This window comes from Mus musculus, chromosome 12 (genome assembly GCF_000001635.26).
Source record: "Mus musculus strain C57BL/6J chromosome 12, GRCm38.p6 C57BL/6J".
NCBI lineage: Eukaryota > Metazoa > Chordata > Mammalia > Rodentia > Muridae > Mus > Mus musculus.
Genome location: NC_000078.6, coordinates 11047445 through 11185614, shown reverse-complemented (window position 1 = coordinate 11185614; position 138170 = coordinate 11047445). Strand labels below are relative to the sequence as shown.

The 138170-nt window shown below is 43.2% G+C and overlaps 1 protein-coding gene and 1 long non-coding RNA gene across 11 annotated transcripts; one reads left to right on the top strand and one right to left on the bottom strand.

The window, feature by feature from the left end:
- Positions 1–34446: 34446 nt before the first annotated feature.
- On the top strand, positions 34447–95413 carry Kcns3 (potassium voltage-gated channel, delayed-rectifier, subfamily S, member 3). 10 transcript variants are annotated; one of them, XM_011243862.1, is made up of 4 exons: positions 35354–35430; positions 57128–57227; positions 65667–65856; positions 92860–94878. In XM_011243862.1, the coding sequence occupies exon 4, from the start codon at positions 92919–92921 to the stop codon at positions 94392–94394; it is 1476 nt and encodes a 491-aa protein (XP_011242164.1). In that variant the 5' UTR covers positions 35354–35430; positions 57128–57227; positions 65667–65856; positions 92860–92918; the 3' UTR covers positions 94395–94878. The 10 variants fall into 10 exon arrangements, with proteins under 10 accessions (XP_011242167.1, NP_001162036.1, NP_775593.1 ...); XM_011243867.1 differs by lacking the exon at positions 57128–57227 and having other exon boundaries at positions 35358–35430; positions 92860–92928; positions 93175–94878; XM_011243865.3 differs by lacking the exons at positions 35354–35430; positions 57128–57227 and adding an exon at positions 34447–34663.
- An 11460-nt stretch (positions 95414–106873) lies between these two features.
- Positions 106874–137802, bottom strand: 7420701I03Rik (RIKEN cDNA 7420701I03 gene). Its single transcript, NR_045860.1, has 3 exons — positions 137655–137802; positions 137061–137151; positions 106874–107370 (listed from the first exon to the last, which is right to left on the bottom strand). It is a non-coding gene; the product is annotated as an RIKEN cDNA 7420701I03 gene (long non-coding RNA).
- Positions 137803–138170: the final 368 nt, after the last annotated feature.

The following is a 138170-nucleotide window of genomic DNA, read 5'->3' as shown; positions in this document are numbered from 1 at the left end:
TTGTACATGTATTTCCTGCTTGCTGCTTACTATAAAGTCTTGCCCCAGTAGACAATCGGGGCTCCCAAAACCATCCTGCGTGATGGTGGTGTTTTGCGGGGGGTGGGGTGGGGGGGGGGAGCAAGCTCTAATAGAATAAAGACCCTGCTGTTACATCAGACTGGCTCTTGTCTGTGTTTTGGGGGATCACTAACACTTCCCTGGCACTACAGTGCCACCATGCTTTATTTGATTGATAATTATTGTATTTCCCATGGGTTGCTTCTATAGTGTTAAATGTAGGACACTGAATCTATTTATTTGTTTCTTCATTCATTTGTTTGTTTTTATTTATTGACTATTGAACCCAGAGCCTCACACAATCTAGGTGGCAACTGAGCTAATTCCTCAGCCCATGTTGCGGCTATGTTAACACACTTGCTTACTAAGTCACTCACCTTCTATAGTACTGGCTAAGCAACACTGGAGTCAGATACAAGTCTGAAATGAGATGATATGAGATTAAAGCAATGTATAAAGTCTAGTGGCTCTAAAGTTTTAGAAGATGGTAACCATTTAGAAGATGTGTAGTTTGATGTGCGAATGATTACATATATTGAAATATATATAACCATTTATATAATTATAAAGGAAAAGACTTCACGTGGTAGGCATAAACTATCATTAAGTATTTGAAGTAAAAGGATAATAAATGGAGGTGGAGAGATGGCTCAGAGGTTAAGAACACTTGCTGGTCTCTCAGAGGACCCTGAGTTCAGTTCCTAGCACCCTTGTTGGGGGGGGCATGCTGGGGGTGGGGTGGGAAGAGGCCTCCTCACTGCCATAGAAGACTCGAAATGGGGATTTTCCTTCAAGAGGAGAGATGAATGCGAGGGTAGGTAGAAGCTGCCTGGAATAAAGGGACTGGTGTTTCAAAGCAGACTTTATTGCTTTCTGATTGTTAAGGTTCTGAGTGATCCAGCCAGCCAAGCAGTGCCTCCATGGCTTCCTCTGTGAGACAGACAACAGCTCCCAGAGACACTAGATTAGTCATGGATTGGAAGAAGGACTGTCGACTGCTCTGCTCTGCTCTCCATTGTCATCAGAGCACTGAGCAAGCTTGCTCATAAATGGCAGGACAGAACAGCAGTCGAGAAGAGGGATGTATTTACTGAACAATGTGTCTCTCAGATGTAGCCGGCTGACCAATCTGTTCCTTGGTTGTAATAAAACATAAAAATAACCCCACAAGTCACAAGATTAGCTCAGCTACCAGCCATTGTTCCGGTACCTGTATTGGAAAGCATTACTGCAAAACCATATCACATGAACTTGGGGGAAAATGAGTGAGTAATGTTTTTCTGGGGACTCCATTTCTGGGCTTGGAATTTGCTTTGGGTTTCTTCCAGTAGGACATGAAGCCCAAACTCCAAGAGAAGATGCGAAGGGGAAGGCAGGCTGTTCAGGGTCCCCTGAGCTTGCTAGAAAGTCCAGAGTGCTACTGTGTGCCTTCAGCCCAGGAAGTAGAGTGAATGGCAGAACTGAACGAAGCTATTTATTGCAAGACAGACAGCTACATTTTGGACAGGACGGCCACCAATTTCTAAACTGATAGATGGTGGCTAGACAGTGTCTGTGATGTTTAATATCGATCATCGATGTAGCAGGATCTCAAATGCCTGAATAAACTGCCTTGGGAACAGAATACATGGGTTCCAGATCTTCATCAAAGCAACTCACCTGGATATACCGCTAGTGATTGTCAGCAATTTCTTTGCTTCCTTTTTTTTTTTTTTTTTTTTTTTGTTAAGACATAGTGTCACCTGGAAACAGTAATTTTACAAATCTTCCTTTCCATAGCAGAAGTGTTGATTTCCTAGACAGGGAAACATTAGGACCAAATGATTATCTTTTTAAAAAAATTTTATTTATTTTTTATTCACTTTACATCCTGATCATAGTCCCCCTCCCTCTTCTCTTCCCAGTCCCACCCTTACAATTTTCTTCTCCCATTGCCTCCACCGCTTCTTCTCAGTGAAGGACAGTCCCTTGGGTACTGCCCCACCCTGGTACATCTAGTCCCAGAAAATCCACACACATCCTCTCCCAATGAGGCCCAACCAAGTAGTCCAAGTAGAGGGGAAGGGGATCCTATGGTGGAGAAACAGAGACCTTGAGACACCCCTGCTCCACTTGTTAGGGGATACACATGAAGACCAAACTGCACATTTGCTTTAAATATGTAGGGAGTCTACGCCCAGCTCCTGCATGCTCTTTGGTTGATGGTCCAGGTTATGTGAACCCCCATGGTTCCAAGTTAGTGGGTCTTCTTATAGTATTCTTGACCCCTCTAGTTCCTTCAGTTCTACTCCCCACTCTTCCACAAGACTCTAGGCTCCTCCTGGTATTTGACTGTGGGTCTCTGCATCTGCCTCTATTCACTGCTGGATGAAGCCTCCCAGGACACAGGCTAGTTCCTGATACATGCATAGCAGAGGATCATTAATAGTGTCACACGTTGACTCTCTCCCATGGGATGGGTCTCAAGCTGGGCCAGTCATTGGTTGGCTTTTTCCTCAGTTGCTGCTTCATCTTTATTCCTGCACATCTTGTAGGCAAGACAAATTTTGGGTTAAAGGTTTTTGTGAGTGGATTGATGTTTCTTGCCCTTCACTGGAAGTCTTGCCTGGCTACAGGAGGTGGCCATTTCAGTCTCTATATCCCCTTCTGTTAGGAATCTCAGCTAGGGTCACCTCCATAGATGCACTATATCCTCTCCCATACCAGGCCTCAGCTAGTCACCAGAGATGCCCCCCTCATCCCGATTTCCATTCTCATTTCTAGGCCTATCTCCTTTCCCTCTCCAAGGACTATCATTTTGATGGTGTGTTGAAATTAATTTCTACTTTATATATGATTTGCTAGCTTCTCGTAAGTAACATAAAGAAATATCTTCTAATTATTTTAGTACAAAGTTGGTGAATGTTTTAAGAAGCAAGTTGGAGTATGTCAAGCCTTTGGGGTCAGTTGAAATATTTGTTTTGTTTAAAGCACCAAAAAAAAAAAAAAATTGGTGGGGAAAAGTAGAGCTCTTTAGACTTCAGTGTTAGAGATCATCCATGACCATCTACAGGTAAAGTCTAGACATCAATTCAAGGTGCACAGCCTTAGCTCTCCCGTTGGCTGGTGTTCTCATTACCCAGACAGCAGGTCCTTCATACACCACAGGAATTGCAGAGCATGAAAATCTTAGTTTTTCTGTGGAAGTGGATATTAAGGGTAACTCTGGAATTAAAAAACACTTATAAATATTTATGAACCCTGAAGAATAAAAAAGCAACTGAAGTAAAAATGAAAAAAAAAATTGGAGAGAAGGGAGGCAGAGATTAAATCACGGGCAGATGAGACGTTCACTTGCACGCATCCTGACAACCATGCAGAAGAAACAATGAGGACAAAATTCAGAGGAGACACAGCGGCCTTCGGTGGCCGAGACAGAACTGGTCTTACATAGGGCAATCGGCTATATATTCTGACATCTTCAAGATCAGGTTCCTAGAAGGTGCAGAGATGCAATGCTTTACCCTCACTCTCAGTGTGAATCAAGGACACGATAGAATTTACCCTAAGGACATCATAGCCCCAGCAATTAGTTCCATTGACTAAGTTTCTGACTGAAGCTGAAAGTTTTAACGTCAGAATTTTAAAATTCTTGGCTTTTTGAGAAAGTCAGCATAGATAATTCCATGATCAGCTTCTCTTCTCAGGTGTCTGCCCAAATGTAGCCTCCTTGGCATCTGCCCCATCTATCACAGGACTTGCCCATCACTGCAACCCTTCACTAAGCTTCCTGAACTTCGAGAATAACACAACTGTGGGGCCATGGCTGTGGGGGAAAGAGCGGAGAGAACCCACATCCTGCCAGAGTTCCAGTGCTCTGGGTGGGCAGACATGGGAGGACTGCTGCACACTTTCCATGAGGTCCCGGGTGGGTGTCTGGCTATGTGAAGCCATGGAATCCCAGCTCGAGGTGGGGGTGGGGGGGAGAGGGGTGGGGGAAGGTGGAAAAGGGGCAGTCCTAGGCACCAGGTTCCCAGCTTCCAGCATCCCATGCTGTTTACCTTGGAGGAGCTACCTTGGAGGAACTGAGAACAAATGCCTGCCCCTCCCCAAGTGGCTCATCAGCCCCAGGGCCGAAGGGAGGGGAGGGCATGGAGAGAGGGTCCTTTATGGTGCCCATTCCGGTGAGAATCCTTGGTCTGGGTCCGTGGCTGCAGCACAGAAAGGCGTTCTGGCTGGAGTTTAGATGTGGCTCGTTAGGAGTTAGGAGAAAGCCTATCCCATTGCTCAAGCACAGCAGGCCTTGATGATCAGAGACAGTCTATGGTTTTAGAGCTTTATTGTACAAAGGCAGGGGGAAGGAGAGAAGGCAGAAGGAGAGAGGCTGGCCATGGCCACATGGAGAGAGGGGGTAAAGGAGAGAGAAGAAGGAAGGCTAAAGAGTAAGAAAGGTGAGAGATTAAAGAGAGTGAGGAGGGGCCAAGAAGCCCCTCTTATAGAGGTCTGGGCTATCTTGCTGTTGCCAGGTAACTGTAGGGAAGAGCATACTTGGCTATAGTCAGGTAACTGTGAGGGTAGAGTCTAGCCAGAATGCCAGAAGCTTGGGACATTGTCTGTGTGACTGGTAGTCACAGAATTATGGAGTTAGGGGCTCTGTGGTGTCAGGCACCTGATTCTGGGATTGTGGCTCACTTTTCTGTCCCTTGTAGAGCTCTCTACTGGGTCGCCAGAGCAAGCCCCATTCAACAAAAATAGGCTGCCTAACACAGTCCCACACAGTTCTTGTGCTTGCTGTCGCTAAATCAGTGGTTCTCAACCTGTGGGTCGTGACCCCTTTGGGGGTGTCAAATGACCCTTTTATAGGGGTTGAATATCAGATATCCTGCATATCAGATATTTACGTTACAATTCATAACAGTATCAAAATTAGTTATGAAGTAGCAATGAAAATGATTTTATGTTTAGTGTCACCACAACATGAGGAACTGTATTAAGGAGTTGTAGCATTAGGAAGGTTGAGAACCACTGGTCTAAATAAAAGCTGGAAATGAGGGCATTCTCTGTTTTGGTCATAGCTTTCTTCCTGGTACTTGGTATACTGTGCTCAATGTATGGGATTTGGTAAATTCTGACGTGTGAGACACCTTCCATGGAAGTGAGTCTGGGGCTGGAGAGACATCTTAGTGGTTAAGACTGTATGCTGTTCTTGCAGAGGATCTGGGTTCCATTCCTTGTCCTCATGCTGAGGTCATTTATAATCACTTTTAACTCCAGCTCCAGGGTGTTCAACATCCTCTGCTGGCCTCTGTAGGCTGTCTGTCTGTCTCTCTGTCTCTCTGTTGCCCCCTACTCCCAATATTCTAAAAAACAGTAAAGTCTTTGGGCTGAAGAGGTGGTTTAGTGATTAGGGGCACTTGCTGCTCTTGCAGAGGAGCTGGGTTTGTTTTTCCAGTATCCCTATGTTAGCTCTCAACGATCCATAACTATCTGTGTCCATCAGCCTTGGGCAAACCTAGCCTGAGAGCTGTGATGGCTATGATTTTCCTGTTGTCATTTTTTTCTCCTCTCCTCTCCTCTCCTCTCCTCTCCTCTCCTCTCCTCTCCTCTCCTCTCCTCCTCCCCTCCCCTCCCCCCACCCCTCCCCCCTCCCCTCCCCTCCCCTCTCCGTTTCTTTCCCTCCTTATGTTTTTCAAGACAGGGTTTCTCTGTGTAGCCTTGGCTGTTTTGGAACTCACTCTGTAGACCAGGCTGGCCTCAAACATAGATCACCTGCCTCTACCTCCCAAGTGCTGGGATTAAAGGAATGTGCTTCCCCCCCCCCCATCTTCTTTTCTTTTTTATAGAAAGTGTTTTTCATAAGATACATTTTGATGCTGATTTCTTCCTTCCCCCATGTCCTCCCAGAGTCTTCCCACCTCTCTACTCACCCAACTTTACATACTTTCTCTTTAAAGAACAAACAAAAGTGAAACGAACTAATCAATATCTCCCTCGAAACTCCACAAAACCTCCACACAACTCTCCACAAAAGATACAAAACTCTAAATCAAAATAAATCAGCAAAAGGCTAATAAGGCAAACAACAACAACAACAACAAAAACCCCCAAAAAACATTTGCCCAAACAAAGCAAAATGATACAGAAAGTCTACAAAAATACCACTGAGTTCACTTTGTGTTGGCCACGGGTATGGTGCCTTTCCTAAGAGTTCATTAGCAAAAGCTGGTTTTTCCTTACTAGTAGGTATCAATTATAGATACCCTTTTGGAGGTTCAAGTCTCAGTACTGGGACCTCCGTCTGCCTTGAATCTGCACAGTCTAATCAGACAAGCCTTGCTTGCTGAAGTGCTCCATTGGCAGCAATTTACGTTAAAAAAAGAGTTGTTTTGTTTGTTTGTTTGTTTTTTTCTTAGCAGAAAGGACTATGACCATTGGAATAGGTAGTGAGTCTACCTGAGAGCCACCTTGAAGTTTAAGGTCGTGTTCAAAACAACATACTGGTATTTTCTGTGAGGATGCTCACGGAAACCTCCTGGAAGTAACTATGAGAGCGTGATTTACCCTAATACTGCAGTCCAGCACAGATACAAATGGCAGAGTCTGACCACAAGGTGGCGCATGTGGCTCTCTAATGGGATTTAGCAGTCCCCTCACAGAGACTGCCCCACAGCCGCTCTATGCTCAGGCTGCTGGAGTGGGTAGACTTGAGATCGGAAAAGCTCTGGAGCCCACCTTTCTAATATGATATGGCCTCATTTAGGGTTGGATGAGTGTGTCTCAGGTGCAAGCCACCCAGCCTCTGGCTTACCTTCTTGAGTGATCAGGGCTTTTCCTTTGCTGTGTGCGCTCTAAAAGTAAGAGTGAGGGGAAATGACACGGTGGAAGAAAGGTGCTTTCACTGTCTCTAACACAGCCAGTTAGAGGACGGTGAGATGGGCACCTGCTAACAATTGTATGCAGCTGCCAGCCTGTGATTGCAGAACTGTCCCCAGAGCCCAGTCTTAGAGAAAGTAGCAAGAGTTCTGGTGGGATCTGTCAGAGTGGAGGAAACAGGGACGGATGATCCACTTCTACCCTTCGGGGAGAGGACAATGATGACTTCTCCAAGGCATGCTGGGAACTGCAGAGGACCCTTGGCATGTAGGCTTCCCCCAAGGGGACTTGTGGGGAGTCAGGAGGCTAGTAAGAGGAAAGGGAAAATGGGGAGGAGAGAGCAGAGAATCTAGACCTGAAGTTCCCACCACAGTCAAAGGGAATGATAGGGACAGTTGGCTCCTCCCATCCCCAAACCTTTGCAACAGCTGGAAGCCAGGGACTTTCCTACTTCCACACGCTATCTCTGCAGAAGATTCTTGTCACACAGAAATAAAGATGACCTCTAGGTGGAGCCCAGAGAGGAGTGACCAAGTCAGTAAAAGCTAAGAGTAAAGCGTCTCCCACCCCTACCACAGATGCTTGTATTTTCTTTCTCTTCTCCATGCCACAGCATGTTGGAGGGCTGGGTCCTAGAGAGAGAAAGGACCTGAGGGCAGGAAAGCACAGGTGACCTCAGACACCCCAGGGTGGTACAAAGGTGGCCCATAAGTTAACACCACACCACTCTCCCAGCTTGTGGTCGGCTGCCACAAGGAGAAAGGAGAAGCTGGGAGAATTTCCACATAGAAAATATGAAGCTTTGTCAGTGACCCAACAACCAATTTCCTGGAGAGGTTGCAAAGTTTTTCCAGTACAACCCAAAGGGCAAAAAGGGGTCATTTGACAGAGCGAGGTTGAAGCTGGGGTTTGGGGTAAATATTCCCTTCCCCCACTGAGCATTTGCTCTCTGCTTTGTTCTTCTCTGCTGTGAAATTCTCAGAGTACAGAGACTGTGAGCTTACTAACAGCTAATGGTGCTGTCCTGAAGAGACTTGCTGTGAAAGTCACACAGGTTTCACAAGAGGGTGTGAGAAAAGCTCATGCGAACCAATCATGGTGCAGTAGGGGAAGACAGCTGCCAGTGGCAGATGCCATTAGCCAAGGCAATGCAAAAGCCTATGCAAGGATAGGGTGCAATGGTGGGAACAAGCTTACCTTCAGGAGCCCTTGGCTCAGCTTCCTGCCAGGTCCTACTGGGAAGACAGAGAAAGCATCCCAAGGCTCCTATTCATTGTGTGTAACAAGGAATCCTTATTGTCCTCAGCAGGGACACAGCCAATTGCTGTCCGTAGCCATGCAGATTTCACATGTTTATTCAAATCAGCTCAACTCTGCTGTGCATAATGCCACCCTCATATGTGATCCAGAACTGCTCTTCTCAGTCGCTAGTGCTCCAAGAGAGAGGGTTTAAAGATAGTTTAGCGAGCAGGTTCTGCACCCTGTCTGGGTCTCCTCCTCTGCTTGCCTTCCCCAGCATAGCGTTTCCTCCAGCAGAGGACATGGTACAGGTGTGTAGTCTCCCCTCCCCCAGCCTGAAACCTGCTTGCTCAGGGGTGGAGCTTCCTGCTCATTCGTTCTGCCATGCCCACTGCTGGACCGTGCCGCTTTGCTGTTGGTGCCACCACTTGCTCACCCTACTACTGGACTCCAAGATTATTCGGCGGGAATCGGGTCCCCTCCCCCTTCCTTCATAACTGAGTGTTGCAACAGTAAAAATTGAGCTTTGATCAGAATGACTGTCTTGGCTACATTTCTTTATCTCGCCACCTAGCCCCTCTTCTCTTCCAGGTTTCCAAAATGCCTTTCCAGGCTAGAACCCATGTTGTGATCTGCTGGCCGGACACAACACAGGTGTACTTGTAAAATGGTCAACAATACAAGAGTGCCTGGTTCAGCTAAAAGTGCTCATCTCTTTCTGAAATTGCTAGTTGAAATTGGAACCAATGGGACATAAAGAAGCAACAGTGGAGAGTGGCGAGGTCATGCTGTATTGGTGTCTTACGAAAGGACCTAGGGAGCTGCTGTGCCTTTTCTACCCTATGTAAAGAGTGAGATGGAGTCATCTGTGAATTGAGGAGTGGGATCTCATCCAACATCGAATCATTCAGGACCTTGAGCTTGGACTTTCCAAGCACTGGAGAAATGAGTTTGTCTTGTTTATGAACTCTCCAGCTCATGGTAGTTTGTCATAGCAGTCATCAGACTAAAACAAGCCTTCTACTCCTGTATACTCCATCCTCTTTAGATAAGCCCTGACATAGGCCAATAAATCTGGTATGTCAGTGGAAACCTAGCCAGGGAAGAAGCTACTATTCTGTTTCCTCGAGATGCTCCTGGGTAATGGAAGGTGTGGGGAGGGATGTTGGTGGAGATGTAGCTCATTTAGTAGAGTGTCTGCCTAGCATGCAGGGGACCCTGGGCTCTATCCTCAGTGTGAGGCATGGTGGCATGAGTCTGTAATCCTTAAACTTGGGAGGTGGACTCAAGAGGATTATGGTCATCAGCTCCTATATGTCAAGGTCAAGGTCAGCTTAGGCTACATACATACCAACTGATGGAGTGTGGTGGTTGGAAGATCAGAGTTACCTGCAAACAAACTACTCACTCTTTTTTTTTAAGTAGGAATGCAAAAAGTTTTTTTAAAAATTTTTTATTAGGCATTTTCCTCATTTACATTTCCAATGCTATCCCAAAAGTCCTCCATACCCTCCCCCCCACTCCCCTATCCACCCACTCCCACTTTTTGGCCCTGGTGTTCCCCTGTACTGGGGCGCAAAACGTTTTATTGAGCATGAAAATAAAGGAATGTAAATGTATCAAACAATAACATAACATCATTTTCAACAGTAATTTGACATTGTCTTTTAATAATTTATTTATTTACATTCCAAATGTTGCCCCCATTATCAGTCCCCCCTTCAGGAGTTCTTCACCCCCTCCCCTTTACCTCTGAAAGGATGCTACCCCTCCACCACTCCCCCAACCCCACCTCACCCCCCCCTCACACATCCCCCTTCCTTGGGGCATCACGTTTCTACAGAATTAGGTGCATTCTCTCCCACTGATGTGGGAGCACGGGCTCATCAACCTACCTTCAAAAGTTTTGACCCAGAATAGTTCTAAAAGAAATGCAGGAACTACAATGGAGCAGAGAATGAAGGGAAGGTCATTCAGGGAGTCCCAACTTGGGATCTATCTCATGGGAGGGCACCAAACCCTGATACTATTACTGATGTCATGTTGTGCTTGCAGAGAGGAGCCTAGCATGGCTGTCCTAGACAGAGAGTCTCTACCAGCAGCTGACCGAGACAGATGTGGGTACTCACAGCCAACCATTGAACTGAGCCTGGGGATTCCAATGGCAGTGTTAGGGGAAGGACTGGAGGAGGTGGAGGGGTGGCAACCCCACAGGAAGACCAGTATCAACTAACCTGGACCCCTGGGAGCTCCCAGAGACTATGCCATCAGCCAAAGGGCACACACGGCCTGGTCTGTGGTCCCCAGCACATAGGTAGCCGAGGACTACTTACTAGGGTTTTCATCTCAGGAGCAGGTCTTGAGCGGCCTTTACTCTTGGGACTCTGCCGAGTTGCCCCTGGTGCCTAACAGCTATCAGACACTGAAAAAACAATCTAGCGAACTAAGTGCTCCATGAAGTTAGTTACTCTTGTTATTACAAAACCCTCTTTCAATTATACCAATGTTAAGTGTGTCTGACCTTTCCCCAGGAGGGGTTGTTCATATAACACATCTCAAGAAGGGGACTTGGGAAGTGGGAAGAGTGTCATATTGCATATCTAAAACCTATTTGTCTCTCTGTGACACAAGGAGAACACGCCAAGGGTAGAAACTGTTATGCCCATCATTGTGTTCCTGTTTCTTCTTGCTTTCCTCAGTAGCCTGTATCTTTGATCTATTGGAGGTATTTTTCTTTTCATGCTGAACTGTAAAAAGCCTTTCTAAAGCTAAAAGCCCACAGTGTTTAGGAGCTTACTAGTGACTGCTGAAAGGCTGGCAGTGTCCCCAGATCCTTGGATGCAAGGACACTGTACAACTTCAGTGTAGAAAGGCTTTTGTGATAGCTCCTAGCCGGGTGATACCCAAGAGGCTGAGAAGCGGGACCTCACCCTGAGGAAGGCTCACATCTCAGCTTCAGAGCCTTGTTGAAAGTGGATGTTTCAATTAGGATTCTGGACTTTGGTTTTCCTGTGTGAATTATCTGGCAGCTACCTGCCCACGGCGTCTATGGGGGAAATGACTTATACAGAAAGTGGGCACTCTTCCATGTGGGATCTTTACAGATAGTTGGATTTGTTTAGGAAAGATGAGAGATGTTTAGCCTCATGGCAGAATTGGTGGAAGGATATGTATGAGCTGTGCTGGATTCAGTGGCTAGAGCTGCACAGGCATCCTGGGTAGGTCCCCAAACAACAGTGTAGTCTGTTAGCAACTACATAAGGCTATGTACTCATGGGCATATGGTGGTGATGGAGGACAGGGCTATAAATATATGCACAGGCAAAACGTAAGTTGCCAAATATATACATATATGTACAAAAATATGTATATATTTGTGTATGTATAAGGTATATAATACAGGTATGTGTACACTTATGTGTCTATATATGATGCATAGTTAAAAATTTTAGCGTAAGTATATACAATACAATGTTTGGAGAATGCTTTGAAAATAAATGTTCAGAGCAATGATTCACGGGAAGATAATGGAGCTAGATAGACTACTGAGAACCTGAGAACATGGACTGTTCTTCGCGGGAACCTTAGTTCAGTTCCCAGCACCCATAGCAGGTGGTTCATAATCTCATGTAACTCTGGTTCTAGGGGTACCTATGGCCTTCTTGGGTGACTGCATGCTAATATATAGACACACAGCACAGACACATACATATAAACAAGACTGAAAAAATTTTAAAGGAAGGGTAGTAACAATGAGTGGCATTATAGATGTTCTATAGTTATGAATTGATATCCCCATATAAATTGGGATGCAAAAGGTTAGAAATACTTGTCAATTAGAAAGTGGATACCAAATGGACATTAGTTGATCTGCTTAGCTGTGACTCATGGTTTGATTTTAGATGTATTACTAGATAAATCTGCAGACGAAGAAGAGCAGGAACACTATACTTCCAGGCTCTGTTATTCTGGTCTTCTTCAGAAAGCCAGCCTTGTTCTAACATCTGGCTGAGGGAAGGCTTGAGAATACAAAGTGCTTGTATATTTTATTTTATGGAGAAGTTGGAAGCCTATTAGACATCATTTTCTGCATGCTAGTCTTCGCAGCAGGCAGGGCTGGTGCTCCTCTGACAAGCAAGGGTTCGACAGCCTGCCAACAGATCAGTGGCAGATACCTCTGGGGTATGAGAGAGTCTTGATCCGGAAGGGTTTCTCCCTCAGCAAATGAACAGGATCAAAATCCAGATGACTATCTACATAAACATGCATTTGTAGACTTTTCTCCAGGTCACACTGGTCAGGTGTTGAGAGGGATAGTGGGTTAGTGGGTGAATGGCTGGGGAGATGGGTGGACACATGGGTGGGTGGAAGCATTGGCCATTGGGTTTATTTACTTACTTATTTACTTTGTATTCATTTATTTATTTTTATTTTGGGGGAGGCTCACTTTGGAGAGAGAGAAACTCAGACCTGTTAAGAAGTATCTGGATTTTTAATTGATTTATTTTGATACAGATCTCACTGTTGTAGTCCTGGCCAGCCTAGAACTCACTATGTAGACAAGGCTAGCCTCAAACCCACAGAACACTGCCTGCCTCTGCCTCTCTGTTGCTGGGATTAAAGGTGGGCCTACCATGCACAGCTATTTTTATTTCTAATTTATTTCTATTTTATGTGTATGTGTGAGTTCTTGCGTGTATTCATGTGCAGTGTGTGTGTGTGTGTGTGTGCATGCACGCGCACGCGCGCCTTCTGCTTGTAGAAGCCATAATAAGGCTTTAGATCTCTAGGAAGTGGGATTACAGATGGCCATGAGCTTCCATGTGGGTGCTAGAGACTATATCAAGAGCAGCAAGTGCTTGTAACAGCTGAGACACCACTTTTCTCGCCCAGCAGTATAAACTTCGACAGGATGGCTAGTAGAGGATTCTCCTTGATGTTAGGTGCCTTTAAAAAGCCTTTCATATACCTGGTAGTGGTGGCTCATGCCTTTAATCTCAGCACTTCCGGACCAAGGCTACCCAGAGAAACCCTATGTTGGAAAACCAACCAACCAACCAACCAACCAACCCACCAATCAACAAATAAATATTTTTCATATGATATATTAACACCAATTTCAAAGGCCTGGGCAGGGCAATTTATCCAGAGAAAGATATGGAAAAGTGTTTTGGGGAGAGTGGTATGGTAATTATTTTATTTTATTTTATTTTTTTGTTGACTTGACACAGACCAGAGTTACTTAGGTAGAGGGAACCTCAATCAAGAAATTACCTCTACCACATTAGTCTGTGGGACATTTTCTGAATTACTCATTGATGTAGCAAGACCTAACCCACTGTGGGTTGTGCCATGCATAGGTATTTGGGTTGCGAACGAGTAAGCAGTGTTCTTCTGTGATTTCCGTGTCAGTTCCTGCCTTCAGTGTTTTGCTCTGACTTCCTTTGAAGACCAGCTCTAACCTGTGAAACATAGCCCTTCCCTCCCACGTTGCTTTCCCCATGTTGTTTATCACAGCAACAGAAACCAAACTCGGATGGAGGTAGGGTGGGGAAACTGCTCAATTAGTAGAGTGCTTGTCTCAAAAAAACCAAGGGTCTGATTTTGTTCCTCAAAACCTACACAAAAAATAATGTGGGCGTGGTAGCATGATCATGTAGGTTCAGCACTGGGGAAGCAGAGACAGGCAGGTAGGCAGGTACTTGGGGCTTAATGACTAGGTAACCTAGCCTAGGAGGAGAGATCCAGGCCAGGGAGAGATACTGTTTCAAACAAACACACAGACAGACAACCAAACCAAACCCAAACCAAGACAAGCAAGCAAACAAAACAAAACAAAACAAAACAAAACAAAACAAAACAAAACGAAGCTGGAACCCGAGGAATGGCAGACCAGGAGGTTAGACTTGAAACCCTCACGTTTTGTTCCAACCTGCCAAGACAGAGAGGGAATAAAGCTTGCTGAAGAGTCTGCTGGACTCGGGGATGTGGGGAGCTGTATGAAGAAAGAAACAGGTCTCTCTCTGCTGTCTAATTTGATCGATTTCCTGGCTGCAAGTAACTGAAAAAAAAGTGGCTAATTTAATCAGAGGGTAACTTCTTGGGAGCTGACAGAGTTCACAGGAATCAACGGCAGTTTGGATGGTCAGAAAGTAAAGATGACAACAGGTCCCTGGAAGTCACCACTGTTACTCTGAACATCACTGACCATTACATGCCCATGTTTGTATCTTTTTTGTAACACAAAGCCCTGGGAGAAAATGGCTGATGATCTAAATCTGTGCGTCCATCCTTAGCTGTTAAACTGCTCCTTTTTCATTCTCCAGCCTCAGCTTTTACTTTGCTTTGTTTTGACCAACCTTACAGACTCAATGACTATGAAGGTAATTACCACCCACTCTCTCTTTTCCTGTCTTTACTTTAGTACTTGTGCACATGCCATGCTCTGCAGATGCAGGATAGAGGTTGACATACAGAAGGTGGTTCTCTCATTTCACAACATTCATCCCTGGGACGGAATGCAAGCCATTACACTTGGGACAAGTGTCAGTACCTACCAAGCCATCTCACCGGCCCGGTTACCACTATTGCCGAAAGCTTGGATGAAATATTTAGAGAAAGAGCTGGCAAAAGACTAACCCCTGTCTGGTTCTAACAGGCATTTAGAAACTCTTCTGCTGGACAGTTCCGACTTCTTTGGGGCAAACCAGTAGCTGAAAGCAGGATAAAAGGCTGGTATCTCTGCCCTCAGTTTCAATTTATATAATTTACTTTAGGTCAACCACCTGCTCTATGCTGCTGGTAAATATCTACCTAGATACTAGGGATTCCTAACCCTTCTCCTTTTCCTTCAAGGCAAAATACCCACAGATAGAATAACAGATGTCACAACAGTTGACTTTTACAGTTTTCTTGCAGACTTTCTCCAAAGGCACATGAGTCCAATCATTGTCTTGAATTCCAGGAACAGCAGGGCTTCACAGATAGATCATTCCATGATGGGCTCAGCCCCCAGAAGGAGCAATCATGTCATGGGAACTGGACTGTCTCTCCTCAGTCAGGGCTTCTTGGATCACTTTTCAGAGCTGGCACTGAGGTAATTACTGACCAAGACTGCTTACTGATACAAACTTTTCACTCTCTGAACGGAGTCTTCTTAAACCTCAAGCTCAGACTTGGGGCCATAGATCTCCTTTATGGTTTCTTTTCCATAGTATGGTAACATTCACTAAATTTTCATTCTCTATCTCTCCACAATAACTGCAGGTATATATATATATATATATATATATATATATATATATATATATATATATATTGTATTGGCTAGTTTTGTGTCAACTTGACACAGGCTGGAGTTATCACGGAGAAAGGAGCTTCAGCTGAGGAAATGCCTCCATGAGATCCAGCTGTAAGGCATTTTCTCAATTAATGATCAAGGGGGAAAGGCCCCTTGTGGGTGGGACCATCTCTGGGCTGGTAGTCTTGGGTTCTATAATAGAGCAGGCTGAGCAAGCCAGGGGAAGCAAGCCAGTAAGGAACATCCCTTCATGGCCTCTGCATCAGCTCCTGCTTCCTGACCTGCTTGAGTTCCAGTCCTGACTTCCTTCAGTGATGTACAGCAACATGGAAACGTAAGCTGAATAAACCCTTCCCTCCCCAACTGTTTCTTGGTCATGATGTTTGTGCAGTAATAGAAACCCTGACTAAGACATATATATTTTAAATATTTATTTATTTATTTATTTACTATATGTAAGAACACTGTAGCTGTCTTCAGACGTTCCAGAAGAGGGCATCAGATCTCATTATGGATGGTTGTGAGTCGCCATGTAGTTGCTGGAATTTGAACTCACGACCTTCAGCAGAGCAGTCAGTGCTCTTAACCTCTGAACCATCTCTTCAGCCCCTAATTGCTGGTATATTGACTTGAGTTTATTCAAGTAAAAAAAAATTTTTTTTTGAGACATGGTTTCTCTGTGTAGCCCTGGCTGTCCTGGAACTCACTCTGTAGACCAGGCTGGCCTTGAACTCAAAAATCTGCCTGCCTCTGCCTCCCAAGTGCTGGGATTATAGGCGTGCACCACCACTGCCCGGCTCTAGTAAATTTTTTAAAAATGTAATTACTTAATTTATCCCTAGTAAAAACTTTTAGTTAGTACTCTGATAGAATAATTTTGTTCTATTTTCACAATGAGGTGTTTATATTTATACAATCTTCTAGTCTATAGAACTTCTAAGTCAAAATAAAATCCAAAATAGTAAATGCAACACATCTAATAAAATGAAAAAGTCCTTGGGTCCTACAACATGCCCTTCCAACACAGTGTCTGCTGAGGGGGTTGAGGCCGAGGAGGAGCATCCCTCAAGCTGCTGTGAAGGAGCAGAATCAGGGGCAACAGGCTGATCCAAGTGGTTATGAACTTCTCTGTGTGCTCTTGACCAATCGTTGAGATGGAACTGAGTCTATGAGCTACTTTCTCAGCCCGTTTTACTAAGCACATCTGAATTTGTGACTGACTTGGACTAGGTCTGATCTATTTTCTTAAGTCACCATTTGATAAAGTATTTCCACTGATTGTGAGCTTTTCAAGGTAGGGACCATGAGTTGTCTGTGAGGAGTTCAATCCTCCTCCTCCTCCTTCTCTCTATCTTCTCTCTCTGTCTCTCTCTCTGCCTCTCTCTCTGTCTCTCTCTCCCTCCCTCTCTCCCTCTCTCCCTCCCTCCCTCCCTCCCTCCCTCCCTCCCTCCCTCCCTCCCTCCCCCCTCTCTCTGTCTCTCTCCCTCCCTCCCCCTCCCTCCTCTCTCTCTCTCTCTCTCTGTCTCTCTCTCTGTCTCTCTCTCTGTCTCTCTGTCTCTCTCTCCCTCCCTTCCCTCCCCCCCCCCTCTCTCTCTTTCCTTCTTTCTTTGTATTTTGAGACAGGGTTTCAGGTAGACCTGGAACTTCTGCTTTTCCTGCCTTTACTTCCCAAATCCTGGGGTTACATATGAATGCAACCATTCCTGGTGTCACAAGGTGCTGAGGATGGAACCTGGGGCTTTGAGTATGGTAAGCAAACACTCTACTAACTGTGCTACAACTTCAGCCTGAGATAATATTTTCAAGCATTAGAGTTTTTTTTAAATGCAATTATCCGTTTATTTGTTTAGTCAGTGGTCTACTGTAGCCTTAGGGAGGACTGGGGGTGTTTTCAGAGGAAAGCAAAGAGGAAGAAAAGTCCAAGTTTTACTTTGACTTGTAAAATACATTCTTGATATAACCTAAGCCCACAAAAATGACTCTAATAGAAAGAGATTAACAAGAGCCAAAGTGCAGAGACAAATGACATAGGGGTAAGAGAACGACTTTCTCTGTGTGACTTCCCCACACAGGGTTCATAGAGCTTGATATCGAGAAAAGCGGCTTTCAGTCCTGAGAGAACTGATCAGAAGGAGAGGAAGAGAGAAGTCTCCACCCAGGTAGGGTTGGAAGGGTGCTGAGGGAGTACAGACTCCATCTCTATTTGGGGAGATGTTGCTCCTAGCACAGTGTTTGAGATGAAGAGTGGCTGAGTGAATTTTCTGGAATGGGAGACCGAGAGTATTGGCTAGATAGCAACAGGCTTGGAAGGCACTGGGATGGACTCCTTCATTATCAGCAAAAGGAAAACAAGGAACTGTGGAGCTGGAGAGATGGCTCAGGGGTGAAGACCAGTATTCCAACGGACCTGGGTTCAATTCCCAGCACCCACATGCTGGCTGACCACTGTCTGTAACTCCAGTTTTATAGAATCTGACTGGTACCCTCTTCTGGCCTCTGGAAGCACCAGGCATGCAAGGTGTGTATAGGCCTAAATGCAGGCAAACACATATACACATAAAATAAACAATATTAAAACAAAATCAGAAACAACCAGGAACTGAAAACTTCGAGATTCTGACTAAAAGGTCTTAAAAGAACTGGGACCCGAGGCGTATTATGGCAGGAGAGCAGAGACTGAAGACAACACACCAAGATTAACATACAAAGTGGGACATGGTAGAGCACACCTTTAATTGCAGTACTTAGGAGACAGAGGCAGGCAGATCTCAGAGTTTGAGGTCAGCTTGGTCTATAGAGTGAGGCTGCACCGAGAAACCTGATCTCAAAAAACAAACAAATAACATTAATATACAAAAGACATCAGTTGACAGACAGGCTGGAAACCATTCTTCACCTGGAGTTCATAAACAAACAGGGTGTGCTTTTGAAAAGCCCAGGATCACAAATGTGGAAGGACTAGGTGCCACGTGTTCCACTCTACCATAAGCAAGTGCTTTGTGTGTTGGGGAGGGAGTCACTTTTCCCTCAGCTCATTAGTCTTCTGCCATTCTTATTTCTTCCCATTTGTTTTTAACACCCCCCCCCCACACTTTAAAAAAATCAACTGCCTCCTTTCCAGTCACTATGCATATTTGTACAATTTACTAAGAGACACATGAACCTGGAAAACCTCTGCAGCTGCTCTGGGGCTCAAATCTACATCACTAGCAATATCTCTGCCTCTGATATTCTGAATTGTCCGGAGGGTTAGGAGATTGAGGTCCCACTGGAGGCTGGTAAAGAACTGGGATCTACCATAGTCCCCTTAACAGTGACAATTCAATCGGTCCTGTCAATCACAGGACAGGAAAACACACCTAGCGTAAGCTGTCTGCTCAAGAGGCCCTAGAGCTAATATGAAGCTGATCTGAAAGGTAGACCCATGGACTGTCTCTTGGCCTGTTGTTCACCCTTGCCCCCGAGTCTGCGCATGCCCCTTCTCTGCAATAGACTTAACCTCCTTTGTGCACTACGTTTGTGTGTCTCGTTTTTCCAAGGAGATCATCTTTCCTGGGAAGCTGAGTTGAGTCCAGCACTAGATCCTGAGTATGAATGTATCTTCCTCATGGCATGCTCGGTGCCCCATTCATAGCAGGGAGGAGCTGAGAGTTTCTGAATCTAGCAGTGGCATTTGTGTGTTGGTCGACGAAGAACAGAGAAGTCAGGCTTGTGAATGAACAGAAAGTTTCTTCTGAGGGTCCAGAGGGCATGTGGAGATCAGTGTTCACCAGTGGTGCAGGATGAGGGGCGTGCACTGAGAAGCCCACCCCAGCACAGGCTACAGTGGACACAGAGAGACCCATTGTGTCAGAGTGACAGACAGTTCTCCTTGGGGCATACACAGTTTAAAGGAAAGGCAACAGAAGGTGGGGAGAGATGAAGGTTGTAAATTCACAGAATTTAACTCTATAATATAGTCACTAGTTTTGCCTGGAGCTACCACAGTTGCTCTCTGTTGCTATAAGACGATAGGAAAAAAAGCAATCACAAACTTGTACCCTGAAATTCACAGTCAAGACTCCCAGGTTTATGTACTGAGCGATGACACTGTGCTTACATCAGAAAACATTTGTTGACTGGGGGAGGGCTTTAATGAAAATGTCGCTCCTCTGTCTGGGTGGAGAGCCTGTTGGCAATCCTCATAGCCAGTCATCTAGCCGAGGGTTCTTATGTTTGTTATCATATGACAGCATTTTCCAAGTATGCCCCAGAACAGTTTATACATAATGAATATGCAGTTGAACAAGGCTGCTCAGATCTTAGGACTTCATTACAGAAGCGGAAGGATATGCCTTGAAGTTTATTTAGGTTTTATATTGATGATTTTCATTTTCCAAGTAGGAGTTAGTTTTGTTTATGAGAAATTACACTTTATATACAGAAAAGGAGTTAGATTATGAAGGGTCAGGAAGAAAAGTGCAAGATAATACTTCTTTATTACTCCCCGTTGGGCTCAGCCGGACCAATGAAGCTTTAAGGAAAAATTGTAAGTTAGAATTAACATCCCCCCATTTTGTCAGGGCTAAATTGTAGCTCCAGTTGGTTCACTTACTACTCAATAGAATTTCTGATACTGGTTGAATGAATGAATGAATGAATGAATGAAAGCTGAATCATATGCTCACAGTGATAGAGCTGGAACATGATCCCAAGCCTAAGGATTTCTGCTGTTCTATGAAGAGCATGCTACAATTGTAAAGTAATTTCTTGGTGACTGTGTCAGATCACTTCTTTGGATATAACAAAATATACTACTCTGTTCAACTTACAGTAATATGGATATGTTTTTGCAGTTCTGGAGGTTGGAAAGATCAAGGTCGCAGTGAGACCTGTTTCTGCTTCTAAGGTGGTGTCTTCTATACAATATCATGGTGGAAGAGTAGACAAGAAAAAGCCCACTTCTTTAAGTTCTTTTATAAGGGGTCTGATTCTATTCAAGAATGTAAAGATACAAATTGTTACTTAGTATATCCTTATTCTCTTAGTACTCCAAAACAGCATTAAGGATTCTCTGCTCATAAGTACTTTGGATAGAAAGAATTATTTCCAAATAGTGGATGAGAAAACTGAGATGTATGGCATGTATGCAGTATGGCAGTTTAGATTTGTATCCGTTCTGGTAATCATCCCGAACATTGTTAAGAAAGTTAGCTCTTAATATTTATTTCTCAATAAATTATTCATTAGGATTCACTCTTAAGAGCAGAGGCCACGGTTTCTTCATGTTTTCCCAAGATCTTAGCACAATGTGCTGTCCAGATGGCTTCTCAAAAGACTGGTTTACACTTGGAACCTGGGTTTAAGGTGTCAAGATACAGAAGTAGTAACCAAACTCACCTATGAGCTCTCTGAAGGAGGAGACCTGGCGAGAGCACAGACTCAGGTAGGAGCTTAATTTATCCTTATGAAAGTCTTCACTGTAAAGATGAGGCCTCACCAGCTGATATGAGGCCCCCAAAACATATACAGCAGAGGACTTCCGGGTGTGGGTTCAGGCAGAGAAGATGTACCTAACCCTCAAGAGACTGGAGGCCACAGGGAGTTTAGAGGTTTGGTGGAGTGGGTATTGGGGACATCCTTGTGGAGACGGGGGCAGAGAGGAAGTATGGGAAGTGGAACAGTCGGAAGGTGGACCGGGGTAGGGGAATAAAATCTGGAGTGAAGATAGATAGATAGATAGATAGATAGATAGATAGATAGATAGATAGATAATAAAAAATGATGAGGCCTCACGAAGTTCAAATCCTCCAAGGACTTTAGAAGTCCTATGCATGTGTTGGGGCTGGGGAGGGCACCATCTTCTTCCTGCATTTCATCTGTGTTCATGCTGTGAGTTCATCTCTACATATTAACCTCTCTAGTCAAAACCAACTACCAAGCTCTCTTGCTCTTGCTCTAATGACTACAGACTTACATGCAAGTTATTATTGAAAATAAGAACTCAACAGAACCTAGTGTTTGGATGAAAGAAAAATCTGGGACCTTTGTCATTGTGGGAAATCCACCAGAGCTTTCTCCTCAGTATTGACACAAGGATGTGGCAGTGTATGTGTGTGTGCATGTGTATGTGTATATGTATGTGTATGTGTATATGTATGTGTATGTGTATGTGTATATGTGTATATGTATGTGTATGTGTGTGTGTGTGTGTGTGTGTGTGTGTGTGTATGTGTGTGAGTGTATGTGTATGTGTATGTGTAGCTACCTAAGAGCACTCATCTTATGACTTCTTGTTTACTTTATGATGTGTGGGAAGCCACATGTGCCATTGCAGGGTGGCGCTGGCCACCACGCATACATAGGCAGTAAAGTTTTTTTTGCCAAGATGAGGTTTTGAGAATTAACCAATCAGATGAGAGACAAGTTAACCAATCAGATGAAAGACAAGTTAACCAATCAGATGAGAGACAAGTTAACCAATCAGATGAGAGACATGTTAACCAATCAGATGTGAGGAATGCAAATGAGGTGGTAAGCATAACCCATGCATAACCAATCCGGGTATGAGACACGCCTAGGCCTATATAAGCAGCACCAGTTCTGGGCTTGGGGTCTCTTTGCCTCTGCAATCAAGCTCTCCCAATAAATGTGTGCAGAAGAATCCTGTTGCAGCATCGTTCTTGCTGGCAAGCCAGGGTGCGCGCAAGAATGATGTAGGGTGTATTTATATGAACATGTTTTATCCAAGCCTACTGCATAGTCAACCAGTTACAAGAGCTATTCAACATTATAACTTAGGCTATGTGTGTGGTGGTTTTGCCCAACTGTAGGCAAGTGCAAATGACTTTAGTAAATGCTTAAGTAAAGCAAGGTGAAACATTGACATTTAGTGGGCTATTGCTGGGCAGGGTGATGCACACTTTTAATCCCAGCACTCAGGAAGCAAAGGCAGGAAGACTTATGGAAATTTGAGGGCAGCTGGTCTACAGAGTGAGTTTCAGGACAGCCAGGGCTACACAGAAAAATGGGGTCTCAAAGAACAGACTAACCAACCAAAAATTACTATTTATTATTATCATGTACTCAGGTGCATGCATTCCAAGCACATGTGTGCAGGTCAGACAACAACTTTGGAGCTGGTTTGCCCCTTCCCCTGTCACACGGGTTCCGGGGTCAGACTCAGGTCATTAGAAATGTGCAGTGAGTGCTTTTCCTTATGGGACCATCTCACTGGCTTGTAAATGCTGTTTTGACATGACATTTTCAATGTGTAATTTCCTCATCTGAACTACAACCCATTATAAGTTGAAGAGCATATACCACGGGTATCAAGGAGGCTGTATATGGCCCTAATGTGGCTGGTTTGCTGTTTTAGGAATTTGCCTGCTATTTCAGGAGAAACTAGAGTTCCAGATTTCTCTGTCATAATATGACCTGAACTTATTCATTGATCTGGAGCCAAGAAAGGCAGTTTGGGAACACCTTCATTGCTCACCATCCCCACAGCACTAGATATTTTGGGGCTGGAAAGCTGCCTCAGCAGTTAAGATTGTACTCTGGTCTTGACAAGGAGGACTCTAGTTCAGTTTCCATGCTCTCAACACCCATGTTGGGGGGCTCACCATGGCCTGTAACTTTAGCTTCAGGGGATCCAAAGCCCTCTCTTGGGTTCTGCAGGCACCTGTACTTATTTGCTATAGCCACACATGGATGCACACACAGACACATAATTAAAAATAAAACAAATCTCAAATTTGTTAAATTTAAATTTCCTTAACATTAGAACCTAAAATAGTGGCTAGTTGTAATGCTAATGTTAAATATTGCCTGTATCAGTTGAGTTTGGGATCAATGATTTATGGGCATGAACATGGGTACACACATGAGGGAAGGGGAAGGGAGGGAGGGAGGGAGGGAGAGAGAGAAAGAGAGAGAGAGAGAGAGACTGAGAGAGAGACAGAGAGAGAGAGAGAGGCTGAGAGTCCCGTCTGCAGTTTGCTCCCTATTTAAAGAAGCATGCAGCACTGGTGTAATAATTGATGTAATAGTCTTGTGATGGGCAAGTTCCCAGGTTCCTCTAGTTTATACTATGCTATCCTCATGTGCCCTTTGTTCTCATGGACCCCAACAGCAGCTAGAACGCTAACTGGCTCATCACATTCTGTGGAGGTAGTTGGAGGAAGAGTATACCTTTCCTCTTAAAAGAGGCTCCCTGGGAAACATCAGAAAGAATGAAAGATTACATCTGACTGGAAAAGCAGATGTGACCACACTGGTTATAGGTATTTATGATGTGACCACACTGGTTGCAGGTATTTATGGGTAATCACATATTTAACTAAACACTTTAACCCCAGCCAGTGAAGCCACATCTGCTTTTTACAGCTGAAAGTAGAATTCGAATGTCATATGCAGTCACATTACACAGTGCCATTATCTCTCAACACTGTAGCCCTGAAGGCCTCCTGGGATCTCTGGCTCTGAGAGGTGGCATGTGATTTCAGCTTTTTGAATCCTGAGCTATTTGTGGGAAGGAATCTGCCACCAGGCTTTTCCTTCTGAGTCTTGAGCTCCCATTTCCGGCTTAGTATCTGGTATGTCAGTAAGTCCAAACCCACATTTTTAAGTCAAAGGAAGCAAAGAGCCATGAGGTGACTTACGGCGGAGATTAATACTAGAATTGAAAGGTGTCAGCTCATCACCCACCCAGCCCCTGACCATTTATCTTCCAAAGCTGCCATGACTTCCAGAGACCCAGCATCGTCTTCAGGTTGTGGGGACTGTGGGGCGGAAAGCAGCCGTTATATTAGACGGACATGTTTCAGGTTCTGGAAATGTAGTCATGTAGTCTGTCAGAGTAGTTACCATTTCAGTTATGAACAACAGCATTTTCTTATTGTGCCAAGAAAAAGAGAAATCCATTTCTTACATGGCATGGAAAATGGAAAGTTATTTAGTTGTTTGTTTTAGGTGGCATCTTACCTATTCCAGGCTGGCCTCAAGCTCACTATATTGTCAAGGATGACCTTGAACTCCGATCTTCCCGCCTCTACTTTCTGAGTGCTGATATCAAAAGGTGTACAACAACACTGGAAGTGGGATTTTCTCCCCACTTAAGAAAGTTCCTGGTAGATTCCCAGCTAGAGTCCAGCACTCCTTACCCTCTGACTAGCACGCACGTTCTGCCTTGGTTTGCATGAGCTTCAGCTAGAGCTTAGATCTTTATCGTATCTACTCCTGTAACTTTACAATACATTTGAGGTATGTCTCTTTATTAGAGATCTCAAGAAGAACAGACTGTTACACTACAGAAGGCTGAGTTGCCAATAGTAGCCATCTATCTATCTGCCAGAGAGGCAGAGAACACGGTAGATGTTCCCAATCCAAGAAGCTGGTTACCGCTAAAGTCCAATCTAATGGTGAAGACAGATGTTCTCTGGGCACCACTGGTGCTGCGTTCACCATTGAAAGGCTAGAGAAGCTGCAGTCTGAGAGTTGGATGTCTGAGGGCAATGGCAGCAGTTGTAATCTACACACCTTAAGGAAGTAAATGGAGGTTGCCCTGTGCATGTCAGCTACTTCCTCCAAGTTTCTTCCATCTGGGCCCCCAACCCATTGGAGGGTGATGTCTACATTCCTTTCCCGCTACTCCCTGTCTCTGATGCTAATCCAATCTGGAAACACCTGTCAGATTCATGCAGGTCCATTTCAGCAGTTCTAAGCATCTCCATCCCATCAAGTTGACAACCGAGGCTGACTACCGCAGTATGTGCTCGGATTGACTCCCACCTACTCTACCAGTTCAGGCTCCTGTGCCTTAATAGTATGAGATGCAGGAGCACAGAACGCTGGACTTCAGACATGTGATACTGGTGGCAGCTAGTTAGTCATTTATATGAACAGTCCCAGGGAGGAGGAGGCTACATATTGCACCGGTCTGCACAGGGTGACACTCAGATGAAGCCTGGGCCTACAGGGACTTGGGAAGCAGGCATTATAGTGATTAGAAGGAGGCTACTTTCTATTGTCTTTGAGGAAGATGTGATTTACTGCTTGAGTGCTTCTGTGGTCTGTCAGAGATGGGAAATCTATTAGGTTTAGGACAAAGTGAAGCACAGTTGTCCCAGCTGGCAGCAAAACTAGCCAGGGGGACTACCTTTCCCATTAGCTGGGAAGAATTTATAAGGTGAAGGATCTACAGTTAAGTCCCTGTGGGGCTCAAAAATGTCAATGCAGCATATAGATTTCAGATGTTATAGTATAAGGCCATCATCTTCCTTTTACATCAGAAGAAATGAGACAAAGAAAGTGCTAAGGCTACACTGGTGTGATGCGAAGTTGGACATCAAAAGACATTTTTATGGGTCTGAATTTCTCTGCAACACATCATGATCTTATTTGAGTCGCGTTTGTTTAAAATTTAATTTAATGTAATTTAGTTTGTTTATTCACTTTACATCCCACTCACTGCCCCCATCCTGGTCATCCCTTCCCATAATCCTTCCCCCTCCCCTTCTCCTCTAAGGGGATTGGGCCATCTCCCCCTCATCTTGGCACATCAAGTCTCTGCAGGGCTAGGCATATCCTCTCCCACTGAGGCCAGAGAAGGCATCCCAGCTAGAAAAACATACCCCTACGAATGGGAAACAGCTTTTGGGATAGCCCCCGCTCCCATTGTTGGGACTCATATGAAGATGAAGCTGCACATCTGCTGCATATGTGCAGGGGGCCTAGGTCCGGCCTATGTATGCTCTCTGGTTGGTGGTTCAGTCTCTGAGAGTTCTAAGGGTCCAGGTTGGTTTACTCTGTTGGTCTTCTGTAGAATTCCTATCCCCTTTGGGGCCCTGCAATCCTTCCTCCTATTCTTCCATTAGGGATTGGTGCTTGTCTATGGGATGGGTTAAAGTCCCATTTTTACTCCATGGAAGAATGTCTTTAGATAAGGTGATTGGTGGAGAGGGAGGGAGGGAGGGAGGGGGGAGGGAGGGAGGGAGACAGAGAGAGAGAGAACTGGACAGGAACAGAACTAAGTTGTCTTAGTAAGGAGTTTATTGCTGTGAAGAAACACTGTGACTGTGTCAACTCTTATATGTTATTTTATTTTTTAATTAATTATTTTATTTATATCCCAAGTGTTGATTCCAGGACTCCTTCCCAGACTCCCTCCCAGAATCTTCACCCCATCCCCCCTCCTCTTTGCCTCTGAGAGGGTGCTTCCTTCCCCTCCCTATCCCCACCCCACAGTATTTCCCTTCCCTTGGGCATCAAGTCTCTACAGGATTAGGCTCATCCTCTCCCACGGAGGATGACAATGCAGCCCTCTGCTACATATGTGCAGGGGCAGGGAGTCGGACCAGCCCATGTATGCTCTTTGGTTGGTATCTTAGTCTTTGGGAGCTCTGAGGGGTCCAGGTGAGTTGACACTGTTCATCTTCCTGTGGGGTTACGGCAACACTTATAAAGGAAAACATTTATTTGGGGCTGGCTTACAGTTTGGGAAACTTAGTCCATTATCATTGTGGTGGGAAATGTGGCAACTTTCAAGAAGACATGGTGCTGATGAAGGAGCTGAGAGTACTATGTGTTGATCCACAGGAAGCAGATTCACAGGAGACTGCCACACTAGGCTACCTTGAGCATCCGAGACCTCAAAGTCCACTCATACTGGCACATTTCTTCCAAAAAGGTCACACCTACTCCAACAGGGCCACACCTCCAAGTAGTGCCACTCCTTATAGGCTAACTGTTCACACAACTAAGCCTATGAGTTTTCAAACCTCCACATAAATGGAACCTTAAGGTGCTTATCTCAGAGCTCTTCACGTGCCAGGATACCTGTCTCTGTGTTGACACCATCAGAAGAGTACCATCAACCTACTGGCTCCCATAGCTGGGTAGGATGGAGCAGGATACAGCTTAATCATATAGACAGAAATTCCAGTGGGCCTTTCGATTTCTGACCCTTTCTAAAATATAAGACAGGTCCTGGACTGAACTCCTTAGGGAAGTTTTCACTTTGAGCTGCTGTATGTCAAGCTAAAGCCCCAGAGGGTCACACTAATAGCGTGGCTATCTTGAAAATCAAGATATTAAACACAGGACCTTCACTGTTAGCTGGTGTAGATATTAGCCTCATGGTTTCTACAAGGTAGAAAATTCTGGAGGACCCTTGGGAGGACAAAGGATATGGCTATGGATAAATCAGTGTAGAAGTGGTTTAGTGTCCACATCACCCACACTCTTACTCTATGACCACTGATCTTGAGGGATACATATTTCCCTCAAATTCGTCTACAGGTCTACAAGGTCATGGGTCCAAGGTTGTTCCAGGGTTGCTTGTGGTGGGGAATTTAAGGATTTTTCGATATCCATTACTAGGAAAAGATGTAGAAGATGCGCATGGTAATAAAGAAATTGAGCAATCATACACGGAGCTTTAGAGATGGAATTAAAGCACCTCACCATGTTGGATGGAATGTAAAAGAAGAGTAAGATGAAGGACAGATTGGCACATAAGTTAATTAAAAGTATATTCATTTTCAGGGGGTGAGGAGATGGCTCAGTATGTAAAGTGTTTGTCATGTAGGCATAAGGACCTTGAGTTTAAATGCCAGCACTCATATATATATAACAATCCAGAGACAGGGGGATCCTGCATCTCATAGGCCAGTTAGTCTCGCTGAATCAGTGAGCTTTAGCTTCGGTGATAGAATCTGTTTCAAAAAATGAGGTAGAGCACTATAGGAAGACACCTGATATTGACCTCTGACCCTCACATAAGATGTGTGCACACATGCACATGTACACACATGAACATGTATACATAGAGGAGCCCATGGGAGTCAGCCTTAAGCTGTATAAAACTTCAAGTAGAAATAGTTTAAGTAAGATATAAATGTATTTCCCTTGTATGAGTGAGGGAAGTTCAGGCTCAGATGACCCACTTCCTGCTGGTAACCTTGCTCTGCCTTCCTTACTGCATGGCGACTTTGTGTGCGTCTAGGTATCAAGTCTGTGTCCAGCTGTCTTTTCTGCATTTCAAAGAGCCTAAAGGCAGAAAACGAGGAGGTGCTCTCCCGACTTCCTTTGAGGATACATTCAAGAAACTGAATGCACCATTTCCACTGGTGCCCCACTGTGAAGCCTTCAGTTATGTGCTTTCCTGCAGCTCATGCAATGCCAGGATATGAAAATTTTATCTTCCACAGAAATACGCCAAGAGGACGGGCAACTGTCCCGGTTTGCCCTGCACTGATGGTGTTCCTGGGATGCTGGACTTTCCGTTTAAAACTGGAATCTCTCCAGACAAAAGGGAAGAATCAGTCACTTAGGCAATGACTGTAGATGCTACTCCCGAGGAAGCAGAAAACCACATTGGATGTGTTCTGCAGCTTCTGTCCTAGACATACCCTTCACTCTTCTAGTTGCAAATACAAGGTAGACCCTAAGTTCTGGCCCACAAGTGAAAAACTATTACAGGTACAGAACTCCCCTTCGAGAAACAATTATGAGTACATTGCTGGTCTTTGATACTCCTGGCTTGAATTCCTGCATTTTTATTCTCTCATATGATACATCCTGACCACAGTTATCTCTTCCTTCCTCCCCTCAGTACGGCCCCCCACCCTTTCCCCAAGATCTCCTCCTCCTCTATTTCCCTTCAGAAATGAGCAGATATCCCAGAGATATCAACTGAACACGGCAACAGGATACAGTAAGACTAGGCACAAACCCTCATATTGAGTCTGGGTGAGGCAATGTGGTAGGAGCAAAAGGGTTCCAAGAGCAGGCAGAAGAGTCAGACACTCCATGTTAGAGTCCCACAAAAACACAAAGCTAACAACTATAACATATATGCAATTTTCTGCACCTTTCTGTACAGTCTCAGAAACATCCATCTGTTTATCCATCCGCATCCATCATCCTTCATCTGCCTTATTCTTAGTCTATTAAACATCCGCAATAGATTCTGAAGGTACAGACATTAATGGTATCACACAGTTCTCGCCCTCAAGGCACTCACAAATCAACACAAGAGACTCAGTTCAAATGCAAAATGTGCCGCGTAGTACCAGAGTGTAACTCTAATGAGGTTTGTATGAAGTATAATGGGGAGGACTAGAGAAAGCAACTACAGTTGTTCCATGAGGAGATCAATTACTTTTCTCATGGATGGGACAGAATACTGTCATAAACAACACAGAAGGGAAAGATTGATCTTTACAATTTAAAAGTTTTATTTATGTGTGTGCTTATGCCTGTAGAGTTTGTGTGAGTCACATGGGTGCAAGTGTCCTTGCAGCCAGAGGGTGTTGAATCTGATGGAACTGGAGTTATAAACAGTTGTGTGTCACCTGAACAAGGTGCTGGGAAAAACAACATAAAACCAAACTAAACCAAACCAAAACCAAAATCAAAAACCCCTGGGTCCTCTGCAAGAGCAGTAAATGTTCTTATTGCTGAATCATTTATCCAGCCCGGGAACGATTTATCTTAGCTTAATGGTTTCTAAGGTCTCACTCCACAGCCTTTGGCTTCTTTGATTCTGGACCCATAGTGAGGCTGACTATCATGGCGGCTGGAGCCTGCAAAGGATCAGGTTGTTCATGTCATGGAGAATGGGACACATGGAGTAACGAAGGTCCCAGGGATCAGGTGCAGCCTTCAATTCAGTGCCCACAGTGACTTACTTTATCTGTCTAGGAACTATCTTTGATTTTTTAACCACTTCTTAAAATAGCACCCTAAGCTGGAGACCTAGCGTTAAAAACATGGCCCCCAGGAGACATTTCACATTCAGACTGTAACACTCTACCACTGGCTCCCAAAGGATTACTGCTTTTCATAATGCAAAATGTATTGAGTTCACCTCCTAGAGTCCCCAGAGTCTTAAGAGTTGCAGTATTAGTCAAAAGTCCAAGTTGAAAGACTTTTCTGAGACCCAAAGACAACCTTTAGCTGTGATTCTTTGTAAAGAGGAAAGTTTTGATTCCAAGACACACAGCAACAGAGTAAAGATACTTATTTCAAGGTGAAGGAATAAGGAAATACCAACAAAAGATCAGATCAAGGCAAGACAGAAAGCCAGCGTGGCAAACACTAAACCCTGCAGCTCCACGTCTAGCATCCAGGGTCCATGGAGTCATGACGTGAGCTCCTGAGTACTTAGGAAAGCCCCACCTCTATGGTTTAGATAACTATGGCCCACATGGGCTTCCCTTGAGCTGTCTCTGCTACATCTGTCCTTGGCATCTTTAGCATCCTGGTATCTCTATTGCAGGTGCACATCTTATTCTTCATCCTTTCTACATTGTCCTGTCAGTGGATTCCCTGTGGAGACTCTGATTCTGCCATACATTGTGTGGTCCCTTAACGGGTTGATCCTTGACATCTCAGTGGATACTTCTATTACCTGATCACTGTGACAGTCTGTTTAGAAAAGCAGCTACCCATGAGACTGGTCTTTCCACTCATATATTACTATTTTATTCATCTTTGAACTACTTTCAGATCTCCACAAAGTGTCACATTAAGCCACATTTACAATGGTCTTGAACATTTTTAAGCCCCTATCTCTAAACTCTTCCAAATTCTCCCCTCCACAAACCATTTACAAAGTCCTAAGAGCTATATGGTCAGGGTTACTCACAGCCATAGCCTTGGTCCTGGTACTAATTTCATGGAAGTTGGTACTTCTGTAATTTCTGTGTGTGTGGGGGGGGGAGGGGAGACCTTGGCACAAATGAGTCAAAGGGGACAAATGGTTTTAGCTCACTTTTCATTATTCTGGGTCACACTGTTTCTGGGTTTGTGATAAGGAGGAAGGATAAGGTGGTGGGAGTGTGCATAGGAGCAGGAAACAGAAAAAAAGAGAAGGAGGGATTGGGGACACCCTCCTACCCAAGACTTTGACCCCATCCTGTAAGATACATCACCTCTTTGCATTATTCAGCATACAAAACTGGGGGGGGGGTGTCACATGTACAGGTCACATCTACACCGCAGGAGTGAGTGAGAGAAAGCTGTTTCTGGTGAGTGACTCTGAGCTTTGCTATACAGGTAAAGTATGCTGTTGTTGTTGTGTTTGTTTGTTTAAGTATAGAAAGGAAGCATTAAGGAACAGGGCCCAGACAAGGCCAAGACTCAGAGGTCAGGAAGCAAAGTAGGAAGGCTGATGAGGGTCTGAGCATTGCAGACAGAAAGTTGTGAAAAGCTGGAGGGGTGGTGAGAAGTCAAACAGCAGCCACTGAAAGGCCACCCCCTGAGGGTATATTTGTGGCCTAACTTGTCAAAGTTTTTGTTTGGCTAAGTGGGTAAAAATACTCACCAGGGAATGCAGTATACTTAACCAAGGCCTTCTGCCCAGGCACAGCTCTGTAGGGCTCACCTGGGCTGGCTCTCTGGGGCCCCTGAAGGGTGTTTCCAGTTACCTTTGTGCCTAGAGACTTGAGCCATGTTCTGTCACAGGATTCTTTCATTAATAATTTATAAACTGTCTCCTTTTATCTATAGAAGTATAAAGCTTTTAGAGCTGGCAAAGACCATGAATATCATATGGTCCAAAGCCAAAGCTAGCCAAGGAGGAAATACTGCTGAGCTTGTTAGAGGCAGAGGAGAATTGGAATTCAAGTCTTTGGACCTTTAAGAACATAAAACATTAAGGTATGTACAATGAAACAGTAACAACAACAACAACAACAACAACAACAACAGACTACACCATAAGGCGATAGGTAAATGTACCGTAGTTTCATGAAAGAGGCATGAACATCACTGACATAATCTGGAACAAGAACGCTTCAGCTAATTAAGAGCTAAATCTGAGTTATATAAATTTAGTTCTGAGCTTCCCAGCAAGCAAGCAGTATGAGAATTTGATGTCTCATGTTTTCTTTCTACCTGGCAAAAGGCAGCATAGAAACAAAAGCTTTAAGTACCCACGAGGCACAGATGGAACCTGTGGGCTCCGTGACAGCCTTCAGTCATTCACTGCATAACCATGAAGATCCCAAAGAAGGTCCCTGAAACGTGGTTGCCAGGGAGTCCCTTAACTAGTGGGAGATAAACAGTTAAAAGCCAGCATGCTGGGGGCTGTGCAGTGGGGAAACACAGGGTGCTAAGGTGGGGTGGAGGGGAGATTCACGACCCATGAGGGAGGGAACCTCCCAGAGGATCTTAATTGTTAATGGAGTCCAACTAACCATCTGTGCAGCAAAGAAGGACCGAGAATTGGGACTAGAGACTCACTGTGAAGCAGGCAGTCCTGAGTAGCCTGGTGGTTTAGGGGGAGGTGTTTTATGCACTCGGTGACAGTGACATTCACATTGAAGGGTAGCGAGTAGAGACTACTAAGGCACCAACTGGACAAACGCTGAACGTTGTTACCAGTGTACACTCACCCCTGTCCTGCAGCCTGAAGCGAGACCATCTTCATTCTCTCCTGCAGGCCTGTCCCCATTTAAGAGATGAACAGAGATGAACCTGTGTTGTTTTACCGCTAGTGTCGAGCTGGTTTTCTGTCATTTGGACTTTGAGAATGAAAATTAAAAAATCGAGGACCAGTCTGGGTAGGTAGAAGAAGAATATGATTCTGTGAGTTCATGGAATGTGTGGAGGGTGGGGGTTGGGGAGGAGAGAGAAGACTAAGGTTTCAGGAGCAGATGTGCTTTCCTGTTTATTGTGTCATGTGTGTTGCTTGGTCACCAGGTGAGGAAGGAGTTTTCCTTATAGGTGACACACCAGGACTGAAGGCATGATTCAGGATGCATGCAAATGGCTGACCTGCTACCTCAGACCGGAGACCCTCTGTACACAGGATATAGCATGCAGGCTATACTGTCTGTTCCTGCCTCCTGAAGGGATAGTTCCTGACAGCCTGGGGTTGCGCCTCCTGTCCTCTTCTATTCACCTATGCCACCCAGACGACATGAGAAGGACTTACTGCTCTCTCTGCACTGCAGATACCTCCTGCAGGCCAAAGACAAGGCCATTTGTCCTTGTCCTTCTTAGTCAAAGGAGCCTGGACTTGTGGGGTCAACTTGGTGCTTTTGAAATGCTCAAGTGGCTACCTAACTGCTGGGGAGACCCAGAAGCATCCATTCTGTGAGGCTGATAAAATGTAAATGTTTAGAATAATTAAATCTTAGGTTAAAGATGATGAATTGCTCATGAAAATTACCTTCCACGACTTTTCAGACACCAGAGTAGACATTTGCCTTGGGTCTTCTGTGACCTGAGAGGGGCAGGCCTGAGGGGACCAAATAATGAAGACATAAGGGACAGAAGTCCAAATAGGCTCTACAGTGGCCCGCACCCTCATTTTGTGCCAGGGTCTTCTGCCCACTACTGAGAACTCTCTCCTCTGGGGCAGACCTCTTTTGAAGATACAGGTTTCATGGGCTAGTGAAATGGCTCACTGCATAAAGGCACTTGTCACCAAGCCTGACCTTCTGAGTTCAATCCACAGGACCTGCCTGATGGAAGGAGGGGACCAATCCCTGATAGTTGTCCTCTGAGCCCTCTTTCCACATGCCAATGTGTGGATGCACCCACACAGATACATACAGAAAAATCAAATGTAATAAAAATAAATAAGATGCAGGCTTCATCTCTTTGAAACCTGGTGCTCTTTACCCTCTGACTCAGTGTGGGTTTTGATGGAGGAAGAACCCTTATGAAGCCCACAGACACCACAGGGCACTTCCATGAGTCCGGAAAAGCATCTTTCTCCTTGTATAGATGCCTCTTGTCACCATCATAAACGTCCCTGGTTTTGCTAGGTGCATGTCTGAGGTGATTGTCACCAAGTCTGTGTTAGGGGCTGGGAGCAGCCAGCAGCGCTCGTAGTGTCTATCTGGTGGGAACCCTGAGAACACTGGGCGCCTACAATTCTGAGCAGCTGGCTTTGAGGAACGGTTGCATGCCTGCACAACTTAAAAATCTGCAGTTTGGGGGCGGGAGGGGGAGCGCGGGGGTGGGTCCCCACGCGTCCCATTTCTCTTCCGGGCTGTTGGTTGTGTTTTCGCTCAGTGCCAGTGCAGGGAGGCCAGGCGTGTCTTCAGGACTACACGCTGCCCTTGCATAGGTCCTTGGTTGTTAATTCAACCTTAGCTGGAGCCATTTCTCGGTGACTCCCTCTCCCATTCCGAGCTTTCCATTCAGTTCCTTTTTCCTTTCTTCATATGAGGTGCATATGCTTGGTGCATAAGTCCAACCATCTCTTCAGACTTGGTAAGTCGAGGAAAGGAACAAAACATCTTGTTCCTCACTATGTGTGAGTCTTCAGGGAGCGGGCGGTGGCAAACAGCGGTAGAATCAGGGTCGTTTCCTCCTTCGTACTTTGTTGTAAAACAAGTTGGGGCCTCGTGACAGCTCAAGAAGACAGCTCAAGAAAACCCTGGCAATTTTGCGAAGTGTTGCGTTGGACACGACTTTCAAGAGGCATTTTGCTTAGGCCACGAGAAAGGTCATTTTTCTTCTTCTGGATTGAGGTTCTCTCCGGGGAGTGCGCAGGGTGGGAGGCGTGGGACATGACCTTGATATCCCTCTGGGGCAGGGCGGGACACTCCTGAGGAGGTGACTCTGCACTTGGGCCTGGGCCGGGATGCAAGTCCCGCACTGCTGTGTCTGGGTCCAACCATCCGTGCGTGGGGCTCGCCGTGGGACCCCCCTCAGTTTGCGGCGGTCCGTGCGCGAGCGCCGCGCCCTGGGCCGGGGGGAACCCTGGCGGAGAGCTGCACGCCAGGCGGCGGGAGGAGCAGAGAGCAGCAGGGCGTTGACTGAGAGACTGGCCCCGCCCGGTCCCGCCCGCCTCCCGAGGCACCCAGCTCCGGCCGGGCGGGATCCGCGGACTCGGCGACCCGTGCGGGCTAGCCCGCTCTCCTGCCGCTGCGGCGGCGGGCGCGGGGCTGCGCGGCGAGGCCGGATCCCTGCAGCACGGACAGGCGGCGTCGCAGAACCCAGCCAGCCAGACGCGCCAAGACTCCCGACTCCTGCAGGTACCTGATCGGGTCTCCACCTCCCCGCGCGCCCGTGACACTTCTCCATGCGACCCTTCAACTTTATTGTACCTTTCTCCACCTTTTGCTCTTCCAGTCCCCAATGGCTCTCAGGTCGTGGGAGTAAATGCTGCTTAGGGTGCCTGGCTTCCTCCTCATCCTCCAGTCCCGGAGCCAGAGCCGGCCGTCGCTGGAGCTCTGCCTGTTGCGCGAGCTGCGGACTGCCCAAAGCAAGCGTGGGTCTCTTTGGACGCCTGGGGAAGGGAGCTAGGACCAGCTTTTGGGAGTAGGAGGTTAAGTGGAGGACTGACTGGAGACTGGAGCATGGGTGAGCCAGGGAAAGGCGGCACCTCCTGTGGGGGCATCCCCGGGGCGTTTCCTAAGCTGGGAAGCCCTTCCTTTGCTTTCTCGGGAGGAGGCGCTTTCCTGGCAAATGTTAGTGTTTCCCGGGCCGCCTGCTCCGCCTTCTCTGCCATTTCTCCCCCTCCCCTCTGCCCTGCAGTGTTGCAAGGCGCCCCGCGACAGTTGCAGGCAAGAGCGTACCCAGGGCCCTTGGTGCGGCGCTGAGCCCGGGAACAGTCAGCGCGCTTTAGATGGGGCGACTTGGGGCTCACTGGGCCCACGTGGAACGGTCCCCAGAGTCTCATTTGAATCTGCGGTAGTGGCGCGAGGTGGGTCCGTAGGATCAGGAACTCTAATTTCTTTCATCCTCGCTGGTGGCTCCAATCAGACCTCAGGAGGTGCCTGGAAGGAGCTAGATCTGCCGGCAGGGGCCGCGGCTAGCCTGGCCGGGACTCCTTTCGCATTGCAGAGCTTATGTTTCCTTGTGCCCCTCTCTTCCCTATCCCTTGCCTCCCTCTCAGATTTAGGACAGGAGCACCCTTTGCGTCCTTGGTCCCCTCTTCCGTGTACCTGTCTGGTCTAGAGAGACCGCGGTGATAGCGTAATTTCAGCGTCTCTTGGCAAGGACAGAAATCTGCCAAGAACTCCCTTAACCCGTAAGAGTTATTTGAGGGGCCGGGTGAACCGAGATGTTCCTTTTGATCACACTAAGAGAGTGGATTTGTGATTCGTCCAAGCTGTTGGGTTTTCTCTTCCACTCTGTCTGCCGAAGGCAGTGAGACAGGTGAGGGGAGGAAACTAGATGAGAAAGCTCCCCACTCTTTGAATAGATTTGTTTATACAATTTGCATAACCATCGGTTTAGGACTGGGTTTTACTCCTCTAGACTTCTTGTGAATACCCGTCCAGGTAAACTGGAAGCAAACATTTCCCCCAGCACCTTGCCTCCTGTTAAAGGTAATGGTTTGCTAGAATGTCTGTTGATTCTGTACTTGAACTATGTCGGTGGGTTCCTAGCTCTCTGAGGTGACCGATTCACTCAATTTGCTCTGGCCTGTCACAGCGGAAAGGATGCCAGAGTTAGTTTTGTTCTTTTCCTTCCAAGTAATTGGCTTCTGTCTCCTCTTACATCGTCTTTTCAGGACTAGACGTTGCCGGTGTTGGGATGGGGAGAAGGTCATGCTGAAGTGATAAAGACCTCTGGGTCTAACGCATGTTGTGAACACACTAAAAGAACTAATGGGATTCTGTGTGGGAGCTGACAGTGCCTATCCACAGCCATGAATGAAGGCAGCCTAGCTGTGTGGTTTGCCTAGGAGAGCAAGTTGGGAAGTCTAAAGTGGTCTTGGATTTGTTCAGAAATGTTAAAATACTAATAACTCCGTGGGCAGAATTGGTGTCCTAGCTCTTCTCTGGTGCTGTGGTAAATTACTCACAAAACAACTTGAAAGTGTATTTGACTTATAATTTCAGTTCATTGTGGCAGAGAAGTCACAGCAGCCCGAACACGTGAGAGTACTGGCCACATTATGTTCACAGTTGAGAGCAAAGAAAGACGGATTAACACATGAATGCTAGTACTCTGGTAGCTTTCTAGTTTTCATTCAGTCCCTAGTTCCAAGCCCAGGGAATAATGCTGCCCACAGTGGACAGTTCATCCCACATCAATGAATGTAACTGAGATCATCTTTCACAGACATTCTTTTTTTTTTTTTTTTAAGACTTTATTTATTATTATAGTAAGTACACTGTAGCTATCTTCAGACACACCAGAAGAGGGAGTCAGATCTTGTTACGGATGGTTGTGAGCCACCATGTGGTTGCTGGGATTTGAACCCTGGACCTTCGGAAGAACAGTCGGGTGCTCTTACCCACTGAGCCATCTCACCAGCCCTTTCACAGACATTCTTGGAGGCCCTTCCTTCAGGTAATTTGAGACTGTGTCAAGTTGATAGTTAAAATTAACATCACATTTGGGTTTGCCAGCAGTTTCTCAACTAAGGGTCGTCCTTTTCCTGCTTTTCTTCTTGGGAAGAGGAGAGAAGGAGATTCCTGTATTTTCTGTCCATGGAACTCTTCCCTGCACTGTAATTCTTTACAGATACTGCATAGCATCTCTCTGTTCTTCCACAGATTCCAGTCTGCTCTTGTGTGGCATTTGGTACTGGAATGTGTGTCAGCTTGGAGAAAGCAGGTACCAAAGGACTTTCCTCCTCTTCCCTTGAAAATAGAGAGCATTTTTAAATAGATAACATTTATTGACTGCCTAAGGCATTGGCTGGATACTCTGCTAGTGTTTTTCTGGGGATTGTCTCATGTGAAGATTGCACTCTTTATATCACTGCAGTGTTAATGTGGAAGCTTGCAATGAATGGAGTGCTTCCTGAGTATGATGGAGGCCAACGGGAGGGTGGCCTGAGGTTTCCCTAGGAAGGAAGGAAGGACAGCTGTCTAGGTAGGTGCAGGCAGAGGGAAAGATGGATTATTCCCGTTTACTTCTTAGGCGCTAGCATGATGGATCCTTACAGTGTCACAAGTGAGACATAGCTTTTCTAAAACCTTTTAAAAAAATTGAGGTCTCATGTAGTCCAGGTTAGTCTCAGACTCATTGTATAGTCAAAGGTAACCTTGAACTTGACTGACCTCTGAGTACTGGAATTTCAGATGCATGCTACCATACCTGATTTATACTGTGCTGGGATCTACCCAGAATTTCCTGTATGCTGGGCAAGTACTCTACAACCAGGCTACAGACCCAACTCTCTTGTGTGGAATATCTACAAGGAGATCTCAATCAAAGAGAACAGACTACCAACCCCAATAAATGGTCCTTTGTGGCTCTTTGACTTAGGCCACTTCTCTGGATTCTTTCTGTTTAGGCATAAAGACTTAGATTGCTATTATTGTTACCTTGTACCAAGATCTAAATGCTAAAGGCTTTTTTTAAACTCCTATTAACTCATTTCATTCTGAGGATAACCACATGAGGTAGGCTTAATCATTGCCTTGTTGTATAGGAGAAGGCGGAGACAAGACCACACAGCAGGAAAATGTAAAGCCAAAACTGTGAGTCTTGCAGTCAGCCTGCAGAACCACTGTGAGGTTCTGCACCCTATGTCTGGTTCTGTGTCTCACCTGCTTTGCCCTCTCTGTAGTGGAATCTCAGACAGAGTTTGGTCATGTGATTGATAGGGAAACCCATGGTTATCAAGTGACTTTAGGTTCTGTGTCCCAACCTTAGGAGGAACCTGGAAGAATAGCATTTAAAAGCTCAGCTAATGCTTAAAAGAACTAGGGCCTGAGTCATAGCAGGAGAATAGAGACTGGTGAAATCACACCAAGATTAACAAACAAGAGTCAGGCAGTGGTGGTACATGCTGCATGCATTTAATCCCAGCACTCAGGAGACAGAAAGGAGGAAAAACTCTATGAGTTTGAGGCCAGCCTGGTCTACAGAGTGAGTTCCAGGACAGCCAAGGCTACACAGAGAAACCCTTTCTCAAAAAACAAAAACAAAAACAAAAACACAAAAACCCCAAACCCACAAAACCAAAAAATGACCCCCCAAACAAAAACAAGAACAAGAACAAAACAAAACAACAAAACACCCCCCAAAGATAGAATTTAAAAGTTTTGTCTTTTCCAGCCTGCTTCTCAATGGACTCTGCTCAGCTGACTTGAAAGGAAAGAGGGCAGGCCGAACCTAAAGGATCTAAAGAAAAAATCGCGAGCTAGACGGACAGACATCATGGTTGTTTTCAGATAATATCTGAGAAACCTAGAAAACCCATAGATTAGAGCCACAGTGACACATCCCCTAACCCAGTGAGGAGGAACTGTCCCCAGGTTTGTGTCATGGAGTCCTCATGGCACCTTGATTATGATAAGTCACAGCAGGGCAGAGCTAGCAGGATGAAGAGATGAGCCTCAAACGTGGACGGACTGACTCCAAACCCACTGTCTTTTAGCTTCATTTTCTTGTTTCCAATGAAGAGTCCTTGGTGGTAGCTGAGTTAGAATTTCATTCTGAAACCAACCTTTCTTTTTCTTTCTTCTCTTTTCTGAGACAGGGTTTTAAGATTCCAGGCTGACCTCAAACCTACTCAGTAGCTGACCATAAGTTTAAACTCTCGGACCTCTTCCTGCCTCCTTCTCCTGAGTGCTGGGATGATAGGCCCACACCACTATGGCACGTGTGCAGAGCTGGGACTCCAGCTCAGGACCCTGTGAATGCTAGGCAAGTACTCAGCCAGCTGAGCCAATCGCCAGCCCTGAAGCTGATTTCTCAATTCTGACTACGTTGGTCTGGTGCTAAGTGGGCACAAAGGAAGGGAAGTGAATAGGAGGAGATGAGAATTTTTCTGTTGTTATTTCACTTTCCATGGGGCTGCTATTGCAGGATGCAAGGGCAGGAATAGGAGTTGACTTTAGTAAAATGCTTAGAACCTGGAATGAAAACGAAGGCTGACCTGGACCCTGCAATGCTTGACTCTTTTATTTCTTCTCACCATATTTTGAAGCTTCCCAGGATGAGCACATTATAAAAGTAATCTTTAATAACCTAAAAATAGCTACTAGCCTAGATTGTGATATTGTCGTCTTTGTTTGGGGCTGGGGGTTGTCTCACTTTCTTTGGAACCCTGCAGAGCCTTAGACCATGATTTTCTTGTAAGAGATTCTGTATAAATATTGTCTTTAATTGCACAAGTGTTGAATGATAAAGGCTCATGGTCTGCTTGCTTTTAGTCAACAGTGCTACAATTGAGCAATCAGTGTTTATAAGCAGCTGGCTTCACTGAGCTTGGGGACCTTCCAAATGAATGAAATGTCCTGTTTACTGTCAACAGCATATCTACTAGATGCTCATCAAAGTCAATGATTAATGAATGCAGTCAGATATTTGCTCTACAAGAATTTGAGCACCTGTTTGGTGATGTATACTATGCTAGGAGCTGGGTCTACTGTGGTAAGGGTGACAGATACTGAAGAGAGAAGATGTGTGTATGTGTGTGTGTGTGTGTCTGTGTGTGTGTGTGTGTATGTGTGTGTGTGTAGCTGATTTAATGAGGCCAGCAGACAGTGGATTGCAATTTGATATCAGTTTGAATGTTATTCTTATTCAAAATTCCCATGGAAACACTGGAAATACTGTTTGACTAAATACCTGGGCACTCAGTAGCCCAGCTAAGTTGACACACAGAATTAAACTAACCATTAGATCAGGTTTAGCAAAGTATGATGACTGGAAGGTCAATAATGAATGCCACCATTATTATCTTAGGGTTTCCATTGCTGTGAAGATACACCATGACCAAGGCAACTCTTTTTTTTTTTAAATTTTTATCATTTTTATCCTTTAATCTTTTTTAATAGTCCAGTCACTATCCCCCTCTCATTCTGCCCTTCAACAGTTCTTGCTCCCATTCCTCCTCCCCCATCTCTAAGAGGATGTCCCCACACCCCAACCCCACCAGAGCTCCTCACTCCCTGGGGCCTCAAGTCTCTCAAGGGTTAGGTATGTCTTCTCTCACTGAGGCCAGACCAGGCAGTCCTCTACTGTATATGTCTCCCAAGACAACTCTTATAAGGAGCAACATTTAATTGGGGCTGGTATGTACTTTCAGAGGTTGAGTCCATTTTCATCATGGCTGCAGACCCCCCTCAGGTCCTTCAGTCTCTTCTCCATCTCCTCCATCAGGGACCCAGGAGTACTGTCCAATGGTTGGCTGTGAGCTTCCTCCTCTGTATTTTTCAGACTCTGGCAGAGCCTCTCAGGAGACAGCCATATCAAGTGTCTATCAGTAAGCACTTCCAGGCATCCATAGTAACGTCCGGGTTTGATGGCTATATATGGGATGGATCCCCAGGTGGGGCAGTCTCTGGATGGCCTTTTCTTCAGTCTCTGCTCCACACTTTGTCTCCATATTTCCTCCTGTAAGCATTTTGATTACCCGTTTAAAGAGCACTGAAGCATCCACAGTTTGGTCTTTCTTCTTCTTAGGCTTCATATGGTCTGTGAATTGAATCTTGGGTATTCTGAACTTTCAGGTTAATAACCACTTATCAGTGAGTACATACTGTGTTTGTTCCTCTGTGACTGAGTCATCTCATTCAGGATGATATTGTCAAGTTCCATCCATTTGCCTGCGAATTTCATGAAGTCATTGTTTTTAATAGCTGAGGAGTACTCCATCATGTAAATGTGTCAAATTTTCTGTATCCACTCCTCTGTTGAGGGACATTTGGGTTGCTTCCAGATTCTGGCTATTATAAATATGGCTGCTTTGAACATAGTGGAACATGTGTCCTTATTACATGTTGGAGCATCTTCTGGGTATGTGCCCATGAGTGGTATAGCTGGGTCCTCAGGTAGTACTATGTCCAATTTTCTGAGGAACTGCCAGACTGACTTCCAGAGTGGTTGTACCAGCTTGCAATCCCACCAGCAATGGAGGAGTGTTCCTCCTTCTTCACATCCTCGCCAGTATCTGGCCATACCCAATAGTGCCACTCCCTGAACCAAGCATATTCAATTCACAATAATTATGCTGTTGTTCCTTAAAGAAAGAATTCTCAGTGATCTAGATAAAGCTGTAGGTAGTAAGACTGAGCTAGGACCATAGAATCGAAATTGACTCACAAAATCATTTAATCCATTTGTTGTGTTATGATTTCCTTCCCTCTCCCCCCTTTCTTGTCTTCAACAGGGTATCTCTATGTAGCCATGGCTGCCATGGAATTCCACACATAAACCAGGCTGGCCTCAAACTCAAAGAGATACACCCACCTCTATCTCCGGAGAGCTGCGATTAGCATGAGCTATCATGCCCAGTGGGTTAAAGACTCTTTTTGGTCAAGAAGACTTAAATCCTGGCAAGTAGTGTTTTCAGATATTAGGCAGCCAGCAGACTGGATCCAGGAGCTTGGATATGCTTATGTCTCTTTACTTTTCTTCTGCTACAAAGAAGTCTGGCTTTCTCTAACTTTGATTCCTGTGCCAAGGTAAATGTAAAAGTATCCCCTATGATTTATTTGAGGTAAAAGTTATAATTGGCCAAAAAGATGGGAGACGTTGTGGTTAAAGGCTGTGGTTTGTGCATTTAGCCTGAGAAGACGCTTTGGTTCTGGCAAGGATGTTTTCACATTCTAGTCTTTGAAGTCAATAAATAACACATACCAGGCAGTGGTTGTCTCGTGGGTTTTTATGATGCCTTTTTTTTTTTTTTACTTTTTTTTATTAGGTATTTTCTTCATTTACATTTCAAGTGCTATCCCAAAAGTCTCCCAGGCCCCCTGCCCCCCCCCCCCAACTCTGCTATCCACCCATTCCCACTTCTTGGCCCTGGCATTCCCCTATACTGAGGCATATAAAGTTTGCAAGACCAAGGGGCCTCTCTTCCCAATGATGGCCGACTAGGCCATCTTCTGATACATATGCAGCTAGAGACACAAGCTCCGGGGGGGTACTGGTTAGTTCATATTGTTGTTCCACCTATAGGGTTGCAGACCCCTTTAGCTCCTTGGGTACTTTCTCTAGCTCCTCCATTGGGGGCCCCGTGTTCCATCCAATAGCTGACTGTGAGCATCCACTTATGTGTTTGCCAGGCCCCGGCATAGTCTCACAAGAGACAGCTCTCTCTGGGTCCTTTCAGCAAAATCTTGCTGGTGTATGCAATGGTGTCAGCATTTGGAGGCTGATTATGGGATGGATCCCTGGGTATGGCAGTCTCTAGATGGTCCATCCTTTCGTCTCAGCTCCAAACTTTGTCTCTGTAACTCCTTTCATGGGTGTTTTGTTCCCAATTCTAAGAAGGGGCAAAGTGTCCACACTTTGGTCTTCATTCTTCTTGAGTTTCATGTGTTTTGCAAATTGTATCTTGGATCTTGAGTATTCTAAGTTTCTGGGCTAATATCCACTTATCAGTGAGTATATATCATGTGAGTTCTTTTGTGGGGTTACCTCACTCAGGATGATGCCCTCCAGGTCCATCCATTTGCCTTGGAATTTCATAAATTCATTCTTTTTAATAGTTGAGTAGTACTCCATTGTGTAAATGTACCACATTTTCTGTATATGATGCCTATTTTATAAGTGTGGGGATTTCATGAGGCCACTGAAGAGAACATTTCATTCTAAGGGGTGGAAAGGAATTTGATAAGGAAGGGTTGGGGCAAGAGGATCCCAAGCTGAGGATTGAGTGCCAAGTGTTGGGAGAAAGTTGGAGGAGAATGTTTGGGAGGAACCGCAGGGTGGGGCAGTAGCTAGATCCTGCTGTGGCTTTGAAGCCCAGTTCAAGATGTTCTGGCTAATTCAAAGGGCGGTGAGAAGACGTGAATGAATTTGTAGTAGGGACTCTGATTACCTTGGTGATTTGATTTTATCTGGGTAATCAACAGCTATGAGACTGTGTTTTGGGGTTGAATCTTTTTCCTTTCAAAATTATTTATGTTTTCTATGTGTCATGTAAAACAGTGTAAATTCATTATATTTTCTTTCTATCTATCTATCTGTCTGTCTGTCTGTCTATCTATCTATCTATCTATCTATCTATCTATCTATCTATCTATCTATCTATCTATTTTCTGGCATCTACCTAGTATCTATGTATCTATGTATCTTTGTATCTATCTATCTGTCTGTCTGTCTGTCTGTCTGTCTGTCTGTCTGTATGTATGTATCTACCTGTCTGTATCTACCAATCTATCTATATGTATTTATGTATGTATATATTTATGTATGTATATATGTATGATTGTATGTATGTATGTATGTATGTATGTATCTATCTATCTATCTATCTATCTATCTATCAATCATCCCTTATTTATCTTCCATCTCTACCAATCAGTAATATATCTATTTTTATCATCTTCAATTATGTATCTATACCCATCCATCCATCTATCCTTCCAGCCATCCATGTCTATTAGTTTATCCTTGGTCTTTGTCAAAACTAAAAAGCCCCCAATATCTGCAATCCTCTCATCATCTCCTCAAATCCTTTTATCCATTGTCAACATCTTTTGAAATTTATAGTACAGAATCTATGCAAATGATCTTTAACAATCTAAGAATAGTTGCTGGACTAGATTACTGTATTTTGTTGTTGGGAGGGAGTGTCTTGAGATGGGAAGTATGGTAAGTCTGATGAAACTTCCTTTCTAAGCCTTCAGAATTTTAGTCCTTAAGCAGACTGATCAGCACCTTATGGAGATTTGAGAGTGAATGTCAGTGTGCTATGCATTTTTTTGGTGAGCAACTGAGTTTTCCCAGCTCTTCTAGATGTACCTTTTGTAAGGTGTTATACAGGTTGCCTCATCATATGGAAGCTAGTACTTTCGTATGGAATGAAAGAGTGAAAGGCACGGACTGCACAGCTGGCTGCATTATATGGCCCTAAATAGTAACAGAGCCACTGCTTTTATCAAGAATTTTTATCAACAGAGCTAAGAGCTCTGGAACACATTTTTAGCCTTCATCTGCCCCTTGTTGGGAACATCTCAGAATCCATTTTTATGCAGGCACTAGATCTCTGGGCCCAGCTTCAGAATGTTCAGCTGGGACGTCTGTACTATGTACTGTAGAAAAGAGGAAATAACATGGTGCATTTGTTACATTTTTTCCTGCTGTGAATAGAGTAGCATGGATATATTATACATAGAATGTCATGGATAAGAGCAGCTTACAGAAGGAAGAGTTCGTTTGGTTTATGGCTCCAGAGGAAAGTCCGTAAGAGTGGGGGAGCATGGCTGTAAGCAGACAGAGCCAGAAGCTAAGAGATCACACTTTCAGCCATAAATGTGATGCAGAGAGAGTGAACTGGAAGACTGGAAGTGGGAGGAAACTATGAAATTTTCACACACACACACACACACACACATGTGCGTGCACACATCAGTAATGTGGTTCCTTTAGCAAAGCTGTACTACCTCTTTAAACATTGCCACCAACTGTGTACCAAATGTTCAAATGTCTGAGCCTATGGGAGACAGTTCTCATTGAAACCACTATTGGAGGACCACATACATATTCATGCTGCAGATCCCTGCACACAAACACAGATCTTCTAGGAGACAACAGTGCTCATGGGTGTTGACTGCCTAGCCGATTTGACGCAAGTAGACAACCTCAAAGAGTACTGCACTATTTTATCCAAATTAGTTTCATGAACATGGCATTTAACATCCCATCTTTAGGACTTTCTTTAGGTGCTACTCAAATGGGTAAGTGTTGAGTGGTTGTGAATTTTCCTACTTACATTAAGTAGGAAGCTCGTGGCTGTGAACCTTTGTGCAAATCAGGTTAAGAAAGCCACTGCATTTCACTCGGGGACACCTGGGACTTTGTGTTTTCAGTATGTGTTCTTGTTTACTGTGGGGTGAAGATTTTCTTGCAATATGATAGGACGGCAGGGAAGTGAGCACCTGCCTAGGGTACTGGGCAAAACTGGCTTCTGCAGCTTAGCCCTTGAGACACCACCCTCCTGCTGGCTGACGAACACAGTGCTTTTTGGATTTATGTTGCCTCCTAACTCTCTCTTCTGTTTTGTTCTTCTTCATATCAAGAACTGGGAACTCCAGAGAGAGGTAGATGCATGTAGAAAATGAGGTGGATAAGAGGAGGTATGAGATTTAATTTTAATAAGTCAAATTAAAAGCATTTTTAAACGTACATTGCCTGGGGATCTCATTATTTTGTATTTTTTTTCATATTCATAAAGTATCATGCTCATCATAGCAGACTGGGCAAAGCATTGAAAACATCCCCCCAGGATGGCTCCCAGCACCTGGATGTGGATGTTTTGAAGCACGAACACATCCCCCACCCTTTTCTTTTTATATAATGGCCTGGATACTACCCAAGCCATAGTATTTTAATTTTATCATATCTTTTAAGAAGTTAAGGAAAACTTGATTTTTCACTGCATGGAGTAGTCACTGTGGCAACATGTTACAGCAAAAGACACTTGGCCCTCTGGGAATTTCGTTGTAAATATACTGATGATTCATGGTTTGACAAATGAGCTCTGTTTAGCACCAATAAACGTTTTTCTGAAACCCTCTGGAAATGCCATAACATGCCAGGGCTCAGACTGTGTACAGAGAAGCAAGAACTACTGTGGCTTATGTTTATCTCTCAAATAAACCTTGGAATTGTAATTGTGGTGATATTGAGAGCATGGAGAAACTGACTGAAATTCTCATGTTGTGGGTATTGGAGGTGTAGGGCTCTTTGGAAAGTTATTAGGATTAGATGAAGTTCTGTGGATGGAACCCCTGTGATGGCATTGGTGGATTTGTAAGGAGAGAAAGAGAGCCACAACGATTACTCTCCCTCACTTCGTGTGGCTCCTGCTGGTTAGCATTGGCTCCTGCTGGTTAGCATTGGCTCCTGCTGGTTAGCATTGGCTCCTGCTGGTTAGCGTGTAGCCAGAAGGTCTACATCAGATGCTGCATCATGCTCTTGGACTTTCCAGACTCGAGAACTACGAGCCAAAGAAACTTTTGTTCTTTATAAATTACTCAGTCTCGGGTGTTTTGAGAGCATCAGAAAGTGAATTGAATCCAATTATGACTTTTTATTTTTATTTTTACTTTTACTTATTCACTTTATATCCTGCTCACTGCCCCCTCCTGGTCACCCCCTCCTACAGTCCTTCCCCCTTTTCTTCTGAGAGGGTGTAGGGCCCCCTGGGTTTCCTCCCACCCTGGCACATCAAATCTCTTCTCAGCACACTAGCTGCAGCCCCCAGGAAAGGTGGTGTGGTGTGAGAGATTCCTCCCTGGGGGCACTCTCTCTCTCTCTACTTGAGCAGGGAGACTCCCTTAAAACTTTATTGGTTCTTCATGAATTTTATATCATGCACTCCAATTCCATTCATCTCCATTTCCTTTCTTACCTGCCCTCCACCCTTGTAACCTCCCCACCTAAGAGAGAGAGGAAAAAAATCTCATTGTGGAAGCTGTAGTGTGTCACACACTGTTCAACCTTATATACTTTTGTACACAAGTCTTTCTTTGCAGATGTTTATTGCAATGACTGGTCTGTCATGAGACCTCTAGGTTAAGCCTTCCTTTTAAACTTAATTTTATTATATTTTGGGGAGTGTATGTGAGTGTGTTGTGTATGTGTGTGTGTGTGTGTGTGTGTGTTGGGGGCACAGATTGAGGACAGATGTCTTTCTCAATTATTTTCCACCTCTTATTTTGAGACAGGGTCTCTCATCCTAGATCCTAGAGCTGACTGAGGGCTGTAGCTACAGGAGCATGCTGCCGTGCTCAGCTTTTTATATGGGTGTTGGGATCTGAATACTGACTGGTTCTTATGCTTGTGAGATAGATACTTCCACCCCCATTGCTTTCTTTAAAAAAAGAAGTAGAACATCAATTTAGTCATATTTCCACCAGATAGACTTCTCCCACTTGTCTGAATCAGACATTGATATCATGGTACACCAGGATATTGCTGGGTTCTACAAACACAGATTTGTAGGGATATATGTTCAGCATTGTGTCTGTATGCAGGAAGGGAACAAGAAACACAATGAAAGTCCTGGGAAGTGGTGATGTTTCAGCTGGTATCTTTTTATTTGTTTGGTTTTAAAATTTGGTGTCTAGTTTGCCTGCTTGCATGTCTATGCACCAGTTGCATGACAGGGGAGGATGTCAGATCCACCGGAGTTATAGATGGTTATGAACCACCTTGTAGGTGCTGGGGATCAAATTTAAGTCCTCTGGAAAAGCAGCTGGCACTTTCTAAAATTGCCGAGCCATCTCTCCAGCCCCTTCAGCTGATTTCCTAAAGACAGAACATTACATAGAAACAAGATAACCATTAGGAAGAATTGGTTCAACAATTTGGAACCAATGGGAGAAATCCTAGTATGGCTGGGAGAGATAAATGGCCTATTGGGGCTGCAACAGGGAGGCAGGAAGTAGCCTAGTGGATGCTGAAGCCAGATGAGCAGGAAGTAGTGTTATTGCTTGATGGACAGTGAGTTTGGGCTCTTCCCTGATGGTGCTGGCCTACTTTTGAAGATGCACTTACGATACAGAAAAGTCCCCGTGACTATATTCCAAAAAGAGGATATGTACAGTATTGAGAACACGAAGACATCATTTGCTTATCTACTGCTGTGATTTGAGAGGCATTAGAAAAGTGCACCTGTTCCTTCATGTCTGAAATGACATAATCACACACACACATACATCCCAGAGGATTCTTAGAGAAGGTTGAGTGGAAATTTTGGCTGCATAGCTGCTTCCTCTTGACCAAGTCTCTTGATATGTTCCTGTTTGGATGTTATCTGGCTAAAAGGCAACAACTAAGGATGTCCCAGAAGTTCCTGCTGCCAGCTTCCTGTTTGTGCTTTAGTCCAGGCACTGGATGGGTAGGTGTAATGGCTAGTTCCATGCTCTATCAACTAAGTGACTTCCAGTTTTTTTTTTTTTTTTCAGGAGGGCTCCTTCTTATTCTCACTTTCTTTGATTCTAGAAACATCCCACAACCTTTTGGGAAAAAGGAAATCATGTTTGTGTTGGTACATCACAACAATTTCCTGTTACATATGTCCAAAGATCTTCAAGAGATGTAAGAGATGTCCAAGGTCTATTTCACACCATTTTAAAGGCTCGTTTCATAGTTTTTCCCACTGAGTTGAAATGGGAGCAGGATGAACCTCAAGATCATTATTTGCAGAAACGCAGTCAGGGATGCCTGGGATGTATGGAGAAAATGAGGTCTCCAAGGATCAACCCTGCTGTTCCCCAGGCTCAGTCCCCAGGGACATCTCATGGGTTCCTGGAGCCTTTCAGATTAGCATGAGATAAGTGGGGGAAACTCTTAAGTTGTTAGAACTCCCAGTTGTTAGCTAGATGATTCACACGGTTCTTGTAGAATTTAGGGATAAAAATAATAAAAATTGATTCGAGGCTTATAACACACGACAGTGGTATAAATGTAATGTTTCTATTAACCTATTGAGTCATGATTGATTGTAGGTACTTACTTTATAGTCACTTTTTGTTTATCACCCATCAATAGCCATCTGTGTATCTGTGTTAGAATGTTTTTTATCATTGATATATTATCTGTGCACCTATATACTTATTTATGTTTCCGTCATGATTAATATTGTCAACTTATCAAGATTTAGGCCACTGGTTCTCTACCTTCCTAATGCTGTGACCCTTTAATACCATTCCTCATGTTATGGTGACCCCCCTAACCGCTAAATTACTTTTGTTGCTACCTTGTAACTGTAGTTTTGCTACTGTTATGAATTATAATGTAAATATCTATGTTTTCTTTCTGTTTTTAATAATTTATTTTTATTTTGAATGTATTGGTGTTTTGCCTACATATATGTTTTTGTGTGTCAGATCTTGGAGTTACAGACAGTTGTAAGATGCCATGTGGGTGCTAGGAATTGAACCCAGGTCTTCTGGAAGAGCAGTCAGTGCTCTTAACCACCGAGCCATCTCTCCAGCCTCAGTATCTGTGTTTTCTGATAGTCTTAGGTGACCCCTGTGAAGGGGTTGTTCAACATCCCCTCCAAGGGAGTTGTAACCCAAAGGTTGAGAACCACTGGTCTAGGAGACAAGCCTCCGGGAAGGCCTGTAAAGGATTACCTGGGTTAGGTTAATCCAGGTGGCAAGGCCCACCTTAATGCTCAACCATTGAGTGCCTGGCATCTTGGACTGAATAAAAAGGAGGAAGGGAGCTGAGCACCAGCATCCATCACCCCCTGCTTTCTGCCTGGGGGACTCAGTTTGCTGTCTCACACACATGCCACCACGTCTTCCCCAACCATGAAGAATTTCTCTTCAAACTGTAAGGCAAAATAAACCTTTCTTTCCCTAAGTTGCTTTGGTCAGGTAACTTATTGCAGCCATAAAAGATGTAACGAACATTATATCTGTCTACAGATTATTTTTTATCTATCTATCTATCTATCTATCTATCTATCTATCTATCTATCTATCATCTATCTATCTATCTATCTATCTATCTATCATCTATCTATCTATCTATCTATCTATCTATCTATCTATCTATCATCTATCTATCTATCAATCATCTTTGCTTTATCTAACATTGATCATCTACCAACCATCTGCATGCCTCTCTGTCTATTTATCTCTCTATAAAAATAACTCATACTGCTAGAAAGCAGCAGATTGAGATTAACATGCCAGCAGACTGGTTTCAGGGCCTTGATCCTATGACTTTGAGTCAAATTCCTACCTTTTCTGGTTGGGAATGTTTTTACTCCTATGTAGTTCTGGTTTTCTCATTTGCGATTGGGAATAACAATGATAACATTTATCTTGCATAATACAACATTCAGCAAAGTAATTTATGCAGTGCTTGGCACAAAATAAGCAATGTATAGATAGGCTTTTAAGAAAAACTGTTTAGTGACAGATCCTGTTAGAAGGCTACCTGCACTCGTTTATTGAGATCTCTGGTACTTCGTAGACATTTTGTCACTTCTCACACAAACAGTTGTGTGGTGATAAAAAGGCCTGTGGATTATTCCCTTACTCATTCAGGGAGATAAAGATGGTTTCTTTTAGGGACAAGATCCTGGTGTATTCAGAGAAGCCATCAGCAGAAGAGGCAGAATGGTGTCTCCTTGCACTCCTTTTCCTGAGTCTTGGCTTTTGTATGCTCTGGCTTCACACTGCTCTGCACCCAACCATATATGTGCATATATATGTGTGCATGCACATTTGTACAGGTTTACAGTTGTATGTGGGTGCATGAGCACATGTGTGGCATTTAGAGATCACCTTTGAGTGTTGTTCCTCAGGCACTGCCTGGAATTCATCAAGCTGTGTTAAGCTGGCTGACAGCCCCCTGAATTCACTTGTTTCCAACTCCACAGTGCTGAGATACAAGCACACACTACCATCACTACCACAATGCCTGGAAATTTTACATGGGTTCTGGCAAACAGTTTTGGATCCTAATGTTTATATGGTAAACAGTTTACTGAGTGATGCTTTCGATACCATGTCCTGTACTCAACCATTTTGAACTTCCCTTTTGTTGTCCATCAGTGGTGAACCATGAGTATGCCTGCCTCTCTGGATTGGTCTGGGAATTCAAAGGGTCATTAACTCATTCATACATTCGTGATTTATCATTAAGCATCAATGATACAATGATTAACGAAAATGAGACTCCTTGCCTTTGAGGAACTTCCAATGCAGGTGGCAACAGTAAACAGATCACTATGCTACAGAGAGCAAATTAAATATTGTCCAGGTGGACACAGGGGCTGGTGGTTGCAGGGGTGAAGTAGAAATGGGTTGGGGTAGGGCGTAACCTGTCCTCAGGGAGAGCAGGACGCAGTGGAGACGTTTAGGGCACTCCGAGTAGAGTGCAGACCTCTGTGATTTGGAGCTTGGGAACTTTTGGCAAATTTTAAGGCATTCTTCATCAAGTCCCAGTTGGGTTGTGGTAGTTGAGGATGATGGTTGAGAGAACTCTATCTCCTCGTTCACCTTCCTAGCTGTTCAACACAGGACATGCTTGGTATTCAGTGTTGTAGTTAGGGTCTCTAGTACAGTGAAGAGACACCATGATCACAACAACTCTTATAAAAGAAAACATTTGTTTGAGGATGCCTTACAGTTTCAGAGATTCCATCGTGGCAGGAAGCATGGCAATGTGCAGGCTGACATGGTGCTGGAAAGGAGCCTAGAGTACTGTATCTTGATTCACAGGCAGCAAAAGGACACAGTGTGTGCCACACTGCGTGTAGCTTGAGCATATATAAACTCAAAGCTGTCCTGCTCCAGTGTCACACTTCCTTCAACAAGGTCACACCTACTCCAAAAAAAGCTATATCTCCTAATAATGCCAGTCCCTGTGAGCCAGGCATTCAAACCTCTACTACATTCAGTGTCTGTAATTTAAGAATCAGGAAACCAAGGCTGAGACAGCTCCATTATCTTTTCTAATACTACTTTTTGGATCTAGTGTTTATCCTGCATGCTTGAAGAGCCTCCTGTGTGTGTAGTGTAACACAATCCAATCCTAGTAAGGAGTGAAGACAGTCAGAGAATACTGTGGCCAACCAGAGGAAACACACAGCACTTCCAAAGGAAAAAGAAAGGATGTGAGAGATTCATGGAACATGGATGAGAGTTTATTGTTGGCACTGGCTTGGTGTCAGTGGTGTCAGTGGGAGTGAGGAGAAGATCTGTGTCTGGCTGGCATGATTTCTGGATGTCTAACTTGAGATTCAGATGTGCTGAGAGTAGAGAACAAATGGAACATTGGGATGTGTTTAGGATCTCAGTGGATTATTCAAATGGAAAAATCCAGTAGGGGCAGTTGTAGGAGCCCAGAATGGGGTGTGTGTGTGTGTGTGTGTGTGTGTGTGTGTGTGTGCATGTGTGTGGGTTTACATTCTGATTTTAGATGGGGTTAGGGAGAAGAAGAGGGGTACAAAAGGGTAGCTGGGAATGACTAAGCTGTAGAGAAGACAATGAGCTAACTTGGAGATTGTCTCCAGGCCATGAATGTCTTTGGCTTGGCTCACAATCCTAAAAACATGAGTAGCAATAGTTTCCAATGTTTAAAAACAAATACAAAAAGACTTGTGAGTGTTTCTGATGAATTGGATGATGTAGCCTTCTGAGACCCAAGGGTGAGAGGCTGCAGTGAGCTCAGCTTTTTGAATAAGCTCGCATGCTTTTGCTTCTCATAGTGGGCCAGGATATCTCCTACTTTCACTGTAGGCATGGTCCTGGTCCCTGAAGGTATTTAATTTAAAACTTGAGCAGAGGAAGTGGGATTTCCTATGGACTTACACATGCTGTTAGAGAAGTGGGAGGAACAGTAAAGAGTGGTGTTAGTGGTAGGGAATGGCAGGGTCTAGGGAGTTCCAGAGAGAGAAATGCCACTATCTGGTAAACCACACGCAGACTTGGAAGCATCTTTGGGGTTTGCTGCTTGGAGCTGCCCTTAGCAAAAACACAGGTAGTGTGGTAGAAGAGGAGCAAAGGAAGGGTGTAGAAAGTAACTTCAGAGAGATGTGTTTAGGAGCTTGGGGCATGGCTTAGCTCGTAAAGTGTTTGCCAAACAAGCAAGAGAACAGGAGTTCAAACTCCAGAGCCCATGTATAAAATAAATGGGCATGGTAGTGCATACTTGTAATTCCAGCCTTGGGGAGTTGGAGATGGGCAGATTCTTAGACCTACTAGCCAGCAAGCCTTGTTTAATACAAGACACTGTAACAAAAAATAAGATGGATAGTAACTGAAGAAGATACCTGTTTTAGTTAGGGTTTTACTGCTGTGAGCAGACACTCTTATAGACCAAGGCAACTCTTATAAGAACACCATTTAATTGGGGCTGGCTTACAGGTTCCAAGGTTCAGTCCATTATCATCAAGGAACATGGCAGCATCCAGACAGGCATAGTGCAGGAGGAGCTGAAAGTTCTACATCTTCATCTGAAGGCTGCTAGCAGAATACAGAATAGGGGCAGCTAGGATAAGGGTCTCAAAGACCACACCTCAAAGACAGTGCCACACCTACTCCAAAAAGGCCACACCTACTCAAACAGGGCCACACCTTCTAATAGTGCTACTCCCTGGGTCAAGCATATGCAAACCATTGAAATACTCAATCCAAGGTTAACTTCTTATCATATATCTTTATCTGCATCTGGTAAGTATACATAAAATACTGTATAAGTAAATGTACACCTACGTGCTAGGCCAGCCTTCCACCACTGAGCCACTCCATCAGCCCTTGACTGTGTTTGTAAGAAACGGGAGGAGTCCAGTCTCAGCAAGCTTTAGTGGATTGTTCCAAAAGAAGCAGTAGTTGCCATTAAAACTAACCCTTTATGGCGACAGAACGGGACGAGGTGCTTTTGTGTTCCTGTGATGCCGGCTCCTCTGTGTCAGCTCCTCCCTTGGCAACACTAGTTTACTGTGGTGAGCTTTCAAATGCCGTCTTATATTTTCATCATCTGTGGGTTATATGCAGTCTTGGCCATGCAGTGATTTATTATCAGTGCCATAAATCCAAGAATGCTGAGTTTTCATTACTGGCTTGTAGTTTTTATAATACACTTGATTCAGTGGTGTTTGTGTGTATGTGTGGTGTCTATGTATATATACGCATGTTTTACAGGTGAACTGTCTTTTATTTTTTTTTTTACTTGAAGTGGTGACCATAATTTCAAAAGCACACTGATGCTGATTGTCCCCCTTATCTCAGTTAGTGTAACAGGCAAGAGAACTTTAATGTGGAATGGCAGTAGCTCATGGCCAAGCTGTGTGAAAAGTGCAAGGTAATAAAAAAGTTTGTCAATTAAATCTGCAAGATCCTATTATGTGACAGATGAGTTGGAAACACTTGTAGTATTATATGTATGGTAGAGTGCAAATTCTAATAAACAAGATAAAGAAATAGAAAATACATATATATATATATAGGATATAAATATATCCTATATTTAATTTTGTACACACACACACACACACACACACACACACACACACACACACACATCTCCTTATAGGATGTCCTATATCTAACTTTGATTCTAAGTAGGATATAAGTATATCCTATGTTTGACCTTGATGTGACCTTTCTCCGCTTATCCTGTGACTAGAGCACCCTTGGAGGATCTGCTACTGCAAAGGCCCCGAGGCAGCCCACACCTCCCTGGCAGGAATAAGGATGATCTGGAAAAGCCTTGTGAGTAAGAGCCTGAGGAGCTAAAAGCAAACAGAAAGAAGAGCAGAGGGAACTTTGATTTTTGGTTCTAAGATGGAAGGCACTGGAAACTGACACAATAGCAGTCAGATGTGACTTACCAATCAGACTCCAGAAATTCACAACCTTTTTTTTTTTTTTTGGTTCCAGAGGTCCTTGTGGCAATCAAAGTAGTTATGGGCCATTTTTCATCACAGTATTTTTTTTTTTTACTTCTCTCAGATATTTTGACTGCAGTTCCCCCCCCCCCCATTCCTTTCCCACCATCTCCCTTTGAAAGGATATCAAAGAAGTCAGAGAAGAGCAGGCCTCCCAAGGACACCAACCAAATCCAGAACATAACATTGTAGCATAAGAAGCTACAAGAAGATCAGGCACATACCATCACATCAAGGCTGGACGAGGCAGCAACCCAGTAGAAAGAAAAGGGACCCACAGTAGGGAAAAGAGTCAGGGCCAGCTCCTGCCCCACTGTCAGAACTGTTTTCAAATACAAAACCAAATGCAAAACAAAAGAGCCACAGGATAGAAAGGACTCCTATCGTCTTGAAATGCATTTATCAAAATACTAAAACCAACTTGTGATTCAGCAATTTATGCATTCCTTTATTAAATCATTAAAGAAGACTTAGGCGTTGGTATGTGATTACTGTGAAATCAAAGCAGTTGTGAGTCGAAGAGGCATTTTGGGGCCCCTGTAGCAACTCTTCCTGGGGCCAGGGATTATCCAGACCTTTTGTTGTGGTAATTGGTATTACTACCCAACACCAGTCTTGATGGAATGAATCACTCAGTATCAGCTGGAGTTAAGAAAAGTCAAGATACAGCCCTTCTAAGAATATTCTGCAGTGCTCTGTGCTGCCTTTTGTGGAGAGAGGGAACTAGAGAAAGAGGGATGAATTAATGAAACTACTTTATTTTTCTGTTCTTGCTTGCATTTTTTGATGGTTCTCTGAGAATTTGCTGTTGGCCATCTGAGATCCCAGGAATTCCTGTGCACTGAGGTGTCCAAGGGTACCTTCTATTCTAGAGCTTCAAGGAGCAGCACCAACGCCTGGAGATTTTTGCCATTTCTTACTGGTCTCTTATCAGTAGAAAATGTTAGAAGTCTGGAGTATAGGCTACTCCTTTCAGGGGAGTATGTATAGTTATAGGTAAGCCAGATCCCTCTCCTGGAGCATCCTTCTTCCTAGGTCTCATAAGGGATGGCCTGTCCAGGGGGAGTTCTTTGGACATTTTAAGAGGAAAGGGTATGCCAGTGTCTTGAGTCCATAAGCTCTGTCTTGGCTGAACTCTATGCTTACCCACTCTTCCTACCCAGCAGAGGTTTGTCCTCTTCTTTTATTTGGCCTGAACTTCCTCCATTTGGAACTGCCTTCCACTCTGTGTCCTTTGCCTGATCACAACTGCTGTACCTCTGCAAGGTTTGTCTGTAATGCTTCCACTCATATACATCTCTACTCCTATTGCAGGGACTCTGAATCTGCTATCCCTCCTCTGAAGAGACCACCTTCTATGACAGTTTCTTATTTATCTGTGTGCTCTGTAATATATTCCTATAAGCTCTGAGGTCAAGCCCTGTATTGCCTCCCCCTCTCTGTCTTCCCAGGTAGCCCTTGGGGTAAAGCAGTGTCCAGTGGATTAAAGCAGCTCACTATTCTGTCGGGACCCAGGGGGACCCAGATGAAGAGTCTATCACTGGCTAGTCTGTAAGTTCCCTCCAGGTTCTAAATCCCCCTCATGTCCGTCTCTCTTTCCTTCCTGCTCAACTACTGACCCAGGATATTTGTGCATTTTTATATTTCCTTGCCAATGCAACTCTTTCCTACGTATTTTATAAGACTTAACACACTTCAAGAAACTTATACAACATTGACAAATTCAAAGTCAAAAGTGAGACTCATGCCAAATTCTACCATCCAGAAAAAATGCACATATCATTTCAGTGTACAGACTTTTTTTCCCCACTCTACAATCAGCACAAGCCTATCTTACAAAGCAGGACCATGCCATACAGTGTACTGAAATTGTCTTACTTTTCCACTAAACCTATTGTCTTAGTGGTTAGGAGCATGACTTTAGGGCACTGCTTGAGTTGAAATTATGGAGCCTTCATAGAGTAGTTGTTGACTCTTGACCTGAGTTTGTAGCTTAATTGGTAGAGTGCTTCTCCAGCAAACACAGGCTTGGTTTCAATCCCAAGCATGGGATAAGCCTGGTGTGGTGGTGCACGTCTGTAACATTAGCACTCTAGTGCAGGCCAGGAGAATCAGAAGTTGGAAGCTACACAGAGAGTTTCCTTTCCTTTTCTTTTCTTTTCTTTTCTTTTCTTTTCTTTTCTTTTCTTTTCTTTTCTTTTCTTTTCTTTTCTTTTCTTTTCTTTTCTCTTCTCTTCTTTTCTTTTCTTTCTTTTCTTTCCTTCTTTTTCTTTTTCTTTTTCTTTTTCTTTCTTTATTTTTATTATATGTAACTACACTGTGGCTGTCTTCAGACACTCCAGAAGAGGGAGTCAGATCTCATTACGGATGGTTGTGAGCTACCATGTGGTTGCTGGAATTTGAACTTCGGACCTTTGGAAGAGCCGTCTCACCAGCCCTCATTTCTTTTTTTTTTTTTTTTAAGTAGTTATTATTAGTAACGTCATTGTTCACCAGTTTCCCCATCTGTAAAATGAATGCAAAACTCCATTCATTCCTCATAGGCCTTGTTCCATACATCCCTGTATTTGGGAGGCTGAGGTAGGATTATTACAAGTTCAAGGCCAGGCTGGAATTCATAGTGGGCTGAAGACCTTCCGAGGTTAGACACTGAGATCCTGTCTCAGGAAATCCAGAAGCTAAAACTCAAAACCAAGACAGGGACATGATAACTGAACTCAGAGATGGAAGACCACAGAGCAGGGCCCAGGTCTGACAAGACCCCAGAGGTTACTAGGTTTCGCTCAGTGAGCATATCTGGTGCAGAAGATTCTACTCCATGACTATCTCCAGGCTATGTAGTATCTCCTCCTCGATGGGCATTTAGGTGGCTTTTGGAGTAAACTTATGAGGAATTAATGATGCCCTGGACACCTTCCTCCACACCTTCCTTTAATGCATTTGTGATTTATTTCCTCTGGATACTACTGGAAATTTGAAAGGTGAGTGAGCCTTCTGGCTACCATGTGTTTGGAAACGCTTTCCCAGAGGCAGTTTACAGTCTGTTGTTCCCTTTGTGTTAAAGTGTTCTGCATCCTGCAACCCGCTGGCTTTTTCTCCCTCCCTTCCTTAGTGCTTCAGCACACTGGGTTGTCATTCATATCACAGAAAGGGAGAGAGATAAGACTAGAATTAGGCTGTGTGCGATCTCAGGCTCCCGATTGGGCTAATTTACCTTCCTGCCTGCAGTAGGAACCGTTTTCTTCAGCCACCCTGGGCAAAGTTGATTACATCAAGGTAAGATAGTTCCTTCCTAGGCCCAGTGGAAAAGTGACAGTCACATGGACTATTGAGAGCTCAGTTAGTACTCAGGGGTGACTTACTGGGGTCAGTGGCTGTGTGATGCTCTTATCTATGTGGGGCACACCTCCCTGGGCAGCTTCTGGCCTGGTTGTCTCTGCTTTGGTGTCATAGATTGTCTTGGGGAGGTGACTCAGCTGTGATGCTGCTGCTCTCTTATCCCACAGGGGGAGGTTGTCTGGAAACACAGAACTGGAAGAGAGGGAGGTGGTGTTTGGTTACGAATGGCCCAGGCCTTAGGGATTGCTGGGATGCTTTTACATCCACTCAGCGCAGATACTCAAGAGAGAAACAGAACTTTCCAGCATCATTTAGAGACTTCACTTTAAAAAGCACTAACCAGGACTCTTATTGAAAACCAGAACATCTATAAATTTATTTTTAATCCTTGAATATATTAGAACCTGAGTAGCTTTTATTTTCCTTCTGGGGCCGATTGAAATAAAAAAAAATCATGTGAATGTAAGGATTTTTCATATTAAGGTACTTGTTGAAATTTGATAATTTGGAGGAAGAATGTAGTTCAGGGATACTGGTGGCAATCCACCGTCAGCATCGACTGGAAGGTGTATTCTTCTGATGGCTTTGGATTATAGGATTTAAATATCAGTACAACTCTTCTAGCGCAGTAAATCCAATTATGGAAGCCTGATTGTGATATTTTAATACTATTGGAGCAAAACACTGGATGAAAATTCTCATTAGTTAAGCAAGACACAGACAGGATAGGATTTCATCTCCACTATTATGTCTATAATTTTATTACCCTCAGGTTTTATTAAGAACTGGTGTGTGATTGATGAGTAGTGGCAAGGCCATGAAACTGACATGCATTTGCATTTTTTTCCCTTCAAGACATTCACTGAGGTTCTACAAGGTGAGAGCTTAGACTAGGAGTGGGTACAATCAGCAGGGGCAGTAGTATTGCAGAAAGCAGGCTATGTGCTTGAAGCCACATAAATACACATGCATGCTGTGTCATCCTAGGAAACAGAAGACAGACTCTCATGGAGACAAAACGCTATCCTTATATTCAACTCATGGAACATATTTTGAGAGCTAACAGGATAGACTTGCTTTGTACATGTATGCTATGTGTGTGTATGTTCATGTGTGTATGCACATGTATACACATTTGTGTGTGTATGTGTATGCATATACCCATGTATGAGTACATGGTAGAGGGTATAATATAAGTCAGTGTTAGATGTTATCCTTAACCACTCTCCAGCTTATTTTTTGAGATCGGCTTTCTCACCGAATCTGGAGCTCACCTACTTGTCTAGACTGGTTGGCCTAGGACCGCAGGAATCTGCTTATCTAGGCCTCCTCATGGCTGGGCTTAGAGGTATACGTCATTTATGACTGGCTTGGATGTGAGTGTTTGGGATCGAAACTCAGGTCCTCGTGCTTGTGTGGCAAGTCCATTACCTCCTGAGCCTTCTTCCCAGCTCCCCTAAAGTTGCTTTTAACTTTTCTCATCTTTATCGTTTTTTGTTGGCTGATACCATGGCATGAAATGCCAGGCCTGATTCTAAAACAGTAAATATTGGAGAACAATCCCTGCTCCCTGGCCACGAGGAAGCATTCTTGCATGCCCAGTAGCAGCCAGGGGTTTGAATGTTTACTTCGTTTATAGAGCTCTTGTCTTAGCTGGAGAGCATCTTGCTTCTCAAGCAGAACACATGATGGGGCTGAAAACATCTGAAAGAACGTTTTCCTGGGCTTTCTTAATTTGTGTGTGTGTGTGTGTGTGTGTGTGTGTGTGTGTGTGTGTGCATATGTCATGGTGTGCTTGTGGTGGTCAGAGGACAACTTGTGGGAATTGGTTCTCTCCTTCCCGTGGGGTTCCCAGGCCTTAATAACAAACACCTTTAGCTGTTGAGATAACTTGCTGTCTCTGGAGAGATTTCTCATTACCATAACCTTGTTATTTAGTAAATGGGGCCTATCGATACTGATAAATATTTTATAATTTGTGGGGCACTCCCAAAAGAAACAGTCATCCTGCTCTATAGAAACAGTGGTGCCAAGGTGAAGACATCTACTGTAGAAGTTTCTAAGGTCAAGATGTCTCGAGGGAAGTTGTCTATATCAGGAGTCTTCTTATAAGTGCCATTTCCCAGGTCCTTATCACAGACAAAGGCCACTGTGTAACTTCAAAAACTCATTTTCTGGTATCAAAAACCTGATCAAGGGCTGGAGAGATGGCTCAGTGGTTAAGAGCACAGACTGCTCTTCCTGGAGGTCCTGAGTTCAAATCCCAGCAACACAACCACATGGTAGCTCACAGCCACCTGTAAATCTCACCTGTAATGAGACCTGATGACCTCTTCTGGTGTGTCTGAAGACAGTTACAGTGTACTTACATATAATAAATAAAAAAACCTGATCAAATTCTGCAGGCTAGTTTTATGTCAACTTGACATAAGCTAGAGTCATCCGAAAGCATACATCCGTAAGATTCAGCTGTAGGGCATTTTCTTCATTAGTGATTGATGGAGGAGGACCCAGCTCATTGTGGGCAGTACCATCCCTGGGGTAGTGGTCCTGGTTCTATATGAATTCAAGATGAGCAAAACAGTAAGGAGCACTTCTCCATGGCCTCTGCATCAACTCCTGCTCCAGATTCCTGCCATGTTTGAGTTCCTGTCCTTTCTCTGGTGATGGATTATGATGTAGAAGTATTCCAAATAAACCCTTTGCTCTCCAAGTTGCTCATGGTCATAGTGTTTCAACATAACAATAAAAACCCTAATTAAGATACTGACTTATATCAGAACTCACAAGAAGCTGTAAGTAAGCCACTTTCCACTTTTTAAAGTTCCATACATTGGCACATCACAAGGGCGAGCATATATTGGCTGCACAGTTCATGTGTTACGTGTTGGCAGGGTACGTGGATCTCTAGCCACCAGGAAGTGTCTCTTGGAGCCTGGAGTTAGTGCCAGGGAGGTTTCGTGGGTACTTAAGAAGATCCCCCAACAGTTCGACATTTTACTCTGGCCTTTGAGATGCTTTGGGGTGGAGTGGGATGACTCTCTGGGATAAGATTATTTCATTTACCCAGTGCTGGGATAGGTCCTGGCAGCCATTTTATCCTTCCCAGTTTCCTCCTCTTCTTCTGCCTCTGGCCAACTGCCTTTCATTATCTGTATTATTTTTCTCTAATTTACTCTTTAATTTTGTTGACTTGAGAGAGAGGAATTGGTTTGAACAAAAGGTGTGAAGCCCCACTGTATGACAGGGATAATTAATGTGAAGATGGATGGTGGGATGCTGTACCTAACTGGCAGCTTTCTCAGTCTAATGGGTAGTGCTGGCACTCTAGTGTGATAACACTTCAGAAGAATATAACATGACAATGATGGGGACATCCAGAATTCTGTGTGGATATAGAGGATGGTAGCCAATCTTGCAATGCCACAGGAGTATTATCTTTGATTTACCAGGCACAAGTTTACAGCTTTAGAGGTCACCCTATACCTATGTCGAGGGCCTAGGGAAGCTGTGGCCACTCCTGTGTACGATTTACAATTCATTTTATTCCTTCAACCTCCTGGCTTCTGTATGTCAGGTGTCTGGGTGATGGAAGAGTCTACTATGCCGTCCATGCCCCACCTTTCCCCATCAATAATGGAGGTAGTCATTCTGTACATTTTGAATGCTCAACTCACCAGGAAATATAGCTAGGCTGGACAAAATAGCAAAGATAATTCAATTCCTGGGGAGATGCATTCTGCAGAAGGAAGCAGGCCTTGAAGGAGCTTGATGGTTTTTTTGCCAGGATTGGGCTGAATCACAAAGTCAGAGACCATTCAGTGCTAATCCACTCCTGATGATCCCTTTGCTTGAATAGATCATCCATGATCACCTTGGTAGGTCCATATCGAAAGAAACATTGAGTGGGGTTGTTAAGCAGGGCGAGGAGAGCCCTTTGGATGCCCACATTTCCTTCCCCAAATTCTGGTGCTTTGGGTTATGTTTTGCCTACTTCCCTCAGTCCTTCCTCAACATTTCCTGAGGATGACGTGAGCAATCTTGATTTCCACCGTAAATATGGTCAGGCAGACTATTTTGAACCTTGGTTCTGGAACTTCTTGGGTGTAGAACTGTGGGCAGATAACATCTTTGGGTCTGTATATCCCACCTCTAAAATAAGAATAATAATTGTAACATGCACTGGTTAAATGTTGAGGAGATATTTGTAAACATTACACAAATGTGTCTGGAATGGGGGTGGGGGGCTCAGAAAATGGTAGCTATCATTTTTTCTTGAATTATTTAGAACACAAATGATCATAGAGTGGTGTGGATTGGTGTAAATCATAATTACTATTGACTGGCATTACACTTGTTTTGAAACTCCAGGGGTTAGGTTGTGTGTGTGTGTGTGTGTGTGTGTGTGTGTGTGTGTGTGTGTGCATGTACAGAGACCAGAAGACCACTTTGGGTGTCATCTAGAGAAACACAGTCTACTTCTTTTGAGGAGCAGTCTCTTATTGGCTAGGAGCTTGCTAGTTAGGTTAGCCTGGCTGGGCACTGGTCTCTAGGGAGCTTCTTTTCTCAGTCTGCTGGGATTAGAAAGGTGTGACACCACATGCTGCAGTGTTTACATGGTTTCTAGGGATCAAACTGAGGTCCTCATGTTTTTTATGCAAATGCTTTACCAGCTGAGCCATCTCCTTAGTTCCCATCATTTGACAGTGATCAAAGTGATTGAAAATCTAGTAAGGTGCACACATTCTGGGCTAGAGAGATGGTTCAGTGGTCAAGAGCCCTGACTGCTCTTCCGAAGGTCCCAAGTTCAAATCCCAGCAACCACATGGCAGCTCACAACCATCCATAATGAGATCTGACTCCCTCTTCTGGAGTGTCTGAAGACAGCTACAGTGTACTTACATATAATAAATAATTTTTTTTAAAAGGTGCACACATTCTGAGTGTAGGTGGCAGTGGGGAAACTGGTTTGGGATGTCACTGATTCATTACACATTGACTGAAGGCCTTCCTGGGTACAGGTTTCTGTGAAAAGGATACACTTGGCTAACCTTACTGTTTCCCTGGGTCAGTTCTGGCTTCTCTGTGCTGAGCCAAAGCAACGAACTTCTTACCAGGAGCCCAGGTACTTTTTATTTTCTTCCTTCTGACTGAATACAGTGATGCTAAAGCTGCCAGGCTTAAGTATTTATTTCCCAGCCAGGTTAACCTTACTTTCTTTTAAACTATTCTGAAGTTTGAAAGGTATCTGAGAGGAACTATTAGGCACAGTAGCATTTCTGCCTTTGTTCAGGAGGTAGTGAAGATGAGGAGGAAGAGGAAGAAGGAGAGGCCAGAGGAGGATATAGGAGCCTTTAAATTCATTTACCCTTATAAAAGGATTTCTCTGCTTTTCCACCAAGGGTCCACCTGGAAAGTTCAGATGGAGTTGCACTTCCCTTCTTGACCCAGGTCTGTTAGAAGGGAAACTCACCCCTACTGAGTGTCAGGATGTGTTCTGCTCCTGTTGGAACCAATTTGTAAACCTTGTTGCTCCTGGACTCTGCCTGAACTGCCCCCAGGATATTGTTCAGACATGTTTGTTTTCACATGTTCGATTGGCTTAGGAGCTGTGAGCTCTTGGGGTGTTGGAGTAGCTGCTGTGTGCCATGTGAGATCCCAGGGCCTTAGGAGGTCTTCAGTCACACTGAATGTTTGTTTAATGACTAATGGAGTGACAGACACTTCTTGCTTATCTTTAGTTCAACATTACTAGTTTCTTTTTCCTCCATGACTACCCCCTCCTCCTTTTGGACTTAGTGTTGATTGGAAAACCATCAATAGATAGATGTTTGGATGCCAGCATAGACCTATGGGAATACACCCACATGAGGCAAGGCTTACTTGGTTGAGATTTTTTTTTTTAGTTTTGCTTTCTTTAAATTATTCAGGGAGAGAGAGGAGGGGGGTAGGGGTAGGGAAAGGAAGAGGGAGAGAGAGGAGAGAGGGAGAGGGAGATGGGAAGTTTATATTTGTGATTGTTTTCACATAAACTTACCCCCTTCCCCTATCCTTGCGTGAACATCCTCATGGTTGTTGAGGACTCTATATTAGTACGTGAAATCATCTCTCTACTGTGACATATAGCAATGTGCAAATAAAGAGGAATTGAATTTGGTCGGCCTTTGAAATCTATTGATCTCAAATTGTAGCAGTGGAATTAATTCTATTAGATCAGTAACCCCTATAAATTTGCCTCTGAAATGGATTAAAGGCTATTCACTTAGAAGTTTATAAGCATATCCTCAGTGGATTGGCTAGGAGAATAACTCTCTCATAAGCAGCTCTGTGGGAATTGAGTAAAGCCATAACTCCAGTACTCAGTTTATCAGTTTAAAATTAAGTGTCCAGATGTTTCATGGCCTGTGACAGACGTGATGCTCCAGATGTTCCATTGACGTCAAGTTTGATGAGTCCTTAATCCTATCCATGAGTTCAGGTGGAGCGATGGTACCATATTGGGAAGAGACCAGTTCCTCCACAAAAATTCCATGGAGCTTGAAGGCTGATGTCTATTCAATAAAAAATGCCCAGAACACTGAGTGGGTGATGGAACATCTTGGTTTTGTTTCTACCTTGGAGTGACAACTTGGCTGGTGCTTTCTTCTGTAGGTGAACTTGACTTTACAGCAACTGCTTTGACTTGGACAACCGGAGGGCCACATTCTTCTCTTCTTTGAGCACTAAATGCCGGTGCACACTCCACCCTCCAGCAAGGGAAGACAGGAGGAGCTTCTTGGATGACAATGGAGGTTCCACTGTGCAGGATGAGGGCAGGCTGTATGACATCGCCACCACGAGGGTAAGAGCTATCTTTCTGTGTCAATTTCTTTGATAGTCAATGTTATCAGAGGAAGAGGAAAATATTTTACAATAGAGGTATAAAGAGGAAAGCCGCTAATGGCAGCCTGAGGAGAAGTTCTTCTGATCGTAAAACCCGATGAGCAGTTGAAATAAAAAGAGTATAGGTCTGGAAGGGTTAGATTAGAGTCGTGTCACGTCACAAGCAGCTTTAGAAAGTTTTGGGGTGGGGTTGGAGATGTAGCTCAGGGGTGCCTGCCTATCATGCATGAAGCCCTGGGTTTGATCCCAAGCACAGCATAAAAATCAGGCGTGGTAGCACACTCTGAGCCCCTGAGAGCAGAGGCAAGAAGAATAGAAGCTCTGTTATCCTTGGGTGCTTAGTGAGTTGGAGGTTAGTCTGGGCTATATGAGGCCCTATCTCAGTGGCTTAAAACAGAAAAAAAAAAGCATGGTATACATTCTTTCCTTGACTCTCCATTTTTCTCTTTCTTTGTCTTCTTTCCTTTCTTTCTTTCTTTCTTTCTTTCTTTCTTTCTTTCTTTCTTTCTTTCTTTCTTTCTTTCTTTCTTTCTTTCTTTCTTCCTTCCTTCCTTCCTTCCTTCCTTCCTTCCTTCCTTCCTTCCTTCCTTCCTTCCTTCCTTCCTTCCTTTCTTTCTTTCTTTCTTTCTTTCTTTCTTTCTTTCTTTCTTTCTTTCTTTCTTTCTCTCTAACATTTACCACTCAGACTTGAAGAAGAAACACTGCTGCTCTTTCAGTAAGAGTCCTTTTATGTCTAGCTTAATATGGATGCCACCAAACTGGAATTGTCAGAAGACTGGCTCAGGTCATAGTGTAGCCTGAAGCACATTTCAGTGGAGTCATACAATGTTTAACGTCTGGTGGGTCAGCCCACATATCCTACATAGAAATCAGTTTCATTTTTCTATAAACACTGATAAGTTTATCCTTTAATACCCCAAAGCACCGAGTGCTCTATAGTCTCTCACTATTGAACTGTGGAGAATGCATTACAGTCCCCAAACTGTCCCTTTATTTCCTTGACTTTGCTGTTTGGCCTTTGAAATCACTGAACTTTGCTGTGCCTGACCTAGAACTTTCTGCTTTCATTCATATGAATATATTGACAAATGGCAATAGCTTTTGTTAACTCAAAATCAGTGTCTTACCAGACAAGGACCAGTAGTTATCAAAAGAGGCTATAGCTATAGAGATAATGGATGAGTGCTACAGACGAGCTAGACATTCGACATTTGTGCAGCGTAAGGATCAAGCAAAGAGGTACTACCGTGTGACAAATGTTGGTATAAAGTGGGCACAAAGGGCTTTTGGAGAAGGTGAGCAGAGCAGGAGAGTTCAGGAGAGGGAGTTATGAACTTGACCTCCAAAACTCCCTCCCCTGAATGCCAGATTTACTGTTACAGATATCTATATGAGCATCCCTCCATACAACATGGCTCAGGTGGAAAAGTGATTGTCCCTCATATGCAGAATCTAGGTGATAATGTATGTATATACATAAGAAAATGTACATGTGGGTACACAAGGTAACATGAAGAAAACAGCAAGGAAGACTAATAGGGAATGCGGTAATGTGTGCAGTTATGAAAGGGTATATGAACTTACCTGTTTTTCTAGTTCTGATTCTGTTATAGAGTTTTTGGTTTTGGGAGTGGGTAAGAGCACAAAGTGTATTTGACACTGAAAGGGTAAAATTTAATATGAAACTCCACAGCTCCCATTTTCAAACCTGCTTTAATTGCATAGAAGTTTCAATGAGTTGTATAGATTTTTGGGTCTGGTTAATATTGGTGTTTGATGTTTTTAATTTGTTTGCAAGTTGTTTTTATAATACAATTTATAAAATTAAAAAAAACACACCCAATAACACAAAGCAAAAACCATGGCTGCTCAGGTGGATAAGAGATGGGCTGTGTGCACAGTATTAGAAACCCCTCTTGGGGTCAAGATTATACGTTCCTCATTGAGAACACATTGTCTGTGATACTCAACCTTTTCATAAATGGGAAAGCTTCCTGGCTACTTGGCTTACTAAGCCTGAACACACACTGCTTGAGATGAACTGTTTAACAGTACAGAAATCTCTGGGGTTCCTGAGAGGAGCGGCCACCCACACTAGTGCCTGGAACAAATACCCAAATCCAGAAGGCTTTATGAAGTAACCTATGTGTTGGCTCTGGGCCTGTCCTTGAGAACTCACAAACACAAAGCAGGAACTGGAACAACTCTGATAAACATAATTGTACTAGTCAGAGGGAGAAAGAATAAAGATGGGAACAGGGCCAGAGAGGGGAAGCGCAATTACTGTATTAATCTCTTAATAAAGTTTTGTTTCCAAGGTTGCTTTCTGTTTTGTTTTGTTTTGTTTTTGTTTTTCACTTGTTATTTGATCCTCAAGGCAGGGTACCAACTCATTCTATGTTTGAAAAGTCTCCCGACTCAAGGTCCTGTAGCTGAGAAGAAACAATGTAAAGTCAGGTTTTCTAAGACCTTACTTGCCCTGTGCTGGTTGCCTCCGTAGTTCAGCCTGAAGTAGGGGACTTTGTGAGCTACTTTGCGCACAGCTGCAATAAAATATCTGATAAAATCAGCATAAAGAAGGAAATGTTTAGCCCGACGAATGGCTTGAGGTATGGTCTATCATGGTCGGGGTGGCATGGTGGCAGGGGTGTGAGGTGGCTGGTCATAGTGTGTCAGCCGTCAGGAAGTAAAGTGAGGTCAATTCTGGTGCTTATCCATCTGTATTCTTTTTATGCAGGCCTGACCTCTAGTCCATGGAATAATACCACCCACATTGTGGGGTGTGTTTTTCCACCTCAATGAACTGGATCCAGTAACTTCTTCATGGATATATACTCAGAGGCTTGTCTCTTTAGTGATCTGAGATCCTGTCAAAATGACAGTCAATATTAACCAGCATAGGGTCACAGTGGGATCTCTTTGTTTAGTTAAACAAAGGAGATTATTTATTCTGTTATGCTTTTCAATTGCTCACTAGTGTTCAGGTACTGTGTCAATTTCAGAGCATAAAAGGTTGAAATATAGCATAAATAAAAGCATTTACTACAGTGGGTTGGATCAAAAATGTGTTCAGTAAAATTTTCTCAAAGGGTCTTGCTACGTGGCCTTAGCTGGCCTTGACCTTGCAGTATTCCTGCCTCAGCCTTGAAAGTTCTAGAATTGCAGGTAGGACCTTTTATGCTTGGTTTCTTAAGTCATTATTGGTAGAGATTTTAACATATACAAACATAGATAGAATGACACATTAAATTCCCAGGTAGCCTGTTCCCAGCTCTGACAGTGATGAGCCTATGGCCAATTTTTATGGTCAATGTTATTGTTTTCCCTGTCTGGTTTTAGAAATCAGTCCCAAATGCTATATAATATTATCTATAAATATTTTAGTGTATATTTCCAAATAGAATATTAAGAATTGAAAAATCAATACTCTTTTATATCATGCATCTAATTAGTATTTGATGTTAGTTCTTATATGTATGTGAAATGCAGGTATAATACATATGCAAATAATGAAAGGATTTGTTAGATTTGTTAGAATCAAGATCCACATAACATCTATAGCCTGCTTCTGTTTTCTGTGTCTCTTAATGATCTGTGTCACTTCTCTCTGTGTGGCTTCTCAGGTCTGCTGCTTGCATTCCTTTTGATGTCATTGAACGGGTTCTTCTGAAATCTCTTATTTTATTTTAATTCAGAGTTAGATCTAGACCAGCTCCAATCAAATTTAGGTCTGTGGGATGGTTTTTATACTTCCATCAGGAGATGTTTTGCATTGTGTCTCTTTTGTTACATTGGGCATTACTAAGGAGACAGGTGATAGAACTTTGATCTATGTGCTAGGAAATTCCCCATTGATGGTTATCTGGCAGCCACTGATAACCCTGTCCAGGTCTTTAAAAGTTTTAAAATTGAGATCAAATTATGTCACGTTGGTCCCTCCTTTTCCTCCCATTATTCCCTCCTGTGAATCTCTCCCATGTTTCCCCCGCCACTCTCAAGTTTATAGCCTCTCTTTCTTTGATTATTGTTAAAAATAGATATATGTATATAAGCACATGTACACACATATATCCTCCCAGATCTGTTCTTATTCTTGGTGTGTATATGGTTTCAAGGCTGACCAATCTTATTGGATAACTAGCAGGGGGATCATCCCTGGGGGAGGATAATCCTCCCAGCAGTCACTAGTTGCCTGTAGTTCTTTGTCTAGGGGAAGGAGCCCATAAAACTTTCCCCTTCCCATGTTAGCATGTCTATTGATTTTATCATTGTTCCAGTCTTGTTTATGGAGCCATTTCTAGGAGAGACGGTTCTACAGCAGCCCTCCTAGTATTCTGGCTCGTACAATCTTTTCATTCCACCTTCCACAGTCTTCTCCCAGTCATAGACACAGGAGTGTAATGCTTTGGGACTGCAATCCCCATGATTTGTGGATCTTTGCTTTGTGTGCAGTTGTGGTTTTCTGTGGTCATCTCCATTTGCATCAACAAAGGCTTTTTTGATGAGAGGGTAGTAGCTACATTTACCTGTCATCTAAAGATAAAGGTAAGATTGTTGGATCAATATAATTTCTTACTACATCTTACATTTTGTTATAAGTTGGTAATTCACCAGTACTATTTTAATGCTTAATTCTTCACTCATTAGGTGAAACTTAGTAAAAAACAGTCTTACTGAGATATACTCCATATATTATAAAACCTATACTTTAAAGTATATAATTCTGTTTTTATTATACTCAAAAGGTTGTTTAGCTGTCTTATTCCAGAATATCTTACAAGAAATCTGTACCCATTAGCAATCCCAATTCTCTTCTCTCCTTCCAGCTCCAAGTGACCACTAATGCACTTTCTGTCTTATTTGTTGGGGGATAGTTCATATATGATGATGTGATGTATAGTGGCATTTCTATTGACTATATCTATAGCAGCAGGTTTTAATGTCCTGACTGATCTCTCTCTCTCTCTCTCTCTCTCTCTCTCTCTCTCTCTCCCTTTATCTCTGTATCTATATAAAGCCATCTTGAGGTAAGCCTGAATAGTCAAAGTATAGACCCCCTTTTATATGTTGTGCTGACTAGTCTTAGTCAACGTGATCCAAGCTAGAGCTATCATAGAGAAAGGAGCCTCAGTTGAAAGATGCCTCTGTAAGATTGGTCTGTAGGCAAGCCTGTAGGACATTAGTGATTAATGTGGGAGAGTCTAGACCATTGTGAGTAGTGTCATCCCTGAGCTGATGATCTGGGGTTCCATAAAAAAGCAGGCTGAGCAACCCAGGAGGAGCAAGCCAGTAAGCAGTACCCCTCTCTGGCTGCTGCAATACCTTCTGCATCCAGGTTCCTGCCCTGGTTGAGTTCCTGTCCTCATTGTCTTTGACATGAACTATTATATGGAAGTGTGATGGAAGTAAACTCTTCCTCAAGTTGCTTGTGCTCATGGTGTTTCATTATAATAATATAATCCTAACTAAGACATGTTACTGGATTTGGTTTGCTAGTGATTTGTGGATTATGTTTGCATCTTTATTCATGGGGTCAATGATCTTTAGTTTTGTTTTGCTTTTCTGTCTGTAGTTTTGGTATGAAGGGAATACTAGCTTTGCAAAATTGGGAAGGGCGCCTTCTTCTTCATGGTTTTGGAAAGGATTGTGAAGATCCGCACTAAGCAGTGATGGCTTTCCCAGTGGAGCTGTTGATGTTTGACTTTTCTATGCAGAGAGTTTTAAAGTTTATTATAAAATTAAGTATCTTGAAAATTCACTAAGAGTCTCATTCTCACCTTGCATCATCTGTCACTTGTATATTCTAGTAATTTGACTACTTTATCTAGGTTATAGGTTACCTAATGTGCGGGTATAAATTTGTTCACAGAATGCTCTTACAATTCTTTCCACTTCTGTGACATGGCCCCTTCTACTGCTGATTTTGCTAATTGGGGTTTTCTTCCATTCCTTCTTGGTTAATGTGGCTGAAGATTGATCAGTTTTATTGATTAAAAAAAAAAAGTCCAGTTTTTGGTCTTCTGAAGTTTCTGTATCCCTATTCATATTTTCTGTTTCATTTATTTCAACTCTAATCATTAATTTCTAACTTGAGAAGAATTAGGACTTAACTTTTCTTTTTTCCTATGCTTCTGAGGGAGAGAATTCTTTTTTTTTAAAGTTATGAAAATAGCTTTATTTTTTCTTTCATTAATTTGTTTATGCACTTTACATCCTGATCACAGCCCCTTTCCTCCCACTCCCCTCTTACATAGCCTCTCCCCCACTCCCTTTTCCTCTGATAAGGGGGAGCCCCGTCACCGCATACCAACTCTGGCACAAGTCACTGCAGGACTAGGCACATCCTCTCCAACTGAGGCCAGACAAAGCAGCCCAGTTAGGGGGATAGGATCTATAGGTGGGCAACAGAGTCAGAGAGGCCCCTCTCCAGTTTCTGGGGGACCTACATGAACACTTACATATCTGCTATATATGTGCAGGGGGCTAGGTCTAGCCTGTGTATGCTCTTTGGTTGGTGGTTCAGTCTCTGGAAGCCCCAAAGGGTCTAGGCTAGTTGATTCTGTTGGTCTTTTTGTGGAGTCCCTATCCACTCTGGGTCCTGCAATCTATCCCCTCTAACTCTTCCACATGACTCCCCAAGTTCCATCTAATGTTTAGCTGTGGATCTCTGCATCTGTTACAGTTAGCGTTTGGGTGGAACCTCTCAGAGGACAGTTATGCTAGGCTCCTGTCTGCAAGCACAACAGTATTATTAGTAGTGTGAGGGATTTGTTCTTGCCCATAGGATGGGTTTCGATTTGGGATGATCATTGGTTGGCCATTCATTCTGTCTCTGCTCCATCTTTGTCCCTGCATGTCTTGTAGGCAAGACAGATTTTGAATTGAAGGTTTTGTAGGTGAGTTGGTGTTCTTATCTCTCCACTAGCCGTCCTGCCTGACTATAGGAGGTAGCCACTTCAGGCTCCATGTCCCCTACTGCTAGGAGACTCAGAAAGAGTCACCCCATAGACTGGAGCCTCCCTCCTCCCAGGCCTCTGGCACTCCCTTGAAATGCCCCCTTCGCTCCCACTGCCGATTTCTGTTCATTTTCCTGACCCTCTTTGAGGGAGACAGTTCTTAACTTAAGGTCTTTTCCCCGGCCTTTGACCATAGGTATATAAATCTGTATGTTTTTTTCCTAGTCACGGTTTTGAAATGCTTTATTTATTTTTATTTTATGTGCATTGGTGTCTCGCCTGCAGGTAATCTGTGGGAAGGTGTCAGGTCCCCTAGACTTTTGTAAGACAGTTGTGAGCTGCCATGTGGGTGCTGGGATTGAACCCTGAGGTTTTTGGAATAGCAGCCGGTGCTCTTTACTGCTGACTCCACTTCCAAGTCACTCCTGTATACACCCTGTTAGTTGGAAATTTTGTCTTTATTTATTGCATTTAAAAAAATCATTTCTTCTTTGTATCACTGGTCCTTGAGGAGTGTGATTTAGTTTCCACATTAAAAAAAATTCCAACATTTTCTCTTGTTATTGATGTATAATTTTATTGCATTGTGGCCGGTGTACGTTACTATATTTTGTTTTGTTTTCTTACTGAAATTTGGATCTTGCATGTCTCCTAGAGACCATGTGTTAGGTTGAGGAGGAGTCCTCAGTTATGGCATGATTGAAAGATGATGTAATCTTTAAGGAGCGAGGCAGTAGTAGGAAGTTAGTTCACTGGGGATGTGCACTGATGAGGATATTAGCACCCCTCCTATTTACTGACTTTGCTTCCTGGTTGCCTTAAGGTTGGCCCAAGACTACAGGGCCTATGTGCACTGCAATGTTTGAAATAGGGAGCCAGGATGCAAACCTTGTCTGTTTTTAAGTTGATTACCTCAGGTAATTTGTCACAGTGATGATAGATGGCTGGTATACTTTAAGATCTATCCAGGCTGTTTGATGACTTAGCCTTTTTTGGTCTGTACTAGAGAATGTCTCTGTCCACTTGAGAGAGTATGCTCTCACTAGCTGGAGTGCTCTGTCTTTGTCAGATCTTCTTGGTTTATAATGATGTTTGAATCTTCTTTATTTCCCTGTGGATATTGTATAATTGGTCCATATGTTTTCGAAGGTGGGATATTGAAATTCCAATGATTTCTCCCTGGAGTTCTGCCATTATTTTTACATCATGTATTTTTTGGCTCTCTTGCTAAGTATGTTCATAGTGCTTATGCTTTTGCTTGATGGATTGACATTTTTATTACTAGAAATGTTCTTTGGCTCTGGCAACAATTTTTATCTTAAATTTTATTTTGTGTGACATTCAATATAGTCACATTGACTCCTTTTCAGTTATTATTTTCAACCTTTAAAATATCAGCTTGTTTTTAAATGTGAATAATTACTATTTTGCCATTTAGTTATTTCTACTTCTGTGTTTTCAAATTATTGGAATATTTTTATAAAGAAAAATTTCCCTCATTAACTTGTGTGTTATTTTTCTAAAATATAGTTTTCACAGGAAGGCAGGATAAGTAGTTGATCGTTTTCTTCACTCTCACAGAATGAGTTGGTTCTTTAGTAGTCTCTGAAAGTGGCCCACGTACTGCTTTGGTTTTCAAAAATTATTACTGTGGGCCCTTTGTTATCAATAAAGAGGATGCGCCGCACACAGGAGGACCTGAGTTCAAACCCTTGACCTATTTTAAAAGCTCATATGCAGCCGTGTGTTCTTGTAATCCCAGCACTGAGTTGGCAGTAGACATAGACAGATCCTTGGAGCTTTGGCCAGCCAGCCTAGCTGAGTCTACGAGTTCTAGGAACAGTGACAGACCCTGCCTTAAGGTTGTCTTCTGACTAGTACATTCTTGTGCAGTTGCATGCATATAAAACATACACATGGGCACAGGCAGAGAGTCATTGCTGTGAGCATATGAATTTTATTGTGTTTGGGATGTTACAATCTGTTGCAGATGTTTTTCTTTTCCCTTTGAGATATATGCTTCTGTTGGGAGCCGCGCCCACATTCGCCGTTACAAGATGGCGCTGACAGCTGTGTTCTAAGTGGTAAACAAATAATCTGCGCATGTGCCGAGGGTGGTTCTTCACTCCATGTGCTCTGCCTTCCCCGTGACGTCAACTCGGCCGATGGGCTGCAGCCAATCAGGGAGTGACACGTCCTAGGCGAAGGAGAATTCTCTTTAATAGGGACGGGGTTTGGTTTTCTCGCTCTCTTGCTTCTTGCTCTCTTGCTTCTTGCACTCTGGCTCCTGAAGATGTAAGCAATAAAGCTTTGCCGCAGAAGATTCTGGTCTGTGGTGTTCTTCCTGGCCGGTCGTGAGAACGCGTCTAATAACAATTGGTGCCGAATTCCGGGACGAGAAAAAAAAACTCGGGACTGGCGCAAGGAAGATCCCTCATTCCAGAACCAGAACTGCGGGTCGCGGTAATAAAGGTTCCCGTAAAGCAGACTGTTAAGAAGGATTCAACTGTATGAATTCAGAACTTTTCAGCTGGGGAACGAGAGTACCAGTGAGTACAGCTTTACGAGGTAAGTCTGATCTTGAACTTTCTAAGGAAATTCAAGACAGTCTATCAGAAGTAAAGTGGAATATGTTTGGCCTTGAATTTTTTCTGGTGTTAGGAGCCCTTTTGTTCCTTTTCACATGTTATCAAGTGATTAAGATAGGGCTGAAAATTCTAGAGGAAATTCAGGACAAGCTATCAGAAGTAAAGCGGGGAGAGAGAGTAGGAGCAAAGAGAAAATATGGTACACAAAATAAGTATACAGGCCTTTCCAAGGGTCTTGAACCCGAGGAAAAGTTTAGGTCAGGTAAGAATACCTGGGGAGAGATTAGAAGGAAGGAAAAGAAAAAAGAAAAGAAAAAAGATCGATTAGCGGAGGTCTCTAGGAGATACTCGTCACTAGATGAGCTCAGGAAGCCAGCTCTTAGTAGTTCTGAAGCAGATGAAGAATTCTCCTCTGAGGAAACAGACTGGGAGGAAGAAGCAGCCCATTACCAGCCAGCTAATTGGTCAAGAAAAAAGCCAAAAGCGGCTGGCGAAGGCCAGTTTGCTGATTGGCCTCAGGGCAGTCGGCTTCAAGGTCCGCCCTATGCGGAGTCCCCGCCCTGCGTAGTGCGTCAGCAATGCGCAGAGAGGCAGTGCGCAGAGAGGCAGTGCGCAGACTCATTCATTCCCAGAGAGGAACAAAGGAAAATACAACAGGCATTTCCGGTCTTTGAAGGAGCCGAGGGTGGGCGTGTCCACGCTCCGGTAGAATACTTACAAATTAAAGAAATTGCCGAGTCGGTCCGTAAATATGGAACCAATGCTAATTTTACCTTGGTGCAGTTAGACAGGCTCGCCGGCATGGCACTAACTCCTGCTGACTGGCAAACGGTTGTAAAAGCCGCTCTCCCTAGTATGGGCAAATATATGGAATGGAGAGCGCTTTGGCACGAAGCTGCACAAGCGCAGGCCCGAGCAAACGCAGCTGCTTTGACTCCAGAGCAGAGAGATTGGACTTTTGACTTGTTAACGGGTCAGGGAGCTTATTCTGCTGATCAGACAAACTACCATTGGGGAGCTTATGCCCAGATTTCTTCCACGGCTATTAGGGCCTGGAAGGCGCTTTCTCGAGCAGGTGAAACCACTGGTCAGTTAACAAAGATAATCCAGGGACCTCAGGAATCCTTCTCAGATTTTGTGGCCAGAATGACAGAGGCAGCAGAGCGTATTTTTGGAGAGTCAGAGCAAGCTGCGCCTCTGATAGAACAGCTAATCTATGAGCAAGCCACAAAGGAGTGCCGAGCGGCCATAGCCCCAAGAAAGAACAAAGGCTTACAAGACTGGCTCAGGGTCTGTCGAGAGCTTGGGGGACCTCTCAGCAATGCAGGTTTAGCGGCTGCCATCCTTCAATCCCAAAACCGCTCCATGGGCAGAAATAATCAGAGGACATGTTTTAACTGCGGAAAGCCTGGGCATTTTAAGAAAGATTGCAGAGCTCCAGATAAACAGGGAGGGACTCTCACTCTTTGCTCTAAGTGTGGCAAGGGTTATCATAGAGCTGACCAGTGTCGCTCTGTGAGGGATATAAAGGGCAGAGTCCTTCCCCCACCTGATAGTCAATCAACTGATGTGCCAAAAAACGGGTCATCGGGCCCTCGGTCCCAGGGCCCTCAAAGATATGGGAACCGGTTTGTCAGGACCCAGGAAGCAGTCAGAGAGGCGACCCAGGAAGACCCACAAGGGTGGACCTGCGTGCCGCCTCCGACTTCCTATTAATGCCTCAAATGAGTATTCAGCCGGTGCCGGTGGAGCCTATACCATCCTTGCCCCTGGGAACCATGGGCCTTATTCTCGGCCGGGGTTCACTCACCTTGCAGGGCTTAGTAGTCCACCCTGGAGTTATGGATTGTCAACATTCCCCTGAAATACAGGTCCTGTGCTCAAGCCCTAAAGGCGTTTTTTCTATTAGTAAAGGAGATAGGATAGCTCAGCTGCTGCTCCTCCCTGATAATACCAGGGAAAAATCTGCAGGACCTGAGATAAAGAAGATGGGCTCCTCAGGAAATGATTCTGCCTATTTGGTTGTATCTTTAAATGATAGACCTAAGCTCCGCCTTAAGATTAATGGAAAAGAGTTTGAAGGCATCCTTGATACCGGAGCAGATAAAAGTATAATCTCTACACATTGGTGGCCCAAAGCATGGCCCACCACAGAGTCATCTCATTCATTACAGGGCCTAGGATATCAATCATGTCCCACTATAAGCTCCGTTGCCTTGACGTGGGAATCCTCTGAAGGACAGCAAGGGAAATTCATACCTTATGTGCTCCCACTCCCGGTTAACCTCTGGGGAAGGGATATTATGCAGCATTTGGGCCTTATTTTGTCCAATGAAAACGCCCCATCAGGAGGGTATTCAGCTAAAGCAAAAAATATCATGGCAAAGATGGGTTATAAAGAAGGAAAAGGGTTAGGACATCAAGAACAGGGAAGGATAGAGCCCATCTCACCTAATGGAAACCAAGACAGACAGGGTCTGGGTTTTTCCTTAGTGGCCATTGGGGCAGCACGGCCCATACCATGGAAAACAGGGGACCCAGTGTGGGTTCCTCAATGGCACCTATCCTCTGAAAAACTAGAAGCTGTGATTCAACTGGTAGAGGAACAATTAAAATTAGGCCATATTGAGCCCTCTACCTCACCTTGGAATACTCCAATTTTTGTAATTAAGAAAAAGTCAGGAAAGTGGAGACTGCTCCATGACCTCAGAGCCATTAATGAGCAAATGAACTTATTTGGCCCAGTACAGAGGGGTCTCCCTGTACTTTCCGCCTTACCACGTGGCTGGAATTTAATTATTATAGATATTAAAGATTGTTTCTTTTCTATACCTTTGTGTCCAAGAGATAGGCCCAGATTTGCCTTTACCATCCCCTCTATTAATCACATGGAACCTGATAAGAGGTATCAATGGAAGGTCTTACCACAGGGAATGTCCAATAGTCCTACTATGTGTCAACTTTATGTACAAGAAGCTCTTTTGCCAGTGAGGGAACAATTCCCCTCTTTAATTTTGCTCCTTTACATGGATGACATCCTCCTGTGCCATAAAGACCTTACCATGCTACAAAAGGCATATCCTTTTCTACTTAAAACTCTAAGTCAGTGGGGTTTACAGATAGCCACAGAAAAGGTCCAAATTTCTGATACAGGACAATTCTTGGGCTCTGTGGTGTCCCCAGATAAGATTGTGCCCCAAAAGGTAGAGATAAGAAGAGATCACCTCCATACCTTAAATGATTTTCAAAAGCTGTTGGGAGATATTAATTGGCTTAGACCTTTTTTAAAGATTCCTTCCGCTGAGTTAAGGCCTTTGTTTAGTATTTTAGAAGGAGATCCTCATATCTCCTCCCCTAGGACTCTTACTCTAGCTGCTAACCAGGCCTTATAAAAAGTGGAAAATGCCTTACAGAATGCACAATTACAACGTATTGAGGATTCGCAACCTTTCAGTTTGTGTGTCTTTAAGACAGCACAATTGCCAACTGCAGTTTTGTGGCAGAATGGGCCATTGTTGTGGATCCATCCAAACGTATCCCCAGCTAAAATAATAGATTGGTATCCTGATGCAATTGCACAGCTTGCCCTTAAAGGTCTAAAAGCAGCAATCACCCACTTTGGGCAAAGTCCATATCTTTTAATTGTACCTTATACCGCTGCACAGGTTCAAACCTTGGCAGCCACATCTAATGATTGGGCAGTTTTAGTTACCTCCTTTTCAGGAAAAATAGATAACCATTATCCAAAACATCCAATCTTACAGTTTGCCCAAAATCAATCTGTTGTGTTTCCACAAATAACAGTAAGAAACCCACTTAAAAATGAGATTGTGGTATATACTGATGGATCAAAAACTGGCATAGGTGCCTATGTGGCTAATGGTAAAGTGGTATCCAAACAGTATAATGAAATTTCACCTCAAGTGGTAGAATGTTTAGTGGTCTTAGAAGTTTTAAAAACCTTTTTAGAACCCCTTAATATTGTGTCAGATTCCTGTTATGTGGTTAATGCAGTAAATCTTTTAGAAGTGGCTGGAGTGATTAAGCCTTCCAGTAGAGTTGCCAATATTTTTCAGCAGATACAATTAGTTTTGTTATCTAGAAGGTTTCCTGTTTATATTACTCATGTTAGAGCCCATTCAGGCCTACCTGGCCCCATGGCTCTGGGAAATGATTTGGCAGATAAGGCCACTAAAGTGGTGGCTGCTGCCCTATCATCCCCGGTAGAGGCTGCAAGAAATTTTCATAACAATTTTCATGTGACGGCTGAAACATTACGCAGTCGTTTCTCCTTGACAAGAAAAGAAGCCCGTGACATTGTTACTCAATGTCAAAGCTGCTGTGAGTTCTTGCCAGTTCCTCATGTGGGAATTAACCCACGCGGTATTCGACCTCTACAGGTCTGGCAAATGGATGTTACACATGTTTCTTCCTTTGGAAAACTTCAATATCTCCATGTGTCCATTGACACATGTTCTGGCATCATGTTTGCTTCTCCGTTAACCGGAGAAAAAGCCTCACATGTGATTCAACATTGCCTTGAGGCATGGAGTGCTTGGGGGAAACCCAGACTCCTTAAGACTGATAATGGACCAGCTTATACGTCTCAAAAATTCCAGCAGTTCTGCCGTCAGATGGACGTGACCCACCTGACTGGACTTCCATACAACCCTCAAGGACAGGGTATTGTTGAGCGTGCGCATCGCACCCTCAAAACCTATCTTATAAAACAGAAGAGGGGAACTTTTGAGGAGACTGTACCCCGAGCACCAAGAGTGTCGGTGTCTATGGCACTCTTTACACTCAATTTTTTAAATATTGATGTTCATGGCCATACTGCGGCTGAACGTCATTGTACAGAGCCAGATAGGCCCAATGAGATGGTTAAATGGAAAAATGTCCTTGATAATAAATGGTATGGCCCGGATCCTATCTTGATAAGATCCAGGGGAGCTGTCTGTGTTTTCCCACAGAATGAAGACAACCCATTTTGGGTACCAGAAAGACTCACCCGAAAAATCCAGACTGACCAAGGGAATACTAATGTCCCTCGTCTTGGTGATGTCCAGGGCGTCAATAATAAAGAGAGAGCAGCGTTGGGGGATAATGTCGACATTTCCACTCCCAATGACGGTGATGTATAATGCTCAAGTATTCTCCTGCTTTTTTACCACTAACTAGGAACTGGGTTTGGCCTTAATTCAGACAGCCTTGGCTCTGTCTGGACAGGTCCAGACGACTGACACCATTAACACTTTGTCAGCCTCAGTGACTACAGTCATAGATGAACAGGCCTCAGCTAATGTCAAGATACAGAGAGGTCTCATGCTGGTTAATCAACTCATAGATCTTGTCCAGATACAACTAGATGTATTATGACAAATAACTCAGCTGGGATGTGAACAAAAGTTTCCGGGATTGTGTGTTACTTCCATTCAGTATGTTAAATTTACTAGGGCAGCTAATTTGTCAAAAAGTCTTTTTCAGTATATGTTACAGAATTGGATGGCTGAATTTGAACAGATCCCTTCGGGAATTGAGACTTCAGGTCAACTCCACGCGCTTGGACCTGTCCCTGACCAAAGGATTACCCAATTGGATCTCCTCAGCATTTTCTTTCTTTAAAAAATGGGTGGGATTAATATTATTTGGAGATACACTTTGCTGTGGATTAGTGTTGCTTCTTTGATTGGTCTGTAAGCTTAAGGCCCAAACTAGGAGAGACAAGGTGGTTATTGCCCAGGCGCTTGCAGGACTAGAACATGGAGCTTCCCCTGATATATCTATGCTTAAGGCAATAGGTCGCTGGCCACTCAGCTCTTATATCCCATGAGGCTAGTCTCATTGCACGGGATAGAGTGAGTGTGCTTCAGCAGCCCGAGAGAGTTGCACGGCTAAGCACTGCAATGGAAAGGCTCTGCGGCATATATGAGCCTATTCTAGGGAGACATGTCATCTTTCATGAAGGTTCAGTGTCCTAGTTCCCTTCCCCCAGGCAAAACGACACGGGAGCAGGTCAGGGTTGCTCTGGGTAAAAGCCTGTGAGCCTAAGAGCTAATCCTGTACATGGCTCCTTTACCTACACACTGGGGATTTGACCTCTATCTCCACTCTCATTAATATGGGTGGCCTATTTGCTCTTATTAAAAGGAAAGGGGGAGATGTTGGGAGCCGCGCCCACATTCGCTGTTACAAGATGGCGCTGACAGCTGTGTTCTAAGTGGTAAACAAATAATCTGCGCATGTGCCGAGGGTGGTTCTTCACTCCATGTGCTCTGCCTTCCCCGTGACGTCAACTCGGCCGATGGGCTGCAGCCAATCAGGGAGTGACACGTCCTAGGCGAAGGAGAATTCTCTTTAATAGGGACGGGGTTTGGTTTTCTCGCTCTCTTGCTTCTTGCTCTCTTGCTTCTTGCACTCTGGCTCCTGAAGATGTAAGCAATAAAGCTTTGCCGCAGAAGATTCTGGTCTGTGGTGTTCTTCCTGGCCGGTCGTGAGAACGCGTCTAATAACATGCTTCTTCTCTTCAGTAGTTGGATGTTTCCCTAGTTTTCTTTGGATTTTTTTTGACTCTTCCTTGTCTTTGACAGCATCCTTGTTTTCTGGTATACAAGGACATTCCAGGCTCCTCTTGTGTATTTCTGCCCCAGACTGGGAATTGGCTGTTCATCCGAGAAACCCTTTCTCTTTTAGGAAGATGTTCTATTTACTTGTTTCAGTCTCATTAAAATTGGGTACTTCTAGTTGGTGTCTCTACATGGACTCTCTAAAATAGACAGAGGAAGACATATACAAGCATTTGTTGTGTATCCTTGGGATCAGCACCTGTGAAGTTAGGAAAGGAGGCTTCAGCAAAAGGAGGTGTTGAACTTTGATGGGATTTAAACACAGACCTCACTTGGCTGTGGCAGAGCTCTTGAGCTGGGCAGACCACCTTTGTATAAAAAGATGCTGGGTTCTGACAGGCCTCTTATGAAGTCATCGACTATGTTTCTGACCTCCGGAAAAGCAGCTTTCCTTTGGCTGAAGATGATTCCCAAGTATCTGAGACCTCTTGGGTATTAGAACTTCTAGCATGGTTGCAAACAAGCAACTCACTTCTAAGAAGAGAGATGTGGTCAAGTATCATCCATCCTATGGTCATCTGCTTCAGGCTGTTTTTGTTTGTTTGTTTGTTTTTTATTGTCTTTTTGTTGTTGTTTTTGGTAGACAGAGCTAAGAAATAAGACTTTCCATGAGCAAAAAATGAGTTGTATGTTTGGATCACCATTTCCAATTCAAATTCAGCATCAGTGAGTTTCATTTAATTTCTTTGCTTCTTATATTCATGCTTCTTTTCTTTTGAACCTAAACTCTTGGGGACATTTAAGGACATTAATATAACAATTCCTTTGCTTCATCCCATGTGTTCATAAAAGGTTAGGAATAAGTATATGGGCTAGAGATGACCCAGTGGTTAAGGGCACTGGCACTTTTCTAGAGGACTTGGGTTCGTTCCTGGCAGCCATGAAATTCCCATTCTAAGACTCTCCTGTGAAGGGGAAACTTAAGGGTTCTTTGGAAAGTCAGTTGTGTGAGAGGATGTTCGCTAAGGCAGACAGAGGAAAAATGTTTCCCTGAAGCAGATACAGGTGAAAGGATGATTTGCTAAAGCAAGCACGTGAAAGGTGGTGAGATGAAGGATTGTTAGCTAAGGACACGCATATATTGGTTTACCTTACATGTATTGTTGAACTCCATTTGTCAGAACTCCAAAGAGAGTCCCACCAAAAAACATCAAAAAATATACCAAAAAAGTCTAGTGGTGTGCTGGTAGTAACTTCTTGCACTGCCGAGGTCTCAGGCTAATTGCTAGAGTGATGTCAGCTGAGACAAACTCACATGGAGTTTTGTTAAGACAGACTCACATGCCGGGTGGGCATGGTGGTGCACGCCTTTAATCCCAGCACTCGGGAGGCAGAGGCAGGCGGATTTCTGAGTTCGAGGCCAGCCTGGTCTACAAAGTGAGTTCCAAGACAGTCAGGGCTACACAGAGAAACCCTGTCTCGAAAAACCACAAAAAAAAAAAAAAAAAAAAAAGACAGACTCACATGCCGAGGCAAGACCCATGGAGGACACGTGATGTTTGTTAGGAGTATAAATAGGACTCACTGGACAATGATCGAGGTTTAACTTGGCTTAACTTGGCTTGCTTGCATAGCCAGCTTTGCAGAACTTCTTGGTCTCGAGTCTTAGCTGATCTCCACTTTGAGAGAGGCATGGTGAAGAACTTTTCCTGGCATCCATGGTGGCCCTGGTCCCTCCTGTTGTCTTATGCCAATTAGGCTAAGGCCTGGCTGTTCCTGTTAGTTTGTGCCACCACTGCTCCTATCCAGATGCTACTGAACTGGACTGCTGGTGTATCCATGAAGTGTTTGTGAGTAGATCGAGCTGCTGCTGCTGACCTGTGAACTGAGCTGCTGATTTCCTGACAGTGCGCAAAGAACAATTTCTAAACAAGTCCACTTCCTCTGCAGCCTAATGACCTTTCTTTTCCACTACCTCTGGTGGGTGGTGAGCTAGAAGGGAGGTTAAAGCATTTAAGAACCATGCTTAAAAATAGGCCTTTGAAAAATTTAAGCAACACTCTTGGCTTCTAGGATCACCAGACACATACTTGATGCAAAGACATACATGCAAGCAAAACACCTATACACATAAAATAATAAAAAGTTTTAAAAAGAATAAATGTATAACTATAATTGCTAAAAATATTTTTTTTCCATTTTTTATTAGGTATTTAACTCATTTACATTTCCAATGCTATACCAAAAGTCCCCCATATCCACCCACCCCCACTCCCCTGCCCACCCACTCCCCCTTTTTGGCCCTGGTATTCCCCTGTACTGGGGCATATAAAGTTTGCAAGTCCAATGGGCCTCTCTTTCCAGTGATGGCCGACTAGGCCATCTTTTGATATATATGCAGCTAGAGTCAAGAGCTCCGGGGTACTGGTTAGCTCATAATGTTGTTCCACCTATAGGGTTGCAGATCCCTTTAGCTCCTTGGCTACTTTCTCTAGCTCCTCCATTGGGAGCCCTATGATCCATCCATTAGCTGACTGTGAGCATCCACTTCTGTGTTTGCTGGGCCCCGGCATAGTCTCACAAGAGACAGCTACATCTGCGTCCTTTCAATAAAATCTTGCTAGTGTATGCAATGGTGTCAGCGTTTGGATGCTGATTATGGGGTGGATCCCTGGCTATGGCAGTCTCTACATGGTCCATCCTTTCATCTCAGCTCCAAACTCCGTCTCTGTAACTCCTTCCATGGGTGTGCTAAAAATATTTTAATGTTACTATTTATTTTTGTCCGAGGATGCATAGCAGTAGGATGTATAAGTCAGTGCATTGAAATAATTCATTCACATGTGGTTAAGCTACCAGGTTGATACAATAATATTTAATTTTTAAGGAATGTCTGTTTGATTTTAATTTAATTTTTTATAATTAGGCAATTAACATGGTTCCTGAGTTCACTTTCTGACATTGTTCTCTATGGATATTTTATGTTTTTTTTTGTTTAATTACTAATGTTTCTTTTTTATATTAAAAGTGCACATATATGTGTATACACACACACACACAGCTGTAATTTCCCTAGATTTATTTATTAAAATATTTATTTATTTGCTTATTGTATGTTTATGTTGTGTGAGTGGTCAGAGGACAGCGTGAAGGAGTTATATCTCTTCTTCTACAAGGTGTGTCCAGGGATCAAAGCCAGACTGTAAGGCTTGCTGGCAGGTGACTTCCCTGGCTGAGCCATTTCTGGGGCCTAGTTTCACCTTTCTTAGAAAAATTGATGCATATTCCTGACAGCTTTCTATGCTTTGCATTTTCTCTCCCAGTTAGGACAATTAGCCCTAATCCTTTACTCTCTCTCTCTCTCTCTCTCTCTGTCTGTCTGTCTCTCTCTCTCTCTTTCTTTTTTTTTTTAAACAGATCTTGCCTGAGTTTATTTGTAAGAACAGCATAGGACACTGGTCATCTGCAAATAGTGTGTGGGTAGGTGTGTCACAGCAGTCCGTCTGTCTTCACACTGGCAGGAGCCTTTTCTATGGGGCCTTCACAGGGGCCTGGGCACCTTTGGGGGCCTGAGCACCTTTGGGAGCCTGGGCTGGAGCTGAAGCCTGGGCCTTAGCTGGAGCTTTGGCTCCTGCCTTGGTTTGGACCTTAGGCTTTGGTTGGCAGAGCCTCTGACCCTTGGCCATGTAGCTTCGAATCCACTTCCCAAGCTTAGGGTGAACGATGAAAGCCAGCCGCTTGAGTTTGGGGCCTTTTGGCATCTTGGGCTTGATGGCCTGAGGCTTCAACCAGGGCCTTGATGGCCTCTGCGCGCGCACTCACTGCCTTTGCATTGTTGGCCTGCATCTTCTTCAGGCCTTTCTTGTTGTGCTTCTTGGCAAAGCGCATGTTCCTCAGGAACTTGGGGTCAACCCCCTTAAGAGATTCGTATCTTTGCGACCGGGGTTTCCTGATGCCATTTTTGTGCCATTTGCGGGACTGGTTGTTTGGTGTGGTTCTTGGACTTGGCCATGTCTGCACGGTAACCTGCGGCTCCCGCAGCGCCTGAGACCGGAAGACCTGTCTCTGTCTCTTACTCTCTGTCTCTCTCTTTCTCTGTCTCTCTCTGTCTCTATATATGTATATGTGTGTATACATATACACATATGTATATATCTCATTATATAGATACATACACATATATGTAGTGTGTATGTGATGTGTGTATGTGGTGTGGTGTGTGTGGTATATGTGTGTCTCTGTGTGTGTCTCTGTGTGTGTGTAGAGAAATAGATCACACTTTATTTTTGAGCTGTTTTTTTATTGATGGACATTTGGGTCATTTCCAGTTACACACATGTGCTTCCCTTGTTTAACTTTGGGGAAAAATTTCTAGAACAGAGATTACTAAGTCTGAGGGTTTATAGCCTATGCCAATCCATCAAATATTGCCAAGTTCTCCTCCCTAGGGGATTCCCCTTCATTATGTATTCCTAACACAATGTGGAGGGGTTTGTTTCCTCACGGCTGGCCGGCACTACATGTAGATGTTCATTGGGGTCTTTTGCCAGTGTGTGCATTAGGTGCCATGTGATATGTCAGTGTGGTTTTCGCATGCCCTCATGAGCAAGGTTGAACGTGTTTTTTCTGGCTTTGGTCCCCTTTGTGGTTTTCTTTGATGAACTCTCTGTTCTTATCTCACATTTCTCACATTTTTCATTGCTCACTTTCTTCTTTAAAAAAAAGGCCACTTTATATATTAAGTGCTCTAAACCTCCTCTGTGTGATATATGTAGCAGTCTTTTCTATAATTCATTTTTATGTTGCTATGATATTTCTCCCCATATAAAATTACTTTTACACAACTAGAATTTTTGAATCAGGAAAATCTCCCCATTTATGGATCATAAATTAGCTTGACCCATACTTATATTTAGTAGATGGATGATTCAATATATATGTGCATATATACATTGTATAATGACAGTCATCCCTTGGTTTCTAAGATCCCTGCAGAACACACCCTGCAACCCCATGTAGTGTAACTTCAGAAACCCTGAAGTTTAGTGATATCTACAAGATATAAGGTGCTTAATAAATAAATTTTCAGTAATTCAGCATTGGTGTAGTATGTGCATAAATAATACGCATGTTCGCCTGCATATTTTAAATGGTCCTTATATGATCGGTGACACCACACTCAGTGTCAGCAAGGTGTCAATGGTGTTGTCCTATATTTCAGAGAACAATGAGAAGAGAATGCTTGGCACATGTTCAGTGCACAAATTTTCTAAGTTTCTTAGTGTATGTTTTATTTCTGATCGTACATCAAAATTCATACTTTCCTAGTTATAAGATAATCTTACTCTTCTTTTTTTTTTTTTACATTAAGTACTGTTGTTTCTTGATTTTATTAGTATCTAAACTGTCCTATAATATAGTTAGCCAGAATTAAGCAAATTGTATATTCTTAAATGATAAAAGTTACCCTTTTTTCTTTTCTCTTTGGGCTTTTTATTGCTTCTTTGTGAATTTCCCATCATGTACCCCATCTCCACTCATCACCATCTCTCCATATCTGCCTTCTGCCCTTGCAACCACCCAAGAAAACCAAACCAAACCAAACAAGATCTCGCTGTGGACGCTGTGGTGTGTCACAGTGGGTCCCACAGTATATACACTCTTTTGCCCAGACGGCTTTACTTGCAGATGATCATTGCAATGAGTCATTGGTCCGGTTCAAGGCCTCTGGCTTCTGCTACACCATCAATACTGGGTCCTCACTAGGACTGCTCTCAGATATCCTGTTGTCGCTCCATATCATGGATGCCCTGCCGCTTTGGTTCCACCAGACTGGCCTCTTCATATACTCCTGCAGTCTATAGAAAGAGTAGATTGTGGTGGGCCAACTCAAAGCCCTGGATCTGAGCTTGGGTGGTAGCTGAGTTGGTCAGGCTGCCAGATCTTCTGCATCCAAGCCACTAGTGTTAGCTCTCCTACTACCCAGGTGAGTGGCAGACTGGCACTTCTGCATGCTGTAATTGGAGAGGGGCAGGGCCAGCACTCTCACTCTCATACCCTCAGGGATCAGCGTAGGCAAGGAATGGGGCCTGTGGTCCCACCAGCCACAGATCAAGGGGCACACATTTCTCCTCTACTCATGTCACTGCATGGCCAATGAGGTGGGGCTGTGCTCTCTGGGTATGGTGTTGGTCTGTTGTCTCTAGTGCTATAGCCTGTAAGCAGTAGAGTCAGCTCTGTGCATCTCTCAGACATCAACATGGTCCCAGGTGGCAGCCCAGATCAGGGATGTCACCATGGGCTGAAGACATTGACAGACTTTCTCTGCTGTGAGGTTTGGACCCAGACATTGTACTTGGTGGCAGTGTGGGCTGGGGCATCACCATGGTCTCAGGTAGCGGCATAGGCTGCTCCCATTGGGCTGTTTCTCACTACCCTCCATTCTCCAGGCCTGCCTCTCTTTATTGTGCACATACTGTTCCATTTCTCTTTTTCTCCTATCTCTCCACCACATACTTGCTCAATTTTGTGGCACCTGGGCCTTTGGGGTGTCTTCTTCCCTGTCCATGTGGTAGTAAGTGAGGGTCCTACAATTTACCTTCTTGGAAAGAGCTTTCATTTCAGCTGTCAGCAGGCAGAGGCAAATGGATCTCAATGAGTTCAATGTTAGCTTGCTCTATACAGCAAGTTGAGGCCAGGGAGTCCTTGTCTCAAAAACTAATCCAGTCCAAACCAAACCAAACCAAACCAAACCAAACCAAACCAAACCAAACCACATATGGCAGCTGTTTGCTTGCTTGCTTCCTTTCCTTTTTTTTGTCCTTCCCTTCCTTCTCCCTTCTTTTCTTCTTTTTTGTATGTATTTGTATGTGTGTATGTTTGTATATGTGTGCATGTATGTTCGTGTGTGTGGTACATCCATGGAGGTGCTTGTGCACTTACGTGTGCACGGATCCTAGGGCTAATGTCAAGTATCTTTCTCTCTGGAGCTTTAGAATTATATATTGAGTCAGGATCTCTTGCTGAACCCTGAGCTCACTGTTTCAGATAGTCTGTCTACCTAGCTTACTCTTGGGAATGGCCTGTGTTCACTTTCCACGCAGTTGGGGTTACAGATGGGCTGCCTTGCCCACCTGGCTTCTGCATGTGTGCTGGGACCTGAACTCAAGCATTCATGCTTTTGAGGCAGGTGCTTTACCTGTTGAATCATCTCTTTAGGCTTGAAATCCAGCCTCTTGCTGACATTGTCATGGTTAAGAAAACATGATACTAGTGTGACATAAAATACAAATCCAACATGGTCAAACATATTTCTTGACATTTACTCTTCCAATGGACAGTATTCAAGTTGATATATTTAAATTGATCTTTATATTTATAAACTTTATATTGATCTTAAAGTTCAAACATATTTCATTGTGCCCATTATTTCAGTACATGCATTTTTTTCTAAATTAAAAAAGACTTGTTTGTTTATTGTATGTGTGTGTGTGGGCACAAACTTGCCATCATTTGTGTATGGAAGCTGGAACACAACTTTGTGGGAGTTGAGTCTCTCTGCCATGTAGGTCACAAGGTTTTTAAAAAACATTGCCAGTCTTGGCAGCAAGTACTTTTAGCCACCAAGGCATCTTATTAGCTTTCTTTTCTGAATATTATTGATTTGTGGTTGGTAGAATCCTCTGGTCTGGAACTCATGAACATGGAGAGCTGAGTGCATATAAATGTATGTGTATATAAACACAAACCATATCATGTGGTACCTGTGATTCCCTAAATGTTTCCTTAAAGGGGCAAATGAATGGTTTTTAATAAATTCTGGACTGAATGCAGCATCCTTGGAAGTGATGATGCACATTAGTGGATTGTATCCATGTGATTGTGACCATGTGAGTGAGGTGTTGAAGCATGGACAGTACCAAGAGCCCAGTTTAGGCTCTGCCCCTATTCCTTCACTCAGATTCCTTGTTTCCACATCTGCCAAACCCAGAATGAGAAACAAACCATATAAGGATGTTCCACAAATGGAAAAGGACTGTCTGCACACAGGGACTCTTACTGAAATTCATAAAGGTAGAAATGTTGCCTTCCCTTTCTCAAGTGGACTGCTGTGGACCAGATGCAATCAAGGACGCCAGTCCTGACTCTGTACATCCCAACTTACCTTTTGAGCTGTAGTGTTGGATCTGATCCAGCAATGCTTTCTTTTGTCTCTGTTTTGAAAACCTCTTGATGGGATCTTTGGTTTTATGACGTGTGTTGCTTTTATGATGAGACTCTGTGGAGTAGATGGATGGACTTCATAATGACCTCTCCTTCACAGTGTGTACTAAAGAAAATTCAGGAGGACAAAGCAGAAGGACATGGTGGGGATACAGATATCATGGATGAGCATACTCTTTAGAGAGGTCACTATGGAGAGATTGGGGATGTAGATTACTGGCCCTGATTATGAGACCCTTATTTGCTTGTGGTATCGTGAAACGTAATGTCATTTTGGGATTCCGGGATATCTGAGATGAAAAACAATCCACCGAAGACAGCTTCCATTAAAGTCTTAGTGTGAGCTTAGCTGAATCAGCTCCCCGGAACATTTCCCTACTCTATGTGCCATTAGCCTGCTCTGGCCGTCAGAGACCTGACATTACATAAATATTTGGACCAAGGCAGCAGCTCTGACTTAGGCCTTTCAAAGAAGAACCCTAATTAAAAGCAGAAAGCAGAGGGAGGCAAATTGAATTTTTGGAAGAGGTCAGCAAATCTATTGAAGATACATTAGCCATGCTCTGGTCTCCAGCTTCATGAAGCATGGTGTCTTGGAGGCAAACACCCAAGGATTCGTTATGATTGTAGACTTTTGTCCGGAGTAGATGGCAGGGCCTGTGTTTTAAGGTTGTGACCTATCATGTAGCTCTCTATTTCAGCTCAGGGTTCCTTTTCTCTTGCTGCTGGCTTTGCTGGCCACAGCATAAGGGAAGAACAGTTCCTTCTTGCCTTATATCTTTTAGTGGTGCTATTCTTCACATGCATGAGCAGATTAGAAAGCAGGTTCTCTCTTACTGTGTCTATTCCTTCCTCTTTTCTCTTGAATGAAGTGCCAAGTCCTGTCAGTCTTACATTGTTCACTCCTGCACTTGACGCTTTCTCTTTATTAGAATCCCCACCACATGCATTTTGAGTCCCTGTTTTGCTCTGATGCTAGGCACCCCCTTTTCCTGTCGTCTTTCCCTGTAGAGGTCACTTAGTAGAACTGATGTTTTATCATTGGTTTTTGAACTTTAAAGAAAATCATTAATTTTACTCATGGTTCTGGAGGTTAAACTAAGGAGTCTATGTGTGTGCTGAGGGCTTTGTATGGTCAGAGTCATGCTGAAGCACAGAGGGCCAAGTCTGAATGGGTCTAAGTCATGGTCACAAATACACGTGAGAAGACCCTTTACTTGTAGGCATGTTGAACTTTCAGTTGGCTGGCTACATGCAGCTCAAGATAGCTATAAATGGGTCTAAATCTGACACTGTGATACTCTTTTTCTTATAACTCAGTTACATGGTCCTTCAGCATGAACATGGTAGGTCATAGCATTCTGTTGAAATGTCAGACCTGCATGGAAGCTCAGTTCATGGTAGTCTGACTAATAGAATAAAATCCAGTTTCTTCAGACATATGTAGCCACCCCTTCACAGACCTGCGTCCTACCTCTGCTGTCCTTTGCTGAGAGCTCTCTTTTCCATTCTGTCCAGTTAGCTATATTGCTCTTGTTGAGGACCGTGGCTCAGATCCCAGCATTCACATATAGCAGCTCACAACTGTTTTATATTCTCGCTAGCCTCTGCTTGTTTCCAAGGGCACCTGTACACATGTGACACACATACATATAAAATTAAAAAGAAACCTTTACTTCCCCAAACCACATGTTTTCTGAGGAATGGATCTAATATAATCTGGTTAGTGTCAGAAATAAAAGCAGTCCATGAGCCCAGCCAGTGTAGGCCACTGATGTAGTGATATTCCTCAGTGATGTAGGCCATTGATGTAGTGATGTTCCTCAGTGATGCTGATGTAGGAGACTGCGATGAGGGCAGGATGGGAGAAGAGACTTTGTGTGTCAGGAAGTAGAGTATGTTTAACTTGAAAAGGTCTTCACTGTCCAGTTTCTTTCTATGTGGTTAGTTCCCTGAAATCCCGTCCTGGAAAATGGAGTGATGTCTGTAAGATATAAGGGCCTTAATTGCAGTGAGGTAATCATATCCTCTTGAGTCTCACTGTCCAAATATAAATAATGGGCTCTTCTGAAGGAGCCCAGTGCTGGAGCAGACGCTGAAACCCATAATCACCTTCAGGGCTGACCTCGGGCTCTATGACCTCTAATGTGCAGGAGAGGAAAGAGCTTCCTCTGGGTACATGGCTGAGTTTGGGATGGACAAGAGTGAACTACAAGCCCGACAGTGGCTGACTTGTTGAGAGCATCACGGTTGAGACCAGATATGCTTGAATTCTACAACTAAGCGATCAGAAGTGCATTTCTTTTTAGTGTATGCGTATTTATGTGTATCTGGGGGGGGGGTGCAGAAGATGAAATTTGAGTGCTTCTAGAGAAATAGGATTTAGAGTTCATGAAATTATATTGTCCATTTTCTTCTTTTCTAATATTAGCTAACATTTTGACCCCCTGACACTCTCCCTCCATACACACAGAGACAACCTTGAATGTGTTTTGCTTTGCTTTGCTCCTTGTCATTGCACTTCCTGTCCTGCCTGCAGTCAGGCCATTCTCCCACAAAGGGCAGATTAAAAATAAGCCTGATGAGGCAAGACTGGGCACAGGCTAATATTGTCTTGTCCTCTTTTCAGGTTCAGCGTGATCTCCTGTGTCTCCCTTCCAGGCCAGCACTCTGCCTTCTCAATCCATCATGGTGTTTGGTGAGTTTTTCCATCGCCCTGGACAAGATGAGGAACTTGTCAACTTGAACGTGGGGGGCTTTAAGCAGTCTGTGGATCAAAGTACACTCCTGCGGTTCCCTCACACACGACTGGGAAAGCTGCTTACCTGCCACTCTGAGGAGGCCATTCTGGAGCTGTGTGATGACTACAGCGTGGCAGATAAAGAGTACTACTTTGATCGGAACCCCTTCCTGTTCAGATACGTCTTGAACTTTTATTACACAGGGAAGCTGCATGTGATGGAGGAACTGTGTGTCTTCTCCTTCTGCCAGGAGATCGAGTACTGGGGCATCAATGAGCTCTTCATTGACTCCTGCTGTAGCAGTCGGTACCAGGAGCGCAAGGAGGAGAGCCACGACAAGGACTGGGACCAGAAAAGCAACGATGTGAGCACAGACTCCTCCTTTGAAGAATCGTCTCTGTTTGAGAAAGAGCTGGAGAAGTTTGATGAGCTGAGATTTGGTCAGCTCCGAAAGAAGATCTGGATTCGAATGGAAAATCCAGCTTACTGCCTGTCGGCCAAGCTCATTGCCATCTCCTCCTTGAGCGTGGTGCTGGCTTCCATAGTGGCCATGTGTGTGCACAGCATGTCGGAATTCCAGAACGAGGATGGAGAAGTGGATGACCCTGTGCTGGAAGGTGTGGAGATTGCCTGCATTGCATGGTTTACTGGTGAGCTAGCCATCAGGCTGGTTGCTGCTCCATCACAAAAGAAGTTCTGGAAAAACCCTCTGAACATCATTGACTTTGTTTCTATCATTCCCTTCTATGCCACGTTGGCTGTGGACACCAAGGAAGAAGAGAGTGAGGACATTGAGAATATGGGCAAGGTGGTCCAGATCCTTCGGCTCATGAGGATTTTCCGAATTCTGAAGCTTGCCCGGCACTCTGTAGGGCTTCGGTCTCTTGGGGCCACACTGAGGCACAGTTACCATGAGGTGGGGCTACTGCTTCTCTTCCTTTCTGTGGGCATCTCCATCTTCTCTGTGCTTATCTACTCTGTGGAGAAAGATGAACACAAGTCCAGTCTCACCAGCATCCCCATCTGCTGGTGGTGGGCCACTATCAGTATGACCACAGTGGGCTATGGAGACACCCACCCAGTCACCTTAGCTGGGAAAATCATTGCAAGCACATGTATTATCTGTGGAATCTTAGTGGTAGCCCTCCCCATTACCATCATCTTCAACAAGTTTTCCAAGTACTACCAGAAGCAGAAAGACATGGAAGTGGACCAGTGCAGCGAGGACCCACCAGAGAAGTGCCATGAGCTACCGTACTTTAACATTAGGGACGTTTATGCACAGCAAGTACATGCCTTCATCACCAGTCTGTCTTCCATTGGCATCGTGGTCAGTGATCCTGACTCCACAGATGCTTCGAGCGTTGAAGACAATGAGGATGCTTACAACACTGCATCCCTGGAGAACTGTACTGGAAAATGAGCAGGGGCATTTGCACAGATATCTCGTGTCCCTTCCTGACATTAGGTTAACACAGCTTTATAAACCTCAATGGGTTTGTTCAAAAAATCATTTAATTCTCAGGGTGTACCTTTTAGCCATAGTTGGACATTCATTGCTGAATTCTGAAATGATAGAATTATCTTTATTTTTCTCAGTGAGATCAATTAAAATGCCTTGTTCTGAAATTTATTTTTTACAAGAGAGAGTTGTAATACGGTTTTTTGGGGAAAAAAGTAAATGATATTGGGAAGGATTTATTGCTACGGCTTACGCATCATTCTATATTTGCCATTCACTCACATTGAGCTAACTATAAATTACTGATGATAGAGCAGAGGCCCAGCTGACTGAAGATGACGACATGCATGTAAGATCTACAACATGAGACAATGCATGTAAATCCATGTTCATGTTCCAGACATGGGAATTAGGAGCCCAATAAACTTCTAATTTGGTATGGAGACTGCCTTGTTTCTATGTTCTTATGTCAAGTAAGTACATCCTATTATGCTCACAATTGGCTTAGAAGGACCTGCTTCTGTCCGAATAGCGAGAAGTTTTCATGGCTCCTTAGGTGATAGTTCAGTTGGTAATGTGCTCCCAAGGTGACCCGAGTTTAATACTCAGTGAAAAACAAAAGTCAGGCATGGTGTTGCATGTGTATAATTGCAAAATTGGGCTTATTTGCTGGCCAGCCTAGCCTACTTGGTGAATCTCAGATCAATGAAAGACCCTGTCTTACAAAGATAGATGCTATTGAAGAATTATACCCCAGTAATCTGTCCTCTGACATCTACATACATATATGTACATATGTTCTCCTGTACATACACATGTGCATGTACATGCGTTTTTCTCTTCAAATATGCCCAATGATATGATACTTTTTTGTTGCATATGCTTATGGTTGGCAGGTAGAAGAACATATCTGTAATTGAACCATTCAGGCTCATGTAAGATAATTAAAATGATTAGCTATGTAGGTATTTGCGACATATGAACAAGTGGTATACCTCATCTAGGTGTGTTTGCAGTGCACTTTGAATTTCATAATTTGTACTTCCAGGATAAAACTTGAAAATTATGCACACCTGGGTAAATCCCTCCCAATCCCAAGCAAAGAGCTACTTTGTGAGTGGAGGAGAGGAATACACAAGCACACAGATGTGGACTATTATGCAGAGCAGCGAGTGCTAAATCTCGGAGGCAAAGGTGCCGACAGCTCTACAATGAGCCAGCATTTTCAAACTGCCATACATAGAGGGATAGCTGCTTCAAAACAGAAACTCCAGGCCATGAAAGGAGACATGCTAATCACTGCCAGAGCCAAAGAATAGTTCCATCCTATATGGAGGGAATGTTGCCTCAGACTCCATTTTGGAGATGTAGCAAGATGCTAATGGGTCCTGTCAGGTTGGTTGCCAGTTCGGTCCCTGAGCTCTTTGGAATGGAGAAACCACAGGGATTTATTGCACAACATTTAATGTGTGGAGATGCATCTCATTGAAAGTCTATCTATAGGCTGTCAGTACCTATAGCACTTCTCATTCCTCTTCCGATGTCTGTGACATCGGAGAGAGACACGAAGAAATAGTTTGCTTCTAAGCTTGATGTAGATTACATAAGTGTGTCATCAGAATTCTACTCACTTGGGAAAACCTTTTCAACCGAAATGATTTTTTGATGTTATCATAAATGTAAACATAGTTTATAGCATGAAAGTAGGAGTTGGCATCCTGTTTTATTCAATATTTCCTAGCTAATAGTGAAGTAACTGGAGGTTGCATGTACAGACATTGTCTTAATAGGAAACGTGGCAGCCACCGTGCAGGCAACCTCAGTGAGTGCTTGTTGACATAATCTCATTTATTCCTTGCAACTTCCCCAGAATTTAGTTTATTTCCATCTTCATTTGAAGATGCAGAAGCTACGGTTGGCAGGAAGGATGGTTTGGTAAGTTCACAAGATGCTTAACACAGCTGAGTTTTGAACTCTAGAAGACAGACTTCAAAGCTGGCCTCTGAAGATTAGATTGGAGAGTAGATTGGAGGCAACCACAGAACAGCTGCCCCAAAAGAGAAGAGCTAGCAAGGTCAGTCAGAGTTTGATTTTTCCTGTGCCTGAGTCAAAGGGGCATCCTGGCTTGTGTATTTCTCCTTTTCTGATCCAGAAACCAGACACCATTGTTTACAGACTTTTCTAGAACAACTGTGAAGCTGGAACAGGCTCCGTGGGACACTGAGTAGTAGACACAGTGAATAAACTACTTTCTTCAGGAATTTGAGTAGGTTTCAATTGGCAGAAGCTCAGGGGACATTCTGAGTCAGCACTTAGTAGTAGAGACTGCTTCTGTCTGTGTTCCTGGGAGGTCCCGAAGAGGCCACCCTGTAACCTGAGTGCCTGCTGTGGCTTCCCAACCTCTTCATGCCGGTCCCTGCCTGCATCACACGATGAGACTCTGGTGATAGGCAGCTACTCCTGGCTTTCCCAAGGACCTCAGAGATCCCTCTTTTTCATGCAGAGACAGAGGCCCCTTTTCTATGGAAGGTTGGACTTCCTGGCTAAACACCAACTTTGTAGGAAGCTAGTGGGGATGTGAACGTGAACAGGGAGCAAGGGAAAGACAAGCTCTGTGACGTCTGGTTTTGTGTTGATGACTCTGGGGTTCACTTCAGCTGACTGCTTCCGGGACTGATTGTTACCTTGTAACTTGCTCTTTATTTTATTTTATTTTAATTTTTTTTGGGTTCCTACTCTGTGAACCCTGATTCCTTATTCTTGTTTTTATTGTAGCCAGTAGGAATTTGGAAGGCCATGAATTGTGCTGAAGGACTTCCACCTTCCTAGTCCTGTACCCTGGGGGCAGAGAGAAAAGGGACAGGAGGCTGAGAGAGGAGAAAGGGGAGAGGGACAGCTTCCTGGAGGAGTTGACACCAGAGCTGGCTGGAGACTGTCCTGAGCCTGGCTTAGTTCAGTTAGGGATAAAGCAGGCGTTGGTACAGGCAAGCTCCCTTTCCCTCAGACTCTGCCTCCCACGGTATACACTACTTGCTAACCTCTACCTGTTTTCTCTCTCTCCCTTTTGCTCAACATCCAATTTTAGTGGTAGCATCTTTCACCTTGAGGTGCTCTGACCTCCTACCCACTTTTTGTCTGGTAGGGGTCAGCTATGTAGGTACAGGCAGAACTTTGATTGCCTGGTCTTCCTGTTTTGTCTGAACTATTTGGTCTCAGATACTTTTGTACTGATCCAGTACTCCATCTTGTGTTAATTTCCTATTTAACTCAACAGTTTTTGAGGAGTGCTGTAGTTGTTCCCATCTGGAAGGTTACAGTGTGCTATTCATTGCCTTGGGGCTTGGAGACTGGTGCTGGATTTTTTGAGGGTTGATTGATAGTACTGTTAAGAAATATTTGTTAACATTTAGAAAAGGGTGGTTTGTACCATATGGAATTGTCAATATCTATTATTTTTGATATAGGATAACAGCAGTTTCAATATGGTTCAGTTTAGTGGTGTGAGCTTGCCTTCTGTTAGGGGAAAACTGTCTCTTAGGTTGGACAAACAATTAGGATAGACAAATGTGTGCTATCTTAGTGAGAAGTGAGTACGGGAGCCTGGGGTTTCTTGTTAACCCCACTGCTCATAGCTGCATGATCAGGAAGTGAGAAGCAATCTGAGCTTGTGTTCTCTTTTGCAGAGTGTGGGTGATTGCTAGGATTTGTGGCTCTCACACTCGATAATTTATGTTCTCTCCAAGCTGTCTAAGTTCTTTCCAACTTCGTTTATTTTATAAGTGTGCCCAATAAGAACCAGTTTTAATTTGCCAACTAATTTCCCTTTTGTTCTCACCCAGCAGAAGTCCTAGCAACTGAGGTCTGACTTCTGTTGTTGGGGTCCTGGGAGTTTGCTACCTTGAAGCTTCAGTTGTCAAATGTGCTTGTAAAAGGTTGTTCATCTCTCTGTGTCTGGTGGCAGGAGTGAAGGCACTTGTAGTTCTGGTAGCCAGGTTAGGTGAAAGGTTTCCTGAGAAAGCGTGGGTTCATGGCTCTTTTGGTTCACACATCACTGGTGGCTTAACCTTGCTCATTTGCAGCATCCGTTAACTTCGTCCTTCCCAGGCAGGATGCCAGAACATTTAGGGGAATAGGAGAGAGGAGGGGTGAGCTGGGAAGGGGGCGATAAAGACAAAGAGCTCTTAGATGGTTAAGCACTGTTTAAGGTCACAGAACTTGACAGCGTGGGGCAGCTTGGAGAGGACTTCAGGGGTCATATCACTATATATCACTATATATCACTATATATCAATCACTATATATCACTATATATCACTATATATCACTATATATCACTACATATCACTATATATCACTATATATCACTACATATCACTATATATCACTATATATCACTATATATCACTATATATCAATCACTATATATCACTATATATCACTATACATTTTACCGTGAGGAAGAATGAGTTGTTCACGGTTATGTAGCAATACAAAGACTAAATCCATCCTAGAACATAATGATAGCTCTGGGAACACACACACACACACACACACACACACACACACACACACACTGTCTTTAGTGTGTGCACATATTTTTACATGTGTGGGGTGCCTCATAGTTGATGTCCAGTATATTTATTATGTTTTCATAAAGGAGAGAGAAAGTATTAAGTTCACCTATTTCATAAACATTCAGGTGAGGTCGGATTTTCAGTTGAGAGCCTGACACCTTTCCCAAGAGTATGTGTTTTCTATTACAGCTGTAACAAGTTACCACTTATGCGGTGGTTTGAAGGAATGAAAATTTGTTTTCTGATTTTGAATTCGAGTTCTAGGAACTAAAATGGAGTCGCCAATAGAGCTGGTTCTTCTGGAGGCTTTAGCAGAACAAAGCCTTTTCTAGCTTTCAATAGCTTCAGGCATCTTTGGCTTGCACCATATCATACTAGTCTCTGCTTCCATGGCCACATTGCCCCCACATCTTCTGTGTCAGGTCCCCTTGGCTGCTCTTCCTACATTAAAATCTCATCCACACATGCAGTCATTTTGTGATATAAGGTGGCAGTCACGGGTACTAGAGACTGGGACCTGGATATCTTTGAGGGCTCCCACATCCATTGATGAGGACAATTCCCAGTAGTTACACAGCCACTAAGCAGCTTTCATTTTAATAGTGTGCTATTAACAGTGTATCTACCTAGTCGGGAATGACAAACAGTAGGAGCAGTGCATAAGAACAGGTATTTACATCAGACAATCTGAATTTTAATACTTGCTTTGTCTTTGGTCATGGGTGAATTGTTTTAAAAACAAGATTACTTTTTATTTAGGTAATTACATACATGTGTAGAATGTATTATGATCATATTTACTCCCACTACCTTTTTTTTTTTACCCCTCTTCATCTTTTCTTTCTCTCTCCTATCTCTCTCACTAGTTTCTCCTCTTCATCTTTGTGTCGTGTGTGTATGTGTGTGTGTGTGTGTGTGTGTGTGTACACGTACAGGTTTTGTGCAAGATAAGCACATCCATGTATTCACAATTGTAATGGTTATTTCATATCTAGAAGGTAGCATTTCATAGGGCCGATCTCCATTCTCTGGCTCTTAAAGTCTTTCTAACCTGTTTTCTGTGATGCCCCCTGAACCTTGTAAGATAGATGTCTTGTTTAGGACTGAGCACTCAATAGTCTCTTATCCTCTACATTTGACTGATTGGGAGTCTTTACATCAACTGTTGCCAAAAGAAGCAAAAAAGAAGCTTCTCTGATCCAGCTGGACAGCAGCACCAGTCGGCAGGTAGAGCAAAACGTTTAAGAGTCAGTTAGATTGCTTGTCTAATAGGAAAGCTTGAGTAGTACATTCTAGGGACTGTGACATCCTCAGCCATAGGCTTTGCACCAGATTGTAGTATCAGGTGTGTGTTTGCCCCTGTTGGGCAGACCTCAAATTCAATCAGAAAGCGGTTGGTTAACTCCATAATAGCCATGCCACTGTTGCACTGGTGGGCACATATGATGGGCAAGTTCTTTAACCTCTGTGAGTTTCCATTTTTGATTTGTATAGGGAGATAATACCAGTCATGTCATAGAAATAAGATAGAAATTAGATGCTGTGGCCTGTTTATAGTGCCTAGTGTAGTGGTTGACATATAGTATATAAGTATGTAATAATACATAAATGGCTTTCCATATTATAATACAGAGCCCCTGTTAGCTCATCTTAGTGAGCACTCTTGCTGGCTCAAGAGCTGTCAAAACTTCTACAAGTATCAAAACAAAGATAATTTAGGATACTTAATTGTATGAAAAACCACTGATGCAAATTTTATATTATGAAATGTAAAATCCTAAAGAGGAGAAGCATAAATAACATTATACAATATAAACTTTAGAGAGAATTGCAAAGAATTTTTTTTTTGAAAAAAGTTAGAAAGGCAAAAGATTGAAAGATGGGACAAGCACTTAATTTAGAGTCAGAATAGCCTTTGCATCAGTGTCTTAAGGGATCATAGTTGTGAAGATATGAACATGTTTCTAGTGTATTCTATAAATACTTACTAGTAAGCTTTTTCCAACAGGACTGTGTTTTTTCCTTTTAAGGACAGAAAAACAACTATACATTGAATTCCCAGTGGACTTAAGTACATCACTAGAAACAAACAAAAATTATCAATAAGTAGAACATTTGGTTTCTGAAGCATTGTGTACCATTTGAACACAACTTTCCTTTTACGTGAATCCTGCCAGTCACCAACATGAATGTGCATCTTACTGGGAAGTTCTCCGTACTGAAAGCCAGGTATACTGAAGCACACACAGAGTTGTTTCTCCAGGAACAATTAGCTGATGCAATTGCGCCATGTCTGTAGCGGGCCAACGGGCTCTATTCCCATTGGAGTGGGGACACATGCTCTGGTATTTATAAACTCAGAAAGATGTTTGTCAGCATGTGTGGTGCACACATTCATTGCTGAGAGCTGGTAAGAAATAGCTTCCTTGCTTCTGAAGAGCTAATGATGGATTCATAAATTCTGTCAGCAACTCTATTGTTGCTGTGGAGTCTCTCTATAGATGGCAATTCTAGCATGTGAGGTTCTAATCTTGGGCCAGGCAGAATGCAAGGCCCTGAGTTGGATGGTTCCGTCCTGCTTTGGGCCAAGTTGGCTGATTCCAGAGGCAAAGGGTCTTGGTGCAGGAAGCATGGTGTCACAGAGAAAAAGACCCATGAGAGTCAGAGTGCTCAGAATCCTCGTCCTTATCCCCTTTCCTGCCTCATACATGAAAGCTGGAGAGGCAGGACAGGCACAGGGTTACCTCATGGCTGAGGTCTGTAGGATTTCAGAACTCTTTTCAGGTTCTCCAGGGTGTTGGCTTTGGTGGGAATGGGCTCATGTTTACCTAGTCCCATGGTCTCTAGCCAGCTTCACATAGAAGAGAACTCTCTACAAGGTTCACAGAGTAAAGCTAACCTCTCCTCACTGGTCCCTTGGATCCTTTGGATGGGATCGGGGTGTGATCCGGATTCTGACTCATTTTAAAAAAAGATTTATTTATTTATTATATGGAAGTACACTGTAGCTGTCTTCAGACACTCCAGAAGAGGGCGTCAGATCTCATTACAGATGGTTGTGAGCCACCGCGTGGTTGCTGGGATTTGAACTCCGGACCTTCGGAAGAGCAGTCGGGTGTTCTTACCCACTGAGCCATCTCACCAGCTCCCAGATTCTGACTTTTAAGCTTTGTCTTTTGTTTACCATTCACCCCTGGGCCTTGACAAATCATCTGCTTCTCATTTCTATTCCCATTCACTCCCTCAATCAACAGGGTATGTGTGACCATAGTTTAGATTACTATGTGAATCTACCCTAAGCAGTTTCTTATGTCACTCCCAGTCTCCAGCTGGCAGGGGTTGAGCCCAATCTGCTGAAGTAAAAAGTGCTGAGTATCTCTTTTGTTCAATAGAAACATGATACAGGCTACTGTGTGACCATGCTGTGACAATGGTGTAAAAAGAGCAGCTCCTGTCGATGAGAGCAGCTTATAATAGCTGCTTATCAGGCTGATGTGCATGATTTAAGCAGAAATACAACACAGGCCTTGGACATCAGGTGGGTCAGGACCTGATTTTCCTACTCTCTTGATTTATAGCTAAGATCAATTTACCTAACTTTTCTGAAGCCTCCCTTTTATCAACCTCATAAGGTGGACTATCATAGTCTATCTCACAAAGTTAAGGCAATTCATATTAAGAGTCCTTAATAGGCACTACTTATGTTTGAATATAAACCGTCTCCTAAGAGTTAAAGGCTTGATTGGAATTGGTGGGCAGCAGAAATCTCTAATGATATTCATGCATTGGTCCATTGATATATTCATAATTGAATGGATTATGGGAAGCTGTGGGAACTCTAGTGTGGGGAGCCACACTCACATTTGCCATTATAAGATGGCGCTGACAGCTGTGTTCTAAGTAGTAAATAATCTGCACATGTGCAGGGGCAGTTTTCCCGCCATGTGCTCTGCCTTTCTCGTGATGACAACTGGGCCGATGGGCTGCAGCCAATCAGGGAGTGACTCGTCCTAGGTGGAGGATAATTCTCCTTAAAAGGGACGGGTTCTGGCACTCCCTCTTCTTCGCCTCTTCGTCTCTCCCCCTCTTCGCCTCTTCGTTTCTTCGTCTCTTCGTCTCTCTCTCTTCGTCTCTTCTCTCTTCGTCTCTTTCTCTTCGTCTTTTCCTCTGCTCTCTTCCTCTGCTCTCTGCCTCTCTCCCTCTCTGCCTCTCTCTCTGCCTCTCTCTCTGTGTCTCTCTGCGTCTCTCTTCCTCTCTTCCTCTCTTCCTCTCTCTGCCGCGCTCTTCCTCTCTTGCTCCTGAGTAAGCAATAAAGCTTTGCCGCAGAAGATTCTGGCTTGTTGCGTCTTTCCTGGCTGGTTGCGAACGCGCGCAAGACTCTAGTGGGTAGGAGTTACTGGGAGGAAGTAGATCACAGAGAGAGCACTTTTGAAGAGTATCTTGGTCTCTCTCTCTCTCCTTTTTCCTGGAAACTTCAAGGTGAGTGGCTCACTTTCACCAAATGGTCCCTGGTATGGTGCTATGCCTCACCAAAGTCCAAATTGATAGCACCAAGGGACTGTCTTCTGAGGTCTCTGAAATTCAGCCAAAATAATTTCCCCCTCAGTTATTTTGTCAAAGTGATATAATGCCGACTAACAGTGCTCAACACATGCTACTTTCCTTCTGATTTTATTACTAATGCACTCACAGCTAAGATTTCATTGCATAAGCTGTACTTAAACCCTTGACATAGGATGGTGAATGTGATGAGTATTTTAGGGATCTTTAGAGACTTTTGGTCTTTTGCAGTGTGCTTCATATGGAATGGCAGTTTTACTGCAATGATACTGTGTTTGTGTGCTTGATTTTGTTGTGTTTCATTTAAATTAGCTTAAGGATGCCCATATTTCTGATCTAGTTCAAAATGGTCCTTAAAGTCTCAGCTAGAGTAATAAGCCAAGAAAAATAAATAAAAAGAACTCAAACAGGAAAGGAAGACATTAAGTTATTCTTATTTGCAGATGACATAATCTGTAGGGCAGTGGACCCTGCCAGGAAACTTGGTAAGGTTGAGAGGTTTGGAAGCCTGGAATCTCTGAGAGGGAACCTCTGAGAGGACAGTAGGAGCTCCACCTGCTTCCAACCAGGACCCAGTCACATGACCTCACTCCCTACATAGGGATGTGACAGAGTTCTCCATGCTAATGAGGTATCTAGCAGCCCTGAGGGTTTAGCCAAAAGCTTTCCTTTCATGAACATTCCTTCCTGCAAAAAGTATTTAATCTCTGGTGAAAAAAGAGCATCCTGAGGAGGTGATATGCACCAATTTTACACTATGAGCAATCAATAAATAGTTTCAAAGCAAGGACTGTCTCTTTCACCAAGAACCTCCATGGAAAAAGCCTTCAACTATAAGCCCTTACCACCTAAGTCTCTCCACAGGGCTCTGTGCTCCTGACCACTTCTGAGCTAAGCCTGAATTCCCCATATCCCAGTCCTGGGCTCCTCATTGAAGCCCATGGACCCCTGACCATGACTCCTGACTCCTCTTCATGGTTTGCAGTGGTGACTGGATGCCCAGGTGTCAGCTTTGGCCTCCTACATCTTAGGCTGCATTTTCCCACCCCCTGAGCTACGTATTGGTGCTTCCCTGGAGCCCAACACCTGACAGCAGTGCAGGGTAAATGCAGTCTAGTATATCTGCACTCAAAGGTGTTCTCTCATTCCAGCGGTGGGTCAAAACATGAAACCACAATAATGAATAATAATGAAACCTTGTAAAATAATCATGCTCTAGTCTTATAATCACCTGGCTAATCTCTTGTATGCATGTGTATGTGTGTGCACATGTGTGTTAGGTACCAGGACATGCTTGTGGATACTAGGAAACAATTTCAGGTGTCATTATTTTGTTATAATTTTCTTTGTTTTTGAGACAGGATTTCTTGTTATCCTGATTCAGCTAGGTTGGCTGGCTAGTCAGCCATAGGGAGCCTCCATTTCTCAGTGTTGGGATTATAGCACACATTTCCAGGCCCAGCTTTTTGCCATAGCTTCTTAGGCTCAAACTCATGTCCTCATGTTTGCATGGAAAGCCCTTACTGACTGACTCATCTTCTGAGCCCTCACCATCACCTCTGTGCTTTGAGAGCCATTCATGTTCTATCTGCTGCTTCACTGTGGTTTCTCCTAGCATCTTTGCATTGGCTGGCTTTACTTCCCTGCCTATTTTCCCTTATTCTGTTGCATCTCCTCACATCACTGTAGCAGCCATTGCATTGCAGTACTTCCTCCCCTTCTTTCTGTATTTTTCACCTCTTGGGCTAATTAGTGCAACAACGGAGTTATGCAACAAAATAAAGCCCCATGCTCTACTCTCGTGAATTTTTTCACAGGAAAGATGGACTGTCATCAAGGAACTGTGAATATAAATGAGGTGGTTCATTTATGACCAGTGTTGATATGATATGAGAACATGCAATGACCTTTCTTCCCACAAGAAGCAAGGTACACATTGATATTAAAGAAGAATATGAGTTAAGAGGTAGTTAAAGGTAGTTAAATGGGAATGTTCTTGGCAGAGACAGTGGCATACACAGAGGACCTGGGCAGGAGAAGCCAGTGCATTTCTGAGTCAGGCTTGAGTGGCTGCCTGGGAATAGGAGTGAGTGAAGCATATGGCCTGATGGGTGAGCACGAGTTCTGGTCTGTATCCTGTGAGTATTTGGGAAGTCACATGGATAGATTTTAATGTTGCCTTCAAATGTGGAGAACACAGAAACGTGGAGATCAGTTGGCTATGTAGCGGGAATGGTGGTTCAGTGTAATAGCCAGCAAGAACAGAGGGACTGAGGCCCACCCGAGTATCTGTCAGTCTGGAGAATTCTCTCACTTCACTAACTCAAGTGTCCTCTGTGGAAAAGCTCCCTTCCTCAGAACAAAGAACCTCATGGACTTCCTGAGGAATGGCTGCCACATGTGTCTGTTTCTCTAGTTTTTCTATCAGCAATGACACAGCAGTCAGACTGCTGAGCCAACAGCTAAAGCCAGATACTAACCTGCCACAGATCTGTATCCAGAAGGGATCCAAGTGGCCCTCCAAGAGTGGCATCCTGAGTCACACCAGTTCTTGGAGAATACCTCTACCCTCTTTGACCTTCACAAGATGAGAAGCTGTCCCTTTTACACTCAGGCTGTGACACCACTGGTCCGGCTGGGGAGTCATAGGCAGTCAGGGGTATGTGAGATCACTTTTACCTTCAAGCCTAGTGGTTATGCACATGCATAGTGAGTCTGTGCATTTGTGGTCATTAAACTGCAACTGAAGTATGGAATGGAGTTAGTGAAGTATGGAATGGAGTTAGTGCTTGATTGTGAAGTATATCTCTCATTTTTCCAGCGACACCCCTTCTCCTCTAGCTATTTGGATAAGGGAGGAGCTCACAGCCTAAATTCACTTTATCATTGTTTCAGAGATAAAATACCCACAAAGCAACGAGAGAGAGAGAGAGAGAGAGAGAGAGAGAGAGGGAGAGAATTTATCTTACCTCACTATTCTAGGTTATAGCCTATCACAGCAGGGAAGTCAGGGCATCGAGGAATTTCAAACAGCTATCCACAGCACATCCGCAGCCATGAACAGAGCATGAACACATGCATTCCTTCTCTGCAGCTTAGTTTCTTTCTCTATACAATTCAGAACTTAGATTCCTGAGAGAGGTACTGACAACTTAAGGTCGTGTCCGCCTACATCGGTTAGCTTAATCAAAACATGCTTCTAACCCCTGAAGCCACACAAGTCTCCTCACTGAAACTCTTCCAATATGATTCTAGATTGTGTCAAGTTGACAAAGCGAACTACTACACTTGGGCAAATTTTGGTTGAGTTAATATGTAATTTATTTCAGGAAATCATACCTTTAAAAAATATGCAGAATCAGGAGAGGGCAACTGGATTGAGAGCACATCAGGAAACATCCTATGTCTAAGGAAGGGCTTTGGTGGGCACTGCTTAGGTGTGGCACACGGAGAAGGGATGCAATTAGGAGCTCATTTGAGAGGACAATGAGTGTGGATGGAAGCCTTTGCTTCTAAATGTGGGGAAAGAGAGGGAGAGTTTCAATAAAGAAGATTTCAGGGGAGTCTTTCCCTATGCCCAGTAGACTGATTCTGCTTGAAGTTCCTTCTACAGTTTACCAAAGTTCCACAAAGTTGTTTGAGGTCTTGTCTTTGCAGTTAGATGACTTCATGTATTACATGGGCAGAGAGGTAGAAGCACGGCTCGAGGAAGCCCAGACACTCTGCTCTTCAAATCTATGCCGATGTCTGGATTGTTTCTCTGCTTTGTTTCTGGCTGGATCTTAGGGTTGGCACAGAGCTTCCTAGGATTGCAGGGTACGAGTGGAACATCAGCAGAGCAATTTTAAATAAACACATCCATCAGCCCTTTCTGAGCTCAAAATAAAATTATAAGCTGTCAGAATTGGAAAGCTTTGCAGAATCATTTAGCATTGCACAGATGAGGAACCTGAGATATACCGAGGGCATATCATAGGACGTCACACCACTTCTTGGAAAAAAAAAAAAAAACCAAGATCTTGATATTCTTAATTCCTAGGGCAAAGTGATCTTCCCTTTTTGTGCTTCTCATGAGTTCTGCTCACATTCTCAGACCTAGAGTCTCAGTGGTGAATAGGAAACACTCTGTACCTGCTGAGATTCTTTTGGTTGTAAACCAATCAACAAACAAACAAGTGCTTCGAGCTAGCAAAAGCTTCAAGAGGGATTCATTAGAGAATTTACTCTGGGCATCACACAGATGAAGGCGACAGATCCTGATCCCTGAGTGACCAGGGCTAAGCATCTATGCTCTGGGAGGCGAATGTTGTGATTGCCTCCAGCCATTGGGGTTTTGAGATCTATTTTATTCATGGGGTTCTTTAAAAATAATTTTCTTGCTCTTATTAAAAATTGTTAACTTAAAACTTGTTAAAGAATCAAACACACTCTAATGGGTCTGGGGACCTGAATCAGTAGGTAAAGTGCTTGTCAAGCTGAGAATCTGAGTTCAAATCCTCAGAAGCTGAGAGCAGTAGCTCACCTAGCCTGTTGTGTGTGATAGTAGTCAACAACAACCCATCTCAAACAAGGTGAAAGGCCAGGATTGCCACTCAAGGTTGTCTTCTGACCTCCACAAGTGTGTGCAGGCTTGGGGTTGCAGACATAATACAACACAACACAATACAATACAACACAGCACAATACACACACACACACATTAAATGTGAAAACTATTGCAATGATTCTTATCTATTCAAAATTAAGTTAGGAATTTTGTGGGTAACAGCACGTCTGCCACCATGCAGATTAAAATTAATGTCTATGAATGCAGTATTTGTGACTTACAAAAATTCCTGTGTTTGAGCCCTGACTCACAGTGCTACTATGTTGCTGTTGATGAGGCCTTTTGGAGACAGATAGGACCTATGGAACTCAGGAGAGTAGGGACCTCATGATAGAATTAGTGTCTCTGTAAGAAGACAGAGAACTTTGCATTTCTCTTTGGCATGGGAGGACACAGTGGCAGTCTGATTCTATCAGCAGCTTAATCTTGGACCTCTCCATAGACCCGTGATGGATTAATGTCTGAAATGAGCCACATGAGAGGGTCACTTCATGAGTGGCTGGTTTGCAAGCTCACTGAAGACATGGGTGTCAGGAGGCTGCAACACATGTTTCTGAGGGACTTGTCACTAGCTCCCGTCATTCCTGATCACTGAGCAGAACCAGTTTGCAGGTAAGGAGTGGTTAACTTTCTATCCTTACTCTGGCTGGCTGGTTGGCATTTGCAGCTGAGAGTGCTGTGAGCCTCCATGGGCAGTACAAACTGTTCAGGGAAGCATTTAGGCTGATGGATTTCTACAGAAACCCTGTGCTCATCTCTCACTTTAAAGACTTGCATCTTCCTTTGATGCTACCCTGCTTCTGCTTCTATTTCCTTTGAATGGAACTCCATGCAGAAGCCGACCCATGTAGGGCTCCTCAGAGCTTATTAAATGCTTTGCTGAGGTAACTCAAGTTGGGATTTCACCCAGTTTTTTTCTCTATTTAACTTCAAAAGCCTATCACTGAGCTTCTCGTTATAAAGCACATGTCTTACACTCCATGTCTCCGAGCAGCCAGTGTAAGGAACTTTGACCAACTCTTGCCTGCTATATATCTCATAAATCCTAAACACCACTATAGAAAACAGGTTCTCACAAGTACAGAAACAGAGGAGAGTTGAGCATCTAGATCCAGGGTGAATCCAGGAGTTCCTATGTTTGCACTGTGTATCATGGCCGTGTAATGAAATGCAATCTACTAATGACCCACTGGGTACTTGCCTTGTATCTTTTAAAGGGATATCTGTGCATCACACATTAATCAAACCAGAATCACTTGCCTGGATTCTACTGAGGATTCCAAATAATCTTTTTTGTGAGAAGCATGTCTCTCTCCCTTTATCCTAGCTTCTATTCCTAGCCATCACTTTGAGCTATTTGTTTGATTTCAGGGATGACTGGTCTTTGGAAATTTTTTTTCCTGCCCTTCCTCCATTAAAGCAAGTAATTTCAAGCTTGCAGCATTTATGAATTATAGAATTCTTCCATTCAGATAGATCTTCATAGGATATAACTGCTAGGTTAGGAGAAGGCCACTTTAGAAAAATCTGACATCGGTAGAGTTACGTGTTTGTGAAAGCGAGGGTGTCTTCCTCAAGAGTTTAGACACGTATATATGCTTCCTTTCTTGGAGTTTTACAGATGTCAGTCATTTCCTTCCATTATACCTTTGGAGTCCAGTTAGTAGAAGTAATAGAATCTTAAGATCATTTTGTTTCTGTTAAGGCCCAGTGATTTGTTTTTTTTTTTTTTTAAATTAGCATTTTCTTTTTTTTTTCGATTTTTTATTAGATATTTAGCTCATTTACATTTCCAATGCTATACCAAAAGTCCCCCATACCCACCCACCCCCACTCCCCTACCCACCCACTCCCCCTTTTTGGCCCTGGCGTTCCCCTGTACTGGGGCATATAAAATTTGCAAGTCCAATGGGCCTCTCTTTCCAGTGATGGCCGACTAGGCCATCTTTTGATACATATGCAGCTAGAGTCAAGAGCTCCAGGGTACTGGTTAGTTCATAGTGTTGTTCCACCTATAGGGTTGCAGATCCCTTTAGCTCCTTGGCTACTTTCTCTAGCTCCTCCATTGGGAGCCCTGTGATCCATCCATTAGCTGACTGTGAGCATCCACTTCTGTGTTTGCTAGGCCCCGGCATAGCCTCACAAGAGACAGCTACATCTGGGTCCTTTCAATAAAATCTTGCTAGTGTATGCAATGGTGTCAGCGTTTGGATGCTGATTATGGGGTGGATCCCTGGATATGGCAGTCTCTACATGGTCCATCCTTTCATCTCAGCTCCAAACTTTGTCTCTGTAACTCCTTCCATGGGTGTTTTGTTCCCAATTCTAAGGAGGGGCATAGTGTCCACACTTCAGTCTTCATTCTTCTTGAGTTTCATGTGTTTAGCAAATTGTATCTTATATCTTGGGTATCCTAGGTTTGGGGCTAATATCCACTTATCAGTGAGTACATATTGTGTGAGTTCCTTTGTGAATGTGTTACCTCACTCAGGATGATGCCCTCCAGGTCCATCCATTTGGCTAGGAATTTCATAAATTCATTCTTTTTAATAGCTGAGTAGTACTCCATTGTGTAGATGTACCACATTTTCTGTATCCATTCCTCTGTTGAGGGGCATCTGGGTTCTTTCCAGCTTCTGGCTATTATAAATAAGGCTGCTATGAACATAGTGGAGCATGTGTCCTTCTTACCCGTTGGGGCATCTTCTGGATATATGCCCAGGAGAGGTATTGCTGGATCCTCCGGTAGTACTATGTCCAGTTTTCTGAGGAACCGCCAGACTGATTTCCAGAGTGGTTGTACAAGCCTGCAATCTCACCAACAATGGAGGAGTGTTCCTCTTTCTCCACATCCACGCCAGCATCTGCTGTCACCTGAATTTTTGATCTTAGCCATTCTGACTGGTGTGAGGTGGAATCTCAGGGTTGTTTTGATTTGCATTTCCCTGATGATTAAGGATGTTGAACATTTTTTTCAGGTGCTTCTCTGCCATTCGGTATTCCTCAGGTGAGAATTCTTTGTTCAGTTCTGAGCCCCATATTTTAATGGGGTTATTTGATTTTCTGAAGTCCACCTTCTTGAGTTCTTTATATATGTTGGATATTAGTCCCCTATCTGATTTAGGATAGGTAAAGATCCTTTCCCAATCTGTTGGTGGTCTTTTTGTCTTATTGACGGTGTCTTTTGCCTTGCAGAAACTTTGGAGTTTCATTAGGTCCCATTTGTCAATTCTCGATCTTACAGTACAAGCCATTGCTGTTCTGTTCAGGAATTTTTCCCCTGTGCCCATATCTTCAAGGCTTTTCCCCACTTTCTCCTCTATAAGTTTCAGTGTCTCTGGTTTTATGTTAAGTTCCTTGATCCACTTAGATTTGATCTTAGTACAAGGAGATAAGTATGGATCGATTCGCATTCTTCTACACGATAACAACCAGTTGTGCCAGCACCAATTGTTGAAAATGCTGTCTTTCTTCCACTGGATGGTTTTAGCTCCCTTGTCGAAGATCAAGTGACCATAGGTGTGTGGGTTCATTTCTGGGTCTTCAATTCTATTCCATTGGTCTACTTGTCTGTCTCTATACCAGTACCATGCAGTTTTTATCACAATTGCTCTGTAGTAAAGCTTTAGGTCAGGCATGGTGATTCCACCAGAGGTACTTTTATCCTTGAGAAGAGCTTTTGCTATCCTAGGTTTTTTGTTATTCCAGATGAATTTGCAAATTGCTCCTTCTAATTCGTTGAAGAATTGAGTTGGAATTTTGATGGGGATTGCATTGAATCTGTAGATTGCTTTTGGCAAGATAGCCATTTTTACAATGTTGATCCTGCCAATCCATGAGCATGGGAGATCTTTCCATCTTCTGAGATCTTCTTTAATTTCTTTCTTCAGAGATTTGAAGTTTTTATCATACAGATCTTTCACTTCCTTAGTTAGAGTCACGCCAAGATATTTTATATTATTTGTGACTATTGAGAAGGGTGTTGTTTCCCTAATTTCTTTCTCAGCCTGTTTATTCTTTGTATAGAGAAAGGCCATTGACTTGTTTGAGTTTATTTTATATCCAGCTACTTCACCGAAGCTGTTTATCAGGTTTAGGAGTTCTCTGGTAGAATTTTTAGGGTCACTTATATATACTATCATATCATCTGCAAAAAGTGATATTTTGCCTTCCTCTTTTCCAATTTGTATCCCCTTGATCTCCTTTTGTTGTCGAATTGCTCTGGCTAATACTTCAAGTACTATGTTGAAAAGGTAGGGAGAAAGTGGGCAGCCTTGTCTAGTCCCTGATTTTAGTGGGATTGCTTCCAGCTTCTCTCCATTTACTTTGATGTTGGCTACTGGTTTGCTGTAGATTGCTTTTATCATGTTTAGGTATGAGGCCCAGTGATTTGTAAAGATCTTTTCCCATGTAGTTTCCTCATTAGTTTGGGAAGATAGACTAAGGAGGGGAGGTTTCAATCTCTGATGTCTGTGGCCTGATACAAGGTTGGGTTGCTTTATTTAGAAGACTGTAGTTCAGTCGTGACTGAGTCATTACAGCCCTGTATTGATGCTTTCCTTCTGTTGTTCTTGGATCATTAACAATGGGATTCTCTCTCATTACTGGGGGATTCACTGAGTAACAAACTTTCATTAAACAAGATGGAGAAAAGCACAGCTAGGAGACAGAGGATAAAAAAAAACCCCAGATTTTGTTTGGTGCTGGTTTTTAGAGATACATTTTCATGTAGTTTCAGGCTGGCCTCAGGCTTGCAATGTAGCTAAGGCTAACTTTGAACTCCTAATCCTTCTATCTCTACATCCCAACTGCTGAGATTATACATGTGTGACATCATTAACCCTTTTTGCTCTGACACATCTGAGTCAGCTCTCGCTCCTTTACTTTACCTTGGACAACAAAGACCGTGGTTATGGATGCCTTCCTTTGAATTAAGCTTTATTATTTGTATCTGAAAGAGTCCTACCTGGTACAATTGATAAGCATTTTGTCATGGAAGCAGTTTTCTTAAAAAAAAAAATTGGTTCAATTACTTGTATAATTCATTTTCCTCTTGTCTTTGGATGTTAGCCAGTCTACTGGTCTGCAGAGTGGATAGTAGTTTGAACACTCACCTTCTATGTAGGGAAACGGACGGGAATTTCAGAAGGATGAGGAGGCCTGCTACTTGACTTTCTAGGTAAAGTACAAGACAGTTAAATTTAAGTTTCAGATAACTCAATACGGGCCGTATTTACGATCTCAAGTTAATTGCTCATCCAAAATTCAAATCTAAATGTCACGTGTTTTCCCAGGAAAACTTAATCTCCTTAAATGACTGTATTTTTTTGAGTATGTTTGTTGTGGCTTAGGTTTGAAATGGTCCATTAGAGGCTCACATGTTTGAGTGTATGGTGGCACCATTGGGAAGTTTGTGGACCCTTCAGCAGGTGAGCCTTGCTGAAGGAAGTAGATCACTTAGGGTGAGCCTTGATATTTTGTAGCCAGGGCTGACTTCCTGTTCATTCACCTTCTGTGTTACATGCAGAACGTAACCCGACACCCGTTCCTGCTGCCGTGCCATTTTACACTGTGATGGACTACACTCTTCACGGAACTATGAGGCAACGTGTCAAGTATCTTTCAAACTTAACAGTGTATCTTACATTTTTAGTGGTTCAACCTGGCTACCTTATCCACCACCCGACCTAATTATTTGCTTGCTCCAGATGACAAGATGCCTACGTTTTAGTTTGCAATGATTCATCCTATCTTCTTCCTCCATAGTCAAAGAAGAATGCCTGTGTTCAGGATTCAGATTTCACAATGGGATATTTGGTAGCCTGTGTCAGCGGGGAAGGTATCCCTTGTAGAACTAACAATTTAGGAGGGTCTCTTGCTGGTTGGACACTGAGAAGAAGCCTCATATCTCTTTAACTCAGTCATTCTTATATGAAGTGGAGCGATTTCACTTGTTTTCATTCTAGAAAGAAAGAAACTGAGAGCCCCAAAGGTTATTTGCTTTAAAGACTCCAGGTTAGCTTGAGTCTAAACCATGCTTATAGTTTCTCGAGAGAGAGGATGGGGCCTGGTGTCTCCTTATAGATTGCATTCCAGGGCTCAAAGACAGAGGACCAGAAAGACAATGGCTGCTTTTGGACCAGAGAACCTGTGATCCATACTTTCTGCCCACATGCAGCTGGGGAGAGTGGATATTTTGACCAAGTTTCTCTTCTGTGCTTTTCCTTAGGATGTTAATTAAAGTGAGACAGATGGTTCTCAGATGATGAAAAATGTACAAACTCATTCGTGATTAGAGAAATGGAAATGAAATCCCACAATACTTCTTCTCATGTATCAGATGAACAGTGATTGGATGCTCACAGTCATCTATAAGATGCAACACAGGGCCCCCAATGGAGGAGCTAGAGAAAGCATCCAAGGAGCTGAAGGGCTCTGCAACCCTATAGGTGGAACAACAATATGAACTAACCAGTACCCCCAGAGCTCATGTCTCTAGCTGCATATGTAGCAGAGGATGGCCTAGTCAGCCATCACTGGGAAGAGAGGCCCCTTGGTATTGCAAACTTTATATGCCCCAGTACTGGGGAATGCCAGGGCCAGGAAGCAGGAGTGGGTGGGTAGGGGAGCAGGCGGGGGGAGGGTATAGGGAACTTTCGGGATAGCATTTGAAATGTATATAAAGAAAATATCTAAAAAAAAAAAAAAAAAAAAAAGAAAAAGAAGAAGTGAAACACTATATCCCATTAGCAGGAAGGGCAGGGTAGTTACACATGCTGCTAGTCAGATGCACCTGGAACAGGTCACAAGTCAAGAACTTGGCAACACCACATATAACTATTTGTATATCTGTTCTCTCTCTCTCTCTCTCTCTCTCTCTTTCTCTCTCTTTCTCCTCTCTCTCTCTTTTTGTGTGTGTGCACACATGCACACTCATGTGAGAGCATACCCATGAACACATGTATGCATGTGCACATATGCACATGTCTTTGCTTGTTCCTGTGCATCTGTGTGGCGGTCAAAGGTAAAAATGTTAGGGGTTTTATACTGTCACTTTCCACCTTAATTTTTAAGGGAGCACCTCTCACTGAACCTAGAATTTCCTATCTTGTGTAGACTCCCTGTCCAGTGGCCACCAGGGATCTGTCTGTCTCTCTCCCATCCCTGTCCCGGGGATATGGGGGTACAGGAATAAACTGTGGTGCCTGGGTTTCATGTGGGAGTTGGGGTTCTGAACTTAGGTTCTTGTGCTTACACAACAAGCACATTCCCTGTAGAGCTGTCTTCCTTTATCCACCTTTATTTATGGTTTGACAAATCAAACTCACTCAGAAATGCAGCTTGAAAGATGAGCATTGATTTTTTTAAATCATAATAAAGTTTTCAGCAGTAAGACACTGACCTCTGGTTTAATTAATAATATTGTACCAATGCTAATTTCCCACATGTATAGTCATATTTTTGTGCTTTAGTAAAATGCTAATATTTAGGCAAGCTTGGTGAAGGTTTGTTTATTTACTTTTTAATGTTTCTGCCAATTTAACATTATGCCAAAAGTAAAAAGTTAAATAATAAAACAAAGCATATTTGCCCTCACCAGATGTGGCGCATGATCATGCTCAGGATTGGGAAAACCATGAATGAAAAAGCTACCCAAATTCCATTTAATTGGGTCCAGTGGATTTTGGAGGGAGGGAGGGATGTGGTTGACCAGGGAGTGGAGTTTGGGGAGTCTCCTCTGTGGGAAGGGAGAGTGGAGAGGAAGCAGGCAGTTATCAGACATAATATTGCTGTAGCTTATTGTACGGTAAACTTGCCTAGACAACTGGTTCCAAAACAAGTCTGAGATGGATGTTCTTGGAAGCAGCTCCATTATTTTAAAGTCTCATCTTATGTATTTGAGAGATTTCTTGTCCTTTTCTAAGTCACAGGTTATTTGTGTTATATATTCAAATGCCTGAACCATCAAAACAATATGCAATCCCTCTAGTTCTGTGGCATTTTCAGTCCTACAGCTAACATAAAAGCTATGAAATACTTAATTTGAATAATATGGGTTTCTTTTCTCCCATATGATTTGTTCAAAATGCAATGCTCTTAGTTTTAAATATATATAGTTGACAGGTGGGTCAGGGTGTCCTCAGTCAGGGTGACTTAGGTGTTTTTATCATTCCTAATTGGAAAAGACAGATTACCTGCCCTTTACTGCCCTTCTGAATTATTTTTTGCCAGAGCTGGGCTTTGGATTGCAGAGATAACTCACCAAAACATTAAATCCTTGATCCTATGGTGATAGAATGAATTAATGAGTGTGTGGGGACTTTTTTTTTATCAGATATTTTCTTTATATACATTTCAAATGCTTTCCCGAAAGTTCCCTATACCCTCCCCCTGCCCTGCTCCCCTACCCACCCACTCCCACTTCTTGGCCCTGGCATTCCCCTGTACTGGGGATACCAATACCAAGGGGTCTCTCTTCCCAGTGATGGCCAACTAGGCCATCTTTTGCTACATATGCAGCTAGAGACACGAACTCTGGGGGTACTGGTTAGTTCATATTGTTGTTCCACCTATAGGGTTGCAGACCCCTTCAGCTCCTTGGGTGCTTTCTCTAGCTTCTCCATTAGGGGCCCTGTGTTCCATCTTATAGATGACTGTGGGCATCCACTTCTGTGTTTGCCAGGCACTGGCATAGCCTCATATGAGACAGCTATACCAGGGTCCCTTCATCAAAATCTTGCTGGCATATGCAATAGTGTCTGGGATTGGTGGCTGATTATGGGATGGATCCCCGGGTGGGGTAGTCTCAGGATAGTCCATCCTTTCGTCTTAGCTCCAAACTTTGTCTCTGCAACTCCTTTCATAGGTATTTTGTTCCCTATTCAATTGCTCTGTAGTACAGCTTAATGTCAGGCATGGTGATTCCACCAGAGGTTCTTTTATTGTTGAGAATAGTTTTTGCTATCCTAGGTTTTTTATTATTCCAGATGAATTTGCAAATTGTCCTTTTTATCTCAGTGAAAAATTGAGTTCGAATTTTGATGGGAATTGCATTGAATCTGTAGATTGCTTTCGGCAGGATAGCCATTTTTACTATATTAATCCTGCCAATCCATGAGCATGGACGCTCTTTCCACCTTCTGAAATCTTCTTCAATTTCTTTCTTCAGAGACTTGAAGTTCTTATCATACTTCCTTAGTTAGAATCACACCAAGGTATTTTATATTATTTGTGACTATTGTGAAGGGTGTTGTTTGTGGGGACTCTTTTAACTGTCCTTACTGCTGGCTTCTGCATGTCTACTAAGACATAGGTAGGTCTGGGTAAGATATTCTTCCTGTGGTGTGGGTATAACTCACAAGCCCTCCTTTTCTGGATCTCTTTTGGGGATAGATGATTTGTTAGCTAGGTTGATTGATTGATCGTTCCCATAACACTGCTAAGCCTCAAGAAAGCTAAATACCTTCTTCAAGGTCACAAGTCTAATAGACAGTGGAGGTGGGGTCTGACTGTCAGCCTTCAAGCCTGGGAGCTCTTTCCTGTGCTTACCACTTAACCCAGAGAGAACAACTGGCTCAACTTAGCTCAATTCTGCTAGAAATGCTTTCTCTTGTAAAGAAGTCACTCTCAAAGATGCCCCATCTGCTAGATCTTACAGATTGGTCCATGCAGGGATCCTGAGAGCCCAGCTTTACCATCTGTGAACTTCAGAAACCCATGGCTTAGTACTCCACAGTGGGGAATGCCAACCAAGGCTTCTCCTTGTTCATGCTAGAGGAAGGTTTTGTGTATGTTTGGGGAAAAAAGCAAAAAGCAAAAAGCACAGCTTGGGATCACAGCAGCCTGTGAGTTCTGCGTCATGGTCACATTTCTTGGATAAGTGAATTTACCTCTTCATGCTTCTCTGATTTTTTTTAATGAAGTGAGGATGGCAATACCTATTTCATAGACATAGGGGAGGATTGAGTGATATAACAGGAAATGCACCGAGCACACAGTAGGCATTGAGTAAACAGATGCAATTATTCTGACAAGCATGAGTAATTCTCAACCTCACATCACCCTATCTGCTCCTTTCCAGAGCTCAGGCTATTTCTAACAAAGAACAAAGTTTCAAAGCCTGCTACCTCTTGAAATAAATTTCACTTCTAAAAGACAGACACTCTACCAAGGAGAAAAATGGTAGCTAGTGCAGGCTTTTGTGCAGGTTTTATTTGTATGCATAACCAAGTGTGTCTTCTTTGTTTGGAAGATGAATTTCATTCTAATAGTGCCAGCGGAGCTTTCAAAATCTCATAATTGCCATTCCTCACAGGCTCCACACTGAGACAATAAAAGAACGGGCTGGACAGCTCACATTGGATGTGGAGATGGGTGTGCATTTAAAAACATTTCAATTTTCCTGAGTCATCCCAGTCTGTACAGATATGCAGATGAGTTATATTGCAGAGTCAGCAACACCAGCTGCAAGAACTGGAAATCATGCAATGGTATAAGTCAGGCTTGAGGTGGCTTCCTGGCCTTGTTGTTTGTTAGCTATTGCTGTGAGAGAGTTGTGTCCCAAGGTCCCATGCTTAGTTAGAAAATGTGATCTTCCAGGTGGTAATGTTAAGAGTTGTCAATAAATGTTTGCAAGGATGAGAAGGGAAGGGAACCTTATACACTGCTGGTGGGAATGTCAACCAGCATGAAAGGCTCTCAAAAATATCTGAAGCTAGAATTATCATATGACCTAGATATACTATTTCTGGATGCCATAGTTAGGGATATTATTGCTATGAAGAAATACCAGGACTAAAACAAGTTGGGGAGGAAAGGGTTTATTTGGCTTACATTTCTGTATCACAGTCTGTCATTGATGGAAGTCAATACAGGACTTCAAGCAGGGCTTGAACCTGGGGGCAGGAGCTGATGCCGAGACCATGGAGGAGTGCTGCTTACTGGCTTGTTCCTTAAGATTTGCTAACCATCCTTTCTTTCTTTCTTTCTTTCTTTCTTTCTTTCTTTCTTTCTTTCTTTCTTTCTTTCTTTCCTCCCTCCCTTCCTCCCTCCCTCCCTCTCTCCCTCCCTCCTTCTCCCCCTCTCTCTCTTTCTTTCTTTCTTTCTTTCTTTCTTTCTTTCTTTCTTTCTTTCTTTCTTTCTTTCTTTCTTCCTTCCTTCCTTCCTTCCTTCCTTTCTTTCTTTCTTTCTTTCCTTCCTTCTTTCCTTCTTTCCTTCTTTCCTTCCTTCTTGTAAATGAGACTTCTTTTTCTTTTCTTTTCTTTTTAAGATTTATTTATTTATTTATTTATTTCATATAGGTGAGTACAGTGTTGATCTCACACCAGAAGAGGGCATCAGATCCCATTACAGATGGTTGTGAGCCACCATGTGGTTGCTGAGAATTGATCTCAGGACCTCTGGAAGAGCAGTCAGTCTTAACCGCTGAACCATCTCTCCAGCCCTCAGCCTGCTTTCTTATAGAACTTAGGACCACTCACCTAAGGATGGTGTCAACCCCCATTGGGTTAGGCCCTCCCACATCAATTACTAATCAAGAAAATGCCCTATTAGCATGCCTACAGCCCAGTCTCATGGAACATTTTCTCAGTTGAGGAACCCTATACTCAGATGACTCTAGCTTGTGATAGGTTGACATAAAACTAGCCAGCACACTGGATGTGCACCTAAAAGGCTCTTAACAATATAGCACAGAGGTAATTGCCCACTTATGTCTACTGACATATTATGCACAATAGCCAAGTTATGGAATTGGCCTATGTGTCCATTAATGAATGAATAGAGTAAGAAATTTGGTTTGTCTATATAATGGAGTTCTATTTAGCCATGATAAAGATTAAGATTATGCCCACTGAAGGAAAATTGGTACAACTAGAGATGAACATATTAAGAAAATTGGGACTCAGAAAGACAAATACGGCATGTTTTGTCTCAGTTCTGAGTCTGAGATTTTTTTTTTTTTTTTTACATATAGGCACATGTTATACATGTTATCTAGGACATGAAAATAGAGGTGGGACTCTCTGGGAGTAATGACAATGAATAAAGGGAGTGAGGATATGAATTTGGTCAAATTACAGGATATCCAAGATGAAAATGTAGCCATAAAACCCATCTCTAGGTATAATGAATATACAATAATTAAATCATGTGAGCATGCCCTTGGGAGACAGAAAGGTAGTGCTTATGAGACAATGAATTAGTTTCTAGAAATCAAAAGAGCAACACTTGCGTCTCCCCCAAGTCCGGCATTCCTCATACAGAAGCCTGGGAGAGGTGCAGAATGTTCTGGAGTTCCTCTTCCTCCTCTCCCATCTCTCCTATTCCCTCCTCCCCTTTCCTTCCTTTCTATTTAGCATATTATTATAGAGAAATTTAAACTATGATGGGCAAACTTTTAATAATTCATTTGAAGGTTTAGAAGATCAGCTTAGATAAATGTTTAGTGAACTGGATCAGAAAGTTGCAAAACAGGAAAACATTAAAAAAAATCAATGTATATTCCCTGATATCAGATGTTATGGAATGGCCACAAGGAAAGAAGATGGGAGAAAACAGAACATAATTTTTAAAAAAACTGATTAGAAATAATGGACCAAATGTGTATCCATATTTAAAGAGTCACACAGTGCCCAATCTGTGAATTTTAAAAATGTAAGTTTTCTAAGAGGCAAAATACTGTCTCAGGGTGCTGTGAATTTCTCCCCAAAGAAAAAAAGAGTTTACATAAAAAAGGAAGAAGAATTAAAACTTGTGTGTGTGTGTGGTGTGTGCTGTTCTCAGTAAATGCATGTTCCCATGAGAGTGTGCAAATGTGTATACCTGGGATGTTTCTGTGTATGTGCGTGTACATTCATGAGTATGTGCAAGCATTTAGAACAGAGGCTGGCATCAGGTATTTTTCTGGATCACTCCACACCATATCGAACCCAGAGCTTGCTGATCTGGTTGGCTTAGCTATCCATTCTATGCTTCTCAATCAAGGGACATACACTCATCCAGCTTTTATGTACATGGGGAGACCCAAACTCAGGCCTTCATACTTTTAAGAGTGATCACTTTACACTTTACCTGAGCCATCTTCTAAGCCCTAAAACATATTTCTCCAACACTAGTGAGAAACCAGAAAGTGACATTGGGTAACTTTAACTTTTTGAGAAAAATTAATTTCTACTTCACCACTGTACAACCAGTCAAAGTGTCAGTAAATCACAAAGATAAGATAAAGACAATTTAAAGTCCAAAATCAATTGAATTGCTCAGGAAGAACATGGAGGGTGATCCTAGTGATGTTTTGGTAGAGAAATCTTGGCATGTGATTCAGGTCATAGGCAAGAGGGCACCAAGTTGGGACGGAAGAAGACACAAGCACCTCAGAAGATACTCCAAAGATTGTGTTCACTCGTGTGCAGTGACACATGTGTCTGTCGCTTCTTCACCTCTATGCCGAAATACCTAGGAAAATCTACATAAAGAAAGAAAGGTCTGTTTGGCTTTTGGCTTGAGAAGTGTGTGTTAGTTCATGGTGGCTGCCTCTATTGCTGTTATGCCTGTAGTGAAATAGATTGTCATTGCTAGGAGGGTAAGGAAGCTGCTCACCTCAGGGCGGCAGGGAGAGAACATGAAAGATTGGAAAGGCTTTAAGATATTGCCTTCCATGGTAAGCTCCCATGACCCACTTCCTCTAACTAGGCCCCACCTCTTGTAGCTCATTCAACCATGAACTCATTAAGAGTTTAAGCCATTGATAAGTGAGTGTATCACCCTTATGATTGAGTAAGCACTGAACAGTACCTCCACCTGGAAAGCAAGCCTTAAATACCCAGCATCTTCGGGGGACTATGTCCTGTTTAATCTCCATTACAACATATATGAAAGGAACATATAAATTACTTGATGCATCTGATATTGAGAAGAATAGGTTGGAGCATATGAGAGAAACTGTATGGTAGATATTTTTGGAAAATCTAAGGTAATTATTTTCTAGGAATTATATAAAGTTCTCAGGGAAATAGGTTGAAATCATGGTGCCTATCTGATCTACGAATACCATTCTCATATTTCTTATAATGTGAACACCGAATAATGAGTTAACTGGAAATGTGACAGCACATATTTGAAAACTGGACAATGTGTGTGCAGACATCTGCTGCTCGTCTCTTTATTCTCATTAGCGATAAGCTGGCAGATAACATCTAAACAGCACGGCAGTCAGGATACAGTGAGCATGTTCTTCAGAATTGTGGCTTAGAATACATTAAGGGGCTCAGACCTGAAAGTGGTGGCCTCAGGGATGAGGGCTCAGGGCCGAAAAACCCAGGCAGAGGACAGAGTTTCTTCGTTTGCTCTAATTTTCTTTACTGTGCCTGTAAACATTTTACTACTGACAACCCCTGTCCCAGGATTTTATTATGAGGTCCTAAAATGAAAAGACTGTCATTAACTCTGTAATGCTATTGCCAAAGATGACTGGCTTCTCCTACAGTTATTCTTATTATACTCATAGAGAAACATTTCTTCAAGTGGGCCAAGCGCTTCTCTCCCCTCCCCAAGCATAAATCAGAAATCAGTTGTGAACAGAAGAACCTAAAAGGAGGCATTAACTGGCTGTGAAGTAGTCCTTGGTAAAAAGTGTCCTGCCCATGGAAAATCTGCAGAGGCAACAGGCCATGTTTATTATGGAAATACTGGTTATGTTATGACAGCATGTCGAGAAGTTTATGTGTCTCTAGGCTTTTAGAACGGAGATCCTGATTGGACACACTCCTATTAGCTTGGTGAGTAGAGGTAGATGGTAATGGATTAGAAGGTTTTCTCTGCTCTGGTGATCGAAGCCAGGAGGACTCAGAGGCAATGTGGTGTTAACATTTGGTTTTCGGTGTCACTCCTCTGCCTCTGTTAATCCACTATTGAATGTTTCCTGGGGAATGAGGAAGACTTCCTTGGGGCAATGTACCTGCTCTTTTTCTAACTCTGACTCCTTTCTCACCTTTCCCCTTCTCCAATCCAGCATGATTTTTGCTTCCAGCAAGCTCCCACAGTCACTGCTCTTTTCAACTTAGACTCTGTGTATCCTGAAATCACCAGCCCGGGATGGTAGAGAGACTCTGTCTTAGTACTCTATTGCTGAGAGGAAACACCGCAACCAAGGCAACTTTTATAAAAAGAATGCATTTAATTGGGTTGTGCTTACAGTTTCAGAGGATCAGTCCATTATTATCATGGCAGGGAGCATGGTGGCATGTAGGCAGGATGGTGCTAGAATACTACTAGCTGAGAGCTTTACATCTAGAACTTAGGCAGCAGCCATCGTCTCCACCTCTGCCGCTGCAGTAGCAGCAGCAAAAGTGAAGGGTGAACTGGGGAGACTGGATCTCGTGCGGACTTTTGAAACCTCAAAGTCCACCTTCAGTGAAACACCTCCTTCAACAAGGCCACACCTCCTAATCCTTGCAAACAGTTCAGCTGGGGACTAAGCATGCAAACATATAAACCTATGGGGCAGGGACATTCATTCTCATTCAAATGACCTCAGACACTTGAATGTGGCTTCATCAATATATGTGGATTTGGTTCCAAACAGGCTTTACGGACATCTTGCCCATTAAGGCAAATCCTATTTACTTCTGAATGATGATTACTGAGGGCTCAGGCATGTATTGCACCACTGGCTAATTGAAAACTACTTCCTGTTCACTGCAGTTTCTCGCCACAGACAAATGAAGATGCATCTGATAGACTCCTTGTTGTGGGTTTTGTGTCTTAGCTCAGCTCTAAATATTTGAAGCAGCCCGTTCTTCATTAGATGCCCTGAAGTGAGCTTTTCAGTGCGGAATGTCTTGCTCTCTCTATTAAAACCCCCTGTGCTTTCCTAAGTGCCTGAATAAAAGAATAGGTATTCATAAGTCTGGGCTGCAGCTGGCTGTTTGGAACCACAAGGAATATTTTTTTCCTGGAAGCCTTCTGAGGGTCATCCAGTATGAGGATTGCTCATATTTGCTTCTCTACCAGAATTATCAAGTAAAGTTTTACAAGGGTTCAGAATACCCCTTTCCTGCTATGTGTGTGTATGTTTAAAATGTATATTTCTGTGCGTAGGAGGTGTGAAGACATGCATGCACATGAAGTCAGGAGTTCAAGCTTGGCTTCCATTCCCCAGGAGCTGTCTATCTTGTTTCATAAGTCAGGGTTTCCTGCTTAGACCTGGCACTTGCTATTTAGGCTGCATTGTCTGGCTAGAGAGCCTTAAGGCTCCCAGCACAGGGGTTATACATTCACAGCATGATGCTTGGCTTTTTAGGTAGGTGCTAGGATTGGATTCAGGTCCTCAAGCTTCCAAACCAAGCACTTTACCAACTGCGTCATCTCTCTACTCCCATACTCTACTTTTCTTATTTCTGGTAAAAAAATTCATATCCTTGGTACCATTGATACAGAAGCCAAAAGGGTGCTTGGAGAGCTACAGCAGGTAACTGATGTAAGCCATTTCCTGGCCAGATATCTGGCTCCATTCATGAAAGACATATTTGATGCCTACTGCTGCTGAAGTCATGGCCCTGGTGCTTCATGAACATTTTTTCTAGTGTATGAATCAAAACTAGGTGGGTGGTATAAAGGAAGCCATATCTAACAGCTATGAGTCCTCAAAGCTAAATGTGTTGATTAGTTTTACCTCAACTTGACAGACAAGCTAGAAACGTTTGGGAAATGGGACTCTTAATTGAGAAAATGCCTCTATAAAGATTTGCTTACAGGCAAAGATGTTGTGCATTTTGGTGATTAAAGATTGATGGGTGTGGTCCCAGTTCATTGGAAGAAGTCCTACATGATGTAAGAAATCAGACTGTGCAAGCTGGTAACCAGTGCTCTTCCATGGCTTCTGTTTTCATTCCTGTCCTGCCTTTTTTTGATTATAGGCTGTGCTGTGGATATGTAAGCAACATAAACCTCTTCCTTCCTAATTTGCTTATGGTCATCGTGTTTTATAGAAACCCCAACTAGGACATTGAAGATTAACATTCAGACGACTGGGTTACTTTTCTAGTTCTGGGACCATGACCTAGTTTCTCTAGACTATCTAGTTTATCTTCAGATAGGGGTGTTTCTAATGTGGGTTTTTTTTTGTCTTGTCAGTAATAAATAAAATAATACACAGTAGAATATATATATATACATATATATATATATCTTAGTGCTAATCAAATAAATAATACATGAAAGTAATTTGTTATGGAGTCATTATGACACTTTGATATTTTATTATGTATCATTTAGTGTAAGAAATAAGAAGTAATTTAATATTCAAGTTTTTATAGCATCAGAAACAAAGTGATTTTACCTGAGTATGTGTATAAGTCAAATATAAAATGTTTCCTAGCTAGAATTTTTTCTACTCTTCTTTTACTGAAAATAGATTTTTTCATAAGATATATTCTGATTACAGTCCCTCGAAATCCTTCAAATCCCTCCTTTCCCTCCCATCTAAGTCCACATCCTTTCTGTCCTTAGAAAACAAACAGGCATCTACAGAATAAACAAACAAACAAACAAACAAACAAACAAATAAAAACATAAGATAAAACAAAGTCAAACAAATTGAGAGAGGATAAAACAAACAGAAGAAAAAGAGTCAAAGAGAAAGCATAACACACACATAGATGCACAGACACATGCTTCACACAAACAAGAATCCCATAACACAAAACTGGAAGCCATCATATATATGCAAAGAGCCTGTAAGGTGTAATGAAAGAAAAAAAAGAGAGAAAAAGATAGAAAAGAAGGAAAAAGAAAAAAAAAATGGAAAAAGAAAAAAAATCCCTGACAAAACATTATAAGATAAAAACAAAACCAAAAGCAAACTATCCAAACCTCTAAAAATGCATTGAGTTAGTTTTGTGGTGGCCATCTACTACTGGGCATGTACAAACCTTAAGAATGGTTTATATCCCCAGTGAGACTTCGCTAGCGATAACTAATTTTTCATTCAAAAGGTAACTGTCAATTGGAGATAGGGAGTGGGAGAGATGACCCAAATCCTGCCAGAGCTCCAGGGCTCTGGGCAGGCCGATGCGGGGGACTGCCCCAATGCGGGGGGGTTGGGGGGGGTTGGAGGGGGAGCCGCATGCTCTCCACTCTGTCCGGGTGGGCATCTGGCTGTGGGAAGCCATGGAACACCAGTCCGTGGGGGTGGCGAGGGAGCAGTCTGGAGTCCCTGGGCCTCACAGAAGCCAGGGATGACAGGCTCTAGCTCTTGGGCATCACAGGATGTTGCTGGACACTGAGGAAGAGCTGAGAATGGGTGTGGCTCGGTCTGCCCCAAGTTGAAGGGAAAAGGGGCAGGGGAGAAGGTGCTGGGTGGCTCCCATGCGGACAAGAGTCTTTGTTCCAGCCTGGAGGCCGAAAACACTGAGGGGCCTTCCTGTGAGAGATAAGCACGGCTCTTTAGGGGAAGGCCTATTCCATTGCTCTAGCATGTCGAGTCTAGATGAAAGGAGGCAGTCTATGGTTTTAGGCCTTTATTGTAGAAAACACAGAGAGAGAAAAGGTAGAGAAGTAGAGGCTGACCATGACCACGTGGAGAAAGGGGAAAAGGAAGGGGAAGAGAGGGAACAAGTGGGCTAGCAAGAGAGAGAGGAGGGGCCAAGCAGCCCCTTTTATAGTGGGCAGGGCTACCTTGCTGTTGCCAGATAACTGTGGGGAGGAGCTTACCTGGCTGTAGCCAGAATACCAGTGGCTTGGGACATTGTCTACATGACTGGTAGTCACAGGATGATGGAGTTGAGGGCTTGTGGTGTCAGGCATTTGTGTCTGGGGACATAGCTCACTGTTCCGTCCCTTGTAGAATTTTCTACTGGGTCTCCAGATTAAGCCTCGCTTGACCAGAACACAGACTGCCTTTTATGGTCCCACAAGGGTTGGGGGCTTCCCATCTCATCTCATCTCCACCCCATCTGGTTCTGACCTGTACAGGCCTGTGCATGTTGTCACAGTTTCTGTGAGTTCATATGTGCATGGGCCTTGCTGTGTTTAGAAGGTCTTGTTTCATTGGTGCCTTCCATCCCCTCTGACTCTTACACTCTTTCTGCTTCCTCTTCCTTGAGCCCTGAGGGGTGAGATTTGCTGGAGATGCCCCATTCAGCACTGACTGTTCCAAGTTCTCTCACTCTCTGTGAATTGTCCAGCTGTGGGTCTCTATTTATTCTCATATGCTGCAGGGGAGAGCTTCTCTGATGATGGCTGAGCAAGATACTGACCTAGGAGTATAGCAGAACATCATTAGGAGTCAATTTTTTGCTATGTTCCTTTAACAGAAAAATAGTACTTGATTTTTCTTCAAGTCTATGGCCTATCTGGTCTCAGGGTCTTGGACATCTGAATTGTAGCAGGTATGGGTTCTATCTTCTGAATTAGAGCTTAATGAAAATAAGATATTGGTTGGTTATGCTTCAAACATTGTGCCACTGTTATACCAGCATGTCTTGCAGGCAAGTTACCATCATTGATTTAAGTGTTTGGGTTAATGGTTGCCTTTCTCCTTTGGTATCATGCAGAGTACCTTCTAGTACTATGAGCACTGGCTTGTAGGGAGGAAGGCTCTCGGAAGACATCAGCTTCAGTTCATGTTCAATGATTTATGTAGATGTTGGATTCAGCAATATGGCTTTACCATCAGTTTGTGGAAAGCAATCAATCATCTTGGTAATCAATAATCTGGGTTGTTTGAGCATTCCTATGGGACCTCTTTGGCCAACAACTCAGTTAGATATAATTTATTATATTGGGAGCTTCATTTCTTGGTGAGAACTTTTCAGTAGGTATTCTGTCTCCTCCATTCTTTGGTGACTTCATTTAGATAGCCTTCACAGATGGATATATTTTAGGAAGCTTCTGTAGTATTAGGCTTCCAGAGGACCCCTACAGTGGCCCATATTTTTACTTGCTGAGAAATTTTGATTGAAGTAGAACTAGTAGCACAAGTCACTGAGCATTTTCAGTTCCATTGATATTTCCTTTTAGAATTCCCACAGCACTTACTCTTCTGCTATTCAGTTAGTACTTAATTAAGTAAGGATGGGAGAGGATAGAAGTGATTAACTTAGAAGTGTTCAGACCTCTTCCTCGCAGATGAAAATCTGCTGTTGGCATCCTACTGTGACACCCACCTCCCAATCTGCTGCCTGGAAGTTTTTCTTCACTCTAAAAATCTGTAGTGAGGAATGGAGAGCGGTGGCCAGGAGAGGAGAGGTGGAAGGGGCATTTTTATTAAGGTAATTTGCAAATGGGAGGGAGGGAGAGAGGGAGGGAGGGAAGAGGAGAGTAGAGGAGGAGGAAGAGGAGGAGGAAGAGAGAGAGAGGGAGAGAGAGAGGGAGGGAGAGGGAGAGGGAGAGGGAGAGGGAGAGGGAGAGGGAGAGGGAGAGGGAGAGGGAGAGGGAGAGGGAGAGGGAGAGGGAGAGGGAGAGGGAGAGAGAAAATTTTGGAAGTTATTTGAATTGGGCCTCATAGTGCAGGTCTGAAATCCCAGGTACTTGACAGATTGAGGCAGAAGTGCCCTAACTCTAAGGCCAGGGTGGACCACAATATGAATTCAAAGGCAGCTTGGACAACCTAGTAAGAATATTGCTGAGGATATAGTCCAGTGATCGAAAGCTTGCCTAGCATATGCGAGTGCTTAGCTTCAATCCCTTAAAAAAAAAAGAGTGGAATCATTTGAAATGTTTTTCAGACATTGATGTTTCCCTTGGTTCTTCATAGGCCATGGACACTGTAGTCACAAATATTAGGACATCATGGATATAAACTACTGAAGAACACTGGCTTTATTTTACTTTAATCCACACAACTATTATTTTCCTCTTCATATCATCTCCTACCCGCACCCCCCTTTTTTTTTCCAGTGGAGGCTCCATTTCCAACCCACAGAATGAGTTCCATGGCTCACAACATGGTTGGATCAATCCATGTTTAATCTCTCCTTCCCCCAGTAACATGGAATGTCCCTTGAAGCCCTTGAGTACATCTTCAGAAACCCAGTGAGCTGTATGGAGTATTTCTTGAGTTTGGGAGGACACTACTCAGGAAATAATGGTAAACAGGGATGCTTTCTGATAATTGTCTTAGGTCAGTGATGCTTACCAAACTGAAAAAGACAGACACTATATCCCACTGAGATCCACCTGTCCGCTGGGCACCTCAGCGACACAAAAGGGACAGGACTACAGCAGAAGTGTTCTACCATACAGAGAGCTGGATTTTATCTGTAATTATTTGAAAATTTTAGCTTAACAGATCACTTGCTTTTATTATTGTTTTTCATTATTAATGCTTTTTAAATGTTCTTCCTTTTATTTATTTTTATTTTTATTTTTATTTTTTAAATGCTCTTCCTTTTAACTGATTAGACCATGTGCAGACTTCTGTCTCAAACTGGCTTCTTCTTCTCACCCCATTCATTGGTCTGTCTACAAGATGACACAGTGGCCTTTCATTAGCTCTTCTTTTGTTATAGATTAAAGAGCAATTGTGTACAAAGTTGATTGGGCTTATATGAAGGTACTTGTGAGTAGCAGCCCCCAACTACTTATGTGGAAAATTCAATAGAAAGGCAGTCGGTTGGATACACAGGTTAGGCAGAATAGAGAGTCCTATGCCCAGTGACACCAGTGAACAATTCCATATCATGGTTTCTGGTCATGGGGAAATGACATGAACCCCATGTTGGAAACAGAGCATCTTGGGTGTGTCAGTTGCGTGGATTGTCTCTAGTGGGAGTTCTGAGTTGCTTTTCTAAAGTGCTTGTAGCCAAATACTATGACCTTCTTTGTCTTCATCTTCATCTTTTTTTTCTCTTCTTCATCTTTATTTCCACCATCTTTTCAATAAATGCAATTCCTTTTAGGGAGCTCCATCCCATAATTTAGCCTTTAACTTTATAAAATATGGTATTTGTCCAATGTGCAGTTTTTATTATTTTAAACTCTGGTGAATTTTAATTAAAATGACACGCTCTCAACTCACTTTAAAGTGAGCATATATTTGGAATTGCGACCATTTCCGAGACTCTCTTAAAGCCTGATCGGACAAGGAGAGGAGTTTATTAATCAAATGAAAAATGGCATTGTCAGGTACATGGAAATGAGAAGAGGGTAGGGAGAGATCTTTGAGTGGAGACCAGTGTTTAACAACAACAGCAAGCTGTCCGTGGAATGGGTATTCCTTCCCTCCCTCTGCGATCAAATGTCCATACTCCCAAGTGCAATGCAGATTTGGAACTCTGTCCCCTGTGTTCTTGCACATCTTTCTACATTTCCCTTTGCATGCGCTTCCCCTGAGTTCCAGTCTAGGACAGTTCAGTTTGAGTGTTACACATCCCCTCCTTCCTCAGAGCCTTTGCCAGCGATGTAGCTTCTACTTTCTTCCTCCTCTGCAATCCTCTATTCTGCAAGAATTAGCAATGTCACCTTTTCTAAGGATGCGTCCCTGCTCCCACTTTCTTCACATCCTAAATATTTCTAACCTACTACATTCTTTCCATTCTCCTCGATATGAGTGACCTTGGGAAAGTTATTGCTCTCTGCACTAGTTTTCTCAATAACATGAGATAATCATACTATCACTTATAAAGTTATTGAGGATATAAAACAATTAGTATGTTTTCTATAAGGCATATAACCACTCAATAAGTGCTTTTGTACTTTTGTTATAATTTATTACCACTCCTGACAATATCATGACCATATCCACAGGCAAGTGCTTTATTCACACAGATCTTATTCACATATTGTTGGTGTCAGTTTCCCCCTATGTGCTGGCTGGTTTTATGTCAATTTGACCCAAGCTAAAGTCATCTGAGAGGAGGGAACCTCAATGAAGAAAATGCCTCCATAAGACTGGGCTGTAGGCAAGCCTGTAGGGAATTTTCTTAATTAGTGATTGATCGGAGCAGCACCCAGACTACCCATGGGAGGAGATACAGAGACAATGTTTGGGGCAGAAACTGAAGGAAAGGCCATCCAGTGTCTGTCCCACCTGGGGATCCAAACTCATATACTGAGTTACCACACTCAGACACTATTGTGGATGCCAATAAGTGCTTGCTGACCCTGATAAAACTGTCTCCTGAGAGGCTCTGCCAGTGCCTGACAAATACAGAGGTGAATGTACACAGCCATCCATGGGACTGAGCACAGGGTCCCCAATGGAGGAGCTAAAGAAAGGACTCAAGGAGCTGAAGGGGTTTGCAGCTCCATAGAAGGAACGACAATATGAACCAACCAGTACCCATAGAGCTCCTAGAGACTAAACCACCAACCAAAGAGCACACATGGAGGGACTCATGGCTCCAGCTGCATATGTAGCAGAGGATGTTCTTGTGGGATATCAGTGTAGAGGAGAGGACCTTGGTCCTGTGAAGGGCCCCAGTGTAGGGGAATGCCAGGACAGGAAAGCAGGAGTGGGTGGGTTAGTAGCAGGGTGGGGGGATGGGATAGGGGGGCTTTTAGAGGGGACATGAGATAAAATTTGAAATGTAAATAAAGAAAATATCTAATAAAAAAATAAGTCCCTTAGGCTGGTGATCCTGGGTTCTTTAAGAAAGCAGGATGTACAAACCATGAGGAGTGAGCCAATAAGCAGCACCCCTCCATGGCTACTGCATCAGTTCCTGCCTCCAAGTTCCTGCTCTGATTTCCTTCAATGATGAACAACGCTATGAAATCAATTTAACTCCCTTTTCCCCATGTTGATTTGGTTGTGGTGTTCCATCCCAGCAAAAGCAACCATAAGACATCCTATTTTATACACCTTAATCCTCAGACTATGTGCAATATTTAGCATCAACATGCATTTAGTAAATGTTTATTAAAATATATTTATTGGTTTCTATAAGCTTTTTTCTTTTAATCAGCTTATCAGTTTCTTGAAGAGTGTTTTGTGCTTTACAGCAGCTAGCAAGGAGACCAGCCAGCTCCCTGAGCATGGCCAGTGTCACAATGAATCAATGACAAGTTTGCAGAAAAGACTATTTGAATGTTGGCTGATAGTGAAGACCACAGGTGTAATGAAGGACCTGTTACCTGCATGCCATCAGTACCAGGTTAGAGGCCTGAAGGCAAACACTGGTATGATCCTTTGCTTCACAGCTCTGTCTCTCTGTTGTAATTAAAAAGCAGATGTAGTATGGTGAGCCTGACTCCTGAGCCTTACACTTGCATGTGGACTGAGGGCATGGTAAAGGGAAGAGGAGTGCTTTGTTGGGAGAAGTTACAGTAGGATGTTTAGCTCACATCCCCTGTGACTCAGTGTTGTATGCCGGCCTGCAGCCTACTTGAACCTGGTACACCAGGGAGGCAGGCTGGGACTGAAAGAGACTTAGATGGCGAGAGATTAATGGAGACCAAGACATGATTCTGTTCAAGGCCTGCCAGTTTACTAAGAGAGTCTACTTATAAAAGGGGAAGGCCCATCCCCCGCCAGTTCATTCTTGGTGTCTGGAGCCAGCCTGTAGGCGATGTGCAGAATAGGATGTTCCTCTGGAATATCTCAGGGCTTCTCAGTGGGTAGCAGTGTCTTGGAGAGAGCAGTGGCAGGTGGCAGAACAAAAGAGCCATCCAACAAAAGGCTCCACCCTAGGTAATCTCCTTCTTAGTGGCAGCAAGGTCAAAGTCTGGATCAGCCTGCTTCAGGGCTGAGGGAGGCTACAACTCAGGACTAGAATGTTCTGTCCTCTAGGTTGGAGTCCACATTCCGTAAAGCTGAGAGCTCATAGGTGGTAATTCTATACTTCAGCACATCATCTATTGTGGATCATTTGATTAGATGTTTTAGTACATTACACTTATTAGAAAACAAAGATCCTTTTTTTTTCTATTTTTTTTATTAGGTATTTTCTTCATTTACATTTCAAATGCTATCCCAAAAGTTCCCCTTACCCTCCCCACCCTACTCCCCTACCCACCCACTCCCACTTCTTGGCCCTGGTGCTCCCCTGTACTGGAGCATATAAAGTTTGCAAGACCCAGGGGCCTCACTTCCCAATGACGGCCGACTAGGCCATCTTCTGCTACATATGCAGCTAGAGACACGAGCTCTGGGGGAGGTACTGGTTAGATCAAATTGTTGTTCCACCTATAGGGTTGCAGACCCCTTTAGCTCTGTGGGTACTTTCTCTAGCTTCTCCATTGGGGGCCCTGTGTTCCATCCAATAGCTGACTGTGAGCATCCACTTCTGTGTTTGCTAGGCCCTGGCATAGCCTCACAAGAGACAGCTATATCAGGGTCCTTTCAGCAAAATCTTGCTGGTGTATGCAATCGTGTCTGTGTTTGGTGGCTGATTATGGGATGGATCCCCGGGTGCGGCAGTCTCTGGATGATCCATCCTTTCATCTCAGCTCCAAACTTTGTCTCTGTAACTCCTTTCATGGGTGTTTTGTTACCAATTCTAAGAAGGGGCAAAGAGCCCACACTTTGGTCTTCATTCTTGAGTTTCATGTGTTTTGCAAATTGTATCTTGGGTATCCTAAGTTTCTGGGCTAAAATCCACTTATCAGTGAGTACATATCATGTGAGTTCTTTTGTGATTGGGTTACCTCACTCAGGGTGATGCCCTCCAGGTCCAACCATTTGCCTAGGAATTTCATAAATTCATTCTTTTTAATAGCTGATTAGTACTCCATTGTGTAAATGTACCACATTTTCTGTATCCATTCCTCTGTTGAGGGGCATCTGGGTTCTTTCCAGCTTCTGGCTATTATAAATAAGGCTGCTATGAACATAGTGGAGCATGTGTCCTTCTTACTGGTTGGAACATCTTCTGGATATATGCCCAGGAGAGGTATCGTGGAATCCTCTGGTAGTAGTATGTCCAATTTTCTGAGGAACCGCCAGACGGATTTCCAGAGGGGTTGTACAAGCTTGCAATCCCACCAACAATGGAGGAGTGTTCCTCTTTCCCCACATCCTCGCCAGCATCTGCTGTCACCTGAAATTTTGATCTTAGCCATTCTGATTGGTGTGAGGTGGAATCTCAGGGTTGTTTTGATTTTCATTTCCCTGATGATTAAGGATGCTGAACATTTTTTCAGGTGCTCCTCAGCCATTCGGTATTCCTCAGGTGAGAATTCTTTGTTTAGCTCTGAGCCCCATTATTTAATGGGGTTATTTGATTTTCTGGAGTCCACCTTCTTGAGTTCTTTATATATATTGGATATTAGTCCCCTATCTGATTTAGAATAGGTAAAGATCCTTTCCCAATCTGTTGTTGGCCTTTGTGTCTTATTGACGGTGTCTTTTGTCTTACAGAAGCTTTGTAATTTTATAAGGTCCCATTTGTTGATTCTTGATTTTACATCACAAGCCATTGCTGTTCTATTCAGGAATTTTCCCCCTGTGCCCATATCTTCAAAGCTTTACCCTACTTTCTCCTTTATAAGTTTCAGTATCTCTGGTTTTATGTGGAGTTCTTTTTCCCACTTAGATTTGACCTTAGTACAAGGAGATAGAAATGGATCAATTCGCATTCATCTACATGCTAACCACCAGTTGTGCCAGCACCATTTGTTGAAAATGCTGTCCTTTTTCCACTGGATGGTTTTAGCTCTCTTGTCAAAGATCAAGCAACAATAGGTGTGTAGGTTCATTTCTGGGTCTTCAATTCTATTCCATTGCTCTACTTGTCTGTCACTATACCAGTACCATGCAGTTTTTATCACAATTGCTTTAGGTCAGGCATGGCGATTCCACCAGAGGTTCTTTTATCCTAGAGAAGAGTTTTTGCTATCCTAGGTTTTTTGTTATTCCAGATGAATTTGCAGATTGCTCTTTCTAATTCGTTGAAGAATTGAGTTGGAATTTTGATGGGGATTGCATTGAATCTGTAGATAGCTTTTGATAAGATAGCCATTTTTATTATATTAATGCTGCCAATCCATGAGCATGGGAGATCTTTCCATCTTCTGAGAGCTTCTTTAATTTCTTTCTTCAGAGACTTGAAATTCTTATCACACAGATCTTTCACTTCCTTAGAGTCATGCCAATGTATTTTATATTATTTGTGACTATTGAGAAGGGTGTTGTTCCCCTAATTTCTTTCTCAGCCTGTTTATCCTTTGTGTAGAGAAGACTTGTTTGAGTTAATTTTATATCCACCTACTTCATTGAACCTGTTTATCAGGTTTAGGAGTCCTGTGGTGGAATTTTTAGGGTCACTTATATATACTATCATATCATCTGCAAAAAGTGATATTTTGACTTCTTCCTTTCCAATTTGTATTCCCTTGATCTCCTTTTGTAGTCGAATTGCCCTGGCTAGGATTTCAAGTACAATGTTGAATAGGTAGGGAGAAAGTGAGCAGCCTTGTCTAGTCACTGATTTTAGTGGGATTGCTTCCAGCTTCTCACCATTTACTTTGATGTTGGCTACTGGTTTGCTGTAGATTGCTTTTATCATGTTTAGGTATGGGCCTTGAATTCCTGATCTTTCTAGGACTTTTATCATGAATGGGTGTTGGATTTTTTCAAATGCTTTCTCAGCATCTAAGTAGATGATCATGTGGTTTTTGTCTTTGAGTTTGTTTGTATAATGGATTATGTTGATGGATTTCTGTATATTAAACCATCCCTGGAATGAAACCTACTTGGTCAGGATGGATGATTGTTTTGATGTGTTGTTGGATTTTGTTTGTGAGAATTTTATTGAGCATTTTTGCAAGAAAGTAATCTTTCAACAAACCTAAAAGAAGACAGCCAGAATAACAGAATGCCAAGTCTAACAACAAAAATAAAAGGAAGCAACAATTACTTTTCCTTAATATCTCTTAATATCAATGGATTCAATTCCCCATTAAAAAGACATAGACTAACACACTGGTTACACAAATAGGACCCAACATTTTGCTGCTTACAGGAAACCCATCTCAGGGAAAAAGACAGACACTACCTCAGAATGAAAGGCTGGAAAACAATTTTCCAAGCAAATGGTCTGAAGAAACAAGCTGGAGTAGCCATTCTAATATCTAATAAAATCGACTTCCAACCCAAAGCTATCAAAAAAGACAAGGAGGGACACTTCATACTGATCAAAGGTAAAATCTTCCAAGAGGAACTCTCAATTTGAATATCTATGCTCCAAATGCAAAGGCAGCCACATTCATTAAAGAAAGTTTAGTAAAGGTGAAAGCACACATTGCAGCTCACACAATAATAGTGTGAGACTTCAACACACCACTTTCATCAATGGACAGATCATGGAAACAGAAACTAAGCAGGGACACAGTGAAATTAACAGAAGTTATGAAACAAATTGATTCAACAGATATCTACAGAACATTTTGTCCTAAAACAAAAGCATATACTTTCTTCTCAGCATCTTATGGCACCTTCTCCAAAATTGACCATATAATTGGTCACAAAACAGGCCTCAACAGATACAAAAATATTGAAATTGTCCCATGCATCCTATTAGATCACCATGGACTAAGGCTGATCTTCAATAACAACATAAATGATATAAAGCCAACATTCACGAGGAAACTGAACAATACTCTTCTCAATGATATCTTGGTCAAGGAAGGAATAAAGAAAGAAATTAAAGACTTTTTAGAGTTTAATGAACATGAAGCCACAACATTTCTAAATTTATGGGACATAATGAAAGCATTTCTAAAAGGAAAGCTCATAGCTCTGAGTGCTTCCAAAAAGAAACTAGAGAGTGCACACACTAGCAGCTTGACAACACTCCTAAAAGCTCTAGAACTAGGGCATAGTTTCTGTCCTTGTGCTGGCACTAACTGGAAGGGACTTGTGCCCCTGGTTAGGCCGGTTTTCTGCTTCCCTAATGCTCTCTCAGGTCCTGTGTGATTGGATTGGAACAGAAGTTGTGTTCCACTCACCATTGGTTTAAAGATCGTGTGGAGAGTCCTCTAGGGACCGTGGGGGTGTCTGCCGACTCTGCGTCCAAGGTAACCCAGTCCTGGTGCCGACCTGAAATGCAAAACAAGATCTTAATAGTTATTTTCAACCAGGAAATATATATAAAAAATGCTTCAATCCAATTCCAAAGTGTTTGTTCCATGCAAACATTTAAAGTTAGTTGTAGCATATCCCAGCAATGTGATGTGTTTTGGGTCTCCTACCACCTTCTATTAATATCATTCTGAACTTTGATTATGTAATTGGTAACACTATTAAATACTATTCCTTTAAAGGGTCGTTTGTTAAGCTGTCTGAGCTCTAAATTTAAATTTGTTTAAAGGATGCCATAAAAAGTTGAAATCAAGGGATTATGGGGGAATGGTTTCAGCTAAGAAATGAGAAAGTTATTTAGCTTTAACAAGAACATTTAAAGATTTTTCTAGGGATCTGAGATATATGGGAAACACGTGAAGGCATTAGGAACGGAATGTAAGACTCTATTGCTCATTTTTAAGCTTCTAGAAATGAAACCTCTAAACTGAAGGCTGAGTGAAGGGGAACTTTAGAAGTACCTTATCAGGGAGTTGACTTGTTTCAAATCCCAGAGGAGGTTAGATGGAGGGCCCACGAAGAAACTTGAGATGGGCTTACCTCCTGAAAATGAGGAGTCTCACTTCCTGCTCTTCCTCTTCAGTGTTTACCCTCCATCCTCCTGTGCCCTTCATGGCTATTGATAGCACTTGATTGTGCCCAGCTGCAGCAGCTCTCCTCCATATCTTCATACCATTAGTCTCCTTGCTCTGTTTCAGGCCTGCCACATGATGCAGTAAAGTAATAACTTGCTTAAACACGAGAGATCAGCTGTAATTTATTTGTGAAGAAAATATTTCTGAAGAACCACTGAGCTGTAAATTATTCACGGAGAAAGTATTTCTCAAGAAGCACGTATAACTGCTACAAGTCCAGAGCTCCGATGGTGAGGGCTCTGCATGGTACTCATGATGGGGTTTCCTCCCTCCACTTCAGGCACATAACTGAGTCATATTTCTCAATCTATTAGAGGTCAGGTGAAATTGCATGAGAGGATT

Bases quoted from the DNA above. Each gene is read 5' to 3' on its own strand.
- Kcns3 (NM_001168564.1), top strand. From the start codon at position 92,919: ATGGTGTTTGGTGAGTTTTTCCATCGCCCTGGACAAGATGAGGAACTT.